Below are 132,470 nucleotides of genomic sequence, written 5' to 3'. Positions count from 1 at the left end.
CATGTTAAAACAGCACTGGCCAGGAAGGAAGGCATCACCTCGTGGAAGACTGCGGGACTCTCAGTAGCCCACGTGAGTGATGGTGGTGCCACGGCCTGTCCGCTGCTGGAGTGGAGAGCAGTGCCCACTCCCTCGGCCGTGTGGTCCCCTGCATGGTAAGCCTGGGGGGCCTCGTGTCCTCCCTGCTCCTTCCATCCCAAGTTGCCACTTCTTGCGGCCATTCGGGTCATGTGTCCAAGGACCTGTGGACTGATCCCTGGGTAATTTGGCCCTAAGAAAGTGCTTTGGCCCTTGCAGCCACGTGGAGGGTGTGGAGACACTGTCGGGAGTGTCGCTGTAGCCATCCATGCAGCCACCAGGTGCCATGCTGGCCAGAGAAGAGGTGTGGAGCCTGAGGAGTTGTTCACTCACGCAGCTTCAGAGACACCCCTCCTGACAGTCCACTTGCCTTGTTCCTACTCCCCAAAGCCATTTTTCACCGTTCCTTCACACACAGGAACTGCTCCGATAGTCCCACACCTCCTCCACTTCTTTATGTTCTTTGAGCGCTGACTCCTCCTCCTGGTGCTTATGCTGGAGGACATTCCCAGCCTTCCCACTGTCGCCTGCGAGGACGGTTCTGTCTGTCCTTACAGTGGGGACTGCCAGATGCCTGGGAGCTTTCCCACCTCTGCCGGCTTGACCTGCCTCCTGAGAGGCCTTTCCAGCTTCTTGCTGGAACTTGCTTCCAGGAAACCTAGTCTCCGAGTATGAAATGCAGGGTGGCAAAGGCAGGCTTGTGTCAGGGTGGGTCACACTGATCCCACTTAATGCAGAGTAGAATTTATCATTCCCACTTTCACTTTCATGCAAATCACTTTTATATTTTTGCCTCTGGGGCACAGGGACCATCTTCCCCTTGCTCAGGAGTCCTAAGGTACTTTGACACCCAGTGTACTAAGTACAGGAGATTTCTTTTTCTTCTTCATGCCCTACCATTTTACCGTGGCTCCCGAAGTCAGAACTCAATTAGAAATCGTGAGAGGATGGTGCACTAAAGCCCCGAATGACGGTCTTTAAAGGTGCCATCTCCATGAGAATTATTTACAGGTTCTGCTTACAAAGAGACTTTTTAAACTTCCAGAGAGAAAATATTTGTATTGGATCTTCAGTCTGAATGCAGTAAGTGCTTTCGTAGGTGGTGTGCCTGAAACAACTAGGTGGTGTCTGCTTTCTGTGATGGTCGTGGAGCAGGGAGAGAGGCCTCTATGCCAGCAGAACAGTGCTGGGCTACTCTGCGTGGAGGGCTCCAGCCCATCCTACAGCCATCTAAAATATGAAGTTTCCTCAAGTTTTATAGAAACTTAGTTTTTAAGTCACTATTAATAAAGACAGGAACAAGAGTAAGATTTTTATTTCAGAAAAATACTTTTGGAAAATATTTTTAAGAAAAAAATCTGAACATGAACCTAGCAGACCCTCTTTAAAGTCAGATTAAGGCCTGTAAAAATAGCATGTAAAAAAAAGACCATCCAACCACATTTCATATAAGGGGTTGGTCTCCTCCCATTCCACCCTCCCTGGCAAGCTGGCCAGAGCTTGAGGGGCTGCCTGCTGCTTGTCCCACGGCATTGACACAGGCCTTGCCAGTGGGGGGACAGGCAAGCAGCTTAGAGAGTCCCAGGGCTCTGGCGGCCTCACCTGGATTCCTGCATGTAGAAGAGGCTGCTTTGTGAGTGACAAGTGCTTAGTAACAGGAGACAGTGCTTGTTAATGGACAATACCAGCTCCAGGGCTTCCAGAGATAGTTTCTCAAAACACATTGCTAAACCCTCTCAGTTAAGGCTCACTGTTGCAAGGGCAGCTGTTTCCTCCCTGCTGCACCTGTGAACAGGAAAACCTGTCTACACATTGATTGTGCAAGTTGAGGACAGGCCAGGCCAAAGAAATAAGCTCGCTGAGAGAGAGCTCCCCCCAATCCGAATCTCTTCTGAAAGGTTTCTGAGAGCCTGGAGGTCGAAGCAGGGGCAAGCTGCAGGGGTGGGGCTTAGCCAGGGAGGCAAGTGCCTGCTGGGACAGGCTGGGACCACTCCCAGTCATCAGGACAAAGGACAGACACGCAGAGGACAGAAAAAGCCTGGGGGAGAAATCCCACAGGCAGAATAAGCAGAGAAATGAAAGACCCCAAGACCCATTGATCATGGCAATGGCTTCCTTCTCCAGGTGCTGCAGGAGGGGTCCCCCAGCAGGAGTGGATGAACAAGAGCACCATCTCCTGTGTGTCACTGGTTTGGTTTCGGTTTTGTTTGTTGAGTGCAACAACAGACAAAAATACCAATCGTTGCAGTAGGAGTCCCTGACTGAGGAAAAGCCTGCAGGTGTAAGTTAACAGATTGACAAGCCAGGCCATGAGCACCATTATGAGACAGGGACCGTGGGTTTAGACAGAGTAGGGTGAGGGCCTGTGGAAAAAGACTGCTACCAAAACTCCATGTTAAACAATTAAGCAAAGCCAGCGTCACATTAATTCTGTGAAGTAAAATATCAAACTAGGAATATAAGCATTCTTCAGTGAGAATAGTTAAAACCAAAAAGCCAGGAGTTACTACTTGGCCTGGAATGTTTGAATATTCCCGGACAAGAAAATGAGATTACCAAAGCCCATGTCCTCATTGTGTCAATTAAATCATGCTATTGTAAAATATACTTTAGTCTGCTAAAAGGCCCAGCTTATTTTCGTTAACTTTACCCAGATGCTGCTTTTTCCTCCTCCAGTCCCTAATCAAGTAATTTACAACCTGGGCAATTAATATGGCAAGTGAGCCCAGTCACAAACAACATAATAAAAACAGGAAAAACTCCATCTTAAAGATGAGATTGCATTTAAAAACCCAAGAAGTCAAAAAATAGATTTCTTAACATAACAGACAATAACTCGGCCAACCTTGGGAGCAGGATAGGCAGTCTTGATTGATATGCTCCCAGACCAAGAAGCTGCTATTCTGGGAAAGAATCAAAGCAGTAAATTTCTGCAAAATAATCTGGAAAATAACACTGCAAAATAATCTGGAAGACTGATAAGAAACTTAGTGTATCATCAAAGATAAGCATTTTGGGATAATTTAGCAGGTCTTGCATCCTAAGCCCCTTGTCTCTCAACTGCCTATAAATCCCTAACCAATGCACTTCCACAGACTCTCTTGTCCCCTCCTGGCATAAGCCAGGAGCTCTTTCCTCTTACTTTATCTCTAAATAAAAGCCTCCTACTTGCTCTCCTACCGAGTGTTTGCGAAGTTCATTCTTTGACTCCATGAACGAGAACCCCAGCATCAATCAGACTAACTTGAAGACCTTGGAGGAGCTGCCATTTGAGAAAACTTGACATTTCTTAACATATGTTGGTATGTGTCCAAATCCCATAAAATAATTTCTCTAGAGATTCAAGACGGCCACGTGAGAGATGAGACAGAGAACTCCTTCCAAAACCACATATAATATGAAAATATAGTTAACACAACTAATCCTAAAGGAGCAACAGGAAAGAAGGCTGCACCAGACTGCATAAATCTGGAGAAGAGACCTCACAAAACAGGGTAACATACCAAAGCCCTGACCTGGCAGGACCCAAGCCCTTCCCCCACCCCAGCTTACAAGCAGGAGGAAGAGAAACAGAGCAGGGAAGGGGTGGAAGCCTAGGACTGCTGAACACCCAGCCCTGGAGATCTGCTCTGGGAGCACAAACCTACATTGCATGGTGCTCTGGAGATTAGTGGGGTTGGAAAGCTAAGACAGGAGGAATACTTGGAGAAAATGAGATTCCAGCCATTTGTGGAGGACAGGGATCTTCATCTGGCTGCTCTGGGACAAAGGAGGGGCGGACTGTCTGAGAAGCTTCCTAGCAGGGAGAAGGCTGCTGAAGGGGTGGGGTTTGCACGGAGCTTGATGCACAGGAGAAGGGATAGGTGGACAAGGTTGTCTGGGTGAACTCTGCCCAGCAGGTTGGGAACTTTCAGGAGATTCAGGTGCTCTATCCCACTGGCTGGCTACTAAGCTCCCAGGACCCCACTGTGATAGGCAGTCTGCTGTGCTTTCCTCCTGGTCTGCTGGCACTGGTTCACAAACCAGCAGTCCGCGCGCTGACGTCAGGACAGTTGGAGGCCCTGCCTATGGCAGCTACAGACGCAAAGCACAGAGGCTTACATGTGTGTGCATGGGCCACTGGTTCTGACAGTGCAGACAGACACTGCATCTGGGAAACAGGAAACAGCTCTTTCCTCCACCCAGGCACCAGTGCCACTCCCCTGCAACCCCTGACATCACTCCAGGGGTTGAGTAGCTTCAGAGACTAGAGCTTCTGGGCACTAGGGGCACCACATAAAAATATGAAACATCAAAAGAACCTGGTTCAAACAAAAATCTCACAAACACTGGTAAAAGAGAAAAGTGAAACTGAACTCACCAATCGTCCTGAGAGTTCAAAATAAAAATCATAAACATGCTCATGGAGGGACAGAAAAATATTCAATAACTCAGGAATGAATTTAGGATGGAAATTCAATCATTAAGAAATTCCATATCTGAAATGAAACATACAATGGAGGGCTTTAAAAGCAGATTAGATGTAGTAGAAGATACAGTAAATGGAAAGAAATTAGAGAAGAGGAATACAAATAAGCTGAGGCACAGAGAGAAAAAAAGACCTCTAAGAATGAAAGAATACAAAGAGACCAATCTTGTAATAAATGTTGCTGACTGGAAAAAAAAAAAGGATATTGAGAGAACTGTGTGACCAATCCAAATGGAACAATATTCACATTATAGAGAAGAAGACAAGAGAAAAAGGGATAGAAAGTGTCATTGAGGAGGTAATTGCTTAAAACTTCTCCAACCTAGGGAAGGAGACAGTCTCTCAGACCATGGGGGTGCACAGATCTCCCAAAACAAGGGACCCAAGAAGACAACATCAAGACATATAATCATTAAAATGGCAAAGACCAAGGATAAGGACAGACTTTTAAAAGCAGTCAGAGAGAGAAAAAGGTCACATACAAAGGACAACCAATCATCACACTATCATCAGACTTATCAGCAGAAACCTTACAGGCCAAAAGAGAATGGCATGATGTATTTAATGCAACGAAGCAGAAGGGCCTCGCCCCGAACCAAGAATACTCTACCCAGCAAGGTTATCATTTAAATTTGAAGGAGGGATAAAACAATTTTCAGATAAGCAAAAGCTGAGAGAATTTACTTCCCACAAACCACCTCTACAGTGCATTTTGGACAGACTCCTATAGATAGATGTAAGTACTCCTAAGACTAAATAGCTGTCACCAGGGGAAATAAAAAGGCAGCAAAAAAACAGTAGAACAATTAATTACTAAGCAGATGCAAAATCAAATCATCAACCCCCAAAAGTCAATCAAGGGATAGACAGAGTACAGAATATGATACCTAATATATAAAGAATGGAGGAGGAAGAGAAAGGAGAAAAAAAAAAAAAACCTTTAGGTTGTGTTTGTAATAGCATACTAAGTGAGTTAAATTAGACTGTTAGATAGTAAGGGAATTAACCCGTGAACCTTCCGTAACCACGAATCTAAAGCCTGCAATGGCAGTAAGTACATACCTATCAATGATCATCCTAAATGGAAATGGTCTGAATGCACCAATCAAAAGACATAGAGTCACTGAATGGATAAAAAAACAAGCCCCATCTATATGCTGCTTACAAGAGACTCACCTCAAACCCAAAGACATACACAGACTGAAAGTAAAGGGATGGAAAAAGATATTTCATGCAAGTAATAGGGAGAAAAAAGCAGGAGCTGCAGTACTTGTATTAGAATAAATAGACTTCAAAACAAAGAAAGTAAGAAAAGACAAGGACATTACATAATGATAAAGCGGCCAGTCCAACAAGAGGACATAACTATTATAAATATCTATGCGCCCAACACAGGATCACCTACATATGTGAAACAAATACTAACAAAAGTAAAGTGGGAAATAGAATGCAATGCATTGATTTTAGGAGACTTCAACACACCACTCCAAAGGACAGATCAACCAGACAGATATAAGTAAGGAGACAGAGGCACTGAACAACGTATTAGAACAAATGGACCTAATGGACATCTACAGAGCACTCCATCCAAGAGCAACAGGATACACATTCTTCTCAAGTGCACATGGAACATTTTCAAGAATAAATCATACACTAGACAATAAAAAGAGCCTCAGTAAATTAAAAAAGATTGAAATTTACCAAACAGCTTCTCAGATCAAAAAGGTTTGAAATTAGACATAAATTACACAAAGAAAAAGAAAAAGCCCACAAACACATGGAGGCTTAATAACATGCTCCTAAATCATAAATGGATCAATGACCAAATAAAAACAGAGATCAAGCAATATATGGAGACAAATAACAACAATTCAACACTGCAAAATCTGTGGAATGCAGCAAAGGCCATGCTAAGAGGAAAGTATATTGCAATACAGGCCCATCTCAGGAAAGAACAACAATCCCACATGAACAGTCTAAACTCACAATTAACGAAATGAGAAAAAGAAGAACAAATGAGGCCCAAAGTCAGTAGAAGGTGGAACATAATAAAGATTAGAGTAGAAATAAATAAAAATGAGATGAATAAAACAATAGAAAGAATCAATGAAAACAGGAGCTGGTTCTTTGAGAAAACAAACAAAATAGATAAACACCTAGCCAGACTTATCAAGAAAAAAATAGAGTCTACACACATAAACAGAATCAGAAATGAGAAAGGAAAAATCACTATGGACACCACAGAAATACAAAGAATTATGAGAGAATATTGTGAAAAATCATATGCTAACATAAGAACAAAGCAAAAACTGAAGAACAAAACAGCAGCAGACTCACAGAACCCAAGAATGGACTGACAGTTGCCAAAGGGAAAGGGACTGGGGACAATGGGTGGGAAGGGAGGGAGAGGGGAATAAGGAGCATTGCAATTAGCTCACATAACGTATTCAGGGGGGCACAGGGAAGGCAGTATAGCAAAAAGAAGACAAGTAGTGATTCTATAGCATCTCACTACACCAATGGACTGTGACTGTAATAGGGTATGTGGTGGGGACTTGATAATAGGGGGAAATCTAGTAACCACAATGTTGCTCATGTAATTGTATATTAATGATACCAGAAGAAAAAAGAAAAAAGAAAAATTATATGCTAACAAACTGGATAACATAGAAGAAATGGACAACTTTCTAGAAAAATACAACCTTCCAAGGCTGACCCAGGAAGAAAAAGAAAATCTGAATAGACCAATTACTAGCAAGGAAATTGAAGTGGTAATGAAAAAAACAAGAACAAAGCACCTGGACCAGATGGTTTCACTGCTGAATTTTATCAAACATTTAGGGAAGACCTAATACCCATCCTCAAAGTTTTCCAAAGAGTAGAAGACGATGGAATACTCCCAAACTCATTCTATGAGGCCAGCATCACTCTAATACCAAAACCAGGCAAACACACCACAAAAACAGAAAATTACAGACCAATATCCCTGATGAACATAGATGCAAAAATACTCAACAAAATATTAGCAAACCAAATAAAAAAATACATCAAAAACATCATCCATCATGATCAAGTAGGATTTATTCCAGGGACACAAGGATGGTACAACACTTGAAAATCCATCATCCACCACATCAACAAAAAGGACAAAAACCACAGCCAACATTATACTTAACAGCGAGAAGGTGAAGCTTTTCCTTTAAGATTGGGAACAAGACAAGGACGCCCATTCTCCACACTTTTATTCAAAATAATTCTCGAGGTCCTAGCCACAGCAATCAGGCAACGTAAAGAAAATAAAAGGCATCCATATTGGCAAGGAAGAAGTTAAGTGTCCCTGTTTGCAGATGACATGATATTGTACATAAAAAACCCTAAAGACTCCACTCCAAAACTACTAGCTGAATTCAGCAAAGTTGCAGGATACAAAATTAATACACAGAAATCTGTTGCATTCCTATACAGTAATGATGAACTAGCAGAAACAGAAATCAGGAAAACAATTCCATTCACAATTTCATCAAAGAGAATAAAATACCTAGGAATAAACCTAACCAAGGAAGTGAAAGACCAATACTCTAAAAACTACAAGACACTCTTGAGAGAAATTAAAGAAGATACCTGTGAGTGGAAAAAATCCTGTTCTCATGGATGGGGAGAATTAATATTGTCAAAATGGCCAACCTGCCTAAAGCAATATACAGATTCAATGCAATACCTATCAAAATACCAACAGCAATCTTCAACAAACTAGAGCAAATAGTTCTAAAATTCATGTGGAACCACAAAAGACCCTGAATAGCCATAGCAATCCTGAGAAGGAAGAATAAAGCAGGGGGGATTATGTTCCCCAACTTCAAGCTCTACTACAAAGCCACAGTAATCAAGACAATTTGGTACTGGCACAGAACAGACCCATAGACCAATGGAACAGACTAGAGAGCCCAGATATAAACCCAACCATATAGAGTCAATTAATATATGATAAAGGAGCCATGGATATACAATGGGGAAATGACAGTCTCCTCAACAACTGGTATTAGCAAAACTGGACAGCAACATGCAAGAGAATGAAACTGGATTACTGTCTAACCCCATACACAAAAGTAAACTCAAAATGGATCAAAGACCTAAATGTAAGTTATGAAACCATAAAACTCTTAGAAAAAAACATAGGCAAAAATCTCTTGAATATAAACACAAGCAACTTTTCCCTGAACACATCTCCTCGAGCAAGGGAAACAAAATAAAAAATGAACAAGTGGTATTACATCATGCCAAAAAGCTTCTGTACAGCAAAGGACACCATCAGCAGAACAAAAAGGCATCCTACAGTATGGGAGAATATATTCGTAAATGACATATCTGAGAAGGGGTTAGCATCCAAAATATATAATGAGCTCACACGCCTCAACACCCAAGAAGCAAATAACCCGATTAAAAAATGGGTGGAGGATATAAACTGACACTTCTCCAAAGAGGAAATTCAGATGGCCAACAGGCACATGAAAAGATGCTCCACATCACTAATCATCAAGGAAATGCAAATTAAAACCACAATGAGATATCACCTCACACCAGTTAGGATGGCCAACATCCAAAAGACAAGGAACAACAAATGCTGGAGAGGATGCGGAGAAAGTGGGACGAACCCTCCTACACTGCCAGTGGGAATGTCACCTAGTTCAACGATTGTGGAAAGCAATATGGAAGTTCCTCAAAATACTAAAAATAGAAATACCATTTGGAATGGGAACTCCACTACTCGGAATTTACCCAAAGAAAACAACTTTTCAGATTCAGAAAGACATATGCACCCTATGTTTATTGCAGCACTGTTTATAATAGCCAAGAAATGGAAGCAACCTAAGTGTCCATCAGTAGATGCATGGATAAAGAAGAAGTGGTACATATACACAATGGAATATTATTCAGCCTTAAGAAACAAACAAATCCTACCATTTGCAACAATCTGGATGAAGCTAGAGGGTATTATGCTCAGTGAACTATAAGTCAGGCAGAGAAAGGCAAATACCAAATGATTACCCTCATTTTGGATTATAAGAATGGAGCAAAACTGAAGGAACAAAATAGCAGCAGACTCACAGACTCCAAGAAGGTACTAGCAGTTACCAAGGGGGAGGAGTGGGTGAGGGCACGTGGGAAGGGAGGGAGAAGGGGATTGTAGGGTATCATGATTGGTGCACACGGTGTGTGTGGGGTCATGGGGAAGACAGTGTAGCTCAGAGAAGACAAACAGGGACTCTGTGGCACCTTACTACACTGATGGAAAGTGACTGCAATGGGGTATTGGGGGGAACTCAATAAGGATGAATGTAATAATCACATTGTTTTTCTTGTGAAACCTTCATAAGAGTGTGTATCAATGATATGTTAATAAGGAAAAATAAAATAAATAAAAATAATTCCTCTAAATACTTTTATAACAAAATTCTAATCTTTCTGTAGGATTTTGTCATGTTCAATAAGCAGTATTAGAACACACTGTACTTGACTGTTAACTTACTGGGCTTCCTCTCCACCCCCAACCTCCCAGCACCCCAGGCCAATATCAGCTACTTCTGTCTGCCCACTGCTGCCATTAACACAATTGTTCTAACCAGCAGCCACTGGATTTTTCCATACTTGAGTGTGGGCAGCTGTGAACAAGAAAACACTTGCTCAGAAAAGCCAATGAGCATGGGAGGGAATGAGCATGGGAGCGCGGAAACACAGACGAATAAGAACTACATCAAAAGTCCATAATACTTTGGCTGTTCTTTCCATGTGAAATTATCTGTAATATCTTCCCAGGAAATGCTTGAGCTTTAGAGAAGGTAAGTGGCTATCCAAAGGTCATGAAGAGACAAAATCACTTGGAAAGAGAGGATCTTGGCTCTGTAGTTCCAGCCAGAGAGGTTTCCCAACCCAGTGTTTGTACATGGGGAGGGGAAAGCCTCAAATGACAGAGAAGCGAGGAAGCATCGGGCCATTACTCCAGGTGTGAGTTGTGAGCAGCTTGTAAAACGTTCATTCCCACCCTCACCTGTAAGTTCAAGTACATGAGATCCCTGGTTTAAAAGGTGAACCAAGCCCAGGAATATGCCCTCAGAAGCCCATTTAAAAAGGCCTCCTGAACCAAGCACAGAGCCTGTTTCCCTCCTATCCACTGTACCCACAGGTGTATGCACAGGGACACCACTCTTGGGGAGAAACTCTTCTAACTATTGGTTCTAAGTTGAATTAGCAACTAGTCTTTGGGCAAGACGCTTCTCCACTACCCCAGGGAAGTCTCCAGGTGTGAGAGAGCAGGGGGTGTGCCAGGGCAAGGGAGGACTCCAGTGGCCCAAGCATGAAGCTCAGGGGAGGAAAGAAATACAGCTGATCCTTAAACAATGGGGGGCCTAATGGCACTGACCCCCTGAGCAGTTGAAAATCCATGTATATGTACTTTTGTAACTCCAGGGAGAGGAAATCCTGGGGCAAAATACATCTAAAACTAAAATCAGTCAAAGGGAGAAATAAAGTTTAAAACCCGTTTATTGCTTACAAACTGCAGTCCAGGTCTGTTTCTCTTTTCTGCTCCAGCAGAAGCCAACCAGCCTTCCCCTTAACCTCTCATGTTCAGATAAGCCCTTGGTTGCCCAGGTAATTACCCACTGATCTGGACATGAACCTCCTGCCACCCCTGAGGAATGCCTATTGATATGCAGATACACCAAAGCCATACTTCTTTCCACCCCTGAGGATGCATTAAAGCCAGGCAAGATATTCTGGAAATATTACAATTTTACCCACAACTTCTCAAGTGCACACAGAACATAATCCAGGAAAGATTACATGTGAGGCCACAAAACAAGTCTCATTAAGTTTCAGAAGACTGAAATCATACCAAGCATCCTTTCCAACCACAATGATATGAAACTGGAAATCAATCACAAGAAAAAAACACAAATACATGGAAACTAAAGAGCAAGCTACTAAACAACAAATATCAAGAAATAAAAGAGGAAATGAAAAAATACTTGGAGAAGAATGGAAATAGCAACAAAACAGTTCAAAATCTTTGGGATGCAGCAAAAGCAGTTGGTTCTAAGGTACAGCAATAGAAAAATGAAAAATCTGCAGGTGGGCCCAAGATGGCAGCACAGACCAACCCTGAGCCTACCTTCTCCCGCATAAACACCCAATCTACACTTATGCACAGCAGTTCATCCTGAGGAAGAACGGAGGCCTGAGTGAACAACTACTGGGCTACAACAAGGGATAAAAAGACTACATACAAAATGGCAGAAGAGACAGAGACATGGTAACAGAGGGAGCCCCACCCTCAGTGCAGTCCTGCCCTGGGACACAGAAAAGCTGTGAGGTGGAGGGTTTAAAGCAAACTGTGACTATACTTGAAGGAAGCTGATTTTCAGAATTTAAACACCCACCAAATGCCAGGAGAACTACTAGAACTCTCTCTGGGACCGGAGGTGCTGGTGAGCACCATTGTTTACTCTCCCCTACATATTGCTAGTGCAGGCGAGAACAGAGTGAGCTATATCGTTTCCATTACACCTGCATATTGCTAGTGTAGACAGGAGCAGGGTGGGTGCCACTGTTTACATTCCCCAGGCACACTGGTAGTGTGGACAGGAGCAGGGCATGGTGCACACAGCAACTCCAGACCTAATGGAGGCCACCTCCCAGCCCCTGCCCACACCCAAACACGGCTGTGAGAGACCCAGCAGTTCCACCAGGGCAACATTAGTACAACATGCACACATTATCACCTGCCCTCACCCTTTCCATTCCAGCCCATGGACCTGGCCTGGTGCGAACCTGGAAGACTCTCAGACTGCACCAATACACCTCCAGGCACCCCGTTAGCATGGCCCCAGTTGGTGCCCATCGCGGAGACCCTTGGGTCACCAGTTGCTCTGTTGCTGAGGCCCAAGCCTAATGCCCAGCTGGGAACTCCCTGGACTGTAACCTGTTGACACCAGTTACCCCTCCAGCCAGGCCCCAGCTGGCAAACACACAGGCTCTGCCTACCTAACCTCCAGCCAGCCAGCACCACCAGGCACACACAGTCTACCAAGGGGATGTTCCTACAGAAAGCCATACCTTAAAGACTGAGGAGGGAGCCCTTTTGCCTAACCTAAACAAGCACAGAAAGTCAAACAAAATGAGACAGGAAAAATGAGGCTTGAAACAAAAGAACATGAAAAAAACTTCAGAAAAAAGAACTAAATGAAATAGATATGCAATCTACTTGACAGAGTTTAAGTGATTATAAAGATGCTCACTAGACTTGAGAGAGTGGAGGAGCTCAGTGAGAACCTCAACAAAGAGAGAGAAAATATAAAAAGAGAACCAGAGATGAAGAAAAAGTGAAATGAAAAATAGGGGAATCAAAAGCAGATTAGAGGATGCAGAGGAATGAATCAGCGATTTGGAAGACAGTAATGAAAAGTACTCAAACTGAACAGCATTAAGAAAAAAAGAATAAAAAGAAATGAGGAGAGGTTGAGAGAGCTCTGAAACAACATCAAATGTCCTAACGTCCACATTATAGGAGTCCCAGAAGGAGAAGAGAGGGAGAAAGGAATGGAAAACATTTAAAGAAAGAATAGAAAATTTCCCTACCCTGGGGAAGGAAACAGACATAAAGGCCCAGAATGCACAGAAAGCCCCAAACAAGATGAGCCCAAGGAGGCTCACACCAAGACACATCGGAATTAAAATGTCAAAGATCAGAGACAAAAAGAGAATCTGAAAAGCAGCAAAAGAAAAGCAGCACATTACCCACAGAGAAACCCCCTAAGGCTATCAGCTGATTTTTCAGCAGAAACTCCACAGGCCAGAAGGGAGTGGCACGATACAGTCAGTGCTGAAAGAGAAAAACCTGTACCTAAGCATATTCTACCCATCAAGGCTTCATTCAGAATTGAAGGAGAGATAAAGGGCTTTTCAGATAAACACAGTCTAAAGGAGTTCACAACCCCCAGACCAGCCTTACAAGAAATGTTAAAAGGAATTCTCTAAGAGGAAAAGAAAAAGCCATAGCTAGAAGCAAGGAAATTATGAAAAGAAAAAAATTCCACTGGTAAACATAAATAGATAGCAAAGGTAGTAGACCAATCACTTAAAAGCTAGTATGAAGGTTAAAGTACAAAAGTAATAAAATCAACTACTTCTAAAAGTTAAGGGAATCAATAAAAGGTGTCAAAGAAGAGATCATACACATAAAACATGGAGGAAGGGAAGTTAAAAATGTAGTGCTGTTAGAATGTATTCAAACTTAAGCAACTATCAACTTAACATAGATCACAGACTACTATACTTGTAAGACATCATATATAAACCAAAACCCAAAACCTCTAGTAGATACACAAAAAGGAGAAAGGAATCCAACAACACTAAAGAAAGTCATCACAAACAAGGGAAGACAGTAAATAATCAGAGAACAACAATCCAATCAGAAAACATTTAACAAAATAGCAGTAAGTATATACCTATCAATAATTACTTTAAATGTAAATGGACTAAATGCTCCAGTCAAAAAAAAGTGACTAATGGATTGAAAAATAGGATCATCTATATGCTGCCTTTAAGAGACTCTTCAGACCTAAAGACACACACAACTGAAACTGAAGGGATGGAAAAAGATATTCCATGCAGAAAGAAATTAAAAATTAAAAAAACCAAAAAACTAAAATAGCAGTACTTATACAAGATGAAATAGGCTTTAAAACAAAGACTGTAACAAGTGACAAAGAAGGACATTATATAATGATTAAGGGCTCAATCCAGCAAGAGGATATAAAAATTTTAAGTATCTACACACCCAACAAAAAAGCACCCAACTACATAGAGAAAATATTAAAAGGCAGGGAGAAATTAACAGTAATAAAATAGTAGGGGACTTTTAATACCCATTTACATCAATGCACAGATCATTTAGACAAAAAAAATCAGTAAGGAAACAGTGGCTTTGAATGACACATTAGATCAAATGGACCTCATAGATATTATACAGAACATTACATCCAAAAACAGCAGAATACTCATTCTTTTCAAGTGCACTCAGAATATTCTCCAGATGGAGCACATGTTAGGCTGCAAAACAAGTCAATAAATTTAGGAAGACTGAAATAATACCAATTATATTTTCCAGCCACAATGGTATGAAACTGGAAATCAGTTACAAGAAAACCAGAAAAAAACACCAACATGTGGAGGCTAACTAGCATGTTACTAAACAACCAATGGGTTAATAAAGAAATTAAAGCAGGAATAAAAAAATAGTTGGAGAATAAAGAAAACAGAAATACAAAAATGCAAAATCTCTGCGATGTGGAAAAGCAGTTCTAAAAGGGAAATTTAGTGTTATACATAGGACTACCTCAAGAAAAATCTCAAACAATCCAATTCCATTTCTAAAGGAACGAGGAAATGAAGAACAAAGCCCATAGTAGAAGGAAGGAAAGAATAAAGATCAGAGAAGAAATAAACAAAACAGAGTCTAGAAAAACAATATGAAAGATCAATGAAACTAAGAGCTGGCTCACTGAAAAGATAAAGAAAGACTCAAAACCAGGAACAAGAGACGTTACACCTGATATCACAGAAACCCAAACAATTCTAAGAAATTACTATGAAAAATTATTCCAACAAATTGGACAACCTAGAGGAAATGGATACATTCCTAGAAAAATACAATCTCCCAAGACTGAATAAAGAAGTAGAAACAGACTAATTACTAGTAATGAAATTGAGGTGATAATAAAAAAACTCCCAAAAAACAAAAGTCCAGGACCAGAGAGATTCACAGGATTCTATCAAACATTTAAAGAAGAATACATGCCTATCCTTCTCAAGCTATTCCAAAAAATTGAAGAGTAAGAAAAGCTTCCAAACTCATTCTATGGGGCCAGAATCACCTTGATATCAAAAGCAAAGACCCTACAAAACAAAAAAATTACAAACCAGTATCTCTAATGAACACAGAAGCAAAAATCCTTAACTTTTTACTAGCAAACTGAACTTAAAAATACATTAAAAGGAAAATCCATCACAACCATGTGAGATTTATTCTAGGGATGCAAGGATGTTTAAATATTCACAAATCAATGTAATACACCATGTTAACAAAAGGAAGGATAAAAACCATAAGGCTAGCTCAATGGATGCTGAAAAAGCATTTGGCAAAACTAAGCATTCATTCATGATAAAAACTCTTAACAAAGTGGGCATGGAGGGAACATTACTCCCAACATAACAAAGACCATCTAACACAAACTCACAGCTAACATTGTATGTAATGGCTAAAAGCTGAAAGCTTTTCCTCTAAGATCAGTAACAAGACAAGGATGCCCACTCTCACCACTTTTATTCAACATAATACTGGAAGTCCTAGCCATAGCAATCTGGCAAGAAAAATATATATAAGGCATCAAATTGGTAAGGAAGAAATAAAATTGTCACTATTTACAGATGACATGATACTACTGTATATAGAAAACTCTAAAGACCCCACCAAAAACTATTAGAATAAATGAATTCAGTAAAGTTTCAGGATGCAAAATTAATATATACAGAATTCTGTTGCATTTCTATATGCAAATAATGAGCTAACAGAAAGACAAATTAAGAAACCAATCCTATATACAATTGCATCAAAAAGAAAAAAAATGCCTAAGAATAAACCTAACCAAAGAGGTGAAAGACCTATACTTTGAAAATTGTAAGCCATTAATGAAAGAAGTTGAAGACACAAACAAACAGAAAGCTATTCCATGTTCACGGATAGGAAGAATTAATATTGTTAAAATGGTCATATTGCCCAAAGCAATTTACAGATTCAATGTAATCCCTATCAATATACCCATGGCACATTTCACAGAACTACAGCAAATAATCCTACAATATGTATGGAACCACAAAAAAGCCTGAAGAGCCAAGGCAATCCTGAGAAAGAATAACAAAGCTGGAAGTATCATGCTCCCTGATTTAAAACTATACTACAAAACTACAGTAATCAGAACAGTATGGTACTGGCACAAGAACACAGACCAATAGAACACACAGCCCAGAAAAAAACACATACCTATATAGTCAACTACTGTATGACAAAAAAGGCAAGAATATATCATGGGGGAAAGACAGTCTCTTCAATAAGCGGTGCTGGGAAAACTGGACAGCTATATGCAAAAGAATGAAACTGGATCACTGTCTTATACCATACAAACATAAAAAGACCTCAAAATAGGTGAAAGACCTAAATATAAGACCTGACACCATAAAAGTCCTAGATGAAAGCACAGGCAATAAACTCTTGAACATCAGCAGTAGTAATTTTTTTCTGGATATGTCTCCCCAGGCAAGGGAAATGAAAGCAAAAATAAATGAGGGAGTGGGGGGGGGCAGGGCTACATCAAATTAAAAAGCTTATACACAGCAAAGGAAATCCGCAACAAATGAAAATGCAACCTGCTGAATGGGAGAACATATTTGCAAATGATATCTCTAATAAGGGGCCAATATCCAAAATATATAAAGAACTCATATAACTCAATACCAAAAACAAATAATCTGATTAAAAAATGGGCAGAGGACCTGAATAGACATTTTTCCAAAGAAGACATACAGATGGCAAATAGACATATGAAAAGATGCTCCACATCACTAATCATCAGGGAAATGCAAATCAAAACCACAATGATATATATCACCTCACACCTGTCAGAATGGCTAGCATCAAAAAGATAACAAGCATTGGAAAGGGTGTGGAGAAAAGGGACCCCCTGTGCACTGTTGCTGGGAATGTAAATTGGCACAGCCACTATGAAAAACAATATGAAGTTTTCTCAAAAAATTAAAAATAGAAATACCATTACAAATGCCATATGACCCAGTAATTCTACTTCTGGATATTCACCCAAAGAAAACAAAATCATTAATTTGAAAAGATATGCAGTCCTTTGCTTATTGCAGCATTATTTATAATAGCCAAAATATGGAAGAAAGCTAAGTGTCTATCAATATATGAATGAAGAAAGAACATGTGGTACATACATATAATGAAATATTATTCAACCATGAAAAAGAATGAAATCTTGCCATTTGTGACAACATAGATGGACCTAGAGGGTATTATACTAAGTCAAATAAGTCACTTAGATAAGAGAAAGACATATACCACATGATTTCATTTATATGTGGAATCTAAATATCAATCAACAAACAAAACAGAACCGGACTCACAAATACAAAGAACCAACTGTTTGTTGCCATAGGGCCTGGGGATGGGTAAAATAGGTGAAGGGGAAAAAATTAGTGACAATGTTTGATAACTTTATCTAAGTGGTGGTTACATGAATATATACCCATGTCAAAATTCATCAAGCTCTACACAAGATTCATGCATTTTATTGTATGTACTTAAAAAAAAAGAATGAAAGTCTATATATAACTTTTGATTCCCCCGAAACTTAGCTACTAATAATAGCTTACTGTTAAGCAGAAACCTTACTGATAACATAAATAGTCAATCAATACATATTTGGTATGTCATATGAATTATATACGGTATTCTTACAATCAAGTAAGCTAGAGAAAAGAAAATGTTAAGAAAATTCTAAGGAAAACACATTTATAGTACTGTACTGTATTTATCAATATTGTAGTTTACATCATTGGTTTACAAACAAGTCAGTATGTACATCAGCATTGTCTTATATGATACAAAACACTGTAGATGTTATACAATTACTAACACTTAATGCCAAAGATGAAAATGTGAAAAAAAATTCATAATTATTTACAGGTATATAAATTCATGTATTGATAACAAAGCAGCAGCAATATGATTGCTTTATGGTAGCCTAGAGTAATCGATTCAACTGTTTCACAGTAGCCTACCCCATACACTGAGTGAATCATACAAAATTTTATGGCCTACAGTATTAGTCATGTTCATAACACAGTATTGGAAACATTATTACACTTTAAGAAAAACTTACCTATGATGATAGGCTGATATGCAGCTTCTTCAATTATGAGAGAGAAAGAGAGGGAGGGAGGGGGGCAAGCATTCTATACAATAAATCTTTGAAAGCAAAGTTTAAAAAACATAAAAGAGCTAACACATTATTAAGTTTATATTAAATATCACTCACATTATGCCTATGTAAGGTATTTTCAATCAAGTCTTGCACAGGATGTTCTACACGATGACTTAGGTGATGACACAAAAACGTCTCATGCACGTCTTACCATAAAGCTATTAGATTTTCACATGGACGTTTATACACATATACAACAGGTAAGTTTACTAACTACAGCATGATACTATTAATTAAGAGGAAGTGGCTCATTAGAAAGGCCTTCATCACGAAGGTGCTCATCTTCGTGGTCCTCCTGCCGGGTAGGCCACAGAGGAAGAGATGGGGCCAGTCCTGCTGTCTCAGGAGCAGCAGAGGTGGAAGAAGGCAGACGAGGGGCAAGGGGAGGCAGGAGAGGCAGGCACACTGGTGTAATTTTCAGAAATACATTGTACTTTTCTGACTTTTTGCTTTCTCATTTCTCTAAAGGTGTTTCTGTATGGTACCAATCTGCCCACTGTTTGCTTTAGTTTCAGTGCCCATATCACAGAAGGGTCCAGGTTGTAAAAGTCCAAAGCTGTCCTGAAAAACAGATTAATTTGTTTTCTGGCATTGCTTTGTCTATGTCTTACTTGTCTATGTCTCACCCTTGTTTAGAAGACTCATCTCCTTGGGTGTTGAACTTACGGGGTTTTGGGTGTCCAAGGACATTGTTCATTATCAAAAGGATTTTAAAATGCAGTCCCTTAATGGCAGGTGCTTCTTCTCTTCAGGAACAAAGTATTGATGGACCCAATCCCAAAACATGGTTCTCCTTGTCCAGACCTTCTTGTACTACCACAAGATTGTCAGTTTATCTTTTCCCTTCAAGGCTTGGAGGTTTGCAGCTTTCTAGATAAAGGCAGTCCTGATCATAAACTCAACTGCATTTGCATAAAACAGCAGAGTTAGCCAGTCCCTTTCTGCTGGTGCTCACTTCTCTTCCTTACAGGTAAAGTGTCCTCTGTCTTTTACCCCCAGAATAGAGCCCTTTCATCTGCATTAAAAAAACCTGCTCAGACACCTGTGTTTATTGCAGCACTTTTTACAATAGCCAAGATATGGAAGCAACCTAAGTGTCCATCAGTAGATGAATGGATAAAGAAGAGGTGGTACATATACACAATGGAATATTATTCAGCCATAAGAAAGAAACAAATCCTACCATTTGCAACAACATGGATGGAGCTAGAGGGTATTATGTTCAGTGAAATAAGCCAGGCAGAGAAAGACAAGTGCCAAATGATTTCTCTCATTTGTAGAGTATAACAATGAAGCAAAACTGAAGTAACAAAATAGCAGCAGACTCACAGACTCCAAGAATGAACGAGTGGTTACCGAAGGGGAGGGGTGTGGGAGGGCGGGTGGGGAGGGAGGGAGAGGGGGACTGAGGGGTATTATGTTTAGTACACATGGTGTGGGGGATCACGGGGAGAACAGTGTAGCACACAGAAGGGACATAGTGGATCTCTGGCAACTTGCTGCGCTGATGGACAGTGACTGCTTTGGGGTATGGGTGGGGACTTGATAATATGGGTAAATGTAGTAACCACATTGTTTTTTCATGTGAAACCTTCATAAGAGTGTAGCATATCAATCATACCTTAATAAAAAATTTAAAAAATAAAACCTACTCAGGCAGATGTCCTTTACTCTCTGATTTTCTTAACGGTGTCTGGGAGCTAATTCGCTGTCTCTTGGTTAGCAGAAGCTCCTTCTCCTGTTAATCTTGGCATTTTTTAAAGCCAGACCTCTTTGTAAAATTATCAAGCCATACTTTGTTGGCATTCAATTCTCCAGCTTTAGATCCTTCACTTTCCTTTTGCTTTAAATTGTCATTTAATGACCTTTTTCTTGAACTGTATTAAGAGTCTGTAGCTCTGCCCTTCTTTCAGCAATCCTGCACACCGCTCATAAAAGCTGAATTTTCAATACAAGATAAAAAGATGCTTCACCAAAAGTACAAGGTTTTCATGCGCAAAGCTGCAGTGATGGTTTCATGAAACTTTTCTTTCTTTTCCTTTTTGTTTTATACTAGTCCTTACGCTGGATTCACTTCTTTTTGAAATGGCGGCAACCACAGCTGGGCCCACTCAATCTGCAATACACATCAAGCAATTCAACTTTTTCTTCTAACATCCTGACTTTTCTCTGCTTCTTGGAGTGTCATCAGCAGCACTTCGTGATGGGCCCACACTGTCGGTCAAGGTTTACGACACTGCACTGAACGCGATGAAAAATAATATCCGATACACAGTTTATCACAAAGACAAACTGCTCACCCAGAGATGACCACCGTCATGTGCTGCCCTCCTCACAATGCCCAAGCTCTCTGTAATAGCAACAGGAAGTGGCTACAAAATCACTCCAGGAGTACAGCATATACTAGTTTTATGCAGTTGTGATCTAACATTGCATCTGTATTTTTGTTTATATTTCTCTTGACTATGAACGGCACCCTGAACAGTCTGTTTGTGTGCCTCAACTTTGATAAATTTTTAACCTTATATAATAGATTTGTGTATATTTTATGGTAGTAAATAAAATAGACTAGCATCTACATATATATATTTTTTTGAGAGGGTATCTCTCATATTTATTGATCATATGGTTGTTAACAACAATAAAATTCTGTATAGGGGACTCAATGCACAATCATTAATCAACCCCAAGCCTAATTCTCAACAGTCTCCAATCTTCTGAAGCATAACGAACAAGTTTTTACATGGTGAACAAGTTCTTACATAATGAATTAAGTTCTTACATGGTGAACAGTGCAAGGGCAGTCATATCACAGAAGCTTTCCGTTTTGATCCCGCATCATGAACTATAAACAATTAGGTCAATTATGATTATTCGTTTGATTTTTATACTTGATTTATATGTGAATCCCACATTTCTCCCTTATTATTATTATCTTTAATAAAATGCTAAGCATCTACATATATTTTATGCATTCATGACATAATGTAACTTTTAAAATTTTTCGGTTATTTCCAGACTATGCAGTTTTGTCTGCAAATTTTTTCAAATTGTCGCAATCTCCAAAAAATTTTCCAATCTATTTATTAAAAAAATTACATGTAAGTGAACCTGCACAGGTCAAATCTATGTTGCTCAAGGATCAACTATAACTTGTTCCCAAATAACTAATCTTCTATAAATTATAATTAAGACATATAGCACAAATTGCCAAGAACTAGTCAAAGCACTTACCCCTATTTTACAAACAAAAACTGAGAAACGGATAAGTTGTTATTGTCTAAGGTCACACAGCTCAAGCAAGGGGCAGAGAAAGATTTAAACACCATCTAGCTGTAGACTGTGCTTCTAAGGATGATTTAGAGCCACTCCAGGCCCCCCCGCAAAAGCAGTCTTAAAACTGCTAAGTGTGTGGCTCAAGTTTTACACAAAACAAATCCAGGTCAAATGGGTTGCCTGTCATTGGGCACAGAGTTGGTGGCAGGAGCAGGAGGTGATTAGTTCTCTGGGTTTTGAGGGAAAATGAATCCAGTCCTAAGACCTGTGCAGTTTGGACAGTTGCACACAAGGGAAAAACTATCCCAGAACAAAGTCCTTCACTCTCTCTCCTACTGCAGCCCTTCCGGAGAAGGCAATGTCTTACGCACTGGGGGCCCCCAGCAGATGGATTCTGAAGGTGGCATAGCAATGCCAGCAAGTCTCTGGTGTCTGCCTCCTCACCCAATTCTAGATCCCGGGAATTTTTTTCAGGAAGCTCTCTCCAAATGGTAGCATGGCCACCAGCAACTGTGGGATTCCTCACTGCCCTCTGGCCCTCTAGCCCAAGGAGGGTGTTTCTTCTAACCAATGTTCTAACCAGTCCTGGGCTCCCTCTTTGGACTAGCCTAGAGGGGTCACATGCCACCCTGAGGCAGCCAGTGTGGCTGGGAAGAACATATGTTATCAACCTGGGCAACCCCTCTGCCTTAAAAACACGCCAGTGTGGCAGCCCCACCTGGACCACATAGGGCACCGCCAACTGCTCTGACTTAGGCCTGGCAGGATGGGTCAGGGCAGGCAGAAGCCATGGATACCCCCACTTTCGGTAGCAGTCTCAGCGGAGAATATCCTCTTAAGAGCAAAAGCATTTGCCTTCTAGCAGCAACACTGTTTTTAGAGTGCTATTTTGAAGTTAACTGCGCAACACAGTGAAGAAGTTTAACTGGGGCTGGGGGAGGAATGCTTATAAAAATACTGCTGGCTCCCCCCTGCCTCTGACCCGCAGATTTGGATGGAATGCTGAAGATCTTAAAGACCAGCCAGGGGACTCAAGGTGTCACAGCACAAGAGTAATGCCGAAAAGGCCCTCCTCATATTTATTGAGCAAATGAACTTAAACATCTAAAGAATTCTGGGTAGGGGGTTCAACACATGATCAACACACAATCATTATCTGACCCTGAGTCCAGCCCTGGGGCGTGAGGCTCCCCAAGGATACCGAAACCACGTGGGGGCGGTCACGAGTTATAGGAACTATTTTGGCTCTAATCATTGTTTTTGATCACACATCAAGAGTTGTAGGAAAAACAATCAAGTCATATGTATTTGTACATTTGATTTCTATGTTACTTGATGTATGTATTAATCCCATTATTCCCACATTTCCCCCTTTTAAGTAGTAGATAGATATAATAGAGAATATAGCAAGTAGACAGTTTCCAACAGAAGGCTTTTAACAGTTTACTTCTCCACATTCTGCAGTATAAAATAAGTCTACTTCTTGAATTTACGTGATATAAAATAAAGATACAAAGTAGATCTAGTGGAATTAGGAGGCAACTGCAGGTGATCAGGTCTATGCCTACAGCCTGGGTTTTGATCTGAGCTGAGCAGGGGCAGCAAAACAGCCATGGGTGCAGAAGCTTTCTCTCAAAACTGGGGGGGTGAGGTTCTGAGCCTCACCTCTGTTGACCCCCAATTTCTCACCTGATGGCCCCCCTGCGACTGTGCCTGTCTGAGGTTGTTCCCCCCTTGAGGAATCTTACCCGTCTCTGGCTAACCAGCCATCTCTGGGGCCATACAGGGAGATGTAAAGTTGGTAAGAAAGAGAAGTAGAACTCTTTGAAAAAGTGAGCTTTTCAAAGATTTGCCTTTTTGAAGATTTATGCTTCATGGCTACTATGCCCAGCACTTGTCCTGAGGTATCCTCATTAGCTGGAAAGGCTTTGATGCACCACAATTCTATGTATGAGACACAAATTTTGCAAAAGGGTTGTATTCAGGAAGGGAGAAGAAAATTTATAGAAGTAGCAAACGGAAGGAAAATGTGAGAAAATTGATTACTTCTATGACATAACTTCAGGTAGAGTAGCATAAGCCTGTATAGGTTTTAACAGATTATTAATTAACTTACGTACTCACATTAACAAAACAGGAATACAGATACATAACAAAAGCAGACCCACAATTAAGGGCCATATACAATGAAGCCAGTTAAGTAACCCAGGCATTTGTGAAAACTTATTAATAATATTATGGATATTGTCTAATTTATTTTGAATAGTTTGAGAAAAATCAGACAAATTAAAACAATACATTCCTGGAAACTGTTCACATACCATATGTTCTTTTAACAGCAGATAGTCTATAGTAGCACGATTTTGAAGCACCACAATAGCACTTCTCCTAGCTCTTGATTGAGTTCAGATAATACAGAAGCAGTCAAATTCGTTGTCTTACTATATACACAGGCCAGCTTAGATATTTCCTTTTGCATTCCACCCCTTAGTCCAGGAACCAGCAGGATGAATGCAGCTGCAACCGCAACAGAGGTGGGATCTAAAAGCTTCAAGCTGTCGTCACCATCAGACGGCAGAGCTTGGAGAAATCTTTCATGACTATTTCCAGGATAATCTATTAGAGCAGGAAGGCTGCATCCCACATCCCATAATGTGAAGAGGGCTTAGGGTGTGGACTTGTACCACCTGACCCCCCTAAGGTGGGCTGGGTTGTTGTCTGTTTGCCAGGGCTGTTTGCAGTGAAGTCACAGGTTATGCTGAGATACCCTTCTTTATTTGCAGAACACTCAAACATTTCAGGCCAAGTTCCTCCTGGCCTTTTGAGCTTTAACTGATCTCACTGAAGATGTTTATATTTCTAGTCTGCTATCTTTACCCTAGAGACTTAGTGTGACCTTGACTTAGCATAATGCTTAACACAGAGTTTCGATAGGTACTTCTTTGCCCATTGTCACATTGCTCTGACTGTACATATCCTGCCCTGCTTTTTCCGGAGGCCCTCACCCTACTCTGCCTACACCCACGGTCCCTGTCTCATTCCCCCCTCTACAGACGGAGACACTAGCTGCTGCCAGGGCAAGGCGGGCAACAACAGCTCTGGCTGCCTGATGCTGAGAGGGGGCGCGGGAAGGGGTGCAGTTAGGTCTCCATCACTGGTGGGTCGAGAGGCTTTGGGAGATGGGCACTTCCATTCTGGATTCCATTTCTATTACTATTTGCAGTTTTATGGCTTCTAGGCAAAATAGAACAAATGGTGTTATTAGGTTAAGTACCCAACATCTGGAGTTGGATTTTCCATTTTGGATCAACTTGACAAGATTAAGAATGCATGGCTAAATATGAGAACTAGAAATAGTAAAACTTTCATTGAAATGATAAGAGAAAAGTAAAACATCTGGAGAATTCATAGCCAGATATTTTGGGGAAACTAGAATTCTGGATTTAATCTATGTCCCAATAACTAGGATTAGGATTCAGTATGGACAAGGCTGTATTGAAACAATACTTTTCTCTAAAATCACCTTCCTTTTTATTAGAAGTAACCAGATTAAGAAAATAATTAACACTTGGCTTCATTATTTGCATAAGTGCAGCAAGAAGATCAACTGATTACATAGCCCCTTTAATCGTGTTTTGCTGGTACTTTTTTTTTGTTGGTATCATTAATCTACAATTACATGAGGAACACTATGTTTACCAGACTCCCCCCCATCACCAACTCCCCCCCACATACCCCATTACAGTCACAGTCCATCAGTGTAGTAAGATGCTATAGAATCATTACTTGTCTTCTCTGTATATACTGTCTCTTGTGCCCCCCCTCCCACATTATGTGTGCTAATCGTAATGCCCCTTATTCCCTTTCTCCCTCCCTTCCCACCCATCCTCCCCAGTCCCTTTCCCTTTGGTAACTGGTAGTCTACTCTTGGGTTCTGTGAGTTTGCTGCTGTTTTGTTCCTTCAGTTTTTTTCTTTGTTCTTACACTCCACAGATGAGTGAAATCATTTGATACTTGTCTTTCTCCACCTGGCTTATTTCACTGAGCATAATACCCTCTAGCTCCAACCATGTTGTTGTAAATGGTAGGATTTGTTTTCTTCTTATGGCTGAATAATATTCCATTGTGTATATGTACCACCTCTTCTTTATCCATCTACTGATGGACACTTAGGTTGTTTCCATTTCTTGGCTATTGTAAATAGTGCTGCGATAAACATAAGGGTGCATATGTCTTTTTCAAACTGGGCTGCTGCATTCTTAGGGTAAATTTCAAGAAGTAGAATTCCTGGGTCAAATTGTATTTCTATTTTGAGCTTTTTGAGGAACCTCCATACTGCTTTCCACAATGGTTGAACTAATTTACGTTCCCACCAGCAGTGGAGGGTTCCCCTTTCTCCACAACCGCACCAACATTTGTTGTTGTTTGTCTTTTGGATGGTGGCGATCCTTACTGGGGTGAGGTGATATCTCATTGTGGTTTTAATTTGCATTTCTCTGATGATTAGCGATGTAGAGCATCTTTTCATGTGTCTGCTGGCCATCTGAATTTCTTCACTGGAGAACTGTCTGTTTAGATCCTGGACCCATTTTTTAATTGGATTATTTGCTTTTTGTTTGTTGAGGTGTGTGAGTTCCTTATATATTTTTGATGCCAACCCTTTATCAGATCTGTCATTTATGAATATATTCTCCCATACTGTAGGATGCCTTTTTGTTCTATTCGTGGTGTCCTTTGCTTTACACAAGCTTTTCAGCTTGACGTAGTCTCACTTGTTCATTTTTGCTTTTGTTTCCCTTGCCCAGGGAGATATGGTCATGAAGAAGTTGCTCATGTTAATGTACAAGAGATTTTTGACTATGTTTTTTTCTAAGAGTTTTATGGTTTCATGACTTACATTCAGGTCTTTGGTCCATTTCAAATTTACTTTTGTGTTTGGGGTTAAACAATGATCCAGTTTCATTCTCTTACATGTAGCTGTCCAGTTTTGCTAACACCAGCTGTTAAAGAGGCTGTCATTTCCCCATTGCATGTCCATGGCTCCTTATCACATATTAATTGACTATACATGCTTGGGTTAATATCTGGACTCTCTTTCTGTTCCACTGGTCTGTGGCTCTGTTCTTTTGCCAGTACCAAATCGTCTTGACTACTGTGGCTTTGTAGTAGAGCTTGAAGTTGGGAAGTGAGATCCCCCCACCTTTATTCTTCCTTCTCAGGATTGCTTTGGCTATTCGGTGTCTTTGTGGTTCCTTATGATTTTTAAAAGTTTGTTCCAGTTTGTTGAAGAATGCTGTTGGTATTTTGATAGGGATTGCATTGAATTTGTAGATTGCTTTAGGCAGGATGGCCATTTTGACACTATTAATTCTTCCTAGCCAAGAGCATGGTATGAGTTTCCATTTGTTAGTGTCGTCTTTAATACCTCTTAAGAGTGTCTTGCAGTTTTTAGGGTCTTTCACTTCCTTAGTTAGGTTTATTCCTAGGTATTTTATTCTTCTTGATGCAATTGCGAATGGAATTGTTTTCCTGATTTCTTTTTCTGCTAGTTCATCATTAGCGTATAGGAAAGCAACAGATTTCTGTATATTAACTTTGTACCCTGCAACTTGGCTGAATTGTGATATTAGTTCTAGTAGTTTTGGAATGGAGTCTTTAGGGTTTTTTATGTACAATATCATGTCATCTGCAAATAGTGACAGTTCGACTTCTTCTTTACCTACCTGGATGCCTTGTATTTCTTTGTTTTGTCTGACTGCCGTGGCTAGGACCTCCAGGACTATGTTAAGTAACAGTGGGGAGAGTGGACATCCCTGTCTTGTTCCTGATCTTAGAGGAAAAGCTTTCAGCTTCTTGCTGTTAAATATGATGTTGGCTGTGGGTTTGTCGTATATGGCCTTTATTATGTTGAGGTACTTGCCCTCTATGCCCATTTTGTTGAGAGTTTTTATCATGAATGGATGTTGAATTTTGTCAAATGCTTTTTCAGTGTCTATGGAGATGATCATGTGGTTTTTGTCCTTCTTTTTGTTGATGTGGTGGATGATGCTGATGGATTTTCGAATGTTGTACCATCCTTGCATCCCTGAGATGAATCCCACTTGATCATGGTGTATGATCCTCTTGATGTATTTTTGAATTTGGTTTGTCAATATTTTGTTGAGTGTTTTTGCATCTATATTCATCAGGGATATTGGTCTGTAATTTTCTTTTTTGTGGGGTCTTTGCCTGGTTTTGGGGGAATGAGTTTGGAAGTATTCCCAACTCTTCTATTTTTTGGAAAACTTTAAGGAGAATGGGTACTATGTCTTCTCTATATGTCTGATAAAATTCAGCAGTGAATCCATCTGGCCCGGGAGTTTTGTTCTTGGGTAGTTTTTTGATTACCGATTCAATTTCATTGCTGGTAATTGGTGTGTTTTGATTTTGTTTCTTCCTGTGTCAGCCTTGGAAGGTTGTATCTTTTTCAAGTTTAATAATTGTGGCACTATTCATTTGGGACTGTTCTTCCTTGTTCAAATAGGCCTGGATTGCTTGCTGGTATTTTTTATAAGGAATTTCAGATTGGACTTTTAAAGGCTTCTCGAGGCCAGAAAGCCAAGCCAGGCTTTCCATCAGGTTTTGCCTGCAGTACCTGTATATTTGGGTGAATTCCTCTCTTCTCGAGGTTGCCAAGACATCCTGAGGTTTCTGCACCTGCCAGGAAGTGACCTTCCTTAGTTTACTTAATCCTATGTAACCAATACCTGTTCTGCTGAAATCTAGTTCTTTACTAGTTTAGGTGTAACAAAACAATGACTATAAATGACAAAAGACTTAGAAATGACAATGGCTAAAAATCTGATGAGAACTTACTTAAGACAGTTGACCTAAGGAAATTTGGATATTTCTGTAACACAAAACATTTAGAAACAAAGTTTAGCATCATTCCTTTTGACAGAGCTTTCCAGGTAATTAACCAGTTAATTATACATCAAATAAATAAGCCAAATTAGCCAAATATTTCCCCAATGAGAAAAATTTCCTCTGACATGTTCCAGGGGCCCTGTGGAAGCACCTTTTTGAATTTTATTTTGGGAAGCTGTCAGAAGAAAGAGTCTCTGGCACTTGCCTAAATAAGATTACAGGGTGCCATGAAGCAATACTTATCCATTTAACCAGAATGACAACAAAATACCTCAAAGGCAAATACGGAAGGTTACACAGTTGTCAGCAAAGTTTAGCTTTTAGTCCTTTTAATATTAAGATCTCGTTTTCTTAAATATTCAGACGACTCATTGAGACTTTAAGCATGAGAAACTGCTTTGATAAAACAATTAGAAAACCTTTTGCAATTTTCAACATTAAGAGCAGAACTAATAGTTTAAGAAAACTTTGTCCTTTTAACTGAAAACAAAATTCTAATTTGCTGTGTACTTGATATCAAGACTCATTTGCTTTAATTTTACATAGCATGACCGTATCAATTCTTCCACCAAGTTTCTACAATTTTTCTTTTACATTTAGAGTTCTTCCTCTTTAAATAAACAGCTGTACTTTAGAACTAAATTACTTTTATCAAAAGACACATTCTTTAGCATGCAGAAAATGTTTCCCTTATTATTTTAAGTAGCTTTAATTAGAACTTAGAACCATTATGAACTTTAATTTCCAGTGAACACTGAGAAGTAGGCTACTGTAAACTTACACTAGCACTCTTTAGATTGACAAATTTATGAACACATTTCACAGTTTCTGGAACCATGTGCTTTACAGCACAATCTCTAAGCATAAAATATGTTTACTTGGCAAAACTTAAAGATTTTAGGTTACCACAGTCTGTTTGTAGGTATACACACTGTAACACACAATTATTAAGATTTTTACCTGCTACACTTTTTTAGTTTACTCATTCCTAACTATACTCACAAAACTTTTACCAAACATTAGACAAAGTTAAGCCTCTTTTTAAGCACTTTTTATTGAAAGATTTAACAGATAACATCAACTTAAATGAGTAGGTAAACTTAGGCAGCTGATAACCATAAGGACATGTCCGTTTCAGTTCAACTTAAATTAGCATTAATGCTTATTATCTCGTATTAGAATTTTTTGGAAGTTTTAGAATGCCCAATTTTCACAAGCACTTGTCTTTAAATCAATTAATTCTTATTAAAACCATCTGGAGGTAGAAAAATATTTTTCATTTACACACTTAGACACACAGATTGAGACATAGTGACTACAGTTAGCAACACTTTTCATAAAAGAACAAACACAGATAAACTGATACAAAGATTTGAGTTACTAATATTCACTTACCTTCTTTCTTTTTAGCTTATTTGATTAAAAGTGTCTCATTTTTCAAGAATATACTCTAAGGGCAAGCAGTTTACATAACTGGGTAAAGGTTTAGACAGCCCCAGATGAACAGGGCCGATGAAGGCTCTGTCCTGATAGGGACTGTGTGTGTCCAGGGGGCTGGAAATGAAATGCAAGTACAATTCTAGCACCAGCTATTTAAAGCCAGGCTGTATTGCAGAAGATAAATTTCTTCATTTTCAGGGAGTCTAGTTTAAAAACCTCCCAATTGTTGAAGATAATGATGAACCCAATAAGTAGATTTCCACCAAAATTATTTAGAAAACTAGTTCCATATTGTAGTCTACAGGATTTTTTACCATTTCCCTTCTTTGCATCAAAATATATTTAGCTGCATAACCTTATTATACTGTATACTTCTCAGGGGCCAAGCCTTTCTAATGAGACTTAAGACTGGTAACTGGGGCTAATCGTCTTTTAAGTGGCTAACGGGTGCCCAGACACATTGTATGAGATACAGAGTACAGCATTTAGTCAGGAATAAGAGCAGAGCGTGGATCTCCTACCTTGCGGTGTTGGGCATCAGGTCCGTGAAACTGATGAAGTGAGAAGACAGGAATGTCCCCTGCCTCACTTGGAGGCCAGGGCGGCCTGAAGAAGCAGGCTGGAAGCCAGAGACAGAGAGAGTCACTCCTCATGGACACCCAGTCAGGCTGTCAGGGTCTGATTCCAGACACACAGCCCTTTGAGAAGCTGCTGAAGTGTGGCCTCAGCCTAGACTCTCGCAGGTGCCCATGGCCTTCCTCAGTCCCTTACATCCAAGGAGATGCCTCTGAAAGGGAATCCTGGCCTCCACTCAGGTGACATTCCCGGCTCCCAAGGGAGACGGGGGATCCACTGAGGGACACGCAGGGGAACCTGTGGCTCGAGACTTTGAGAACTGCAGCCGGGCTAGTCCCATTTAAGTGGCTGATGAGAGCCCGACGTTGTGTGCCATAGACGGCTCCCTTCCATAAGGACAGTGAAAGAAAAGGCAGGCTTGGATGCCGATACTCACCTCCGAAGTTATCCCGGACGAATCCCCAAAGATGATGCTGGGGTTCTTGTTTGCAGAGTTGAAGAATGAACTTAGCAATCACCCAAGGTAGGAGAGCAAGGCAGAGGCTTTTATTTAGAGATAAAGGGAGAGGACAGACAGAGCTCCTGGCGTGACAAGAGAGCCCTGTGCACATAATTTTGACAAATTGTAGGGCTATTTAACATTCCTTGAGGAAGTACTTTCCATTGGAATCTTTCTGAAGGGGCTTGTAAATTTAAGGAGGGTACAGTAAAAGCAAACTTTTCCCTACCTGCCAAAGCTAAAGGAATTGTAAAAAAACAAGGTCAGTGGTAGCCATGTCCCAGTCTTTTGGAACCACAGCCGGAGAAGGAAGGCCTTGTTGTAAAGGTCCTGTAGGTTTAAGGACTGCATTAATTTGTCTTAAGCCATGTAAGAGTCTCCATTTTCCAGACTGCTTTTTTATAACAAATACAGAGGAATTCCACGGGCTTGTGGAGAATTCTCATCTATCTAGCTGAAGCTGTTCTTGAACTAATGTGTGTAAGGCTGCCAGTTTTTCTTTATTGAGGGGCCAGTGATCCACCTAAACAGGTACAGGGATAATGTTTCCCTGTCTGTGAGCCTTTTTGAAATCTCTTAATACATTGCTCCAATCAGCTTGTCTGAGGATTCCTTGTGGGGGCAACCAGTAACAATGTTTTTTAATATATTTATGAAGTTGTGTAAAATTTTTAGAAATTTTCACTCCTGATGTTATTAGGAGAGCACATTGTAATTTTAAGTAATCCTCCAGATTATCTGCTTTAGTTTCATGTTGGCCCCTGATAGTGTCTCTGACGTCTCGGCCCTGTCCCTATGTACGCTTTCTCCGGAGTCTTACTGGATCGACGACCTTGGGAGCTTCCCTGTTGTCAGCTGCAGGTCCCTGTCTGGGCGCCACTTGCCCGCTCCTCCCTGCCTCCAGACTCGCAGATTTGGAGAGAACATGATGGTTGCAGCACCAGTGTAATGCCAAAAAGGTCCTCCTCATATTTACTGAGCAAATGAACTTAAACATCTAAAGAATTCGGAGTAGGGGGTTCAACACATGATCAACACACAATCATTATCTGACCTTGGCCTAGCCCTAGGGCATGACACTCCTCAAGGTCACCAGTTGTAGGAGCTGTTTTGGTTGTAACCATTGTTTTTGATAACACATCAAGAGTTGTAGGAAAAACAATCGAGTCATATGTATTTGTACATTTGATTTCTATATTACTTGATTTATGTATTAATCCCATTAACCCCACAAAATATTCACACTTTTGTATAGTGACTGGAAATGCTACAATCCATGGGACAGCAGGTCTGAAGCAAAGACCTGAATTTCCAGTGCAGGATCCACTCAAAAGCCTGAGGGTCCTGAGCTGCTGTACTTCAGTTTCTATCCCTGTAGAGTGAAAGCTTCAACTCTGCCCTCCTTGCCTCACAGGCATTTCAGGATGGACTATGAATATGCAAGAGCTTCTCCTTAGGTAGGAATGTTAAAATGCTGAGGAAAATCCCTAAGAAACTAGAGCAAACATGCCAGAAGTCAGTACAATAGGTGACGGCGGGTGGGTGGTGAGCGTGTCTTGCACGCCGTGGATTGTGGGGTGTCCTAGCAGGCTGTGACATCCGTTGGCGGAGGAGACCAAAGGCCAGCAGAGTGCCGGCTCCTGGACTCCACAGGCTGACCGTCACAGCTGAGAAACAGCACACACTTTGAAGACAGGATACATTATGAATGATCAGGTCTGAACCAACGGAGAAGCACTGACCAGCAAACGGCCAGCATCCGGGCAGGCCTCCCAACACAGCGGGCGAGCTCAGAGCCGCACGTCCCTGGGGTGGGGCAAGACAACAGCACTGATGGCAAGCACAGTCCTGGCGGGCAGGGGCCAGCAGGGTGTGTGGCCTGAGTGGCTGCCAGCACTACCTTGCAAAGGACCACTCATTCCAGAGGCCCTGTAATTATGAGAGAAAAACAACAGATGGCGACGTAGTACATGGAGAGAGGTTAAAGAAGTGCCAAGCCTCCATCTAAGGACTGGACTGGATGTGTCCTTGGCTCTACAGCAGATGAGAGAACAGACTGTGAGCATTTCCCCTATTATCCTGGGTCACCCCTCATTAGAAGGATCACCATGGAAAAGACGTCCAAGAAAACCCATTCAGACTGTAAAGAGAAAATGGGTCAGTGGCTGCTAAGTTTGCATCTGCAGTTTTCTCTGTAACGGAAGGAAACCACTAGCTAGAGTTCCTCTAGTAAAGCTGCCACAGTAGCCTGGGGCTCCCCGAATCCGCCTGATGCTTGTAGATCCATGTTACAGAACCACCTTACTTAGGATACCTATTAAACTCTCTTGGATAGATTCTGGGACAGACCCTCTTTAAAGCAGCTGCTGCTCTGACAAATCTAGATGGTAAGTCAATGTACAACATGCAAGGTTTTCAAGGAGCTCTTGCACTACTTTTAAACCCTAATATCTTTGTTTCTTATACTTGCAATGCACCTATAAACATCACAATATTCTTTCCCAGCTAATACGGATTTTAAAATTCTGTTTGCCACACAGGCAAACCTTCTTGTCCATGGGAGTTATTGTTAAGGATCTGGCAAAACTTATATCCTTTGTCTTAGAGTATTTTTAAAGTAAGAGTCAAGTGTCCTGAAGACCATATGTATGCAGACACAGCTAATGCCATCCCTCTAGGTGACTCCATATTTGAGGCATTTAGAATCAGTTCCAACAAAGTTCCTCAGAAAGAGACTCCAAATGTGCCTCATATGGCAAAGAAGCCAAGAATGTACAATGGGGAAAATACAGTCTCTTCAATAAACGGTGTGGGGGAAAACTAGACAGCTACATGCAAAATAATAAACTAGACCACGTTCTTACACCATACACAAAAATAAAACTGAAGTGGATTAATGACTTAAAAGACCTGAAACCATAAAACTCCTAAAAACAACCCCATACTCAGTAAACTTTTGAACATCAGCATTAGTTATTTTTTTCTGGATACAAAAAAGCAAAGGCAAGGGAACCAAAAGCAAAAATAAACAGGAGGGTGGGGGCTACATCAAACTAAAAAGCTGATGCACAGCAAAGGAAACCCTCAACAAACAAAAAGGCAACCTACTACTGAATGGGAGAATATATCTGCAAATAAGATCTCCAATAAGGGGCTAATATCCAGAATATATAAAGAACTCCTATAACTCAATGCCAAAAACCCCCAAATAATCCAATTAAAAAATGGGCAGAGGACCTGAATAGACATTTTTCCAAAGAAGACATACAGATGGCAAATAGACACATGAAAAGATGTTCCACATCACTAATCATCATGGAAATGCAAATCAAAACCACGAGGTATCACCTCACACCTGTCCGAATGGCTAGCTAGCATCAAAAAGATAACAAGCATTGGTGAAGATGTTAAAAGGGAACCCCTGTGCACTGTTGGTGGGAATGTAAATTGGTGCAGCCAATATGGAACACAGTATATAATTTTCTCGAAATATTAAAAATAGAAATACTATCATAAATATCATATGACCCAGTAATTCCACTTCTGGGTATTTACCCAAAGAAAACAGAATCACTAATTTGAACAGATATATATGCACTCCCATGTTTACTGCATTATTTACAACAGCCAAGATATGAAAGCCAGAATGTCTACTAATAGATGAATGGATAAACACATTGTACATATACACAATGGAGTATTAGCCATAAGAAAGAATTAAATCTTGCCATTTGCAATATGGATGGTTCTAGAGCATGTCATGCTAAGGGAAATAAGGCAGAGAAAGACAAACACCAATTCCACTTATATGTGGAATTAAAAAAAAAAACAACAGAAATAGACTCATAAATACCAAGAACTGGTGGTTGCCATGGGGAAAAAAATATCAGTTCCAACACAGCTCCTCAGCAAGAGGCTCCACAGACCTGCAGAGTGCTGGCTGAAGGCAGGTGAGCAGAAAAACCCATGGGGCCTCTGCACCTGCTGCAGAGCCTGGCACCCCCTGCAAGAGCAGGAGTAGGTTAGCCTTGCAGTAGGTGCCAGGCTGTAGGCTCCGTGAAGGCAGGGATCTTGTTTTGATTCTGTGTATCCCAAGCTCTTGGTACAGTGCCTGGCACGTGGTGGGTGCTCATTAAAGATTTTTTTCTCCTTAAAAAACAATGAATCCCTATAGCATCTTTCTATGCTGACAGTGACTGCAATGGGGGGAGGGAGGAGGACTTGATTATATGGGTGACTGCTGAAACCACAATGCTGTCCATGTCGTATATCAATGTATTCTTTAATTAAAAAAAAAAGTGAGCCCATTTCTTTGAAAGACTGATAGCAGCTCTGCAGTTTCTTCACTGATGAGGTGAGTCCCCTTCATCTCCAAACTAGTGGGCCCCGGCTTAGCCTCCATTCATTAGAAAAGGAGTGCAGGTAGGACTCTGTTACGTCAGGCCTGCACCATGCCTTCCTCAGGAATCTAGAGTCATGGCTGCAGGTCCTCCTGTAAGGCCACAGAAAAGGACAAAGGACATGGAAATGCCCCATCCACACTGGGTGATGACAGTTGTGCTGGGGGGCCTAATCTGGCTGCAGGCCAGGGGCCCGCCAACATGGGGTGCCTCTCCTTCTCAACCTTTGTGAATGTTGTTACTTCATGGCCAAACAATATCCAAGGGCTTTCTTCCCTTAATTCCCATTTCATCCCTTTACCCTGGCTCTTGCACTGACCACTGACAAGAGCCTTGTGTGCCAGCACGGTCCTCAGAGCAGCGGCAACTTAGGGGAGTTAGTAATGCAGGACCTCAGGCCTCACTCCAGACACCAAGTTAGAATGTGCATTTCAAACAGGGGCCCTTGATGAATCCTATGTACACACACTAGTTTTGATGAGTACCAGGTTGGAGTACATAATCTTCAACGAGAAAATGACATTAGCTTTCTGTTTGTAGCCACAGATTTAGTGGCTTCAGACAATATTATCTTCCATTTCTGTGGTCAGCAATCAGGGCCCAGTGTGGTCCGCTGGGTCCTCAGGCCAGGGCCTCACAGGCTGCAGACACAGGGTTGGCTAGGATGGACTCTCCTCTGGAGGCTCAGGAAGATTCAGCTTTGAGAATTCATTTCCTTCTGCTTTCCATATGGTCCCCTCATCTTCAAGAGAGCAATGGTGTGTCCAGTCCTTCTCAGGCTTCCGATCTGACTTTGGCTTCTGTTCAGGCACTCATGATGACATCAGCCTATGGATAACCTCCCATTTTAAGGTCAACTGATTAGTAACTTTAATTTCATCTGCAGCATCCATCCTACCACATGACGTAACATAGCCACAGGTGTGACACCAGCAGGCAAAGGTCATGGGGGTTGAAATTTTGCCTACCACAATAATTTCATCAGCAATAGGTCCAAATTGGTATTAACTGTCTGGAAGGGTACTCCCTCAGTACTCTACATTTTGGTAATCTCTGTCAGCTTCTATACCTGTCATACCGTTTGGTTCTTCTTTGTGGCTCTTAGTTTCACTCTGGTTAACCATTGCCCACTCTCCACCTTGCCATACAGTATCTCTCAATACATCTCAATTCCCCCCCACTCCAAGAGAGTGCTTTTCTGAGGGCACATATAATTAATTCTGCAGAAATTCCATCCTTTCCGCACCATCTCCAGTTGTTCTCAGCCACTTAGAGGGCAGGATCATAAGGAATAAGGCTTTTTCCAAATAATAAGGCAACCCCGGCCTGCTGCTTCATGTCACCCCTCGCTCTCCCTCAGCTCCTGCTTTAGAGACCTGGGACTGTGACCTGAGGACAAAAGGAGCGATGGCGGCATGAAGGTCCGCAGGCCTCCTGGGGCTCAGCACTACCAAGGAGGTTCGCCTGAGCCGGCAGCCCAGCCTTTTGGCTTCCTCACGGTCTCTTGCCACCGGCAGAACCACACACACTTCCAATTCCAGAGGCTTGTTTATTTGGGCGGATTGAGTGGTCATGTCTTCAAACAAATCCGGAACAAATGATAGCCTGTCATTAGCTGCTTGGTCACCAGTCAAATCCAATTTGTTCTCATGCAGGCCCTTCAGGATTTCCAAAGGCCACACAAATTACCTGAAAAGACTGATTTAGGAGATACTCTTATCAATTTATATTTTGTTTCTGGTTTTTCATGCTTAAATACCAGCCCTTTCTAGTCTTCACTCCTAGGCCATTTTGATTGTTCCTAAAAACCAATTCCATTCTCAATGGACAAATCCTGCTTTTTCAGACAACAGGGACTGTGTTCCAGGGTTCTGAAGCCAAATCCAAAACTCATTCCTAAAAGGTTCTGAGGATTGAAACATGGTAGGATAACTGGTATAAAAAGGGGTCTATCTGGAGGACAACAGCCTCCAGGATGGGAGGAAATTGGTTTGTTCAAGAAGCAGGCACACCACTTTGGAGTCACACCTGGTCTATCTTTGCAACCAAGAGTATGAACGAAGCCTTTCCATGCACTGGCCCGCAATGGAAGCTGATCTTACTGAGGAGTGCAGGAAGATAACACTACTCAAAACACAACTCCTTCAGTGTGGGGACTAATGGACCTGGAAAACTGAAATCAATTCAAAGACTGTTTGATCTTCTTTTAAGCTCCAACCTGACAACTTAGTACTAAGGCCAGATAAGCCAAGTAACCAAATGTTCCACATGGATGACTATTTGAAATTCATATACCTGTGACCCACCTTCCCCCTCCATTACAAGGCTGTTGCACAAAGACTTTCAACTCCTTTATTTTAAACCAGGCCCTCTCTAGGAGTGATAAACGATGGTTCTAACAGCAGCAAAACTGCGGCTACGAGCACTGTTCCCAGGTAAGATGAAGGAAAACTCCTGAAAAGTCTAACTTCGGGAGGGTGGCCCCTTGGGAACACATATTCATACTCATCTGCTGCATGCTGGCGCTGTGTGTTTCTCTGCAAGTCCTGAAGGGTAGCATTTACCCCTTTTACAGTTAAGAGAACTGCAGCTCAGACCTTAAAAAATCTGCCTAAGATTCCTTAGCAAGCAAATATAGACCCGGATTTAAAGCCAGTGCTATCTCCCGTGCCCTCCACAATGACCACAGATTCCATGAGTCCTCTCTCCGGGCAGACTCTACACAGCCTCTGGGAAGTCCTCCTGACAGGCTGCACCTTCAGTGACAGGCAGTCTTATATTTGGATTTGCCAAGAGGGCAAACCAGCCTTTCTTATCTTGCCACTGCATGCACCAGGAAAACTACCACTAAGAAAAGACAACAGAGGCTAAGTTACAGGACAAACTACACAAGTTGTAGGTGGAGTCTCTTCTACAGAAAACCTTACCGAGAGACACCATAACACAGTATAAGGCTGAAAGCCTGTATGTCCAATGTGGGACAGACTGAATTATACTGTAATTTGTCACCTACCATCCACCAAAGTGATCAAAATGATAGAGTTCTTGCATAAAAGTTCCAGATATAAAACAGCTAGGACATCTAAGGAAAGTAACCCACAATTTACCGTGAGCTAGGAGTGACACATATCTGCTGAATTTTAAATATCAGCTAAAGTCCTCTGACAGGTGAATCTTTTCCGTTCACTAATCCAACTAGTGCCAGACTCAGTCACCAAAGCTGGTTGTCTTTTGGTCTCTTGTCACTCAAACTGCTGGATATGAGCAAGCAGCGCAGGCACTTCGGAGGTTGCTGGATAACCAGAATCTCTCCTAGGGAACCAGAATCTGCATGTTAACAAGACACCCGGTGAAGCTATGAGGAAAACCTGAAACATAGCAGAAATGTGGCCTCCAAACTGCATCCAGGACTCCCTTCATTCCTAGTCAAACTCTTCATCTGTCCCATGTAGACCCTGCTCCTTCCCTCCCTCCCTTCCACAAAACACTGACTGTCTCTTGGGACCTGTTAAGTTAGAGAGGAAAGGGACCTGCGTAATAATCCCACCCCACTTCCATGGCCCCTTGCATGGAACTGCCATGCCACATCCTGTTGGAGAGCCTGTTCCCTCCTAGTTAAGATTGTTAAGAGACCTTGTCTTTCATCTCTGTATCCTCACAGTCCAGCACAATCATTACCTGGCACATAGCAGGTGTGTGGTAAATAGCTGTTAAACTCACCTAATTTCAAAACATCTAGGAAGGGTTGGATAGATCAACTGAGGTCCCAAGCAGCCAGGGGCTGAGCCACGCCTAAACCTCTGAACCAAGGAGGCCCAAGTATGAGTTAGTGACTTACCTGTAGGTCCCATTTTGCTCTCCAAAACCCACTCCCCCATTTTGGATCTCTCAATTCTTGTTTCATATTCTGAGAACTAGCTTGCTTTTTATTTAAGCTCATTTGAGCAGGTTCCATCCACAATATATTTTAAAAGACACAAAAACACAAATTTAATTGAACACTTAATAGTATGGACTTCACACAAACCAAGGTGACAGCTGCGGAGGACAGTCCACACCAAGCCAACTGGAGTGATGGTCACTGACAGTGCTGTAGCATCACACCTTTTTTTTCAAATCCTTGCTTAAACACTGAAGAGACAGGGTAGAGAGAAAAATCAAAGCCCAGAAAAGGGCTGCTCTATTGACAACTCCAAGAAACCATTGCCTTTGGCTGCAAAGACCACAAAAATGAAGACTTCGTACCGCCAAGATGTCAGAGTGCCCATGGGCCGAATGCCCATTACCAAAGTACGGAAGCAGCCACTGGGCCACTGAGGCCCCCAGGGCTGGGGAAGGCGCTCCTGAGCCAGCCGGGTTGGGTCCCACTCGTCCTGACTCGCACTGAAACAAAGCAAAGCTCAAGAACATCGGCTCTGCCATTTTCAAGAGAAAAGTTAACAACAAAACATAGGCTTTAAAAAACCAGATTACAGAGGAAGCCCACCTCTTCCGATAGAGAAAGTAGCTCATGTTATGCCAACAATCATACTGACATACCAAAGACTGGAGGAGGAAATATTTCATGACACTAATCAAAGAAAGCTGAAATAAGATTCTGCTGTTTGGTTTGAAGCTCTGAATAAATTCTGAGTTTTTATATTTCACAACTTATATTTTCTATTAAGATTCCACAGTCTGCTAAACAAAAGCAGTAGCAAGATATTTCACAAACTATTGTATAATGTAAATCTTATGAATTTAATTTCATAAAAAATTAGCATATTTATACTGGCAAACCTAAAAACACTACATTTCACCTATGGACTAGAGTATTTTATGAGATTTAATTCCAGCACTAAAAATAATCCCATCACTATTTTTAAAAACATGTTTTACAAGTTTGTGTTCTTAAAAAGATCCACAGATTAGTTCAGCCTGTAAAAAATAATTTTACAAAAAATCCAAGACAACCTTTCAAATCCACTTTTATTTTCTTTTCTTCTCCTCACATACAGAACTTCTCCCCACACCACATTCTTGAAGCTATCAAGTCACTCGATGTTGGTCAGGTACCATTTAATTCCTAAAACTTTGCTGGCATCAAAATATGACAGTTAACCAGTGTTGAATCTATAAAATATTTACATAGCACAGCACATTAAGCTTTAGACTCTTGGCAATTAAACCACATAAAAATAGGACAAGACCCTCCCATTCTGCGTGTTCAGAATTAGGTGTTCATGGTCCCTATCTGGCGACTGGACACTGGTTCAAAAGGCAGCAGAGGCAACAGGCAGTTACTTCAGAGGACCCCGAACACTATGACCCGGAAGCACACTGTGGTGTCACCCAGTGTCATGTACCACCCCACCTCTCTCCAAGGTGGTCTCAGAATTCTAGAATGGCAGGTCCAGCTGATACAAAATGAAGACAAACAGCACAACATTTACTCTGTGAAGATAATCCTGACTCCCACTACGCACGCACTGTGATTCTGAACACAACTCGTCCTAAAAATTTGTCGCGGTCATCCTGGTTTTTCAGGTTGGATGATCCATCGATCTTGCACTCAACTGTCACTTCTTTTTCGGTGCTGTCAGCATCAAAGGCAGCCTGGACAGCAACTAACGGCTGCAGATACCTCACCTGGCAAACAAAGGAGAGCACATTAATTCAAATTCTATTATAATTTCATCTACACTTAATAAAGAGTTCATTCTGTAAATTTTTTTAAAAAACCAACAAGATTTTAATCTTTTAATTAGACCTATTATTTTCTATTCTGTATTTTTCTTTTTAAACCTGATGGTCATTTGCTTCCACTTTGATAAAAGTATTGTGGCTGTGAATTTTCCTCTAAGCATTGCTTTAAATATATTCCAGAGGTTGTGATTATGTTGGGCTTCATTATCATTATTTTCCAGATATTCAATAATCTTGGTTTCCCCTTTAACCCAAGAATTGTTTAATAGGTTTCCACCCCTCCCTCTTTTGGGAGTGCCCTTTTATTTTAACAATTTCTAGCACTGTGATCAGAAAGTACTGTCTGTAATATATTTACACTGTATGGAACTTAAGAATGTTCTTTCTGACAGATTTTTGTGACTGTTCCAGGTGTGCTTGAAAAGTATATGCCTTATATTGTCCGAGTATTATTATGTTGAATAAACATGCATAAGATCTATCTTATGTTACCTATGTTACTTGGTCTCCTATATCCTTATTTATGGCCGCTGTGTAACCTGGCACAAATAAACTCATAAATATTTTACTATCATTGTAGTTCCTAAATATAATTCTTCACCAAAAGGAACTAGGGACTGCCTCCCGTGCTGGGCAGGGAAAGTACAAGATGAACCTGGAATATCTTGCGGTGCTCAAGGAACACTGGGAGTGTCAGAAGGACACAGGAGCTGCCTGAAGCTCCCACCTGAAAAACCTGCGACAAATTTAGCAACAATCTAAGTAATGATTGTAATAGATTATAATCTCTGAATTAAGTAAGAATCCATGAGAAAATAATGATATAACAAAAATAAAAGTGGAGAAGGAAAACTTCTTCCCAACAGTAGAATGCCAACCAGTAAATGGAAAAAGGATGAAATAAGAAAAATATTTGGGGACAACACTATAAGTAATTAATTCAGGCAAGAATCAACAAATGCTAAAGCTATGGGAGAAACATAATTTTACAAACTCTCAAAGTATCCTCCCCATATACTGCTACTGATTACAAAGAAAAAGAGTGACTTTACAGTGGTGAAACCTGGCTGACACCACCTTACACAGGTATTCAAGTTACCATCACCATTAATGGAACCAATCAATACCGTGTCCCTCCTAATATATATTCTCATACATTCCTGCCAAAACTATACAATCGACATTTAATCATGCAAACATCAGACAAACTCCAGTTTAGGAACATAAAACAAGCCAAAAGAGGTCTGTATTTATTTCTGAAGAGTACAAGGGCATGAAACAGACAGACTGAGGAACTGTTCCGGGGTACAGGTGACAAAAGATTCAACAGTGGTTACATCTATTACTGTTCTAGGTTAAAGGTGACTAAAGATGCAACAAGATCCTAGACCAGGAAAACACTTTCTTTTGTGAAAAAGAATATCCCAGAACTGGTGGAATTTCAATAGTCTGTAGGTTGAATAGCACTATATCAATGTTAATTTCCTTTTATAGCTATATTATGGTTAAGATAATGTCCTTATTTTTAGGAAATAATACTCAAGCATTTAGTATAAAAAGGCACCATATCTTTAAGTTAGCCCCAAATAGTTCAGGGGAAAAAATTATATACAAATGGAGGATGGTAAGACAAATGAGGTAAAATACTAACATTTGGGAAATCTGGGTAAAAGGTCTACAGAAATTTTTTATTCTTCTAGCCACTTTAAATTGGAAACAATTTCTAAAATACAAAGTTTTTAAAAGTATATATTATACACTATGGTTCTAATTTTATAAAATGATGCTTATATTCATATACTTACAGAAAAAATATGGAAGCAATTACACTACAATGCAGTTGTCTCCAGGTACCAAGCCTTTTTATTTCCTTATTACTTCTCTACATTCCCTTAACCCATTCTAAATAATGAAAGAGAAAATGGTATTTTGAAAATTATCATCCTTTAACTTATCTGCTTGGGTTTTGTGTTTTGAATTGCAGATGCAGTATCTCCATTTGCCATCACCATTTGTATTTAAAAACCAGAATAGATGATGGACAAGTTACACAGGGCCCTGTGTTTACCTCCTCCACACAGGGACATTTTAATACATGTGCCAGTTTCCCAAGAGTCACAACCACTTAAGAACTTCTCAATACTTACATGAAGCTTTTTCCCATAATATGGGAAGTATTTTAAATCTATAGTTCCATTGGGAGGATAAGTTGATAGAAGAGTTCTTTGTTCATCCTTAAGTTGAAAGCAAAAGAAATCCCTTTTAGGTCACAAATAACAATTTAAAAAGTGTTTTTATATTAATCCAGTATCATTTATGAACAGTATGGGGAAACTACAATACTGCTCCAACACATTAATTTTAAGTGTATTTTTAAGGAGAGAATTGCTCACCTTGATTTAAACCTTCTGACACAAACTATCCTGATTCTTCTTACATTTCCTGGTATTCTATATGCTTTTCCATGAGTCCTTTCTAATTTATAGCCAGCTCTACTCATACACTCTCTAAGATCTTATCTGCCTTCCAACTACCAAATGCCAGTTCTCTAGCCATCGACAGCAGGAATGCACTAGTAGGTCTGGGACCAAAGTATTCCTGAAATGAATAAAAACTGAAATGGAATTTTATACATTACATTAATGCCACAACTTAAAATGTAGTACTCAGGGAGGCAGCAGGTTTGAAAGTTTCATGTGAATTATAGCCAAAATAACTGTAACCAGAGGGAGAAACTCTGATGCAACTAACAGGAACTATTAGGGAAAATTTAAGGTACTCCAAGCAAAGCCCTTGTTAACAAATTTAAATGCCATGCTTCCCTTGAATAAATTTACAAGCACATATAAATCAATTAAAAGTATTAGGAGTCTACTGGAATTATATAGTCCATGCATTTAAACACAACAAACACAAATCTAATCATTATCTATAATCTAATCCATTTGTGCTATTACTTCTCTCTAGAATTCTTCCTGATAAATAAGCAATGTACAAAAATTCTTATGTAACATATTCTAAACAGGTCTAATTTTAATGACTGTAACTTTAACACTAAGTAGATAACCAAAAAAAAATGACTAAAATCAGTGACAAGTTTACTAAGCACTAATTAAAATGAAACATTACGGACCCCTTGAATTTTACAATTTTACATCTTTTGAAATTGAATAAACTAATTTCTACTTTGAAGGCACACATGAAACACTATAGCAAAACTAAGAATTTCCCGTAGGGAGATTTGCTCTCTGCTTATTTAACTATCATGATGCAGCACATGTATACGGGGGTGAGAGAAATACAAGCACAAGTGACAGAGGCAAGACAGCACACAGCATACAGTGGTCAGATCAAAGGTGTGTGGGACAAGCAGGAGGTAATAAGGCTAAGAAAAACTGTACAAGCCATTTTTCAATCACTATTCAAATACCAGCCTACCTTTGTACTCCTTAATTAAAAAAGTATTAAGTCTATAAAATAGCTAGCATTTTATATCGGAGGAAAAAAATAATCACTTCACTATTAGTGCTTGTCTACACTAAGAGCTTTTGTTTAACCTATTTTCCCTTAATATATGAGCTTAAACAGAAACACGTATGTTCCCCAAAATGTAAAAGAAGTTTTCTTTGGGTTATAGCTTGTTTCCAGCCAGATGCCACACTTAACTTATATTTACCTGAACAACCCTCATGTGGGCAGAGTCAACTACACAGAAGGGAACTAAGGCTCAGAGTTAAGGTCTCCTGCTCAGGATCACCCATGTATGCCAGACTCTTAACTGTTCTCTTGGTTTGTACCTAAACCATAATGTTGGCAGGCTTTTACTTAAACTACTTGTATTTTATACCTTTTGTGAAAACAAATATTTAGAAATTTTGAGAGGTTGAAATGCGTATCTGAATAATGATGAGATACTTTACGGTGAAGCATACAAGCCAGGTTTCTAAGTATGAGTGGCAGGCATCATATTGGAAACTATGAGCAACTAAGTCCAAGTGTCTATCAATAGTCACTAAGTTTCACTGAAAATAAAATAGTTTTAAAATTAATGTATTTTGTTTCTTTCATACAATCATGGCCTATAAAGGAGTTGAAGAATATATACCACATGTTCTAAGCAGTGGTTATCTCTGGGTAGCATTTACTAATTTTTTTCTGCATTTGTCTAAATTCTCTTAAATGCACAGGATCCATTTTTATAAGATAAGAAAATACCAAAAAAACTAATGACATAACTAGGGATATTACATCTTTTGCAGGAACCATTCTTTAAAGGCCACCTCTAAGAGCATGTTCTGTGATCAACATTTCAGTATTTTTAGGACTCTTGTATAAAATCAATTAAAGCCAATCAAATTTAAGAAGACAAAATAAAAGACAAATGTATTACATAAAAAATAAGTCAAATAAAGAATTTAAAGAACATGACATGGATAAATCTAATGGAAACAGCAACTATGATATGCAGTAAATGTTCCCAATTTATGGACTCCACCTGATTACTCCTTCATCACTAGCCTAGGAGTAAAATGTAAAGTCTTACAAACATTTCTTGCAACTATGTTTTTCTAAAAAGAAAATTTCTAGGACTGAACAAAACACAAACTCCACTTATTTTGATAATCTTATGTACTTCACAACATAATTCTTCAAACCAAAAAAGACAGCAAACTAAAATCTGAGTCATCAGATCAGGATCTTTCATTAACATTTCCCCTAACATTCTGGAAGGAAAGGATACATAATAGATAAACAAGAAGAAAAATCCATTTAAAACCCCAAGACAAGAGCTACATGGAGTTGTTTGTAGTGGCTAAAGACTTACAAAATTGAAACCTTAGGAAAAGGGTTTAAAGCTTGTGCCTTCTGGCCTACATGTGTGTTTTCCTTTCTTGGTAGTGCTGGCTCCACAGACGACCATTCCAAGATTACCTATGCGGCCTGCTCACATCCAAAGGCAAAAGCGCCTGCACACAGGTGCACTGTCAGAAAATTAGTACTTCTACCTGGCTGAAGCCTAGCATCCATGCCTCAGGAACTTTCTACTAGAAAGACTTGTAAGCAAGGAGGATCATAAAGAGTTACACAACACTTTTTCTAAATGCATCTTGTAGCCGGTATTGTTTTGTCCTAAGAGTGATAGTATACACTCACTAGACTTTCAGAAGGTAAAGAAAAGCTTGGTTTATATGTAGCATCTGGTTTTAAGTGAGATTCTGGCTTTCTATCCAAGTTTCCTGCTGAGCTGACTATGGCATAAGGAGATAAAGTAAATTGCTTATGGTCACACATGCATATACTTCAATCCAGATGAGAAACCACAAACTTCTCTGCTTTTTATTCTATTATAAATAGTGAATAAATATTCAAAAATGAAATTAAAAAGCTGGAGTTCTCAAAGTATGAGCTCCAGACCAACAACACTGGCATCACCTGGAAATTAGTTAGATATGCAAATATGAGGCCTTGCCCCAAATGTGACCTGAAACTGCAGGAATGGGATCCAACAAGCCCTCCAAGTGGTTCTGACACATGATCAGCTTTGAGAACCACTGAGCAACAAGTTTCTGCCCAATTAAGAAATCCACTGGTGGTTAAAGGAATTGCAAAATTTTCTTTTTTCCCACAAACCTTATAAGCAATTTAAATGTAACATTTCTAGTAAAATACTCCTGGCATATGCAGCTGGAATGTTAATACTTTTCACAATGGTAAAATTAAATGTAGAACTTAACAGTTTCTCCTCAGAACTCTTACCCATCATTTACATATTTGTCTTAGTAGCACTTGCAGCATGGAGAGGAAAAAAAAAGAAGTTATGAGATGAAAACTGCACAGCATGTTGGAATAAAATAAAATCAGGAGAGGAGAGAAAAATAGTGCCTCTACTTTAAGGTAAATGTAGCATTTCATTAAATCTCAGATTCCATTGATGTCTACCAATTTATATATTGTTAAGAAAGAAAAAATCTTATGATACACTATTGGGACACTATCAATTATAAAGCCAATCCCAATTTCAGAGTTACTAAGCTAGAAAAAAATAATGAATATCAGAATCAATGAAATATGGCATATGTAACTATAAACAATATGTGAAATCAAATACAAATGGAAAACAAGTCTTTCTGAATCATCATTCGCCAAAAGAAGGGCTACCCACAAAGTCTGGTGGAATTTTATTTTTCTAAGAAAGGCACTACAGAGAACTTTAAAAATGTGACAGAGAAGAAAAGAAGATGACTCAACTCATTGACTTTTAAAGTATTTTAAAGATATACTAAAGCTTTAACAGAAGTTGGGTTATTTTTTGAATACTAACCTTTGAAATACATTCTATCCTTGGTACTCCTTTAGGCTTTAATCCAATTATCTAAGGCAAAGAAATATTGATTAATTGAAACACAAATGTATACAACAGAATCTCCACCTTTGCTGCTGGGGAACAGGGTGAAAGCATTGAGATGAAACACTCTGTGTACTGAGACCACGTTCTATCTGCCTTTACTTTTATTTTAGAGGGTTAAAACAGACTTTGAATGTAATAATCTAACCAGTTAGCTATCTTTACTGTACTGGGACAACTGAGAAAATAAATCAGCTACCAAAGAATTGACCAAATCATAGTATTGCAGTTTGCTGCCCTTAAAACAAGAAACAGAAACCTTTAAATTTCATTATTTATATGAATAAATCACCAATGCAAATAAGAACTGCAGAGACATAACAACATGAAAATTAACTGTTCTTTATGAAATGAAGAATATGAAAACACATTAGGTCATAATGCCCAACAATGCTTCCACCATTAGGCTGGCTTCCACAGAGCCTTACATTTCACACTTGGCTGTTTCACAAAACGCACACATTGGGAAGAATCCCATTTTAAGACTCTCACAGCACCATTCAGCTCTATACAATGAGGCTGTAAGTAGTGGATATCACTAACTCTTATTGTCCCAAAAGACAACTATTGTGGCAAGCTAAATAATAATATTACCAGCAATAATTATCCTTGCCCATGTAATGACTTTGGAACAAAATTATCCTAGAATCAAATCCCCTGCTATACTTGGTATGCACATCTCATTACTGATCCCTGTGTGCATATGATGCTGTCTTCCTGCCATGCCCTGCAAAGCCTTGCCCCTATCAGTAAGTATAATGTCAGACCCTCATCATTCAAAAGAAAATAAACTCTAAAGGTTGGTTCTGTAGGAGAACTGGAACTTCCTCTCTTCGTTTATACTGAGAATAGATTTTCCAGCAATCTAGATGTTGTGAAGGCACTCTTAGGAGGATGGAGTTACAAATAAGCACCCCTGTTAAAGTAAGTAAATTTAATTCCTCTTATAAGCTAGATCATGGAGTTTCACATTACTTTTGGCTTAATTTTAATAGTCTTGCTGAAGCCCCTCCTCTCACCCCCCTAATCATTTACTGAGCACCTACTATGTGTGAGGCAGTGTTTCAGAATGATCTCTAGAGTGCCATGGGATAATCAGGAACCAGATGCTGTCCATGGTAGGAGGGCAAGAAGGAGAGGTCCGAGGGGTGTCAGTCTGGGCACTTCAAGGTCCAGCCGGCTCTCCCTACAGGGAAACTCCTTAGCAGTGCCAATTTCAGAAGTCCCAAGTTTTACTTTTATTAGGTATGGTAGCAATTTGCTTATCAGTGGTTGCTTAGTGATATGCAAACTCCTATCCTGGGAGTTCTACACCTCTGTTCAAGAAACTACCTTTTCTCTAACTAAATCACCAGGAATGACCTCTCTCTTCAAGGGAGATCTTGTAGATATCAAAAGGATAACTGTATCAGAGCACAACTCTGCAGGAAAACATCTTCCTTTGCACAATGACCCCATGTTATTAGACTTACATGTAGAGAACACTGGCTTCCTAATTTGCTAAGGGCTGAACAATTGGGGCACCTCTTCTGTACAGCACAGCAAAAGGCTGCTACCTTGTTTTAATCACAATAGTCCACTGAGCTCTAATGCAATTTTCTTTGTTTCTACTATTTAATTATATATATATAATTTGATACTAAATAGAAAAAGTTAAATAAACCAAACCTTACAGATTTGCCAAAGAATTTCAAATTACAACACAGGATTCAAATGAACACTGCACAATAACAAAACCATATCTTGGGTATGACTACCAGAACATCTGCCCCCTGAAGCATGGATCTGTGCCTTCAGGCATAGAGCTATTTCCTCAAGGGAAAAGCTGAAGTTGCTTTACTCCCTAATCCATGATTAATTTATGAACCAATCTTGTTTTTTTCTGTATCAATTTTCCAAAGGTCAATTAATATCATTGATAGCCTTTTACCCAGCCTCCAAATGAGATAAAATTTAACAGTTGCCAGTTTCTTAAAAGATGATATTAGGAAAAAAGCTGCAACATAAAATATGTACATACTCTGTTCATTTTCACAAGAATACAAGGCTTTCCACTGGAGTAGCCAAAATCAGGATCATCCACACCACTGCAGGCTTCAAGTAAGGCAACAGGAAACTGACATGCAAAATAAACTGGACCCTTCTGCTCAGAAAGTTTTCCATCAGGACAAGCTGTGAGGTTCTTCTGTTCTTTTAAATCATATGCTAAAAAGGAAATATATGTGTTCTCTGATCAGCCAAAAAAGATTTTAAGCATAACCAGGAATATACCATCCTTTGGACAACATTCTTCAAAGACAAAAACAGCAATGCTAATTACCAGGTAATTTTAGGGAAACAATGTTAAGCTTGTTCCTTAAAAATTTTTAACAGCTACCCAGTGCTCTAAAGTCTATTGCATTTCCATGATACAAAAAGACCACAGATCAATCTCTTTTGTCACCATTAGGTGGTGCCAACCATACCTATTGCATTATTGAATGCTTTCTATGCTGTTGGCCAAAATAAACAACGGTGGACACATAAAAAGGCATTGGTGCTGCTCTGAAAGCACTTACAGTGTACTGGGAAAATGGACACCCAGTATAAAATCATAACTGAAGGGGCTGAAAACATACAGTGCTATGGCAGTCTACACTAAGGCAACTGCAACAGAACTGAGCTCCTGCGGTAAGTGTGAACTGATGTAAGCTTAGATGGGTGATTTTAGCAGAGATGAAGGTGATTAGAAATATTTGAATAATAAAGGAGTAAAATGGTCACAACTTAGAGATGGCAAAAAAAGGAGAGGGAGAAATACGCAATGGTTTTTCGAATGTTTGCTCTGCATCCACAGTGTTAAGCAAATGTAGCACATTTGTGAGCAAGTCTGCTGTGCTCTCTGCCCCCAATGAGCTTAGTCTATTGAAAAAATCCTCACTAATAAACAGTTAAGATATGCCACAATTGTGCCTCAATAAAAACTACTGTGTGTGGATGTGACTTAGCAGAAAACAACCACATAAAATGATTCAACCAAAACAGAAACCACAATTGCAAAGTAAATGAATTTAAATTAAAGTGTGGATCTACATTGGAAAAAAAAATTTTTACATTGTCAAAATTTCTGGGTTCACCTAATATTTATAAAAAATTAGGACATCATGGGAACTATATACTCATTTAAAAGCAAAGAATGACTCAGGCATTGGGCAGTAGGCAAAAACTTTTACAACAAAATAGTATATGACATTCATCACTTCCTTTTTTGACTTATGTGACATAATCATAAGATTATTTTGCAAGAAATATTCAAGTCCTTCATGAATTTCCCCCAAGAGCTTCTAGTACATACACTTAGTCCAATGACTTTGTTTTTATCCTGACTTTCTCTTCTACACAAAATCACCATAGGTGCAAGTTTGATGATGAATGGTCAGATTATGAAGACCCCTGTCCAAGGCATAATGGGAACACAGAAAGGTCACTGATCCCAGACAGAATAACCAAAGACCCCACACACCTAAGAGCCCAAAATAAGAAAAAGAAAGATCAGGTAAACAGGAAAAAAAAAGAGACTGGAAAGGAAAGACAAAATTCTAATTAGTACCCATGGGGGGAAGGGGGGGTGGCGGCAAGGAGTTGGGGGGTAGAGAAGACAATGTATCTGTTAACCAGAGACTGTATCTTTTAAACATGAAAAAGGATTTTCTAAGAATCAGTGAGGACAATTTAAAAAATGGGTGGTGGTGGTGTGTGAAAGTTAGAGTCAAGTACATCCTCCAGAAAGTAAAATCAAGTGAAAACAGAAAAGAGAGGAAAACAAATCCAGTATCCAATCAACATAATAGCTATAGGAAAATAACAAGAAAATTGAAGAAATTATCAAAGCAATAATAGAAGATATTTTTCCTAGCTGGGGAACCTGTCTTCATCATGAAAGAGCCCATCGAGTTCCCAGTCAAGTGATATTTTGGAGACTGAAACCAAGACAGAAATTGTAGAACCCAAGGAAATACAAAACACAAACAAAACCACAACAACTTTGCAGAGGAGAAAAAAGCAAATACAAGGGAACTAAAATTCTACATACATGGTTAACGATTAATTACCAAAGCAGAATTAGGTCATTTTCAGAAACTGGAGGACTCAAAAATTACATTTCGTATATCTTTTCATATAAAGTTAGTTGAGAATATAGTCCATCACAACTAGAGAGTAAATTAAGATAAAAGGGAGGAACTAAAAAACAGTGGATCCAACTAAAGAAGGTGATGAAAAGAAGTTGCAGAATGACAGCTCGGTAACAGGCCTCAGCAGGAGCCATCCCACTACAGCAGGAGGGGATGAGCTCTAGGGAAGGAGTTTTCCAGAAAGGACTCAACAGAATACCTCAAATGACAGCACACAAAGAAGGGAGTCAGAAGAGAGTGTCTGTACAGGACAAGACATAAAGGCTAGGTAGAAAAAGGGAATTGATAATGAAACTAAACATACTAATTCAGTATGTATTGAATTGAGAATGGGGGCAGTTCTAAGGCATGTAAGAACTAAAGACTCATCAATCATGGCAGGAAGTAAAGGAAGTGTATAAAAGTGATAAATCAAGAACCAACAGAAAAGTGTAGTATTTAAGATACAGAAGAAAAATAATGTAAGTTATTTCCAGTTGAAAATGTATCCAGAATCAGACTATTTCTCACAGCCTCCATTGCTCCGTCTCTTGCCAAGCCACCACTCTACTCATCTGGATTACTGTAGTGGCCTAACTAGCTTCCCTGTTTCTCTCCTATAGTCTAGTCTCAAAAAGCAGCCTGCCTGATCCTTTAAAAAACTGAGATCATATTATTACTCTCTGCTTAAGAACCTCCATCTTGGTCACTATAAAAAAACAACTTAACAAGGGCCTATAATCTATACAATCTGGTCCTCCTATAACTCCCTGCCCTCAAGCTCCTCCTACTATTCCTTAAGCTTACTCCATCCAGCCCCTGTGGCTTCCTTGATGAATTATGAACACACTGGACATTATTAAACCTCAGGGCCCTTGTACCTACTGCTGGTATTTCCATGGCTAGTTCCCTCATCTTCTGATCTTTCCTCAAGCATTCACCTTCAATGAGGCCTTCCCAGACCACCCTTTTTAAAACTGCAACCCTCTCTATCTCCCTTCTCTGCCTTATTTTCTGCCATAGCACTTATTACCTTCTAACATGCCACTGAACTATAAGCTCAATGAAGACAAAAATTCCTCTTTTGTTCACCGATGGGACCTAAAAGAGTGCTTGACACAAAGAATGCCCTTGAGACAATATTTACTGAATAAATTAATAGGATTGTGGCAAGAAAGGAACAGGGCAGGAAACTGTTTTCATTACAGACCTTCTCTTTATTATTTGATTTTCAGGTCACAGATTATACTCTCACAAAAACATCTTTAAATTAGTAATAGTAAGTATGCATTTAACTATCAAGGGAAAGAGACTTAGGAAGATAGCTAGTAGATGATGTGGGATCAAAAGAGGTTTTAAAGATAGAAGGCTGTTGAGGATTTCTGCATACCAACAGGAAGGGACAGTAAACAGCACAAGGTTTCTGAGACACTGAGAGGGTATGAGATCCAAGCCTGACAGTACAGCAGCCTTAGGTGAGAGGAAGGGCAGCTCGTCACAGCGGCTTTGTTTTACGGGTAATGGAGAGACTGGGGGAGTTCGCTTCTGAGTTCTTCTATTTTTGATGCAGGAAACAGGTTATACGAAGTGAGTTAGAGGGGAAAGTAAGGGATTAAAGGTTTGTATGGAGGTTGGAAATAATCCCTTCAGAAAATTATCCAGAAAATTCAATAGGTTGCCAGACAGTCGAGCAGGTTGTCCATGTGAGGAAGGGGACCAAGTGTTCAAAGTGCTAGGGATCCTGCTGAAAGCCTTTCTTCAGCAGCACCTGGCTGCTCAGGAGGCAGACTCAAAGGAAGAGCCTCACCCAAGAGTCAGATGACTTCCTCTAGGAGAATGGTATGGCTTCACCCGTTTATAAGTTTATGATAAACAGAGAGAGAGCCAAGGGATTTTCGAGTACGGGCAGAAGTAAAAATGAAATGAAAAAGCATGGAATAATAATAATATTATTATTATTATATCACATTTGTATTTATATATTAATATCTACTACTACTACTAAGCTTGTAAGAAGAGAAGTCACAGGTGAGGGGCCGTGATAAAATAAAGCAGCAAACTAGCAGTCCCAATGAGGTGGAAGAATAGTGAGAGAAAGTTAAACAAGCAAACTCAAAGGATAGAGGGCTGAGTTAGGAAAGCCTCAATCAGTGATTCTGGCAATGGAGTCTTACACATTCTAAGGAGTGACTCTAGTAGGTATGAGGGGACGAAGAGGTGAGGCGATCAAGAACGAGGAGGGTCAGGGCACTGGATGATTTTTCATGACTGTCACTACGATGCTGTTAGGTCAAACAGAACAGGAGAAAAACTGGGCTCGGATGGCTGTTAGAAAGTCTAACAAACTGGTAGATCTGAGAAACTCAACTGATAGATACTTTTTAAAATTGATAAACACTATTCCTCACCCCCACCCTACTCTATTAGTCAAATACTTTTCACTGTAACACAGATATCCATGTTATATTTGAATGAATTCACATACTTATTATAGGATAGAAAAACCAAATCAACTGCCAGTTAGGCTTAGACCACTATATATCTTTCTGTAAGTTAGAATAGTCTCACAACTAATTACAAAATCTATTTACAAATCCTCTCACTTGACGGTGTTTAACAGAAAAAAAAAAAAAGAAAAAAGATAAAGATAAAACAAACTCTAAAAATGATGTTTCTAAAAGCAATAATTTGGTACTAGTTTCAGTAATAAATAAAATCTTTTACCTTACTTGAAGAAAACATACTTACACTTTAGAAACTTCTTAAGGTCTTCAATGTATCCTTTATAGGACTCTGGATCAGACACACTGAAGGAATATTCCAATGCAGTCACTGGTTTTGGAAAAACCATAAGTCCTACAAAGAGATCAAAGAAAAAGGCAGGGAAATTAACTGCAGCAAATTCCCTTCTCTCCTTCCTTCTTACTCTTCACCCTAAAAGGCAGATCTCAGTAAAATTACATGGGAAAATGTATTCACAGGTATGTTGCAATTATCAAAACTTCCTATTTCTACCTGATTATCATGGTACAGACATCTAAGATGAAAGAGAATTACATTATCTTCAAAATCACCTCAGACATTACCAATTAAAAATTTCTCCTAAATCTGACTATCTAGTTAACTATAAGTACTTTGTTTCTGACTTAAAAAGATGCAAGTTTTACTCTTTCTATATTTATTTTGCTATCCAATATTTTCAGGTTTTGCCAATTTGCCATTCATAGATGGAGAAAAATTTTAGCAAATCAAAGTCTAAACACTTTGCCATTCAAATTACAAATGTATGGAAACATCCATAAAGAAAGCATCCGTAAAAGAGACCTATACAATTTTAACTCCATGGTTAAATATTCTTCCTTCATTAATAAGCATTGCTCTATAATTAAAACATGATTTTCATGTTTTAATTTTCATGTTTTAAAAGAAAGCTAAAATCATGTAGATGAAGAACTGCCGCATTTTTTTTTTTGGAAGACCCTTATCACCTATTTACAGATGAGAAATATTCTTCTCTGGAAATAGAATGTATTTGTGTCATTTCTGCTTTGGAGTATGACGACCAACAATCTCCTATCAGGAGTCAACACCCCACACCCCATATCCAGGGCATGTTATATGAGTTTATGACAGAAAACGTAAGCCTATTTATCTGTATAAACAGAATCAGTCTTCCAACTTTAATATAAGCTTTCCTCGTTTGAAAACCATTAGATCTAGATTATTAATTCAGTCTTGTACATAGGCTTAAGAAGAATCCTAAAATTTTCACTAGTCTCTAAACATTCCTCATATCAAAGTTACTAGAAATAGTATTCTTTGCATTAACTCTGAAAACAAATAACAAGTATTGTTTTAGTTATAGTTAAAACTGCTGCTCACAGAAATCTAATTCTTTTTAGATCTGATCCAGTTTCTTTCAAACCCTACGTATGCTTATGCTGATCTGCATGGCTCTTGAGTTAAACTAGGTCCAATGCTACCTGGATATGATGAAAGAATGTTCCTAAACAGCAAAAGCAAATCTGATTCTTCATGTAGCACAGAAGAGCCCCCAATTAAATTCCCCTTTCACCTACTTCAACACACCAGATCACCCGGATGTGCATGATCTCATGTACCTATTTTTCTTTACCATTCCACCCACTGCAAAATCACTACAAAATCAATAACAACTTCATGATTTGTTATAAATGTATTTTATGTAGGAATAAAACCTCCGGCCAGCCAGTATATGAAACAACTGTTTGTATACATCTGAAAAAAAATTTTTTTTGGCACATAAAGTCTGTTTCAGTGAATGACTGATGTTCGTAACTGCCGAGGACACTATGCACAGGTGAGCAGGGTGCTTTGTTGTTTGGTCTCTTCCTACTTGGACAGGGTCTTCAGATGATTTCCTCCTTGGCCTGAAGCTGCTCATCACAGTGCCTGCATGCTTCCTTGGCCTTAAACCTGCAGGCCTCAGCCTGGTCAGCCAGAAGATTCTTGTGAGCCTTGTCTACCTTCAGTTTGTGGATGTGTTCTATAAGAAACCATTTTTTAAAAAATTAAGGTATCATTGATATACAATCTTATGAAGGTTTCACATGGGCAACATTGTGGTTATTACACTCACCCTTATTATCAAGTCCCCCCTACACACCTCATTGTAGTCACTATCCATCAGCATAGAAAGATGCTATAGAGTCACTACTTGTCTTTTCTGTGCTATACCGCCTTCACTGTGACCTCCTAGATTATGTACGTTAATCATAATGCCCTTCAATCCCCTTCTCCTTCCCTCCCCACCCCCTTCCTTTGGTAACCACTAGTCTCTTCTTGGAATCTGTTAGTCTGCTGTTTGTTCCTTCTGTTTTGCTTCGTTGTTATAGTCCACAAATGAGGGAAATCGTATGGTACTTGTCTTTCTCTGCCTGTCTTAGTTCACTGAGCATTATAGCCTCTAGCTCCATCCATGTTGTTGCAAATGGCAGGATTTTTGTTTTCTTCTTATGGCTGAATAATATTCCATTGTGTATATGTACCACATCTTCTTTATTCATTCATCTACTGATGGACACTTAGGTTGGTTCCGTATCTTGGCTATTGTAAATAGTGCTGCCATAAACACAGGAGTGCATATGTCTTTTGAATCTGTGATCTTGTTTTCTTTGGGTAAATTCCTAGGAGTTGAATTCCTGGGTCAAATGGCATTTATATTTTTAGTTCTTTGAGGAACCTCCATATTGCTTTCCACAACGGTTGAACCAATTTACATTCCCACCAACACTGTAGGAGGGTTCCCCTTTCTCCACATTCTGGCCAGCATTTGTTGTTCCTTGTTTTTTGGATGTTGGCCATCCTAACTGGTGCGAGGTAATATCTCACTGTGGTTTTAATTTGGATTTCCCTGATAATTAGCGATGTGGAGGATCTTTTTATGTGCCTGTTGGCCATCTGAATTTCTTCTTTGGAAAAGTGTCTGTTCATATTCTTCGCCCATTTTTAATTGGGTTATTTGCATTTTTGGTGTTGAGGCTTGTGAGTTCTTTATATATTTTGGATGTTAACCTCTTATCAGATATGTCACTTACAAGTATGTTCTTCCATACTATAGGGCCTTTTTGTTCTGCTGATGAAGTCCTTTTTTGTACAGAAGCTTCTTAGTTTGATGTAGTCCCACTTGTTCATTTTTGCTTTTTTCCCCTTGCCCAAGGAGATGTGTTCAGGAAAAAATTGCTCGTTTATATTCAAGAGATTTTTGCCTATGTTTTTTTCTAAGAGTTTTATGGTTTCATGACTCACATTTAGGTTTTTGATCCATTTAAGTTTACTGTTGTGTATGGAGTTAGACAATAATCCAGTTTCATTCTCTTACATGTAGCAGTCCTGTTTTGCCAATATCAGTTGTTGAAGAGGTTGTCATTTCCCCATTGTATATCCACGGCTCCTTCCGTATATTAATTGGCCGTCTATGATTGGGTCAGGACTCTCTACTCAGTTCCTTTGATCTATAGGTCAGTTCTTGTGTCAGTACCAAATTGTTTTGATAACTTTGGCTCTGTAGTAGAGCTTAAAGTTGGGGAACATAATCCCCCTGCTTTATTCTTCCTTCTCAGGATTACTTTGGCTATTTGGGGTCTTTTTGTTTCCATATGAATTTTTCAACTATTTTTCCTAGTTGGTTGAAGAATGCTGTTGGTATTTTGATAGAGATTGCATTGAATCTGTAAATTGCTTTAGTCAGAATGTCCATTTTTACAATATAAATTCTGCCTACCCGTGAGCATGGGATGTATTTTCCATTTACTGATGTCTTCTTTACATTTGTTTTTTTTAACATGTTACCCTTCACTTTCAGGTACAGGCTCTAATACATGTGGCAGTCAATCTTCTTAGATTCACAGTATCTTATCTTTCAAGCATCCAGCACAGATAATCTTTGCTTACCTAAGCCTATATGCCTGCCCTTCTGGTGAACCAAGGTGTTTTTCCAACATCAAGCTTGGGAATAGACAGTCATAGGCTTCCGAATGATCAGCCCATCTTTGATCAGCTTACAGATCTCCTGATGGGAGTTGGTGTCAGCACTTTCATTGGTCTTATTGGGGTCCAACCAGACCTTTTTGCCACAGCAGAGCAGACACAAGCCTCTTCTGAAGCCTGAGCATTCTTAGGGCTGCAGTCACAGAGGCAAAAGGCTGTAAATGCCTGAAATCACTTGTTTTTATTTTAAAGATTTTATAGTATGAACAAGATATAATATACCGCAAGTAAAATGTAATAGAATCAAAGCAGCTGGCACACAATTTTCTTTAAGAAAAATGCAACATAAAACTTACAGATTTCTGAATTAAATTAACTTTGAAGAAAAACATGAAGATATCTATGCTTTATAAAAGAGATTACTTTCCTTTTGCATAGTAATTTCTAAGGTAATTTTTGAATGACTCAATTTGTAAAAACTTTGTAGTAAGAATATCTAAAACTGAGTTTTTGATGCCAATTTCTTCTATGTAATGTTCCTAGGGCCCTAATCTGCTATTTAATAGTCTATCTGAAACTCTTGAATAAAAAACCTTGGCAGGGACATGCTATATACAGCAGCATTTTTGACACAATACACTTAATTCCTCCAAATAAAGTCTTGGCTTATCCAAAACCAAGAACATCAATAGAATGTGAAGACTACAATAACTCTTATCTCCTTCAAATTAAAACCGCTGGGTATTATGAGTGTGTGTGCACCTGTGTGTATGTACATTTGTAGGGGTGTGGATGTACAGTATACATTTATATTATATGCATGTATATGTTAATATACATACCATTTTCAAACTAGCAGTTGTTTTCATGAGCACAAACACAACCAAAATGATGTCACTGGAAACTACAACTAATAAGGACACTATAAAAAAACTTAGAAAATTATGCATAATCCCTTTACGCAAATCATGTTTAACAAACTAAAGTACATTCACCCAATATTATAAATACATATGTGTGTGCATATATATTTATTTAAACTGATATGATTTTAAAAACTACAATACAGTTGTTATATTTTAAGGGACTCAGTTTAAAACTGTGCGCTTAAATATGTGGTACACATTTTACTGCTTGTATTAGTATGCGATTATACAGAGAGTTTGTATTTCTGAATTGGATCAGAATGTGTTCAATGGTAACAGAGTCACATAACTTAGGAAGCAAAAAAATAATTATCTTAGAATTAGTCCAGGTGGAAAGAAAACAGCTGCAGCGAGAGATGAAGGAATAATTAGCATGCACCTAGTCTCTGATACTTGGCCAATTAAGCTTAAAGAGTTAAGAGAAAAGAGTCATTTCTGATGTTTAGACAAGTATTAGCTGCAAAGGATAAGCCATTAGAACAAATTCTTTTATGGAAAAGAATGGTTGGGGAAATAAGTGCAACTGGCTATTGCTATGGCTCACAAGTACATACAGTGAGCAAGGATATAGAAGAGGGTTCCTCTATACGATGGCACTACTGCCATTTTGGACTGGATAATTTGTCCACTCTGCCTGCTATCCAAATCCTACTCCTCTATGAAGAGCCTTCCCTTCTCTATCACCTCCAAGAAGTTGTTCACATTGTTTGGGAATTACATACATTGGATTTCGCACATTATCTTATTGCTATAAAAATCAACAAGGACCATGTCCAACAATGAAGGCACAGCTGGCATTCAAAGACTGACTGTTTAAAAAGAATAAAATTAGGAGGTAGAAAATGTAATTTAAACAAGTGTTTCAGTTAAGATTTTTTAAGTTTATCCTCCCTTACTCAGGAGACTTTTTTTTCCTTAAGACACTCAATAGAGTATACTTATTTTCTTCTCTATTGATGTACCATTATATAATATTTCTTACTGCTTCCAAACCAAGCAATTAAAACCATGAAGCATATTTCTCATAAGACCAATGCTCTAACCTAAGTTAGAGCTGAAATTTATACTCTGTAAGTAAATTACTCAGGGCAAAGTACAATTGCTACACAATATACATAAAAGCCATTACTAACTAACTATATTGGTCAAATTGGCTTTACTATATAATTCTCAATATTCACTTCTACTTAATCCTAACAAAGAACTAAAGACTAGCTCAGGTGTTTTTTTATCAGTATGTCAATATTATAGGTCTTTGTATCAGTATGTAAATATTAAAGGTCTTTGTATATCAGAATGTAAATATTAAACAACAAACAAAAGTCAAAAGTTTTGCATTACCTAACCCCAAGGTTTAATTATCTTCTATCGGCTACATAAAACATACTTGCAGCTAAATAAAAGCATAGCTCAATTTTGTTAAAAGTCATGATAATTGGCAGAGCCAGGATGGCAGCATGAGTAGAGCAGTGGAAATCTCCTCCGAAAAACACATAGAGCTATGAAAATATAACAAAGAAAAATCTTCCTAAAATAGAGACCAGAGGACACAGGACAACATCCAGACCACATCCACACCTGCAAGAACCCAGCGCCTTGCGAAGGGGAGGAAGGCCACAAACCAACAAGAAGGGAAGCTCTTCCAGCGGTCACTCGTACCAGCTCTGCAAACTATCTCTATCACCATGAAAAGGCAAAACTACAGGCAGACAAAGATCACAGAGACAACACCTGAGAAGGAGTCAGACCTAACCAGTCCTCCTGAAAAAGAATTCAAAATACAAATCATGAACATGCTGACAGAGATGCAGAGAAAAATGCAAGAGCAATGGGATGAGATGCAGAGAAAAATGCAAGAGCAATGGGATGAAGTCCGGAGGGAGATCACAGATGTCAGGAAGGAGATCACAGAAGTGAAACAATCCCTGGAAGGATTTATAAGCAGAATGGATAAGATGCAAGAGGCCATTGAAGGAATAGAAGCCAGAGAACAGGAATGTATAGAAGCTGACATAGAGAGAGATAAAAGGATCTCTGGGAATGAAACAACACTAAGAGAACTATGTGACCAATCCAAAAGGAATAATATTCATATTATAGGGGTACCAGAAGAAGAAGAAAGAGGAAAAGGGATAGAAAGTCTCTTTGAAGAAATAATTGCTGAAAACTTCCCCAAACTGGGGGAGGAAATAATCGAACAGACCATGGAATTACACAGAACTCCCAACAGAAAGGATCCAAGGAGGACAACACCAAGACACACAATAATTAAAATACCAAGGATCAAGGACAAGGAAAGAGTTTTAAAGGCAGCTAGAGAGAAAAAGGTCACCTATAAAGGAAAACCCATCAGGCTAACATCAGACTTCTCGACAGAAACCCTACAGGCCAGAAGAGAATGGCATGATATATTTAATGCAATGAAACAGAAGGGCCTTGAACCAAGGATACAGTATCCAGCATGACTATCATTTAAATATGATGGCGGGATTAAACAATTCCCAGACAAGCAAAAGCTGAGGGAATTTGCTTCCCACAAACCACCTCTACAGGGCATCCTACAGGGACTGCTCTAGAAGGGAGCACTCCTAAAAAGAGCACAGAACAAAACACACAACATATGAAGAATGGAGGAGGAGGAATAACAAGGGAGAGAAGAAAAGAATCTCCAGACAGTGTATATAACAGCTCAATAAGTGAGCTAAGTTAGGCAGTAAGATACTAAAGAAGCTAACCTTGAACCTTTGGTGACCACGAATCTAAAGCCTGCAATGGCAATAAGTACATATCTCTCAATAGTCACCCTAAATGTAAATGGACTTAATGCACCAATCAAAAGACACAGAGTAATAGAATGGATAAAAAAGCAAGACCCATCTATATGCTGCTTACAAGAAACTCACCTTAAACCCAAAGATAAGCATAGACTAAAAGTCAAGGGATGGAAAAACATATTTCAGGCAAACAACAGTGAGAAGAAAGCAGGGGTTGCAGTACTAATATCAGACAAAACAGACTTCAAAACAAAGAAAGTAACAAGAGATAAAGAAGGATACTACATAATGATAAAGGGCTCAGTCCAACAAGAGGATATAACCATTCTAAATCTATATGCACCCAATACAGGAGCACCAGCATATGTGAAGCAAATACTAACAGAACTAAAGAGGGAAATAGACTGCAATGCATTCATTTTAGGAGACTTCAACACACCACTCACCCCGAAGGATAGATCCACTGGGCAGAAAATAAGTAAGGACGTGGAAGCACTGAACAGCACACTAGAACAGATGGACCTAATAGACATCTATAGAACTCTACATCCAAAAGCAACAGGATATACATTCTCCTCAAGTGCACATGGAACATTGTCCAGAATAGACCACATACTAGCTCACAAAAAGAGCCTCAGTTAACTCCAAAATATTGAAATTCTACCAACCAATTTTTCAGACCACAAAGGTATAAAAGTAGAAATAAATTCTACAAAGAAAACAAAAAGGCTCACAAACACATGGAGGCTTAACAACATGCTACTAAATAATCAATGGATCAATGAACAAATCAAAATAGAGATCAAGGAATATATAGAAACAAATGACAACAACAACACTAAGCCCCAACTTCTGTGGGACGCAGCGAAAGCAGTCTTAAGAGGAAAGTATATAGCAATCCAGGCACACTTGAAGAAGGAAGAACAATCCCAAATGAATAGTCTAACATCACAATTATCAAAACTGGAAAAAGAAGAACAAATGAGGCCTAAAGTCAGCAGAAGGAGGGACATAATAAAGATCAGAGAAGAAATAAACAAAATTGAGAATAAAACAATAGCAAAAATCAACGAAACCAAGAGCTGGTTCTTCGAGAAAATAAACAAAATAGATAAGCCTCTAGCCCAATTTATTAAGAGAAAAAGAAAATCAACACAAATCAACATAATCAGAAATGAGAATGGAAAAATCACGACAGACTCCACAGAAATACAAAGAATTATTAAAGACTACTATGAAAACCTATATGCCAACAAGCTGGAAAACCAGGAAGAAATGGACAACTTCCTAGAAAAATACAACCTCCCAAGACTGACCAAGGAAGAAACACAAAAGTTAAACCAATTACGAGCAAAGAAATTGAAACAGTAATCAAAAACTACCCAAGAACAAAATCCCGGGGCTGGACGGATTTACCTTGGAATTTTATCAGACACACAGAGAACACATAATACCCATTCTCCTTAAAGTGTTCCAAAAAATAGAAGAAGAGGGAATACTCCCAAACTCATTCTATGAAGCCAACATCACCCTAATACCAAAACCAGGCAAAGACCCCACCAAAAAAGAAAATTACACACCAATATCCCTGATGAATGTAGATGCAAAAATACTCAGTAAAATATTAGCAAACAGAATTCAACAGTATATCAAAAGGATCATACACCATGACCAAGTGGGGTTCATCCCAGGGATGCAAGGATGGTACAACATTCGAAAATCCATCAACATCATTCACCACATCAACAAAAAGAAAGACAAAAACCACATGATCATCTCCATAGATGCTGAAAAAGCATTTGACAAAATTCAACATTCATTCATGATAAAAACTCTCAGCAAAATGGGAATAGAGGGCAAGTACCTCAACATAATAAAGGCCATATATGATAAACCCACAGCCAGCATTACACTGAACAGCGAGAAGCTGAAAGCATTTCCTCTGAGATCGGGAACCAGACAGGGATGCCCACTCTCCCCACTGTTATTTAACATAGTACTGGAGGTCCTAGCCACGGCAATCAGACAAAACAAAGAAATACAAGGAATCCAGATTGGTAAAGAAGAAGTTAAACTGTCACTATTTGCAGATGATATGATACTGTACATAAAAAACCCTAAAGACTCCACTCCAAAACTACTAGAACTGATATCGGAATACAGCAAAGTTGCAGGATACAAAATTAACACAGAGAAATCTGTAGCTTTCCTATACACTAACAATGAATCAATAGAAAGAGAAATCAGGAAAACAATTCCATTCACCATTGCATCAAAAAGAATAAAATACCTAGGAATAAACCTAACCAAAGAAGTGAAAGACTTATACTCTAAAAACTGCAAGTCACTCTTAAGAGGATTTAAAGGGGACACTAATAAATGGAAACTCATCCCCTGCTCATGGCTAGGAAGAATTAATATCGTCAAAATGGCCATCCTGCCCAAAGCAATATACAGATTTGATGCAATCCCTCTCAAATTACCAGCAACATTCTTCAATGAATTGGAACAAATAATTCAAAAATTCATATGGAAACACCAAAGACCCCAAATAGCCAAAGCAATCCTGAAAAAGAAGAATAAAGTAGGGGGGATCTCACTCCCCAACTTCAAGCTCTACTACAAAGCCATAGTAATCAAGACAATTTGGTACTGGCACAAGAACAGAGCCACAGACCAGTGGAACAGATTAGAGACTCCAGAAATTAACCCAAACATATATGGTCAATTAATATTTGATAAAGGAGCCATGGACATACAATGGCAAAATGACAGTCTCTTCAACAGATGGTGCTGGCAAAACTGGACAGCTACATGTAGGAGAATGAAACTGGACCACTGTCTAACCCCATATACAAAGGTAAACTCAAAATGGATCACAGACCTAAATGTAAGTCATGAAACCATTAAACTCTTGGAAAAAAACATAGGCAAAAACCTCTTAGACATAAACATGAGTGACCTCTTCTTGAACATATCTCCCCGGGCAAGGAAAACAACAGCAAAAATGAGCAAGTGGGACTACATTAAGCTGAAAAGCTTCTGTACAGCGAAAGACACCATCAATAGAACAAAAAGGAACCCTATAGTATGGGAGAATATATTTGAAAATGACAGATCCGATAAAGGCTTGACATCCAGAATATATAAAGAGTTCACACGCCTCAACAAACAAAAAACAAATAACCCAATTAAAAAATGGGCAGAGACACTGAACAGACAGTTCTCTAAAAAAGAAATACAGATGGCCAAGAGACACATGAAAAGATGCTCCACATCGCTAATTATCAGAGAAATGCAAATTAAAACTACAATGAGGTATCACCTCACACCAGTAAGGATAGCTGCCATCCAAAAGACAAACAACAACAAATGTTGGCGAGGCTGTGGAGAAAGGGGAACCCTCCTACACTGCTGGTGGGAATGTAAATTAGTTCAACCATTGTGGAAAGCAGTATGGAGGTGCATCAAAATGCTCAAATCAGACCTACCATTTGACCCAGGAATTCCACTCCTAGGAATTTACCCTAAGAACGCAGCAATCAAGTTTGAGAAAGACAGATGCACCCCTATGTTTATTGCAGCACTATTTACAATAGCCAAGAATTGGAAGCAACCTAAATGTCCATTGGTAGATGAATGGATAAAGAAGATGTGGTACATATACACAATGGAATACTACTCAGCCATAAGAAGTGGAAAAATCCAACCATTTGCAGCAACATGGATGGAGCTGGAGAGTATTATGCTCAGTGAAATAAGCCAAGCGGAGAAAGAGAAATACCAAATGATTTCACTCCTCTGAGGAGTATAGGAACAAAGGAAAAACTGAAGGAACAAAACAGCAGCGGAATTACAGAACCCAAAAATGGACTAACAGGTACCAAAGGGAAAGGAACTGGGGAGGATGTGTGGGCAGGGAGGGATAAGGGGGAGGGGGAAGAAGAAGGGGGGTATTAAGATTAGCATGCATGGAGGGGAGGGAGAAAGGGGAGGGTGGGCTGCACAAAACAGAGAGGACAAGTAGTGACTCTACTACAACATTTTGCTAAGCTGATGGACAGTAACCGTAATGTGGTTGTTAGGGGGGACCTGATATAGGGGAGAGCATAGTAAACATAGTATTGTTCATGTAAGTGTAGATTAAAAATTAAAAAAAAAAAAGAAAAGAAAGAAAGAAAAGGGGGATTACTCCTTGATAGGATAAAACTATTGGTAAATCAAAGATCAACGCATGCTTTAAATATCCTTAATGTTGATCACTTAAAGGGTGTCAGATGATCAGCTATGGAGGTACTCTTCTCTGATAATATTCCTTTCTCTTAATAAAAAAAAAAAAAAGCAGTTACTGTGTGCTGACCTCCAATGAGTTCTGCACAGTGGTATAGAGGGCATGTCAAAGTGTGGGCAAAGGGTCTGTTTGTTTCTATGCAGAAGATCAACGCCTAGCTTGGATACCCAGAAAATGAACTAAGATACGATATGATGAGGAGCTTCCGGCATCAGCACTCTCTGGAGGACTTGTGCCGGGGGATGATCATCAAAAAGCCTCCACAGGGATCCGGACGATGCTGTGGTTGTGGCTGCATCCAGCCCACCGTCTCCTGGACTTGCCATAGGAATGAGGAGGGAGATGTCTAGGCTGGCATGTGCAAACAGTGAGTCAATGAATTTGACCGGATCTGTACTGTTGGAACTCAACCAGGAGTTGGGAGGGGTGCAAGTTGTAGCACTCCAAACTCTTTTGACTATAGACTATCTACAGTTAAAAGAACATATGGGATGTGAACAGATCCCAGAAATGGGCTGCTTTAATTTGTCTGATTTCTCTCACTGTTCAAGTACAGTTGGACAATATCCATCATATCATAGACAAATTTTCACAAATGCCTAGGGTGCCTAAATGGTTTTCTTGGCTTCACTGGAGATGGATGGTAATTATAGATTTGCTTTGTTTATGTCACCGTATTCCTATTATGTTAATATGTGTGTGCAAATTAGTTAGTAGTTTAAAACCTATACATACTTAAGGTACTCTACAAGAAGATATGTCAAAGAAATAATCAATCCTCCCATGTTTCCTTCCATATGCTACATCTATAGCTTTTCTTCTTTCTTCCTAATTACAACCCTTAAATAGAATTCATGCCTCATATCGAATTTACTGAGTATCATAATTCCTCCAGGTGGTAAAGATACCTCAAGACAAGTGCTGGGCATAGAAGCCACAGGGCATAAATCTGCAAAGAAGTAAAAAGCTAACCTTTTCAAACAATATGGCTTCTCTCTCACTTACCAACTTTACATTTCCCTGTATGGCCCCGGAAGATGACTGGTTAGCCAGAGATGGGTAAGATTCCTCAAGGGAGGAACAACCTAAGACAGGCACAGTCACAGGGGGGCCATCAGGTGAGAATTGGGGGATCAACAGAGGTGAGGCTCAGAACCTTATCCCCCCTGCTTTGAGAGAAATCTTCTGCATCCGTGGATGTCTTGCTGCCCTTGTCTAGCCTGGATTAATACTTAGTCCATAGGCACACACCTGAACATCTGATCATCTACATTTGCCCTCTTACAGCACTAAACTATGTTTTCTACCTTTATCTTGCATCTACCTACCACTTCAGCATTTTATTAAAAATAAAAATAAAAATAATAATAATAAAGGGAGAAATGTGGGATCTACATATAAATCAAGTACAAAAATCAAACGAATATTCATATTTGACCTGATTGTTTATAGGTCATAATGCGTGATCAAAACCGAAAGTTTCTGTGATGAATACCCTTGTACTGTTCACCATGTAAGAATTTATTCACTATGTAAGAATTCGTTCACCATGTAAGAACTTGTTCGTTATGCTTCAGAAGATTGGAGACTGACAAGAATTAGACTTGAGATGGATTAATGATTGAACATTGAGCATTGACCCCTCTATATTGAATTTTATTGTAGTTAACAACCATTTGATCAATAAATATGAGAGATGCCCTCTCAAAAAAAAAAAAAAAAAGTCATGATAATTGCAACATAATTACCTGGACTAGGAATCTGGTCACGGTATTTTGGAACCTCATCGTTCAGAGTCTGAAGCATAACCCACATTGTGAATGAGAAGAGTGCAGCCAGGAAACCATAAAAGACTAGGTAGAAAAGCAAGATCAAACCTGTAAAAGAAAATAAAACTTAGGAAATTTGGAGATCCACACATACATAATGCCTATGTGTGCATGCACACATGCATGGCCAGGTTAAAAAAATCAACCATCACAAGATTAGGATTCCAAGCTTTGTCATGCACACAGCCAAATATCTCCATATCCAGAATCATATGAATTTGCCCAAGCCAAGGTGTATTTCAGCAGGCAGCACCCACCCATCCTGTTACCCCTCATCTCCTTTGATTATTCCAAGTACAAGTAGTGTCAACAGATCATACTCTAGTTCAGTCAGAGCTTTAAATTCCAAAACATATGGGAGTGTTTCCCAAAATGGTCTTGCTGACCTCTAGAAAGATAATATGCACATGTTTTTGTACATGGCAAATAGGAAAGAATTAGTACAGCAACCCCATTTTACAGATGGTAATTATTTGCATAAATTTATTATTTTAAAAAATTAAAATTGAACTGAATGAAAGAATAGCCAGGATATGTGTACAGAAGGTAAATCACGGAGAAGGTATTCAATGAATAAAGTTTAGGAAACACTGATCAAGTGGAAGGCTCATGGAAAAGTGAAGAGAGGACAAGACCAGAAACAAGCACCCCAACCAATGGGCCTTCACATCTTACTGCTGAGCAGAAAGCAAGAGTGGCAGATGCAAGTTTCAACATCAAGGGCTTAGTCTTTTTCCTTTCACAGTCTGGTAACACTAAGATAAATCTATCTTAAGCCAGTGATTTATTTTGGGGACATTTGAAACCAATCATTTGTCTCAAATACCTATATTCAAAGTTCTTATATCAGAAGTGGTGACCATCAAGATTATGTATTAGAAAATATAAAGTCACACACTTGCAATTAAATGTTTAAAAACTGATCAAAGCATATTAAACCAATCCCCAGATACAGCAGTAGTAAAGAATAATTCATTCTCCAGAGTTGTATTAACATCAGCTTTATTTCCCAGTTTCAATAACCCACTTTTTTGTTTGCCTGACTCTATTCCTAGCAAAGGGGCTAGAGCAGGAGTTCTTAACCTAGAATCTATGGACCCCTCCCTACTCCACATACCTCACCCCACCAAGGATTAACTTTAGAGCTCCTAAGATTTCTGTAATAATCTATTTCTGAATATATCCTGTTTTTTTATTTTCTTGGGAGTAGCTCTACAAAGTTCTTCTAGTTCTCAAAAGACCCCCTACCCTAAAACTTCTTTTTTTGATTTCAGACCAGGAAACCACCCCTAAACCCTTCAAGTAAAGGGGAAACAGTTAAAACAGTTTCACTTAAATTTAGACTAGCAGCTCCCCCAACCTCCCCCTACTCCAATTACCAGGCCAAAAGGGGGTGAGAGGACAGAAGGAAGAAAGGACAGCATGTCACTTTCAGACAGCACCACTTCCCTACCATAGACAGCGAGCCTGTTACAGAAGAAAAAGGAGACCAATCTCAAAGAAGTGATCAATTCATTAGAGAGGGAAATGAAACACATGCAAATCCCAAAGACTACTTTAATGAGAAAAGGAGAGAGTGATTTTTTAAGATCTAGATGTTTATAGGATTCTTTCCAATCTAGATTTTTATAGAACTAATGGATTAAAATCCTCCACAAAGCAGACCAGGGTAAACATAAATGAGTGGGCTGTGTTGCAATAAAACCCCACTTAACAAAAAAAAACAGGCAGATCAGGGCCATAATAGTTTATCAACTCATGGGGTATATATTAAACAGGAGAAGTCTGAAACAAAAGTGCTAACAGTTTAATTATGTAGCTGTGTTTTTAAGTCATCTCAAACTATTCTTATACCATTTTCAAAATTTAATTAAAATTTCCAGGAAAAGTAATGTAAATGAAATGTATTAAAAGTTACAAAGTAAATAAACATATAGAAGACAAGAACAAGCTACATCTGAATACACCTTCTAAAGAACCACCATACAATTTCTATCATTACCTTCAGGAAACAGATATACAAACTAATAGCTGTCCCAAATTTGATGTCATAATACTAATGGCCATGAAGTGAATTTTGAACATAGGGAGTGTAAAAACAAATAAAGTGATTTCCAGTACTGAAGCAAATTTTCCCTATTTGAATAAGATACTTTTGGTAAAATCCAAACCTAATATTTAAAAACCAAAAGGTAATCTAACTTGCAAATATCATACGAAAGACAACTCACAAGGATAGCAAGCAATACTTTGTCAACTTAACCTCCTTTCTCCTACTAAGAGAAAAATACCAGAAAGTAAAAACAGGAGTTGTAAACTGCTGCTGCCTGTAGGGGTAAACTTACAATTCATTACTCAGATTCAGTTTGCTGACTGGCTTCACACAATGGGGATCAGCGGGGGCACCCCAAGTTAGTAATGGGTTGTGCAGATACAACCTGTTTTGGCATGCCAGGCCTGCCTCACTGCTAGTTAATGTAAGCAGGAAACACTAAATGAAGCCTTAATAGTGCTTATTATGTTACTAATGTTCCCTAGCTTACAATCCTTCAAGAAACTAACATGCACAAAACTCTGAAGAAACATCAGTATTTTAAATAGTCTGAGGTCAACAGAATGATAACCAAACATTATATTCAAAAGAAATACCAAAGTTTAAAGCTGTAATTGGCATTTTTATATCATTACACTGTGTCTAAACAGCAGAGGAGTACAACAAACACTTCTATACTTCACACTGAGATCTGCTGGCACACTATAGAATAATTGACAAATGACTAAAAGCTTTTCTGCCCCTCCCCAACACAGGAACTGACCTCCTCCTCTCAAATTTCTGTTCCTTGAGAAGTCCCACTTTCTAAATTCTTCCCCTCTCGCTCATGGGTACAGGTGGGAGGACAGAGGCAGCTGAAAGCCACATAGCAGTACGGCTGGGCCATGCTAGAGTCGGACTTGAACTTGAACCCTGGCCTGACCACTTTCCATGCAACCTTAGGCAAGTATCCTAATCTACTTCCATCTGAACAAAAGTGATAGTAGTGTCTATCTATTCACATACAGAAAGGGGAAAACTGTCAGAGATTTGAAGACATAAAAACAAAACTCTTCAGGAGGAGAAAAAAGACCAACAATAAACCAAAAGCATCTGTGGAATGATACTGCAACAAGGCTTTAAGGCTAACATAAGGTTTAAAGCTTAGCCTAATCAGCTGCACTTACTCTCAAAATGAGGTTTTTACAAATGAGGTTTGATTCATGTGAACTCTATAAAAGAAACTAAGCAGCAAGAAATCTGGCCACAGTTTGCCCTATGTCATCCAGGGAAAGAAAAAATGGGTTCTGTCCAGCTACTCTGTTGCAATCCTAACAATTCAATTCTGGCACCAACCACCTGAAGCAGACTCCACAGGTTCAGGGCTTGGTCCACCACAGTAATGCCCTCACTTTAGATGTCACCTGAACTTCTCACCAACTGGCTACCATTTGTGAGGTTCACGCTGCCTCCTCAGGTTTCACAATTCGCTAGAATTGCTCAGAATTCAGGACAGAGCTAACTTAGGATTACAGTTTTGTTATAAAGGAGACACACAGGGTGTGGTATCTGGGTGTAAATGTGGTTTCTATGCCCTCTCCTTAGAGAATGAGGGACAATATCCTCTCAGCACATCAATGTGTCCCCCAACCTAAAAGCCCCACTAAGCTTCAATGTCCAGAGTTTTTATTGGGGTTTCCTTACACAGGTATCATTAAATCATTGGCCAGGTTCTTGAACTCAATCTCCAGCCCCCTCCTTTTCTCTCCCTAAAGGTCCAGCTAGCTCAAAGTCCCAACCCTCTAATCACATGATTGGTCTTTCTGGAGAGCAGCCCCTACAGAAACTATCAAGGGACCTACTATGAATCATCTATTAACACAGACAACATAATCATCTATTAACAATATAACTCCTATGACTCAGTATATCCCAAAGGTTTTCAGAAGCTCTGTGCCAGGAACCTGAGACAAAGACCATACAAATTCCTTATTAAACTGGCACAGAAGTCATTAGGCTTCATCAAGGCCTACACATACATACACACTCAACACACTTTGAGATACTGACACCCTACTTCTGCAAACTTAGTTACCTGATGGTACCTAGATACTAAAAAAGCTGGGCCTCTCCTCAGAGAATTCTGATGACTAGAAACTACTATCCCCCTTTGTAAATATATTAGATTCTATTCACAATGGGAGGCAGGTACAACTTTTAAAAAGCCAATAATATGGACAAGTACAAGTTTAAATCCTTTGTATATTTGAATTTTTAAAAGTACCTTTTATTGAGGTATAATTCATATTCCATTCATCTATGCATGGAATTGCTAGGCTGTACATTAACTATATATATTTAGCCTTTTGGTAAGTGCTAAACCATTTTCCAAAGCGGCTGTACAATTCTACAATCTCACCAGCAGGGTTCCAATTTCTCTACATCCTCACCAACACTTACTGTCTTTTTAGATAGCCATCCCAGAGAGTATGAAGTGGTACCTCACTGGGGATTCAGTTTGCATTTTCCTAAGGGCTAATGATGGTAAGCATGTTTTCATGAGCTTACTGGCCATTTGTATCTTCTTTGGAGAAGTGTTTATTCATACCCTTGGTTCCTTTTTAAATTGAGTTGTCTTCAATTCATATATATTACAGATACAAGCCCCTTTTCAGAAAAACAGCATACAATTATTTTCTCCCATTCTGTGGGTTGTCTTTTCACTTTCAGGAGAGTGTCCTTTGAAGTAGAAAAGTTCTTAATCTTAATGAAGTCCAATTTACATTTTTTTTCCTTTGGTTGCTTGGGCTTTTGGTGCCATATCTAAGACACTACTGCCTATCCAAAGCCATTAAGACTTGAAACTATGCTTTCCTCTAAGAATTTTATAGTTTAGCTCTTAAGTTTGGGTCTTTGATCCATTTTGAGTCTCATTTTTGTGTATGGTAGGAAGAGATTCAACTTCATTTTTTTGCATATGGATATCCAGGTGTCCCAGGACCATCTGTTTAAAAAATAATTTATTCCCCACTGAAAGAGTGACTTTTCTTAAACTAATGAGCATGTACTATTTTTATGATAAATATATATGTATATATACACACATTCACATTTTATATATTAATTAAAATCATGCAATGCAAAAAGGTTAATAAGCAAGATTAAATAACCTGCTTAAAATTAAACTACTAGTCAAGAGAAACCCCAGACCAATACCACTCCATGTGGTTGGTACCTGGCCTTTCTCTCCAGGAGAGCTCCAAATGTGTTACCCTTTGTAATCAAAACTCCCATTTCCTGAAAAATATTCCATTCAAGCATTTTGTGTTACTCCAGCTAACACAGAATAAGATCTGTTCCTTCTCTCTAAGAGTTCAGTCATCTCCAGTGACAGACATAAAAACAAAGAATTACAGTATCAAGTGCTAGAAAAAAAATAACAGAAAGAATTAACTGTTTTCTAGCAGTGAAAGGAAGGCAAATGATTTCATCAGTAAAGGCCTCCCAGAAATAAATGAGTTAGCTCACCAAAGACGGAGAACAGGAAGGAGCTATGTGTCAAAGACTAGACGACTCCACAGCTGGGACAGCCAGGTTGAGTACAACTTTGCTTCTACCCCCAATACACACATGTGCCTGGCACCACACAACTACACTAGCAGCAGTCACCTGCTCGGAAGTGGGAGCAGGGAATATGGGTACTTGGGCTGAAAAACTGGGCAATGTCCTGGGCGGGTTGGTGAAAACCTGAAGAAGTAGAGAGGACAGTCCCTACCTAGACCATCTCTCAGCTACATATGCTACCTACATCCCAAAGTACTGAGACAAGAAAATTTAAATACAAAGAGCACAAAACTAATAATTCCAAACAAAATAATAACAAAACTAAACATTAAAAAAAAAGACTAATCTGATAAAGTATTAAACTCAGAAAATAACTTAACCCTCCAAAAATCTGGGTTGTAAGAGCAAATAGAGCGAAGTGGAAAAAGTATAATTAAAAGGTGAAAGGCTAGTTTTTAAAAATTAGATTTCATATTCCGATTATTAAAAAAAACAACTCAGTAGATAAGCTGAACTGGAGAAGAGTCAAACTAAAAAACAATCCAAACACTTAATAAAAAAGCAAGCCAAAGACTGGGAGAAAATTTTTACAAAACATATAACCAACAAAGGACATATTTACATCTAGAATATATAAAGAATCCTTACAATGAAAAATGGGTAAACGTTTTGAACAGAAACATCATCAAAGATGCAAGGACTGCAAAAATAAGCTCATGAAAAGATGCTCAACATCACCAGTCATGAGGGAAGGGCAAACTGAAACAATGATGACCTACCACTCACTACATGATCAAAGGCCATTCCAAGTGATGGCCCAGGGGCGGAACAACTGAAACTCTCATACACTGCCGGTGTCAATGCATAAAAAAAAAAGCAAACCCATTTTGGGAAACAGTTTGACAAATTTTTTAAGTTAACCACATACACCTATGGATCCAGCCAGTACAAACCTAAATACACAACCAAGAAAAATGAAAGCACATGTTCACAAAGGAGGGAAAGGCATAGAATATGCATAGGTGTTTTATATGAAATCATTAAAAACTGCAAATAACATCAATTATAAATATATTCTGGTATATATATATGATGGAATACTATTCACAAATCATTTCTCAAAATAATTATCTGAATGAAAAGTCAGTCCCTTTCTCCCTGAAAACAAAACACTACATGGTTCCACATATTTAAAATTTCAGAATATACAAACTGAAGTGTCAAAAGCAAATCAATTTTTGCCTGGAGGCCAAGAAATAGGGAAAGATGGGTCACAAAGGGCAATAGGAGACTTTTTAATGAAATGATGAACACATTCATTATCTTGATTAGAGTGGTAGTTCATGAGTACAGTGTATATGCTGAGTGTATGTCAAAACTCAATGTGTACACTTTAAATATGTGAAGTTTATTGTATGTCAGTTATATCTTGATAAAGCTGTTTAAAAACAAAAAACTTAGAAGAAGGACTTAACTCTAGAGAACTGGCCAGCTGAGAGAAAAAAATCAGTGAGGCAGAAGACCAAGCCAAGTTATTCTACAGCACTGGACAAAAGAGAGGGAATGTATGCAAATTGTTGACATAGGGGACAGAACCAGAATATCAACAAATCTATTAGAAATCCACTAGAAAGGGGGTAAAGGGAAGAATGCTCAAAAAGTAACAAATTTTGTGTCCAGAGTGGAAAGGATTGAATATATTTGTATACATCCTACAGCTAGACACAAACAGGTAAAATTCAGAGCACCAAAAATACGGAGAAAATTTCTTAAAGCTTCTATAAAGATAAAACAGGCTTTATCTAAGGCAGAAAATACCACTGACGTATCTCATCAGCCAAAAATGAAACATATTCCAAAATGAGGAAAAATGATCATAAACTAAAAGTTCAATCAACCAACAACACAAAAGAACATTTCCAGACACACAAGGACTCAGAAAATTTACTACCATCAAGCTCTACCTGAAAGAATTGGTCATGCAATGCAAAAATTTGCTAACAACCTAAGTGTCCTCAAACAAAGCAACAGAATTTTTTTTTGATAGGGTGCAGATTTTAATTTTCGTTTCCACAATGATTTTTAAATTTTTTATTAAGGTATTATTGATAAACACTCTTATGAACGTTTCACATAAAAAAACAATGTGGTTACTACATTTACCCATGTTATCAAGTCCCCACCCATACATAACCCAATGCAGTCACTGTCCATCAGTGTAGTAAGATGCCACAGATCCACTATTTGCCTTCTCTATGCTACACTCTTTTCCCCATGATCCCCCACACCATGTGTATCAAACATAATACCCCTCAATCCCCTTCTCCCTCCCACACCCTTCCCCTTTGGTAACCACTAGTCCCTTCTTGGAGTCTCTGAGTCTGCTGCTATTTTGTTCCTTCAGTTTTGCTTCGTTGTTATACTCCACAAATGAGGGAAATCATTTGGCACTTGTCTTTCTCTGCCTGGCTTACTTCACTGAGCATAATATCCTCCAGCTCCATTCATGTTTTTGCAAATGGTAGGATTTGTTTCTTTCTTATGGCTGAATAGTATTCCATTGTGTATATATCCTACCTTTTCTTTATCCATTCATCTACTGATGGACACTTAGGTTGCTTCCATTTCTTGGCTATTGTAAACAGTGCTGCGATAAACATAGTCGTGCATATGTCTTTTTGAATCTGAGAAGTTGTATTCTTTGGGTAAATTCCAAGGAATTGGATTCCCGGATCAAATGGTATTTACATTTTTAGTTTTTTGAGGAACCTCCATAGTGCTTTCCATAGCGGTTGAACTAGCTTACATTCCCCTCCTAATAACGCTCAAGGAGATGCGTTCAGGAAGAAGTTGTTCATGTTTATATTCAGTAGATTTTTGCCTATGTTGTCTTCTAAGAGTTTTATGGTTTCATGACTTACATTCAGGTCTTTGATCCATTTCAAGTTTACTTTTGTGTATGGGGTTAAACAATGGGAATTGTAAGTGTAGGAGGGTTCCCCTTTCTCTGCATCCTCACTAGCATTTGTTGTTCTTAGTCTTTTTGATGCTGGCCATCCTTACTGGTATGAGGTGATATCTCATTGTGGTTTTAATTTGCATTTCCCTGATGTTTAGTGATGTGGAGCATCTTTTCATATGTCTGTTGGCCATCTGAATTTCTTCTTTGGAGAACTGTCTCTTCATATCCTCTGCCCATTTTTTAACTGGGTTATTTGCTTTTTGGGTGTTGAGGCATGTGAGTTCTTTATATATTTTGGATGTGAACCCCTTGTCAGATATGTCATTCACAAATATATTCTCCCATACTGTAGGATGCCTTTTTGTTCTGTTGATGGTGTCCTTTGCCATGCAGAAACATTTTAATTTGATGTAGTCCCATGAGTTCATTTTTGCTTTTGTTTCTCCTGCTCGAGGAGATGCGTTCAGGAAGAAGTTGTTCATGTTTATATTCAGTAGATTTTTGCCTATGTTGTCTTCTAAGAGTTTTACGGTTTCATGACTTATATTCAGGTCTTTGATCCATTTCGAGTTTACTTTTGTGTATGGGGTTAAACAATAATCCAGTTTCATTCTCTTACATGTAGCTGTCCAGTTTTGCCAACACCAGTTGTTGAAGAGGCTGTCATTTTTCCATTGTATGTCCATGGCTTCTTTATCATACATTAATTGACCATATATGGTTGGGTTTATATTAGGGCTCTCTAGTCTGTTCCATTGTTCTATGGGTCTGTCCCTGTGCCAGTACCATATTGTCTTGATTACTGTGGCTTTGTCATAGAGCATGAAGTTGGGGAGCATAATCCCCCCAGCTTTATTCTTCCTTCTCAGGATTGCAAAGCAACAGAAATTTAAAAAGGAATGACATATATCTCAAAAATTCCAAGTGGATAAAAGTAACCTCAGAGTGGTACATATCATATGCTTAAATTTAAAACAAGTTACAGAATTTCATAAATATACATATATACAGCATTTGCTACTGGACAACCTGGACAACTAACTTACAAATCAAATTTATAAATAGTGGCTAACTGAATAAGAGAGGAAGGGTTGGGACTAGGGATGTGGTCAAGAAGGATATGAATTTTAGCTACACTGTCTTGTGTTTTGTTTTGTTTTTTGAGAAAAACTTATTTACAAGACAGACAGTAATCTAACTTGAAACAACAACAAAGCTCACAGACAATATTCTCAAACAAGTTAATTGCATATTTTTAAGTTTTCTTTTAAAAATTTAGACATAGAGGAAAAATAGATAAAGCAATAGTGAACACCGAAACCAGTGAGATTTACTGGTAACATCTAAATAAATGCTGATTTTATTTAATTTCCTTTCCTAAACAGGCCTGAGGGACTTTTATACAATAAATTGCACTGATTTTAAGTGCACAATCCCAACAAGTCCTGACAGGTGCATAGCCTGGGAAACCACCACTACACTAAAGGTAACAGAATACTTTTATCACCTCCAAAAGGTTCCTTGTACCTTTGCAATCCACATATCCTTCACCAGGCAGCAAATGATCTCCTTTTATTGTTCTATTAGTTTGTATTTTATATAAAATTAAATTACTTTTACTGTCTTGTCGACTCCCCGCTGCTTCTGACCCGCAGATTTGGAGGGAACGTGATGGAATACAAAAGAACTGAAAGGCCAGCCAGGGGACTCAAGGCCTTGCAGCACAAGGGTAATGTCAAAAGGCCCACCTCATATTTATTGAGCAAATGAACTTAAACATCTAAAGAATTCTGAGTAGGGGGTTCAACACATTATCAACACACAATCATTATCAGACCCTGAGTCTAGCCCTAGGGTGTGACGCTCCTCAGGGATACCAAAACCAAGTGATGGTGGTCCCGAGTTGTAGGAACTGTTTTGGCTCTAATCGTTGTTTTTAATCACGCATCAAGAGTTGTAGGAAAAAAACAACCAAGTCATATGTATTTGTATATTTGATTTCTATATTACTTGATTTATATATTAATCCCATTAATACCACATTTCCCCCTTTTCTTTTAAGTAGTAAATATATATAATAAATAATATAGCAAGTAGATAGTTTCTAACAGAAAGCTTTTTAACACAGTTTACTTGTCCAAAATCTGCAGTAAAAAATAAAAGTCTACCTCTTGAATTTACATGATGTAAAATAAACATAGAAAGTAGATTTAGTGCAATTAGAAGGTAATTGCAGGTGATCAGGTCTATGCCTACAGCCTGGGTTTTGATCTGAGTTGGGCAAGGGCAGCAAAACATCCACAGGTGCAGAAGTTTTCTCTCAAAACTGGGGGGATGAGGTTCTGAGCCTCACCTCTGTTAACCCCCAATTTCTCACCTGATGGCCCCTCTGCAACTGTGCCTGTCTGAGGTTGTTCCTCCCTTGGGGAATCTTACCCATCTCTGGCTAACCAGCCACTTTCCGGGCTACACAGGGAGAGGTAAAGTTGGTAAGACAGAGAAGTAGAATTCTTTGAAAAGGTTAGCTTTCTGCCTTTTTGAAGATTTATGCTTCATGGCTACTATGCCCAGCACTTGTCTTGAGGTATCCTCATTACCTAGAAAGGCTTTGATGCACCACAATTCTATGTATGAGACACAAACTCTAGAAAAACGGTGTATTCAAGAAGGGAGAAGAAAAGTTACAGAAGAAGCAAATGGAAGAATGATTGGTTATTTCTACAACATAACTTTTTGTAGAGTGGCATAAGCCTGTATAGGTTTCAACAGTCTATTTTATTAACTTATGTACACACATTAACAGAAAAGGAATACAAAAGCAGAACCACAATTAAGGGCCATATACAATGAAACCAGTTAAGTAACACAGGCATTTGTGAAAACGTATTAATAGTATTATGAACACTGTCTAGTTGATTTTGAATGGTTTGGGATAAGTCAGATAAATTAAAACACCACATTCCTGTAAACTGTTCACATCCCATATGTATTTTTTTTTTTTTGGTATCATGAGGAACATTGTGTTTACTAGACTCTCCCCATCACCAAGTCCCCCCGACATACTCCATTACAGTCACTGTCCATCAGCACAGTAAGATGCTACAGAGTCACTATTTGTCTTCTATGTGTTGTACAACCCTCCCCATGCCCCCACCCTACATTATGTCTGCTAATAGTAATGTCCCCTTTTTAGTTTTTTTTCCCCTTATCCCTCCCTTCCCACCCATCCTCCCCAGTCCCTTTCCCTTTGGTAACTGTTAGTCCATTCTTGGGTTCTGTAAGTCTGCTGCTGCTTTTGTTCCTTCAGTTTTTTTCTTTGTTCTTATACTCCCCATATGTTGTTTTACCAGCAGATAGTCTATAGTATCAAGATTTTGATGCACTTCTTCTAGCTCTTGAGTTCAGATAATATAGAAGCAGTCAAATTTGTTCTCTTGCTATATGCACAGGCCAGCTTAGATATTTCCTTTTGCATTCCACTGACAAGTCCAGGAACCAGCAGGATTAATGCAGCTGCAACTGCAACAAAGGTGGGATCTAAAAGCTTCAAGTTGTCATTACCATCAGACGGCAGAGCTCGGAGAAATCTCTTATGACTATTTCCAGGATAATCTATTAGAGCAGGAAGGATGCATCCCAGGCCACATATACCTTGATAATGTGAAGAGAGGGCTTAGGGTGTGGACTTGTACCACCTGCCCTGTCCCTAAGGTGGGCTGGGTTGTTGTCTGTTTGCCAGGGCTGTTTGCAGTGAAGTCACAGGTTATGCTGAGATACCCTTCTTTATTTGCAGAACACTCAAACATTTCAGGCCAAGTTCCTCCTGGCCTTTTGAGCTTTAACTGATCTCACTGAAGATGTTTATATTCCTAGTCTGCTATCTTTACCCTAGAGACTTAGTGTGACCTTGACTTAGCATAATGCTTAACACAGAGTTTCGATAGGTACTTCTTTGCCCATTGTCACATTGCTCTGACTGTACATATCCTGCCCTGCTTTTTCCGGAGGCCCTCACCCTACTCTGCCTACACCCACGGTCCCTGTCTCATTCCCCCCTCTACAGATGGAGACACTAGCTGCTGCCAGGGCAAGGCGGGCAACAACAGCTCTGGCTGCCTGATGCTGAGAGGGGGCGCGGGAAGGGATGCAGTTAGGTCTCCATCACTGGTGGGTCGAGAAGCCTCAGGAGATGGGCACTTCCATCTTGGGTTCCATTTCTATTACTATTTGCAGTTTTATGGCTTCTAGGCAAGATAGAACAAGTCGTGTTATTAGGTTAAGTAGCAACATCTGGAGTTGGGTTTTCCATTTTGGATCAACTTGAGATTAAGAATGCATGGCTGAATATGAGAACTAGAAATAGTAAAACTTTAATTGAGATGATAAGAGAAAACTAAAATATCTGGAGAATTCATAGCCAGATATTTTGGGAAAACTAGAATTCTGGATTTAATCTATGTCCCAATGACTAGTATTAGGATTCAGTATAGACAAGGCTGCATTATTAAACAATACTTTTCTCTAAAATCACCGTCATTTTTATTAGAAGTATTAGGTAGACAGAAAGATAAATGTTTCAATTCTGCTTATAAAGATACTGTCATTTACTAAACTGTTGTCAGCTTAAGAAAAAATGCTTAAAACACTTTATCAGCAACATTTGAAACAAAAAGCCACAAAATCATCTTCTTTAGTTTACTTAATCTTATGTAACCAATACCTGTTCTGCAGAAATTTAGTTCTTTACTAGTTTAGGAAAAATAAAACAGTCACTATAAATGACAAAAGACTTACAAATGACAATGACTAAAAATCTGATGAGACCTTACTATAAGACAGTTGACATAAGGAAATTTAGATACTTCTGTAACACAAAACATTTAGTAACAAAGTTCAGCATCATTCCCTTTGACAGAGCTTCCCGGGTAATTAAGCAGGTAATTGTACATCAGATAAATAAGCCAAATTAGCCAAATACTTTCCCCAATGAGAAAAATTTCCTCTGACATGTTCCAGGGGCCCTCTGGAAAATATCAGAGTAAACTAGAGGTAAAAGCACCTTTTTGAATTTGATTTTGGGAAACTGTCAGAAGAAAGTTTCTTTGGCACTTGCTTAAATAAGACTATAGGTTGCCATGAAGCAATACTTATTCATTTAACCAGAATGACAACAAAATACCTCAAAGGCAAATACGGAAGGTTACACCATTGTTAGCAAAGTTTAGCTTTTAGTCCTTTTAAGATTAAGATCTCATTTTCTTAAATAGACAACTCATTGAGACTTTAAGCATGAGAAACTGCTTTGATAAAACAATTAGAAAACCTTTTGCAATTTTTCAACATTAAGAGCATACTAACAGTTTAAGAAAACTTTGTCCTTTTAACTAAAAACAAAATTCTAATTTGGTGTGTACTTGATACAGACTCATTTGCTTTAATTTTACATAGCATTACCATATCAATTCTTCCACCAAGTTTCTACATTTTTTTTTTTACATTTAGAGTTCTTCCTCTTTAAATAAATAGCTGTAATTTAGAACTAAGTTACTTTCTTTTATTAAAAGACACATTCTTTAGCATGGAGAAACAAATGTTTTCCTTATTATTTTAAGCAGCTTTAATTATAACTTAAAACCATTACAAACTTTAATTTTCAGTGAACACTGAGAAGCAGGCTATTGTAAACTTACACTAGCATTTTTTAGATGGACAAATTTATGAACACATTTCATATTTTCTGGAACCGTGTGCTTTATAGCATAATCTTTAAGCATAAAATGTGTCTACTTGACTCAGCAAAACTTTTAAAGGTTTTAGGTTACTACAAAGATTCCCAGGCTGTTTGTAGGTATACACACTGTAACACACTAACACACAATTAAGATGTTTACTGGCTACACTTATTTAGTTTACTCATTCCTAACAACCATGCTCACAAAACTTTTACCAAAGATTAGACAAAGTCAAACCTCTTTTTAAGCATTTTTTTTCTTGAAAGATTTAACAGATAACATCAACTTAAATGACTTTAGGTAAACTTACGCAGCTGATAACCATAAGTACGTCTGTTACAGTTTAACTTAAGTTAGCATTAATGCTTAATTATCTTTAATTAAAATTTTCTGGAAGTTTAAGAATGCCCAATATTTACAAGTGCTTGTTTTTAAATCAATTAATTCTTATTAATACCATCCGGAGGTAGAAAAATATTTTTCATTTACACCCTTAGACACACAAACAGATTGAGACGTAATGACTACAGTTAGCAACACTTTTCATAAAAGAACATAAACACAGACAGATAAACTGATACAAAGATTTGAGTTACTAATATTCAATTGCCTTTTTTTTTTTTTTTTAGCTTATTTGATTAAAAGTATCTCAGTTTTCAAGAACACATTCTAAGGGCGAGCAGTTTACATAACTGGGTTAAGGTTTAGACAGCCCCAGATGAACAGGGCCGATGAAGGCTCTGTCCTGATAGGGACCGTGTGTCTAGGGGGCTGGAAATGAAATGCAAGTACAATTCTAGCACCAGTTATTTAAAGCCAGGCTGTATTGCAGAAGATAAATTTCTTCAGTTTCAGGGAGTCTAGTTTAAAAACCTTCCAATTTTTGAGGATAATGATGAACCCAGTAAGTAGAATAGATTTCCACCAAAATTATTCAGAAAACAAGTTCCATATTGTAGTAATTCATGGGACTTTTGACTATTTTCTTTTCTTGCATTAAAATAAACTTAACTTCATAACCTTATAATATCATATACTTCTGTCAGGGGCCAAGCCTTTCTTTTTTCTAAATAACAAATTATATACTTTTTTTTTAATTTTTAAATTTAGGTATTATTGATATACACTTAGGAATGTTTCACATGAAAAAACAATGTAGTTACTACATTTACCCATATTATCAAGTCCCCACCCATACTCCAATGCAGTCACTGTCCACCAGTGTAGTAAGATGCCACAGATTCACTGTTTGCCTTCTCTGTCCTACACTGTTTTCCCTGTGACCCCCCACATCATACATACTAAACATAATACCCCTCAATCCCCTTCTCCCTACCTCCCGACCCACCCTCCCACACCCCTTCCCTTTGGAAATCTCTAGTCCCTTCTTGGAGTCTCTGAGTCTGCTGCTATTTTGTTCCTTCAGTTTTGCTTCGTTGTTATGCTCCACAAATTAGGGAAATCATTTGGCACTTGTCTTTCTCTGCCTGGCTTACTTCACTGAGCATAATGTCCTCCTGCTACATCCATGTTTTTGCAAATGGTAGGATTTGTTTCTTTCTTAGGGCTGAATAGTAGTATTCCATTGTGTATATTTACCACATCTTCTTTATCCATTCATCTACTGATGGACTTAGATTGCTTCCATATCTTGGCTATTATAAATAATGCTTCGATAAACATAGGGGTACATATGTCTTTTTGAATCTGAGAAGTTGTATTCTTTGGGTAAATTCCAAGGAGTGGGATTCCCAGGTCAAATGGTATTTATATTTTTAGTTTTTTGAGGAACCTCCATAGTGCTTTCCACAATGGTTGAACTAGCTTACATTCCCACCAGCAGTGTAGGACAGTTCCCCTTTCGCCGCAACCTTGACAACATTTGTTGTTCTTAGTCTTTTCTATGTTGGCCATCCTTACTGGTGTGAGGTGATATCTCATTGCAGTTTTAATTTGCATTTCCCTGATTAGTAATGTGGAACATCTTTTCATGTGTCTGTTGGACATCTAAATTTCTTCTTTGGAGAACTGTCTCTTCATAACCTCTGCCCATTTTTTAATCAGGTTATTTGTTTTTTGGGTGTTGAGGCATGTGAGTTCTTTATATATTTTGGATGTTAACCCTTGTCAGATATGTCATTTATGAATATATTCTCCCATACTGTAGTATGCCTTTTTGTTCTGTTGATAGTGTCCTTTGCAGTACAGAAACTTTTTAGTTTGATAAAGTCCCATGAGGTCATTTTTGCTTTTGTTTCCCTTGCTTGACAAGATGCATTCAGGATGTTCATGCTTACATTCAGGGATAAGGGGAAAAGGGGGTATTATGATTAGCACACATAATATATTGGGGAAGGGGCACGGAGAAGACAGTATAACACAGAGAAGACAAGTAGTGATTCTATAGCATCTTACTATGCTGATGGACAGTGACTTTAATGGGGTATGCAGTGGGCCTTGATAATGGGGGGAGTCTAGTAACCATAATGTTGTTCAAGTAATTGTACATTAATGATACCAAAATAAAAAAATTAAAAAAATAAGCATATACTCTAAACTGGTGATTCTATTTCTCTGTATCTACCCTAGATAAATAGTTTCATATGCACACCAGCAATTCTAAGAATTGGCAACAGTGTAAAATAGTCATTTATCCACGAGAAATCTATATATATGGAATGTATCTTTCTAGAAGACTATGGAATATTATGCAATGACTCAAAGGAATGAGATGGCTTATTTCACTGAGCATAATACCCACACTGAGGTGGAAACACAACCATGACATATCAACTAAGGGAAAAAAACAAGTCTCAGAACATACATTTTTCCTATTGTTCATATAAAATGGAAAAGAAAACTACTTATTCCTACACATTCCATACACACACACACACACACACACATATATGGGTGTACCTCAAGACCACTGAAAAAAGCAAGTATCACAGTAAAATGAGTCCAGAGTTTTTGGTTTCCCAGTGCATATAAAAGTTACGTGTACACTATACTGTAGTCTATTAAATGTGCAACAGCATTATGTCTAAAAAAGCAATGTACATCTTCTAATTAAAAAATACTTTATTGCCAAAAAATCCGAACCATCATGTGAACTTTCAACAAATCGTTATTTTTTTGCTGGTGGAAGGTCTTGCCTTGAGGTTGATGGCTGCTGACTGATCAGGGTAGTGGTTCCTGAAGGTTGAGGTGGCAATGCACCTTCTTAGAACAATGAAGTTTTCCACATTGACTTTTCCTTTCATGAACAATTTCCCTGCAACATGCAATGCTGTTTGATAGCATTTTACCCACAGCAGAACTTTTTTCAAAATTGGAGCCAATCTTCTCAAACCCCTCCGTTACTTTATCAACTAAGTTTATGTCATATTCTAAATCCTTTGTAAAACCTATACATGCTCAAGTTACTCTACAAGAAGATATGTCAAAGAAATAATCAATCTTCCCATGTTTTCTTCCGCCTGCTACTTCTATAGCTTTTCTTCTTCCTTCCTAATTACAACCCTTAAATAGAATTTGTGCCTCATATCGAATTTACCAAGTATCATAATTCTTCCAAGTGGTAAAGACACCTCAAGACAAATGCTGGGCATAGAAGCCACAGGGCATAAATATGCAAAGAAGTAAAAAGCTAAGCTTTTCAAACAATAAGGCTTCTCTCTCACTTACCAACTTAACATTTCCCTGTATGGCCCCGAAAGATGACTGGTTAGCCAGAGATGGGTAAGATTCCTCAAGGGAGGAACAACCTAAGACAGGCACAGTCGCGGGGGGCCCATCAGGTGAGAAAATGGGGATCAACAGAGGTGAGGCTTAGAACCTCCCCCCAACCTGTTCTGAGAGAAATCTTCTGCATACATGGATGTTTTATTGCCCTTGTCTAGCTTGGATTAACACATAGTCTACAGGCACACACCTGATCATCTATATTTTCTCTCTTACAACACTAAACTATGTTTTCTACCTTTATCTTATATCTATCTACCACTTCAGCATTTTATTAAAAATAATAATAAAGAGAGAAATGTGGTATCCACATATAAATCAAGTATAAAAATCAAATGAGTATTCATATTTGAACTGACTGTTTATAGTTCATAATGCATGAGTAAAACCGAAAGCTTCTGTGATGACCCATGTAATTTATTTACTATGTAAGAATTTGTTCTCCATGTAAGAACTTGTTCGTTATGCTTCAGAAGAATGGAAACTGACGAAAATTAGGCTTGGGGTGGATTAATGATTGTGCATTGAGCATTGACCCCCCTATACAGAATTTTATTGTTGTTAACCACCATTTGATCAATAAATATGAGAGATGCCCTCACACACACACACAAAAAAATATACACACTTCCAATTGTAAAATAAATAAGTAACCGGGATGTAATGTATAGCATAAGGAATATAGTCAAAATATTGTAACAACTTGGTATGGTGATAGCTGGTACCTAGAATTATCATGTATATAAATGTTGAATCACTGTGTTGTACACCTGAAACTAATGTAATACTGTGTGTCAACTACCCTTCAATAAAAAATAATCATCTAATAAATAAATAAATAAATAAATAAATAAATAAATAAATAAATAAATAAATAAATCCTTTGGTGTCATTTCAACAATCTTCATAGCATCTTCACAAGAAGATGCCATCTCAGGAACCCAACTTTCTTTGTTCACCCGTAAGAAGCAACTCTTCATCCATTCACGTTTTATCATGAAGTGAAGCAATTCAGTCACATCTTCAGACTTCACTTCTCATTCCAACTTCTCTTGACAGTTCCACCAACATCTGCAGTGTCTACCTCCACTGAAGTCTTTAATTCCTCAAAGTCATCTATGAGAGGTGGAATCAACTTCTTCCAAATTCCTGTTAATGTTATTATTTTGACCTCTTCCCATGAATCATGAATATTCTGAATGGCATCTAGAATGGCACATCCTTTCGAGAAGGTTTTCAATTTATTGTCCCCAGATCCATCAGAGGAATCACTATGACAGCTATATATATATCCTTATAAAAAGTACTTCTTAAAGAATAGGGACTTGGGAGTCAAAATGACTCCTTGATCCATGAGCTGCAGAATGAATGTCATGTTAGCAGGCATGAAAAAAACATTCATCTCTTTGTATCTCTCCATTAGAGCCCTTGGGTGACCAGGTGCATTGTCAATAAGCAGTCATATTTGAAAAATATTTTTTTCTGAGCAGTAGGTCTCCAGAGTGGGCTTAAAATATTCAGTAAACCATGTTGCAAAGAGATGTGCTGTCATCTAGGCTTTATTGTTTCATTTATAGAGCACAGGCAGAACAGATTTAGTATACTCCTAAAGGAACTTATGTTTTTTAGAATGGTCAAAAGGCTTCAACTTAAGATCACCATTTGCATTAAACCCCTACAGGAGAGTCAGCTCTCCCTTGAAGCTTGCATTGACTTCTCCTCTATAGTTACATAAATCCTAGATGGCATCTTCTTCCAAAAGAAGGGCTCCTTTCGTCTACCTTGAAAATCTGTTGTTTAGTGTAACCCCTTCATTAATTAGCTTGGCCAGATCTTCCGGGTAACTTGCTGCTGCTTCTACATCAGCATGTGCTGCTTCATCTGCACTATTATTTTATGGAGATGCTTTTTTTTTTCAACTTCATGAACCAACCCCTGCTACCTTCAAACTTTTCTTCTGCAGCTTCCATACCTCTCAGAATTCACAGAATTGAAGATGGTCAGGGCCTTACTCTGATTAGTCTCTGGCTGAAGAGAATGTTGTGGCTGGTTTGATCTTCTACCCAGGCCACTAAAACTTTCTCCATATAAGCAATAGGGATGTTTTGTTTTCTTATCATTTGTGTTCACTGGAGGAGCACTTTTAATTTCCATCATAAACTTTCCCTTTGCATTCACTACTTGGCCAAGTGTTTGGTGCAGGAGGCCTAGCTTCAGCCTACCTTTTGACATGCCTTCCTCACTCAACTTAATCATTTCTAGCAGAGATGTGCTACTCTTCCTTTCCCTTGAACACTCAGAGGCCACATTGTAGGGTTATTAAACGGCCTGACATCAATCTGGTTGTAACTCAGGGAATAGGGAGACTGGAAGAGAGGGAAAGAGATGGGGGAATGGCTGTTTGAGGGAACAGTCAGAATATACACAACATGTAGCAATTAAGTTCACTGTCTTATATGGGCACAGTTCATGGCACACCCAAAACAATTACAATAGTTAACATCAAAGATCACCAATCACCATAACAAATATGATAATAAAAAAATTTGAAATACAGGGAGCAGCCAAGATGTGACACAGACATGAAGTGAGCAAATGCTGCTGGAAAAAATCACCAACAGACTTACTCAAAGCAGGACTGCCACAAGTCTTCAACTTGTAAAAAACAATACATGCAAAGTGCAACAGAGAAAAGTACAATAAAACAAGGCATACCTGTATATGCATACACACACATAAAAGCACTGAAAAAGGACTGGTAGGAAAACTGAGGAACAATCATTATCTGTATGAAAGGTTCCATGACTGGTGGAAGGCAGTCAAGAGAAACATGAATGTATTCATGTATTCTTTTTTTCTCCAACATGCAATTAGGAATATTTACAAATACACAGAAAGTTGAATGAGATGTAAGTGAACATCCTTAAACCCACCTAGATTCTACAGTCATTCTATGTTTATCTCATATATATTCACCATCATTTTTTTTTCAAGTTGCAGATAATCAGTACATTTCACCCCTAGACACTTCAGCATATTTATTAACTAAAATTGAGGGAAAGAAATTACATTTAATGGAACACACAAATCTCCAATACACAGGTAATGAATTCTGATAAAAGCATTCACCTGCATGACCCAGACCCTTTTCATGATAAAGAACATCACCCTCACCCTGCCAGTTCCCTCATGCCCTTCCCAACCAGTCCCCATGCCTACCCACCTGGAGGCAAACACCATTCTGGGCTTTTTTCCAGCAAAGGTAAGTATTGCTTGTTTTAGAATTTCTTATTAATGAAATCACATGATATGTATTCTCTTCAGTAAAGCTTTTCTGCTCAGCCGAATGTGAGATTCATCTTTTTTCTGTACCTGTAGTTTGTTCCATTTTAGTGTTTAGTAGTATTCTATTGTGTGGACATATCATTTTGTCTATCCATTCTCCTACTGATGGACACCTGGGCTGTTTCCAGTTTGGAGCTACTATGAATATTCCTGTATTTTTTTGGACATGTTTTCATTTATCTTGGACAAACACCCAGGAGTACAACTGGTGGGTCATGGGGCAGTTATATATTTACTTTTATAAAAAACTGCTAGACCTTTATCCAAAGTGGATATACTATATGTTTTTTAAAGTATTATTAAATTAACAGTGGTTACCCAGGGAAGAAACTGAGGATAACAGTGGACTCACTCATGATTCACATCTGTAAAAATGCCAACATACTACTTTTGCTATATGAAGAGAACAAAGCCAATAGTCCATATCCACATAATACCAGTTCAGGTTCCTTACGGTCACCTTACACTGACCACTAACTCTAACTTCCAAAGCAGAGGCCAGCAAACCACAACTGCTGCCCCTTCTTTTGCAAATAAAATATTGAAACCCAGCTGGCCCATGAGTTCACGTACTGTCTATGGCCACTTCCAAGCTACAGCAGCACAGTTGAGTAGTTGCAACAGGCACCATGTAGCTGACCTAAAGCCTAAAATATTATCTGGTGCTTTAAAGAAAAGTTTGCCACCCTCTGTTCTAAAGTATTTATATAGGCTTTTTCATTTCAAAGTAACATTTCAAACTATCTCACGCAACTTTTATAGAGGAAATCAAGACCAAGAGAGTTTGAATGGTTTATCTTAGTTGGAGATGTGGAACTAGAATTTAGGTATATATTCTGAGTCCTAATCTGGTCATCTCAGTACATTGGTATATTTCTAAGACTCATGAAGCAAAAACATATGTGCCCACAGGCTCACTTTGAATATGTCACTCTCTCTGGAAACTTCAAAATGAATTAAGCTCAGTGGAGCAGAATCATGGTGAGCTACGGGGAATTATGCCTTTATGGACAAGTACCTCCACAAATAACACATTCACAGTGTGCAGCTATACCAATTAACCCACAATACTCTCAACATTAGCCAAAGGAATAGGTAAATCACAAACTGAGACTGATTAAATGACAATTTGCTCATCGAAAAAATACCAAGTGCTTACTATAGGGACATAGAGTGAAGATGTAAATCCTGCTCTGTGAGAACATTTTGTTAGTAGGAGCAATGTATATGTACAACTATGACCTAGGATACAAAGTTGTAGGTGTTACAGGAGATAAGCATGGTATGATTTTCACCTGGTCATTTCAGAAAAGACTTATGGAAGAGCTGGCACTGAAGGTAGGTCTGTGATATAGGGAAAAATTTAGGATGAGGAGAATGAAAGGTATGGGGGCAGGAATGATCAGGGCATTTCAGACCAAGGGACCTCAGATACATCCACCTGGCTATAACATACAGTGTATGGTGAGTAACGTGGGAAATGACAGGTTATAAGGTTGGAAACTTTGTTCCAAACCAATATATACTAAGCCAGGAATGCCAGGCTGCCTGGAACTTATTTAAATCTTCTAAAAGTAGTGGGGATCCAAGCACAGTTTTGGGAATGAAGAGTAGTATGATCAAAGCTGAAGACCCAGAAATAATCTGAGAGCAGAGAGGTCATACTGGTGTAGGTCACAATGATTCCAACCTATTCCTTGGATCCTTCTGGGGAGGCATCAGGAGTTATGAGCTCACTTTCCCCAGTCAACAGCACTATACTTTTTTTAAAACAGCAGATAAAAGTCAGAAAGCCAACGGTCTGTTTGAACTTCGAACTGTGAAAAAAGCTACAAAAGCTCTTCATCTGGTGCTTTAAATTTCTTATGAGAGCATTTATAAGAAAAAATACGATATGGTTGGGACAGAATTGGTGGGAGTGTTTAGGGTTATGAAACAGGTGGTCAGCATTAGGAAGCTAGGAAAACTGAGCACCCAGCCTCTCTGTGAATGTGTGCTTTCACAAGGGGTGTGGGTGGCAATGCATAGGTCAGGGAAACGAATCCCTGAATTAACTGTAGTAGTGGTAATGAAGGTGTGGGTCACAAATAGACTGAAGAGATGTTACGAAAACAGAACTGGCACAGTTTGACCAGGTTTATAGCCCAGATGACAGAAAAAATAGTGACACCATTTTCAAAAATTGCAAATACAGGAGCAACTCAGAACCTTCAGTGGAGGAAGGGGAAAGAGTTCTGTTTACCAGATGATTTATAAGACACTGAGTTACAGAGCTAGTTAAGACATCTAAGCCTCATTCTCTCAGGTTTATGGGATATGCAGAAGCAACTAGAATGTGAGAGGAATGTTAAACAAGAAGTAAAATTTGTGAGTGATTTTCCAAATTGTTTTATGAGATTGCCAGGGAAAAAGATGAAGCAAAAACAAGGCCAAAGAAAGCACTTGGAAAATACACATTTCAGAAACAAGAGGAGATGGGAAGGGAGCCAGGAAAGGAATGATTAGAGAAGTACTAAGTGGGGGTAAGGGGATATCAAGGGCCACTTTTTATGTGCCAGAAACTACAAAAAGGAAAGTACCTTATGCCTAGGACAATGGTTAGTTCCAAAGTCATACTCTGTCATCCCATCAGCAAAATACTAAGTGGAAGTCACACACAAGAGCCTGCTTGCAAATGACTCAGTAACAAAGTTTAAACATATGTCTGGGAGGCTGTCAGAGAATTCTTTTCAGAAATATTATTAGTAATAGTAACTAGAGGATGTACTAGTAATAGAGGATGACACTGTTAAATAAACCATTAAATCTGAGAGCAGGTAAATTTAAAAAAATACAAAACCTTTATGTGGGTCTCATGAGGCAGTGTAAGAAGCTGAAAAGACTGATAAAACAGAAAGCAGGGGAGCTGGATCATAACCTGGTTCTGTGATGCTGATCAGATGCACAACCCAAGCATGTCATAAACTCAGTTGAGTCTCTAACCATAGTGCTAAGTAGAAGCTTCTTCAGAACACTGAACATCTATGAAAACCTGCAAGGCTATCCAAAAAAAAAAAAGGAAAATGGCCAAACACTGGAGGAACCGTTACACCAGGAAACACTAATACCATCAAAGACATTAAAAACAATGTTGCAAAACACTAATTACATGGGAACATTTCATAAATTGCTCATTCAACCAATTCTTTTTACATTCCTTCTCAGTGCCAGGTGACAGGCGAGGTGCTGGGGAATCAAAGACCAGTAAGAGGTGAGGAAGGAGCTGACAGACTAAAACACAAGTAACAATACTACATAAAGTCAGTAATGCTATAAAAGAAAAGGCACTATGGGATACAAAGAAGGACCTGACCCAGTCCTTAAGGCAAGGAGGGTTTCAGAATGTTTACAGAGGATGGGGCTATCAAAGTCGACATCTGAATAGCCAGGCCAAAATGAAGGAAAGGGGCTCAGAAGCCAGAAAACAGGCCTAGGAAGTGGGGAAGAGAAGTGTGTGGAATGTAAAGAGAGAAGACAGGACAGAAATAAGCCAGCAAGATTATAGAGTTTGTATGTGGAGATTTACATGAAGTACCTACAGATCCAACAGAAGATTTCTGACAGGCAGTTTGTTATAGTACTATATAAAAGCCATCTGAACTTGAGATGCAGATTTAGGAATCCCAACATAGAGACAAGAACTAAAGCCACCAGAGTACATAAGTTCTAGCAGGAGATGCGTCAGTCCCCACAGGGGTGATGGAGAGGGCCACGGATCCCCGCAACTTACCAACCCCTAAAAGGTGGCAGAGGAATAAAAACCATTCCTATTAAATGTGAAGTGATAAAACTAGGTATCTAACTGTATATTTACATTTTTATATTTTAAAAAGTATGTATACATAGAAAAAGACAATTAAAATGTTAAGTGGTTATTCTAAGTGGTTAAAGATGATGGGTGATTTTACTTCAACAACAATATAATGGATAATTAGAAAATAATTATTAGCTTAAAACTAAATTAAACTTAAAATTTACCATTAAACATTAAATTTATCTTCCAAAGTTAAATGGCTTCTCCTTCTCTTACACAACCAGTGTTAAGTAATTGGTCTTTAATCAAACATGCTGATAAATCATAGAAAAGTTGTTACTAAAGATAGAAGAGCTTTTAAACTTCTTTTAATACAAATGATTTAATTTCATAGCTATACATTCAAGTCAATTTCAAAGAAATCAAATTATTTTGGGGATGGGGCAGGTTATTCTAACAACAGTGAAGCACATACTACCGCAATTAAATGGTATCTGGACCACAACACAGAAACTTACCCTCACCCTCCCTTCCACAACAGTCCCGGAAGTGCTGCCTCCTACTGGGTGATGGCTCAGTAAGCCTCTGCTCGTGTCGCCGCCACACCCACCACTGACCTTCATTTAGAGCCTGCACACAGGGTGAGGCAAGCCCTGTTAGTTTCCCAATGATGCACATTTTTGTAAAGTTTCTTTAAAATGCCACACTCCACAGGACAAAAAGACAACACTTTACAAAATTATGTGATACTGGGAAAATAAGCACACTTGCCTTCTCCCCTACAGTCAGCCACCCAAGATAGGATGGAGTCTGATCTCCAAAGCAGAGTATTTACTGAGGCATGACCCAGAATGGAAGCAGGTGACTGAGAAAATAGCACTTCATGGACCTATAAAAAAGAAAAGGCGTATGAACAATATGTAGGGGCCAATGGTTTAACCCTGACTATGCTTGAAAATCAGTAACTCAAGCTTTAAGTTCATACTAATATAAAGCATCTATTGACAGATAACCTTAAGTTAATGAACTCCAAAAGAAGCCCACCAGCAGATGTCATTAAATAACATCATGTCATGGCATAATGAAGAAAAAAAAAGCTCTGGCCTTTAGAGGGAGTCTGAAGGTCAAAGATTCTATCACAAACCAAGTAAATTTTGACAAATCAGACCTGTGGGTTCAATTTTCTCACCTACGAAATGAGGGCATAGTGCTGAATGAGTGGCTTTCAAGCTTTTTTGACTGTGACCCCCAGTAAGAAATACACTTTACATCAGGGTATCTATATATACAAAAATACAGAAAAGTGTCATAAAACATTTCTTCAGAAAAAAAAAGATTAAGTAGTTTGATAAACTCTGATGTTTTTACTATTCTATTTCATATTAATTGCAACACATTGCCTACTAAAAGATTTCGAAGTAACCTTGCACTTGCACTGTAATTGTATTTAATGCATTTAGGCTTAATATTTCCAACCTCAGCCACAGGGTGCTAAATTTTCTTTGTCCTGTGTTTCATAACTGATAACTACTTATTGCTGATGTGGCCTTACTATTCAGCTTGAAAAGCCAGCACCAGGCACTTTGACCACCTACATAGTATGCTTTAGAAGGTTGTGAAAATCACAAGAGGTAATTAAATATGAATCGTTATAACATGGGAAGATGCCCAAAATCTATTCAAAAGCAACACTTACTGTATGATCTCTTTTGGTCAAAAAAAAAAATAGTAACATTATACACATTTCTTAAGTCTGCCCAGATATATGCCAAAATATTAACAGTGGACATCTCTGTAGTGATGAGATCAGGCAGCTAGTGTCTTTCTGAGAATTAGAAGACACCTCTTCTCCAGGAAGACCCCCATGCTCAGGGTACAGTCTAATGAGCTGAGAAGTGATCTGAGCTTCCACACACCACTCCTCCAAATATCCTTGGAGGGATGCCCTTATGTTCGGGTAGAATTATGGATAATTTTTACCTATTTATGCCCTTATGCACTGGCTTACTTTTACTACAATAAACAGAAATGTTGCTATTTGTTGATAAGAACAATACTTATTTGCAATTTTGAAAAAATATCTTGTTACTCCTTCTAAAACTAATTCCAACTTTACTACTTCTACTGCCCTTATATAATGTCTTATACTTTGATAATGTGTGCACATATTAACTATTTAAATGCATAAATGAAATTAAATCTCTACCCCAACGTCATGTGGTACAAAGGTTATATAAGAGACACTACCTGCATTCTAACAACAAAGTGAAGGTACTTACTACAAGAAATGAGAAGGCACTGAGGACATTCGTCAAGAAAAATTAAGTCTCTTTCTACCACTCAAAAATTCTGTCAGCAAAAGGTCAGTACACTCTAGAAAACAGTAATAATTGTTCTCCATTTTTTCCCCATTTAATTCTGGATGCAAGATTTATTTCCTCCTCACACTAGTGGGTTCCCAAAACACTACCATATACAATAAATAAAACTGTGAGTGATTCCATGCAGTTAGGCAAAGTAGCTGTATAAAACCGCTGGACTAGGATTAAAGGACAACTGGGTTCTTTTCTTGGCTTTGTGGAATCTGTAATTTTACGCGAAGCAAAATCACAACGTCTCTGGAGCTCATTTTTCTCATCTCTAAAGGAGGGGATGGGTTAAGAAAACCTCCAAAGGCCCCTTTGAACTTGTGATAGGGCTTTAAGCTGCCTTTCCACTACGGAGAAGCCGATGCCAGTTAGCAGCCAGCAACTTATCCTCTGAGTCGTAGCTAATTGACTTTCTTTACCTTTCTCTTAAAAATGTGCCCAAATAGTTCTCAAATCTAGAAATGTATTTATTCTCAGAAAGGGGAAAAGCCAATTGGTTTAAGTATAAAGGCAAAAAACACTAGTCCTTATAAACACAAATTTAAAGAAAAAAGAGGCATCCTAAAGCAACACTACGCTGGTGGTTTAAATACTTCTTTTAAAACAAAGATTTCATGCACAGAAAAACTGCTAACAGCCAATCATTACACATTTTGGAAGCATGGAAAAAAACTGCCATTCAGACAGGATTTACTTTCCCCGAAAGCAGCGTAGTTTTAAGAAAACCTCTGAAATTAGAAATATTACGGAGGAACCAACCTCGCTGAAAAGGTCTTTCCAGGGTCCAAATTTAAATGTACTTCGTGTACCACGTACTCGTGTGATTAACTCATCGCTGCACATTCATGCAACCCACACACTTAGCACTCACTTGCACTCTTCCGACTGGTGGCAGCGTGGACGAGTCACAAGATAGCGGAGGGAGTGGAAATTTCCTCTCCCCGGGCGCGGGGCAGGGTCTGGCTTCCCCGAACCGCTCGGCGCCGCCGGCCGCCTCCGCCAGGCCTCGGCCGGCCGGCCGCTCCATACAAAGGCAGCCCGGGAGCTCCGCTCCGGGTAAGGGTTCCCGGCTTCCGGCGCCGCTGTGGGCGGCAGGCCTGGGCAGCACGTGCGTCCCGCTCCCTGCCCGGAGGAAGGGGCCAGCGCAGGCTGCCCGCGGGCCCCGCGGTCTCCCAAGCAAGCAGCGACCCGCCCGCCCGCAAGAAATGAATGGCTCCGCGCCACTTCTCCTCCGCCGCCGCCGCCGCCCGCGTTAGACCGGAGGCCAAGGACGAAAACCGCTGCGGACAGCGGAGGCTGCAGTGCTCCCGGGGCCCCGCGCGCGGAGCCGCCTCCCGCCTTTCCTTTCCTGCCCGACCCCGCCCGGCGCCCCCCCCGGGCCGCGGCCGACCCCGGCGCCCCACGGCCGCCCGCTCACCCCAGCTCTTGGCAGTGCGCCCCAGGAACTCCCCGGTGGTCGGGTTGTAGAGGAAGAGCTTCCACTCGGCCAGGATCTGGTGCAAGGACTTCTTCTCTTTCTTCGTCATGGTGTGTGTGCAGACGGCGAGGGGAGCGGCAGCCGCGGGGGTGGAGGCGGGGAGCAGCGCGGAGGCGCGTCCCGGCTAGAGCGGCTCAGCCCGGCGACGGCGGCGGCGGAAGGCGGGACGGCCGAAGACAGCTCCTCGCTGCGGTGCGCCTTCCAGCCGACTGCGCCGCGCCGCGCCGGGCGGCCGCTCGGGCCGCGGGAGCCTGACGTCTCTGCTCGCAGCAGCCAATCCCCGCGCCGCTCGGCCCGCGCCGCCGCCGCCGCCGCCGCCGCCACCGCCTCCCGCCCGGGCCCGGCGCAGCCCGATACGCCGAGGACGCCCCGCCCCCGGCCCCGCCCCGCGGCTCCCGGCCGGCTTGGAGACGACCAGGCTCCTTCTACCTTGGTGAGAGGAAGCAGAGACTAAGCGCAGCAACTTTAAAGGTCCCGAAGGCTTAATAAGAAGGGAGTTTATAATAACAAGCAAAACGTCGGCGTCCCTGACCGTCAGGTTTCTCAGGAGAAGGACTCTGTAGCGATGCGCGGGCAGCCGGGGCCCGGCGTCCCTTCAGCTCCCGGACGAGGAAAGCACAGAAACGACTCGGGTCTGCTTTCGTCGCCTTCCCAGCGGAGGGGCCTTCAGCACCCTCTCCCCGAGCTGCCTCCCAGGCCGTCTGCAGGCGTTCTCCTTTGGGCTCTGACGTGACGAAAGCCGGCTGTAGTCTCTCTGAGGGTGTGTAGTGTGTCACATTCTTCTTCTCAGAGAATGCCCTTCCTTACCTCTTATGAAGATTAGGCAGAAATCTCGGGCCATTGGGCATTCCTTTCTAAATATACCTGCATTAATTAAATGGAGTCTATTTTTTCCTAGATTCTGTTGAATTTATCAGTGCTTTCCTGAAGGTTCCTTTTTTCTGCTTTTTTCTCACTCAGACTCTTAATCCACAGGAAATCAATTTTTCGTTTAGGACTGACGCTTAAGTAATGCTCCGGGCTGTTCATCTTTCCCACTGTGGCGGATGCTCACCTTGGTCGGAGCTCCTCGGGTGCAGTCGACGATTTCCTACACGAGGTGGAGCTGAAGAGCACAGTGCTCTATGACTATTACGAGGGGACGAAAAGACAACAGGAGCTGGGGCAAAAGGTGCGATTTTAGAGAAAAGAAATGGAGCACTGCCTCTGTTTTGTTAGAAAATAAAAAAATTATGAACGAAGAAATGTAGCACACTTATTGTTGTTTGAGAATGATGCATTATAATCCATCTGGAAGTTTAACAGCCTGCAAGTGCTTTTCAGGAGTATAGGGATACCGAAATTCTGGCATTTCTCTTCTTTCCTCACTTTGCTTATAAAGCAAGCAATTATTAATTAGGCCTCCCACAAATAGAAAAGAGAAGAATATATTATTATGAAGTGATTATTTTTTTCCCTCTGCTCCTCAGCTAAATTTATAATTATGACCTTGGGAATCGTAACCAAAATCCAATTTTTTAAGACAATGAACTGGAAAGATTTGTAGAAGCATTTTGCAAAATTTCGCATGAAATTAGTACTGTATTAGAAATACCAAACACCGTGCAAACAGAATAGAATGTATTTCTTTCTTTCATAAAGTTAAAGCGGAACTGAGGAATGGAAGTAAACTATTTTTATCTCACTAAAAATCGAACTAGTTATTAGAGGAGAGCCAAAATACTGGTAGAGTTGATTATGGGCTTTTTAGTTTAGATGAGAGGGAAGATATAGAGTCTGGAATAAAATACAGAGCCCATCTACTTTATTTATTTTGTGTATGTGTTAATAATGAGCACACTTTGAAAAATACCTGGCACACACAAAGAAAACAAGAAATAGTGCTCCAGGGATGTTGAATGCTGTCAGAGATTTGTAGTTTGTATATTTTTACTGATCATTAATATGACTTTCATAAGCTGTGCTTTGTGGTTTTCCAAATGAGGATTTAAGTACAAATATATTTCAATAGACATTTCAAAACCCATGCCTAGTTTAGTATGGTAACTGAACCAATAGATTACAATTTGGGGAAAAGTATTGGTTACCCTGATACATGATACTCAAGTATTATCTAAAAAGAGAAAATAGTGAGTATATTGGCCTACCAAGTATAAGCAGATGAAATAACAAATTTAACTACAGCTGTATTCCCTTTAGGTTTATTTTACTATACCTAAGTCTCCCTTTTAAAAGAGAAATTGCTTTGCCAGATAAAATACAGGCTGCCCACTTAAACTTGAATTTCAGATAATGTATAATTTTTTAGTCTAAGTATTTTCCATGCAATATTTGGCACATATTTAGACTAAAAAAATTATTCTTATCTATACGAAATTCAAATTTAACCAGATAAACTGTATTTTTATTTGCTAAATCTGGCCACCCTGCTTGCAGAGGATACCTATGAATTCCAAAGGAAAAATAATAATGATCATTTACACATAATTAAAAGTCCTAGACCCTGTACTCCTTGCTTAGTGTGATTTATTTCTTAATCTTCACAAATACTCTAAGAAGGAGGTAGTGCTTCCCTAATTTTGTAAATGAGGAAACTGAGGTTTAAAGAAATTAAGTAACTTGCCCAAGGTCAAAAAGCTATCAAACAACAGCAGGTTGATTGAAATGATCTTCCTTCCACACGCACCCAGTACTGCCTCCCCTGTGATTGATGGCAGAGCTCTGGGGAAACTTCACACAGCTGAAAGAGGCAAAATGAGAGAAACAGTTGTGGGCCCCTGGTTGAGTAAACTCTCCAGTCAGCAGAATCCATTTTCTACTTTCTGTAGGCATAAACGAACTATTTTGGCTCTTAATTTGCTAAAACTCTTTTAGTTTATTCCTGAATTGTAGAACCACGTTCAGAAAAATGTTTTTCAGTTGTTAGAGCTGCATCTTCTTTTATAACAGTGTTCTAACTGATGTGACTATGGTAGTAAGTCACTGCAAGGCCATTGTCCTTCAGAGGATAGATATTAAGATCTCCTTAGAAACAGTTGTTTAGCACAAGCAGCAACTACAATTATGCTGGCATTTTATTGTATTAGAGAAACACAGTTGTGAATACATACTCCTCTTCACAGAAAATGTCCTTTCCCTCACATTGACTTTAATATTGAATGCTTTTACTGATTCTTTGACAAACAGCATCTCTACATCCTTTGCCGATTAAAGGGCAGACACCTGTATTACTGATCATTTTAAATGAACCAGTGTTTTTATAAAGCATAAGCACAGTATCTGGCACAGAGAGTGCTCTGTAAATGGTAGGGTTTTATGGTTATGATTTTTAATACTGTCATCCACTGTTAGGTGTTTTATGAAAAAGTATGATGTGATCTAACAGTATAATTTGCTAAATGAAAAATAAATTCAAATGACTAACTCAATGTGAAAGATTATTAAATTAATAACTTGGTTATAAAAATTTACAGGTATGGGTGGAGGCATAGGTGAAACAAGAATGGCAAAATAATAATATTTATTGAAGCTAGATGGGTACATGGAGTTTATTATACTTTGTTTACTTTGTATATCCTTGAAATTTTCCACAATAGAACATTTTTTTAAAACAAGGACAAAGGATAGGTGATTTTCCTGATATACATTTTTATGTTCACTTAGTTAAAAAAAACAAAAGAATATAGAGATTTAATGTTTTAAAATAATTATTTTTTTAAAAAGCTGACCTCATAGGAAACATAAGAGCACTTTTTTTGTATTCTAATTAGACCTCAGGAAAATTTGAGAAGCTATTGTATTCATAAAACAATAACAAGCTTATATATATATATGAAGCAATCAGAGACAGAGAAATATGGAGATTTACAATAGTTATTTCTACAATTAACATAAGGGCTGAAAAAGAAGGTCAATAGATTCTCCTAAAGTGTAAAGCAAAAAGTCAAGGAGAAATAAGTATTTTTAAAGGTCCAGAGACTATATAGGGTCAATGCAAGAGGGACAATAGTCAACTAATAGTAATAGAAGGTGACAAGAAAATGCAAGGGAGAAAATAATCAGAGAAATAATAAACAAAATTTCCTAGAGTTAAGGAAAGATAGGAGTCTTCAGACTGAAAGAGCTTACTGAGTGCCAAGCACAATAAATAAAAATAAACCCAAACTTAACTATAACCTTGTGATTTTATAGTGCATTTAATATTAGGAGAGGATCCTAAAAGCTTCCAGAGAACAAATAACAGGTCAACCACAAGAAAACACATATGTGATTGGTACCAGTCTTCTCATCAACAACACTCAGTGCCAGAAGCAGTGAAGCACTGCCTTCAAATTCTGAGGCTCATAGCTTACCATACCCAGCTAAGCTGTCACTCAGCTGTAAAGGTAAAATGAAGACATGTTCATACATGTAAGAACTCAGAAAGTCTACTTCTCACAAATGCTTTCTGAAAGAATCTATTAAGGATGTACCAATAAAAAGAAAATGGAATCAAAGAATGAGAAAAATATGGGATCCAGGAAACACCAGTCCTAATAGAAGAGTGAAATGCAAGGAAGGCCTAGAATGACAGCTATACAGCAGGCCAAGAGAGCAAACTGGCTTTGAATGGAAAAGAATGTCTCAATTAGAAAGTACCAGAGACTGGGATTAGGATCCTAGACAAATTTAGTCATATGGTGAAGGCATGTACTTCTTTTATTAAGAAGGCAAATTAAAGGCAATTAAAACCAGTAGAAAACTGTATTCCAAATATAAAACAAACTAAAATGTAGTTTTGTTTCGAGCAATCAATGGAGTGTTTGAAATGTAATTATATAATCTTGATGTCTGGAGCATCCTTTCTAGTGGCACAGGTCCAGTGATATAGACTTACCTTCTCTTTTTTAACTGATACACTTTGTTCTACAATGAAAACCATTTACACAAAATAGTATAATTGCAGTTTATTGATTTTCAATAGAGTCAACTGAATGACCATTCATAGAACAGAAAGTAATGGTTGGTAGAGTTGACAGAGGCAGAGAGGTCTGTGGAGGAGAAAGGGTTGAAGAAAGCAAGTTGAAGGGAAATCTACGTAGAAGTGTTCTTTTTCTTACATAATAAATAAGGAGGTATCTGTTAAGAATTAAAGGGTTTGAAGATGGTGGAGCTGGAAGTGGGGGGTTAAGTATGTTCTTTAAAGTTATAACCAATACAAAAACTAAGTAAATCCTAAATGTATTATTAACACTAAAATAATACTATTACTAACAAACTATGAAATGAAGGATGAAGTGGGGCTTAGTACATAAATACCCCATTTGTCATCTTCCTTGGCAGGGAGTTAATGGTGTTTAAAATAGACAAATACAAAAATAGTCATTTAGAGCTGAGGACAGAGTGACTGCTTACACCATGCAGGCTGCTATAACAAAATACCATAGAGTGGGTAGCTTATCAACAGCAGAAATTACGGTTGGGAAAAAAGTACGTTAGTATAACTGGCTCCCCCCATTACAATCTCTGAGACCCACAGTCTCCTTAACTTTTTTTCCTTTGCAAAGGAAATTTTAAGTTCTTCAGCAACAGAGTAAGAACTAACATTTAAATAAATGAGTTACAGGGTAAGAGGTGAAACCAAATGAAATTTTGTCCTGTGAAGATAACCATTTTGTGTGGTTCAAATTTAAATGTGCCCTTTTCACTGATAAATACAAATGAAGCCAAAATCATAATTAGGGCCTGTAATACAGAATACTTTCAGTTTTTTATACTGATTTTTCTACTTAATTTAACTTCAAAAAACTTTTAAACCCCACAGAGCTCTGTCAAAAACACTTAACAATTTTAAATCATAGAAAGGACTAAGCTATTAGTCTGCAGTGAGTTTTGGTTTACTTTGGTTTGACATGTCTTCTACAAAGCAATGTGCTAACTTAAAATTGAGACTAAAAAGATGTCACAGGAAGGCATCTATTAAATAATCAGGTCCCTTGGACATGTAATATGCTGCAGTAATATATACTACAAATGTTCTGTTTACTTCTTCCATGAAGATCACTAAGAAGGACCAGAATTTCCTTGAACAAGGGCAAAGCAGACTGGAGAATAATGTCTCATGCTTAATCACTGTTTCCATATTAAATTACCATAAAAAATACCAGTGTTTATAAGAAAAACTAGTTTAAAATGAGCTTTTCTAAAATCATGATTCTCCAGAAATTCTATAGATAAAAAAAATGTTGCCCCTCAGAGGTCAGGAATAATGATGGTAAACAAAATATTTTCCATATTCTGAAATCCTTATTCCTGCTTTTATGAATAAGGAAATGTGGGCTGAAAGAATAGGAAGTCCTATCTTTCCATATTCCATCTTTATGTGAACAAAGGTATCTCACAAATAGTGACCAGGATTCATTTCCCTCTGTTCGCAGTGGGCTTCTGTGTCGGCTGGACAACTCCTAGGGCAAAGGTGGAGCAATTAAAAACTTGAATATAATTTTCTAGTTGCCAGGATTGTATTATTTGATAGTATGAATAAATAACTGACAATATTATTTAAACAATCTCTTTTCTTTTCAATTTGATGCTTTGTTTTTAGTGGAAAATAATTGTGTCAGAGAAATGACTATGTTCTTTCAAGCAGGAACTAGCTGTCACAATCTAAGAGGAACCTGAGGGAAAATTTAAATGTCACTTTAGGCAATATCTCTCCATTATTTCCTAAGAGACTTGATAAAGTCCCCGGGGCATGGGAATTCAAGTTCCTTGATTCTAATTATTGTGTTGCAACCAACCCACTGTATGACCATAGCTTAATTACTTTTACACAAATTCATTATCTTTAATGCATTGTGTAAAACTATATAGCTCTGCCTTACTGGGGATATTATGAGGATAATGGTTTTGGTTAAATGAGGGTTTGGGAGTTAGGACATCCCCATAAATGCATACTGTGTTTCAACTTCCTGAAAATTACATCAGCTTATATTAGTTAATGATCTTTCCATATCAAGAAACAGAAAGCAAACTCAAGTTGACTTAAAGGATAGCAGAATTTATAGGTGAACATAGTTTAGAGTCTGGAGGGTCTGACTTCAGGAAAGGTTTGACCCAGGGCCCAAATGAAGTAAATAAATTCTGGATTCCTGCTTTTTCTGTTTATTGGTTCTGTTACCTTAGGGTTAATTCCCAGAAACTTCTGGGCCTCCATGCCTCCATGTTCAAATCCAGACAGAAAAGAGAGACCTGGCATCCTCAGTAGCTTAAATAAAACTCCAAATATATAGTCTCATTGGACCCCCCACAGCCCTGATTCAGGTGCTGTGTTTGTCCTAAATCAATTGTGAAGGCCAGGGATGTGGGATATGCTTATTGGGTCAATCCCAGGAGGGTCCACTCCTAACCTAGGAGTGTCAGGGGGCTTGAGGGGGCTGATCCCTTTCAAATAATGGTTCAGAAATTTGGAAACATTAGAAAGAGGGAAGGGGAGATAAATCTTACAACCACCTATTTAAATTCCTTCAAAAACTAGCATCTCAGCCTAGAGTCAGTCTTGCATTCATTTGTTCATTCAACTAACATTTATTTCTTCAGGGCTCACTGTACAAGACTGTGAGGGTATTTATTTATTTTTTTTTAATTTTCTTATCATTAATATACAATGACATGAGCAACATTGTGGTTACTAGATTCCCCCCATGATCAAGTCCCCCCTCACATACCCTATTACAGTCACTGTCCATAAGCATAGTAAGATGCTATACTGTCACTACTTGTCTTCTCTGTGATATACTGCCTTCCCCATGTCCCCCACCCCCATATTATGTGTACTAATCATAATGCCACTTTTTCCCCTTATCCCTCCCTTCCCACCCATCCTTCCCAATCCCTTTTCCTTTGGTAACTGTTAGTCCATTCTTGGGTTCTGTGAGTCTGCTGCTATTTTGTTCTTTCAGTTTTTGCTTCTTTCTTATAGTCCACAGATGAGTGAAATCATTTGGTACTTGTCTTTCTCCACCTGGCCTATTACACTGAGCATAATACCCTCTAGCTCCATCCATGTTGTTGCAAATGGTAGGATTTGTTTTCTTCTTATGGCTGAATAATATTCCATTGTGTGTATGTGTCACATCTTCTTTATCCACTCATCTACTGATGGACACTTATGTTGTTTTCATTTCTTGGCTATTGTAAATAGTGCTGCAATAAACATAGGGGTGCATATGTCTTTTTGAATCTGTGATCTGTTTTCTTCAGGTAAATTCCTAGGAATGGAATTCTTGGGTCAAATGGTATTTCTATTTTTAGTTTTTGAGGAACCTCCATATTGGTTTCCACAATGGTTGAACTAATTTACATTCCCACCAGCAGTGTAGGAAGGTTCCCCTTTCTCCACATCCTCCCCAACATTTGCTGTTGTTTGTCTTTGCATGGTGGCCATCCTAACTGGTGTGAGGTGATATCTCATTGTGGTTTTAATTTGCATTTCTCTGATAATTAGCGATGTGGAGCATCTTTTAATGTGTCTGTTGGCCATCTGAATTTCTTCTTTGGAGAAGTGTCTGTTCAGATCCTCTGCCCATTTTTTAATTGGCTTATTTGCTTTTTGTTTGTTGAGGTGCATGAGCTCTTTGTATATTTTGGATGTCAACCCCTTATCAGATATGTCATTTATGAATATATTCTCTCACACAGTAAGATGCTTTTTGTTCTACTGATGGTGTCCTTTGACTGTGAGGCCTTAACTCCATTCTTTTTCACTGCATTTTCAGGTTCCCCTTTAAGAACAAGCACCAAGAATTTGACCTCAGACTGGTGGCAGAATTATGAGAGAGATTAGAAAAACTGGTCTCTCCAGAGCCTCCGTATTTTTAGGGCTCATTTCTTATATTTTCAGGTTTCTGGGAAAGGAAGAGAAACAGCCATCCTACCATCCACACGCCCTGCCCAGGCACATCTTCTGCCTTACTATTTACAATTTAGGGGGTTAATAGACTCCTCCAAGCCCATTCATAAGCCCTTGGGCTATATGATCATTAAGAGATGTACCAGTTACTACTTCTGGAAGGATTTTATGATTTGGCAGTGACATTTGAAACAGAATCTTTTCTTCCTGAAAGGCCAAGGAAAGAAAAGCACATTCTACTTCTTGGGAGAGATTACCTCTTACCTAAATTGCAGGAAGGGGTGGTTACAGCATATAGTAGTTGGATTTAGGTTCCCAAATGCCACCCAAGTCCTGGCTGGAGTTAGATCAGAAAACTTAATCTCTCTAGCATGTGGGTTATACAAAATAGGACGGGACAGGAAGTGTTCATATATTTCAGATGTTCCCACTGACTGAGCAGGAAGCAGCAAGAGAGATAACAAGATTTCCCTTTGAGAAAGCAGCTTTTGGGAAAACACATGCAGAAAATGAGAGACAAGTACAACTGGAATATTTTCAACCGTGCTTTGACGCTGCCTGTCTTGTTTACAAAGCACTCTGAAAAACCAAGTGAAGTTGCTACACATCTAGCGTATCATGAAGAAGGAGGCCGGGGTGGTTGAACCACGGCCTGATGGTAAGTACAGCTCTGTCCCTGTCACTCTCAATGTCTCTTTCTTTTTTAGCTCACTAAATCTGTGGACTCTGAGGATCCATTTATATTTCCTTTTCTGAGGGGAAGAAATGTTCTGGTGTTCAACAGGAGGCTCTGATCCTCCTTGTGTTGACTTTGGGACCTGCTCCAGTGCCCTTGCTGGATGGCAGGGCACCTGAAGTGAACTGGATGGCGGAAGAGGAAATGGAGGAGAGGACGCATGGGAAAGTAGAGAAAGACAACAGCAGACCTTCTGACCCAACAAGGCAAAATGGTAGAAAACATCCTTTGATTCTCACCAAGATCAGACTCTCTATCTACAGTAAATATTTTAGTGGAAGTCCACTGAGTGTTGTTGAAGGAGAAAATGGCAGTACAGTAGAAAGGTAGGATCTTATTTCTAAGACAAATGCATGTTGGCCAGGAGAATACTCGAATGCAAGCTTTAATCCCCACCCTGACCCCATGCTCTTCTTCTGCAGGACATCCCCCAAGAGTATGGCTTCTGAGCTGACACTTCACTCACTACCTGTGGCCTTTAGGGATGGATTCTCTCAAACAGGCTAATGTTGGCAGAGATTAACTTCCTTTTGTGTTCCCCAGATTCACAAATGGAGCTGATCCTCATTACTTTGGAAGTGAGGGCAAAGTTTACTTGTAAGTCTTTGTAACAGAGGCTTAGTGAGGTGATATTTTTCAGGCACTTTGGACTTCTTGGATGATTTGTGGAGTTAATTTGGGGAATGAAAGGGAGTTTACACACACTGAAGACTTGTCTTCATGTTTCCAGAGTCAGCTTGTTTTAGACCTAGGAGATAAAGGGGCCTTCTCCTCATAACAATAGTTTGCCAACCTTTTCTGACTGCGGTTGAAATACGAGGAGCAGTTAATTTGTCTGGTATAAAACTTCTTTTGGAGATTTGGCTTGGCTCTGAACTACCTCCACTCCCAGCTCCAGGCTCAGCACTACCTTTTACTCTAGGGACAATGCTTGTGGGCAGGAGACCTGTACAGCCCTGACAGGAAGCTCACTGCCTCAGGACAGAGCTGGTCTTGTTGTTTGTTCCTGCCACTGCCTTGACCTTGATTTCTAGACTTCTAGTAACCAAGTATCTGCCCAACTTCTTGTTCCTGGCTGACTCTTGCACTGTTCCTGAGTTCTTAGTTATTGCATTTCCCTTCTTGTTCCTCAGTGAGGCTATTGCCCTCTGTTCCCTCCAGCAGCTAGATTTGTCTGACCTTGAGTCCTAAACTATGCCTGAGTCATCCACACATGTATCATCCCTCCTTGGCAGGGAATCAACCTCACCTAACACAGGCGTAAGAATGTAAATAGTTTCATTTGGGGCCTGTGCTTTATTTTACTTAGCTTTAATTGTTTTACCTTTAGTAAGCAAAACATTTCACCCCTGAGCTATTAAATTTATTGAACGCCCTGAATCTCTCTGAAAACAGCTTATTAACTTGCTAACGTAGAACTGCATCAGCTGGTAGGAACACACTCGAGATGGGCTAAGTAAACAGGTCAATCACCTAACACCTCATAACATGAGCAAAAGAGAAAGCTTAAACATCAGTGTGATATGGTACCAACCAGTACAAAGATTTCAATAAAATGTGAACCTGCTGTAACAGCCATCTGGTTAAGAATCCCATTTTAGTGTTTACAGGAGAATCATAGTCACATGAATTAAGAATCATAGTCATAACAATTGCCATTATTACCTTGCTACTTAAAACCAGAGGGAAAAAAACATTGATATATTTTATTTTGTCTCTAAAGTTATCTTGGAATAAAAAAATGAAATGTGTTGCAACTTTGCAGATAAGAATTTGTCTGGGGCATCTTAAAGACAGGGGTTTCTGTCATTATTTTACCATGGAAATGGTTCAACAGACCAATTGCAGTATAGGATTTAAAGGGAAAAAATTTCCTTTAGAAGTGTTATATAAAATTATCTAGTTGTGATATCAGGATTATGCCAAACCAACACAGCAAAATGAACTGTAAAGCTCTTGACCTTTTTCTGGGCTCTGAAACCGTTGATATTAGCCTGGGTATTTATGCTGTAAAAGTCTGAAAGAGCTCACATGTTTTAGTTAGGGTGTTTTCAGCTGCCAGTAACAAAAATTTCAGAGAGTGGTTTTTACAACAAGAATATATTTTTCTCATGTAGGAGATTCCAGAGTTGGTTCAGTGCTTAGTAACATCATGAAGAATCCAAAACCTTCCCATCTCATTCTTAATGGGTCAACCATGCGTTCCCTCAGGTCACAAGAGGGCTGCAGCCGACCCACAGGGACTGTTTCCAAGCAGGGAGGGAAGAGCAGAGTCTCCTCACACCTCTCTCTTTCAGTGAAGAAGAATACCTTTCCCAAAAACACATGCCCCTCTCCCTCTTCTTTCATCTCACTGACCAGAATTTGTGTCTTGACCAGAATGTAGTATCTTTGGCTGAAAAGTGACAATCTGCTACTAATAAACGTTCCACCTATTACTAAGCATTAGGACATTTCATATTACATGAGGTTTATCTCCTCCTTGAAGTCTTGGTTGTACTCAACCTTATGGGCCATATGGATTTGTTTTCTTTTTGGAAGGTACATCTTTGACTACCTATTTCTTATGTTATTATTGATAAGTTCAGGCTTTCTATTCTTGGGTCAATTTTGGCAATTTATCATTTTCTGGAAAGTCATTCTCCATGGTCTAGATTTTTTTTTTTTTTGAGAGGGCATCTCTCATATTTATTGATCAAATGGTTGTTAACAACAATAAAATTCTGTATAGAGGAGTCAATGCTCAATGCACAATCATTAATCCACCCCCAGCCTAATTATCATCAGTCTCCAGCATAACGAACAAGTTCTTACATGGTGAACAAATTCTTACATAGTGAATAAGTTTCTTACATGGTGAACAGTACAAGGGCAGTCATCACAAAAACTTTCGGTTTTGATCACTCATTATGAACTATAAACAATCAGGTCAAATATGAATATTCATTTGATTTTTATACTTGATTTATATATGGATACCACATTTCTCCCTTTATTATTATTATTATTATTATTATTTTAAATAAAATGCTGAAGTGGTAGGTAGATGCAAGATAAAGGTAGAAAACATAGTTTAGTGTTGTAAGAGAGAAAATATAGATGATCAGGTGTGTGCCTGTAGACTATGTGTTAATCCAAGCTAGACAAGGGCAATAATACATCCACGGATGCAGAAGATTTCTCTCAAAACAGGGGGAGTGAGGATCTGAGCCTCACCTCTGTTGATCCCCAAGTTCTCACCTGATGGCCCCCCTGCGACTGTGCCTGTCTTAGGTTGTTCCTCCCTTGAGGAATCTTACCCGTCTCTGGCTAACCAGTCATCTTCCGGGGCCATACAGGGAAATGTAAAGTTGGTAAGTGAGAGAGAAGCCATATTGTTTGAAAAGGTTAGCTTTTTACTTCTTTGCAGGTTTATGCCCTGTGGCTTCTATGCCCAGCATTTGTCTTGAGGTATCTTTACCACTTGGAGGAGTTATGATACTCAGTGAATTCAATATGAGGCACGAATTCTATTTAAGGGTTGTAATTAGGAATGAAGAAGAAAAGCTATAGAGGTAGCAGATGGAAGAAAACATGGGAAGATTGATTATTTCTTTGACATATCTTCTTGTAGAGTCACTTAAGCATGTATAGGTTTTAAACTACTAATTAAATTGTGCACACACATTAACATAATAGGAATACAGTTACATAACCAATGCAGATCTATAATTACCAGCCATCTCCAGTGAAGCCAAGAAAACCATTTAGGCACCCTAGGAATTTGTGAAAATTTGTCTATTATATGATGGATATTGTTCAACTGTACTTGAACAGTCTGAGGGAAATCAGACAAATTAAAACAACCCATTCCTGGGAACTGTTCACATCCCATATGTTCTTTTAACAGTAGATAGTTTGTAGTTGTAAGATTTTGGAGTGCTACAACTTGCACTTCTCCTAATTCTTGGTTGAGTTCCAACAGTATAGATCCAGTCAGATTTGTTGTTTTACTGTATGCACAGGCCAGCTTAGATATCTCCTTCTTCATTCCAATGGCAAGTCCAGGAACTGGTGGGATGAATGCAGCTACAACTGCAGCATCACCTGGATCTTTGTTGAGGCTTTTTGATGATCATCTTCTGGTATGTCTCCTCCAGAGAGTGCTGATGTTGGAAGTTCTTATTCATATCATGTCTTAGTTCATTTTCTGGGTAGCCAAATTAGGTTTTGTTCCTCTGTATAAACACAAACAGACCACTTTGATATACCCTTTATACCATTGTGTAGAACTCATTGGAGGTCACCACACAGGAACTGCTTTTTTTTTTAAGAGAAAGGAATGTTATCAGAAAAGTGTACCTCCATAGCCGATCATCTGACACCCTTTAAGTGAACAAAATTAAGGATATTTAAAACATGCATTAATCGTTGATTTACAGTTAATTTTATCCTATCAGGGAGTAACCCCCTTCTCTCATGGTCTGGATTTTTAAAGTCATTGGAATAAAGTTTGTACATAGCATTTTTTTTTAATGCATCCTGTTTTCATTCCTAACTTGGTGTCTTTTTTCTTTTCCTGGATCATACTTTCCAAAGGCTTTCTTTGTTTTGATCTTGTCAAAACAGAATTTAAGTATTGTTTTTGGTTTTCTATTTCATATTATCTATCTTATCTTTATTAATTCCTTCCTTCTACTTTCTTTGGTTTGCATGTTTATTTTCTAGCTTCTACAGTTGAAAGCTAAGTTTGTTTCTTTTATTCTTTCTTGCTTTCTAATGCTAGATTTAACATTACAATTTGCTCCTTGAGGAACAAGTTTTTTGTGACTCGGAGTCTGAGATGTTTTGTTCTCATTGTCACTGATTTCTAAATGACTCTCCTGCCCCACCCCTGTAGGAGCATTCTATCTCCCTACCCAACTGATGCCAGATTTGGCCATGTGGGTTGCTTCAGCCAATAAAATAATAGTTGACATTTTGAATCACAGTGTAGCTCCACTGTCTTTATTGTCCTTCTACAACTATGTCCTAGACAGGGCTGCTCCTTTGCCTGCAAACCAGATTGAAGATGATCAGAGAGTGGCAGCTGACCTGGGATGGTGATGCAGTGTGATTGAGAAATAAATCTTTGTAACTCTTGATACAGAGAAGGGGAGACTTCCTTACACTGTGTCAGCTCATTCTGGCTCAAGACTGACATGGCCTGTTGGGTGTTCTCAACCAACAGGCACACACATGCGGTGATAACACACCTTGGTATGTAGTTCACAGGAATGCAGGAAAGCAACTGCAGAGCTAGGAATACCCAGGACCTAGGATCAACAAGGAGCACACCTGCATTCAAGGTGAGAGAAGGTCAGGGATGAGAACTTGTATCTTACTGAGACACGAGCACAGCTTTGAAAGGCAGGAGAGACTGGGCAGAGTATTAGACTTCAGCCAAGGTAGGCAAGGAAGAGCCAGAACTGGGCCCATTTCCCATGGCAGGGACAAGGCAGGAACCATGTTTTAGGAGGCAGGAACTTGAGAGAGCAGGAAGGAGACAAGCAAGTAGAGTGGCATATTAGGGTTCTCCTGAGAAACAGAGCCAATAGGGCAAACATATAAAAAATAAGTAAAGAAAAGACCTACAGAGCAATGGAACAGACTAGAGAGCCCAAATACAAACCCAAGCATATATGGTCAATTAATATTCAATAAAGGAGCCATGGACATACAATGGGGGAAATGACAGCCCTTTCAACAGCTGGTGTTGGCAAAACTGGACAGCTACATGCAAGAGAATGAAATTGGATTATTGTCCAACCCCATACACAAAAGTAAACTCAAAATGGATCAAAGAGTTGAATGTAAGGCATGAAACTATAAAACTCTCAGAAAAAAAACATAGGCAAAAATCTCTTAGACATAAACATGAGAAACTTCTTCATGAATATATCTCCCCGGGCAAGGGAAACAAAAGCAAAAATGAACAAGTGGGACTATATCAAACTAAAAAGCTTCTGTACAGCAAAGGATACCATCAGTAGAACGAAAAGACATCCTACAGCATGGGAGAATATATTCATAAATGACATATCCAATAATGGGTTGACATCCAAATTATATAAAGACCTCATGCACCTCAACAAACAAAAAGCAAATAAGCCAATTAAAAAATGGGCAGAGGAGCTGAAGAGACAGTTCTCCAAGGAAGAAATTCAGATGGTCAACAGGCACATGAAAAGATGCTCCACATCACTAATCATCAGAGAAATGCAAATGAAAACCACAATAAGATATCACCTCACACCCGTGAGGATGGCCAACATCCAAAAGACAAACAACAAAAAATGTTGGTGCGGTTGTGGAGAAAGGGGAACCCTCCTACACTGCTGGTGGGAATGTAAATTAGTTCAACCATTGTGGAAAGCAGTATGGAGGTTCCTCAAAAAACTCAAAATAGAAATACCATTTGACCCAGGAATTCCACTCCTGGGACTTTACCCTAAGAATGCAGGAGCCCAGTTTAAAAGAGACAGATGCAGCCCTAAGTTTATTGCAGCACTATTTACACTAGCCAAGAAATGGAAGCAACCCTTTAAGTGTCCATCAGTAGATGAATGGATAAAGAAGATGTGGTACATATATACAATGGAATATTATTCAGCCATAAGAAGAAAACAAATCCTATCATTTGCAACAACACAGATGGAGCTAGAGAGTATTATGCTCAGTGAAGTAAGCCAGGCGGAGAAAGACAAGTATCAAATGATTTCACTCATATGCGAAGTATAAGAACAAAGGAAAACTGAAGGAACAAAACAGCAGCAGACTCACAGAATCCAAGAATGGACTAACAGTTACCAAAGGGAAAGAGACTGGGGAGGATGGGTGGGAAGGGAGGGATAAGGGGGAAAAGGGGGCATTAAGATTAGCACATATAATGTGGGGGTGGGGGACATGGGGAAGGCAGTATAACGCAGAGAAGACAAGTAGTGATTCTACAGCATCTTACTACACTGATGGACAGTGACTGTAAAGGGGTGTGTGGTGGGGACGTGATAATGGGGGCAGTCTAGAAACCATAATATTGTTCATGTAGTTCTACATTAATGATAGCAAAATAAAAAAAAATAAGTAAACAAAGAAAACCAAAAACTCCTAATAAAGCCTTAAAGACTTCAATATGCATTTCTGCAGAATAAGAACATCTTCCTATATGGCCCAAAATGACATTTTCACATCTAACAAGGTTAATGATGATTCCTTAAAATTATTTCATATTTAATACATACTTGAATTTCTTCCTTTGCCCCCAAAATGTCTTTTGTAGCTGGTTTGTACAAACCATGAACCAAACAAGAACCACATGTTCCATTTTTGTTGCTTTTAAACTCTTTTAACCCAGTCCCTTTTTTAATTACACTGATTTGTTTTAGAGCCCAGGCCACTGTCTTAAATAGTGTGCTACCTTTTAGATTTGTTTGTTTTCCCTTATTTTGTTCAGCTTGTCCCTATATCCTCTCTATTTAGTGTAAATAAGTTAGAAAGAAACATTTGGTTAGACTCAAGTTAAACATTTTTGGCTAGAATGCAATCTATGTGATGTTGTACTTCATATTGTACCATCTCAGAAGACACATAAGAGCTGGTTATCATAGCATTAGTGAGGCTACCAGGATATGTGACCTCTAGGAATAGCCTGATTTCTCCATTATACAGTTATGTCTTTATCTCTTGTGACCAGAAAGTAACCCAAGTGCTATCACTTTGGCACCATATGAATAACTGGTACCCCATCATAGAGGTTTTAACATCACTTGATAATCCTTTTCTGAATCAGTCTTTTCATTAGGGACTATAAAATGATTCTTCTGTAAAGTAGAGCTTTCCCTTCTCAAATGGAGCCATTTGGTTTCTGTAACAGAGGTTTACCTGAAAGGCAGGGTACGTGCTTATAAGAGCTTAATTCTCTGCATTTAGTTATCCCTTCCCTTCTTGCTTGCTTTCTTGCTCTCTCTCTCTCTCTCCCTCCCTCCCTCCCTTCCTTACTTTCTTTCCTTTCCTTTCTTCTTTTTAGTAGGCAATTTAATTCCCTTTAATTTTCCTGTAGTAAAGTATGTGGTGGCCACAGCTGACGCCTGGGTCCTCTGCACAGAGACACTAGTGTGGCTTTATAAGATGGTCAGTGAATTCCTGATACACAGACTTGGTGGATACAGTCTCTTTCCAGAGGTCAGGGGTGAGATAGCTATAGGTCTTGGAGATGGCATGAAAGGTGGCCTTGGCAAAGCTGCCCAGGCGGCTGTGCAGCCCCTGGGTGAGGTGTAGTAGTCATCAATACCCACCATCAGCAGCAGCTTCCTGGGCACAGGGGCAGAGATGATGCCAGTGCCCCTGGGGCAGGAATGAGGTGCACCGATGCAGAGCCACAGCGGCCAGTCAGTGTGAGGGGCAAGGGATAGCGTGAGGCCTGCCAATCTTGTTCCTCTAGTAGCCTTCTTGCCCAGGGACAATGGAGAGCTTGGCCAGGGTGATGACCCCACAGATGGCAGTGGCTACCTCCTTGGAGCACTGAACACACAGGCCAACATGTCCATTGTAATCCCAGTGGTGACAAATGCCTTGAACCCAGCCTGTTGGCCAGCTCAGGTCTGCTTCTGCACAGGTTTAATCTTCAAAACCTCATCCTTGAGAGATGCCCCCAGGAAAAAGTCAATGATTTCAGACTCCCTGATGGGGTGGGGGAGAAGAGATAGATCTCCTCCAGTGACCCCTGACCAGGCGGCCCAGCTTGGGGCTGGAGATCCACTCCCTGTCCTCAGCCTTGCCTCCGTGAGCGCCGTGACTGCAGCCAGCCTCCACCCTCGCCACCACTGCCAAAGTACAAAGTAGGGACAAGTACAAAGTACAAAGTACAAAGACAAGCAGGGAAGGGCTACTGAGATCTCTGATCTGGGCTTGCACGTTCCCATCTCCTGGTTGAGCCAAATGAGACTGCAGCTGTACCATCATGCTCTTTAGTGGCCTGCCTGAAAATCTCCTTTCTTTGCCTTTGGGAAGTTCTCAGAATGTAATCTCACCCCATCTGGTGCTCTGAAGCTCCCCTAAATCCTGGGGTGGTAGGAGGTAAGCTTCCATGCTGTTCAGATCAAGCAGGCACTGGACACCAGGTGACCCTGGCTTCAGGAGTTGGTAAGGGATTTGCCTTGTATTGAATAGGAGTTCGGTGAGCTTCCCTTTCCTCCCTCTGTTCTTCCTTGCTCTTTGCTGCCTGCATAGCTGTTGCCACTTGCTGCTACTCTTGCTTTAAGGAATTCTTTCCTTACCTGCACTCATTGGACCTGGTGGAGAATTCTTTCTTCATCAGAGTCAAAAACCTCCCTGCCCACCTGACCCCCCACAGCCAACCCTTACCAGGTTGAGATTACACCTAGTGCACAGGAAGAAACCTCCCCAGACTCAGCTGCCCCACATTAAACTTTTCTGTTGAACCCAACTAAAAAAGATGAATGAAATATAAAAATCATCTCCCAAAAATCATTGACTAGTCAGATAAGGAATTAAAAAGGCCAAGATACTGGAAAGGATGTAAATCAGATATTTTAACATGGCAGTTGGGAACATTTATAAATAAGTAAATAATAACACATTTGGAAAAAAAAGGTGGTGGGGAGAAAAGGGAAAAACATGGGCCAGATAGCTAAGACGACAGCTGCAGGTCTCCATTTTCCTGAGAAAGGTGTTTTGTGAACAAGAGATCAATTTTTCCTTTCATGTAACAATCCCAAGAATGGCAGGCCAGAGGCACCATTAGCTCAGAAAGAACCACCTTGATGGAACCAAGAATCACCATTGTTAATTGCAAAAATGGCCAGTTTTTACCAGGAGTAATAGATTAATCTTTTGAAGGCAAACAGCAAATAACAAGGGATAATAGGTCAATCAATCATTATCCCCATCAAACAGACACACTGTGTTGGGGAAATAAAGAACTAGTATACATCCCTGCAGTGATTTATAATCCATTTAGGAATACTCATGAGTTACCAAATATTTATTGGTAAGCTGATGAGGCAATAAATGTTAGTTATTACACCATCAGTACTACTGAGATTCCTAAGAGGGAGAAATCCCTTCCACTGCAGAGGTCAGGGGAGTTTCATAGAAAGAGATGGGGTCGGAATGAGGCCCTGATGTCTGAGAAGTAGTTTACTGTCTAAAGCTGTGGGTTGAGAGGGCAGAGAGCACCAGAGCGAGAGATATATAGTTTCTTACATGATTTCAGGATATCAGCTTTGACTGGTGGGTTAAGCTGAAACTTTAGATGGGATTTAGTAAGTAATGGAGAATTACTATGAGGTTTTCAGCATGAGTGTTTAATAATGAGGCCCAGACCCCCCACAACCCCACCATCACAAGTTACTAGTAACACAGAGGGATCATTAAGAAAATACTCAGTGCAGAAAACCAGAGCAGCCTGTGCGGTTTTCTCCCATCTGCATTAGACTTGCAGTGCCTAGAGAAGGTAAGTGCCATGTACTCTGAATCCCTGGGCACAGTGGTTCTGTGATAAAATTAGCTACATGAGGAAGCAGTACCTAATTTCATTTTGGTTTAGTTTAGCTTTTAATCACAACAGAGGGTGGCAGAGAGCATGGGGACTTGACATCAGAGAGCCAGTTTGACCCAGTCTCTGCTCCATTCTTATCACCAGGTGACCTCAGGAAAGACACAATGGCTCCAAGATTCAACTCCCTCATCTGTAAAGTAAGAACAAGAATACCTTCCTTGCAGGGTCTCATGAGAACTTAGGTGTAGGGACTGTGAAGCACCATGTAAATGAAACTTTTGAAAAATTAATAAGTAAAAATGTTTCATGTTTTGGAAATGCCTCAAACTTTTGGATTCAGTTCTGATTTTTAAAATCAGGACTTGCTGGTGATTTCCTGGTGTGGAGCAGTGAGAGCGGATGGGGCATGGCAGACCCCCGACTGCTCAGCAGAGTACCCTGGCAGGCCATACTTGGTGGACAGAAACTCACAAAACCATCGCAATGGGTCAGAATCCCCCTCTCTTAGACCAAGTAACTGGTAAGAGCTTTATAAAAAATTATGCACAGGATGAAATTTCCTAACTGATAGACAGGGTTTCACTGTTCTTATCTAGGCACCCCGAGCTCAGAAGAATCCCTTATTCTTTTTCCCAGCATGAACCTTTGACCAGCTCCTGTCTCCTAGCAATCACATTTCGGAGGATGGTCTAATGAGTTCTTTAGTTTCTGGTGTGAAATTTGAAGAGTAATTTGTGGGATGTCCCCTCTGGAAAGCAAACGGTAATACAGAACACTAATTTAATTCTTGGGCCCAGGAGGTCCTACTTAGATATGCCATTACAGATGAGATTAATGGAAGCCATTGGTTCTCTGGAAATGGAGTGAAAAAAAAAAGGAATACTGGGGAGATTCAAGATGGCGGCGTGAGAGGTGAGACAGAGAACTCCTCCCAAAACCACATGTGGTACAAAAATATAGTTAATACAACTAACCCTGTAACAGCAACAGGAGGGAAGGCTGCACCAGACTGCATACAGACCTCATGAACAGAGCAGACCTCACGAAGCAGGGTAAACCAAAGCCTTGATCCGGCGGGACCCAAGCCCTTCCTCCACCCCAGCTCAATGGTGGGAGGAAGAGAAATGGAGTTGGGGAGGGGCTGGAAGCCTGGGACTGCTGAACACCCAGCCCTGGAGGTCTGCTTTGTGAGCAGAAACCTACATTGTGTGCTGCTCTGAATGATGGGGAGCTGGGACAGGCAGAGTGCTTGAGAGAATGAGATTCCGGCCGTTTGTGGAGGATGGGGATCCACATCTGGCCACTCTAGCACAAGGGAAAGGCAGGCGGTCTGAGAGGCTTCCTAGCAGCGAGAGGGCAGCTGGAGGGGCGGAGATTGCATGGAGCTTGCTGCACGGGAGACAGGATAGGTGGACAAGGTTGCCTGTGCGTGCTCTGCCCAGCAGGTTGGGAACTCTGAGGGGCTTCAGGTGCTCCATCCACCTGGCTGGCTACTCAGCTCCAAGGCCCCCTACTGTGATACGCAGCCTGGCCTTCCTCCTGGCCTGACAGCACCTGCTCACAAACCAGCAATCACTGTGCTGGTGTCAGGAGAGCCAGAGGGAGGCCCAGCCTGCAACATCTAGAGACACACAGCACAGAGGCTTACACGTGTGTGCTTGGGCCACTGGCTCTGACACTGGAGACAGGCACTGCAAACGGGAATCAGGAAACAGCTATGTTCTCACCACAGGCACCAGCTCCGCTCCCCTATTACCCTCAACCTCACTCTAGGGGCTGAACAGATCCAGAGACTGGAGCTTCTGGGCACTAGAGGGCGCCACATAGAATTATGAAACATCAAAGGAGCCTGGTTCAGAACAAAATCTCACAAACCCCAGAAAAAGGACCAAATGAAACTTCACTCCGTGAAAGAGAGTTCAAAATAAAAATCATGAACATGCTCATGGAGGTAAAGAAAAATATTCAAGAACTCAGGAATGAATTTAAGATGGAGATTCAATCATTAAGAAATTCTATGTCTGAAATGAAACATACAATGGAGGGATTTAAAAGCAGATTACATGTAGTAGAAGAGATGGTAAATGGAATAGTAATTAGAGAAGAGGAATACAAAGAAGCTGAGGCACAGAGAGAGAAAAGGATCTCTAAGAATGAAAGAATGTTGAAAGAATTGTGTGACCAATCCAAACAGAACAATATTTGCATTATAGGGGTACCAGAAGAAGAGAGAGAAAAAAGGATAGAAAGTGTCATTGAGGAGATAAATGCTGAAAACGTCCCCAATCTGGAGAAGGAGATACTCTCTCAAGCTATCTATGGAGGTGGACAGATCTCGTCACACAAGGGATGCAAGGAAGACAACATCAAGACATACAATAATTAAAATGGCAGAGGTCAAAGATAAAAACAGACTTTTAAAAGCAGCTAGAGAATCCATCAACATCATCCACTCCATCAACAAAAAGGACAAAAACCATATGATCATCTCCATAGATGCTGAAAAAGCATTTGACAAAATTCAACATCCATTCATGATAAAAACTCTCAACAAAATGGGCATAAAGGGCAAGTACTTCAACATAATAAAGGCCGTATAAGATAAACCCACAGCTAACATCATACTGAACGAGAGGCTGTAAGCTTTTCCTCTGAGATAGGGAACAAGACAGGGATGCCCACTCTCCCCACTGTTACTCAACATAGTACTGGAGGTCCTAGCCATGGCAATTAGACAAAACAAAGAAATACAAGGAATCCAGATTGGTAAAGAAGAAGTCAAACTGTCACTATTTGCAGATGACATGATATTGTACATAAAAAATCCTAAAGACTCCACTCCAAAACTACTAGAACTAATATCAGAAATCAGAAGTTGCAGGATACAAAATTAATACACAGAAATCTGTGGCTTTCCTATACACTAACAATGTACTAGCAGAAAGAGAAATCAGGAAAACAATTCCATTCACAATAGCATAAAAAAAGAATAAAATACCTAGGAATAAACCTAACCAAGGAAGTGAAAGACCTATACCCTGAAAACTACAAGACACTCATGAGAGAAATTAAAGAAGATACCAATAAATGGAAACATCCCGTGCTCTTGGATAGGAAGAATTAATATTGTCAAAATGGCCAACCTGCCTAAAGAAATCTATAGATTCAATGCAATCCCTGTCAAAATACCAACAGCATTCTTCAATGAACTAGAGCAAATATTTCTAAAATTCATATGGAACCACAACAGACCCTGAATAGCCAAAGCAATCCTGAGAAGGAAGAATAAAGCGGGGGGAATTACTCTCTCTGACTTCAAGCTCTACTACAGAACCACAGTAATCAAGACAATTTGGTACTGGCACAAGAACAGACCCATGGACCAGTGAAACAGAATAGAGAGTCCAGATATAAACCCAACCATATATGGTCAATTAATATATGATAAAGGAGCCTTGGACATACAATGGGAAATGACAGCCTCTTCAACAGCTGGTCTTGGCAAAACTGGACAGCTACATGTAAGAGAACGAAACTGGATTATTGTCAAACCCCATACAGAAAGGTAAACTCAAAATGGATCAAAGACTGGAATGTAAGTCATGAAACCATAAAACTCTTAGAGAAAAACACAGGCAAAAATCTCTTGGACATAAACATGAGCAACTTCTTCATGAACATATCTCCCCAGGCAAGGGAAACAAAAGCAAAAATGAACAAGTGGGACTATATCAAACTAAAAAGCTTCTGTACTGCAAGGGTACCATCAGTAGAACAAAAAAATATCTACAGTATGGGAGAATATATCCATAAGTGACATATCTGGTAAGGGGTTGACATCCAAATTATATAAAGAGCTCACACACCTCAACAAACAAAAGTCAAATAAGCCAATTAAAAAATGGGCAAAGGATCTGAACAGACAGTTCTCCAAAGAAGAAGTTCAGATGGCCAACAGGCACATGAAAAGATGCTCCACATCGCTAATCATCAGAGAAATGCAAATTAAAATCACAATAAGATATCACCTCACACCAGTTAGGATGGCCACCATGCAAAGACAAACAACAACAAATGCTGGCAAGGATGTGGAGAAAAGGGAACCCTCCTACACTGTTGGTGGGAATGTAAAGTAGTTCAACCATTGTGGAAAGCAATATGGAGGTTCCTCAAAAACTAAAAATAGAAATACCATTTGACCCAGGAATTCCACTCATAGGAATTTACCCTAAGAATGCAGGAGCCCAGTTTAAAAAAGACAGACGCAGCCCTATGTTTATCACAGCACTATTTACAATAGCCAGGAAATAGTAGCAACCTAAGTGTCCATCTGTAGATGAGTGGATAAAGAAGATGTGGTACATATACACAATGGAATATTTTTCAGCCATAAGAAGAAAACAAATCCTACCATTTGCAACAACATGGATGGAGCTAGAGGGTATTATGCTTAGTGAAATAAACCAGACGGAGAAAGACAAATATCAAATGATTTCACTCATCTGTGGAGTACAAGAAGAAAGAAAAAACTGAAGGAACAAAACATCAGCAGACTCACAGAACTCAAGAATGGACTAACAGTTACCAAAGGGAATGGGACTGGGGAGGATGGGTGGGAAGGCAGGATAGGGGGATTAAGGGGCATTATGATTAGGATGCATAATGTAGGGGTGAGGGCACGGGGAAGGCAGTATAGCACAGAGAAGACAAGTAATGATTCTATAGCATCTTACTATGCTGACAGACAGTGACTGTAATGGGGTATGTGGTGGGGATTTGATATTAGGGGGAGTCTAGTGACCATAATGTTGCTCATGTAATTGTACATTAATGATATCAAGAAAAAAATGGAACATTGGGAGGGCTATCACACATCTCGTCTCACTTTGCCATTTATATAGAAGCCCATGTTAGGCAATAGGAAAAAAGGCTTTGTGCAATTTCATCAACTATGATCTGGAAATCAGCCACACGCTTCTCCCAGGACTTCCCTCTTCATACACAAAGCTTTTTCCTCTTGAAAAAGAGATTTTTATCCTATTTATAGAAGGAATGTGTGTTCCTTTGTCAAACTATAGTCTAAGATTTAGTCAACTTCACATCACCTCAAAGTGGTCATTTCTTCTGAAAGGTTGTATGAATTTACGTGGACCTGCTGATTTTTGCTAGTGAATCGTGTAGTAGGAGAAGGACAGAACTAAGAGATTGCTTTCATTTCATCTGAGTGCAAGACCGGATGAAAGCACAAAGGAAAGTAAATACACAGAGGAAGAAGATACGAACAAAGGAGAAATCATTATACTTTCTGTACAATGTTAGATTATTCTATATAGTCATTTCTACACGCCGATACTGTAGTATTTAACACAACAACCTTCTAAGATAAATATTATTGTTATCCCTGTTTTAAGATAAGGAAACCTCAAATGAAATGGTTAAATAATTAGCCTAAGGTCACACACTGAACTCCAGATTCTGTTAAAGACACTACTCCAGAAACCCTCTCAGGAGGGAGGCTGGTTTTCCTTTCCCTATACACCTTGCAGCATGACATCCGGGGGAGGGACAGGTGTGTCCTCATTTCTCCTGATTGCTACTGCAAGATCATTGTTCCTCTGTCCTCACAAGCTCTGCATTTTGAAGCACATGTTATCAGACTTTATTTACTAAATATTCCTCTTTGTTGAGTCAACATGGTAATTTCAAAGTCCACGTGGACAATCTTGCCTGCCCGCACCCCAAACACCTCTATCCAGTGATCTCTTCCATCTACCCAGCCTGTGATTGTTACTCCCAGCCCATTTCCTCTCCCTCCTGGTCAGACTCTATTTCCCCTCCTCCTTCATAGCTGGGTGTGGCATGCTGACTGAGGTCTGCACAGAGGAATACGGAAACTGCTCATGTACCCTTCTGTTCTATCTCACTATCTGCCAGCCAAATCTTGAGGATCCACTGGAGGCTTCCAAGGCCCTAGAAGAGCCCTGTCCAATAGAAATGTAATGCACTCTCAACTTTCTAGCAGCTGCTTTAAAAAAAGCAAAAAGAAGCAAGTAAAAATAATTTTAATAACATGTTTTATTTAACCCAATATATCAAAAAATTATCATTTCAACATGTAATCATATACAATTATTAATGAGTTTTTTAATAGTAAGCCTTTGAAATCTGGTGTGTACTTTACAGTTTTAGCATTCATCAATTCAGATGCTAAATTTCCATCAAAAACATTTGATGTGCACAGTATATGCACTAGTCTCCACTTACCAGTGATCAACCATAGTCCAGAAGCGGATGATCTTCCTTCTGACAATATTGTCAGAAGGTTAATGCTACATCACCAAGCCTATGTCCTTCACCTCATTTCATTTCATCATGCAGGTATTTTATCATTTCATATCATTATGAGGAAGGAGGGTATGAATACAGTATAATCAAGTATTTTGAGAGAGAAAGATCATATTCATATAACTTTTATTACAGTATATTGTTATTAATTGTGCTATTACTAGGTATTGTTGTTAATCTCTTTCTGTACTTGATTTATAAATTATGTTTTATCATAGGTATGTATGTATAGGATTAAACAGTATATAGAGGGTTAGGTACTATTCATGGTTTCAGGCATCCACTGGGGGTCTTGGAACATCTCCCGCATGCATAAAGGGAGACTACTATAATTTTATAAAGTAGATGCACATACCCAAATCCAAACATGCTTCTGAAAATTCAAATTAATTAAGCATCAATAGAATTTTTAAAATTAAGTTATCATTGATATTCAATCTTATGAAGATTTCACATGAGCAACACTGTGGTTCCAACCTTCACCCATATTATCAAGTCCCCCCCACACCCCATTGCAGGCACTGTCCATCAGCATAGTAAGATGCTTGTAGAGTCACCACTTGTCTTCTCTGTGCTGTACTGCCTTCACCATGTGCCCTCCTGCATTATATGTGGTAATCATAATGCTCCTTAATCCCCTTCTCCCTCCCTCCTCACCCACCCTCCCAACACCTTTCTTTTAGTAACTTTCTTTTAGTCCTTTCTTGGAGTCTGTGTCTGTTTTGTTCCTTCTGTTTTGCTTTGTTGTTATACTCCACAAATGAGTGAAATCATTTGGTCCTTGTCTTTCTCCACTTGGCTTGTTCACTGAGTATAATACCCTCTAGCTCTATCCATGTTGTTGCAAGCAGTAGGATTTGACTTCTTCTTAGGGATGAATAATATTCCATTGTGTATATGTACACATCTTCTTTATACATTCATCTACTGATGGACACTTAGGTTGCTTCTATATCTTGGCTTAGCATCAATAAAAATTTAAATTCAGTTTCTTAGTTGTACAAGTCACATTTCAAGTGCTCAGACTTGGAAAGCATGGCCCTAGAGTCTGAGCTGCTATGGAAAAAAACCTAGGATCTGATTGACTGCAGGGAGCTGACTCATCCTTGTGTCATCAACAAGTACGGGATTACAGCGTGAGAAAGCAGGAAACCTTATGTGCTGAGCCACTGAGATTTAGGGCTGTTTGTTATAGCAGCTAGCCTGACCAATATACAACCTCAGCCTTCCAACCTCATGTTTAGTCATTGTTATTACAATAGCACTGCCTCCTCTGTAACCTTCATTTCAATCTTCCTCCTTTCCTCATTTACTATATTTTCAGCTCCTTTCCTCTAATACTAAAACTCTAACAATTTGTCAGCCCCCTTTCCTCCTCCCACATGGACCCTCTTCTTTTCCCCTGATTTTTACTCCCTTGCATACACTCCTGATGTCCTTGCCCTTCCCCCTTCCACTGTCTTTTCCTAGCAAACACCTCACTGGGGTGGAATCACCTCTCTGCCTCCATTGAGGGAATGTGGACACACAGAACTGCACTGACTTGCCTCACTTTAAGTTCACACCAAGTACTTCAGGCTTTTAGTACTGTGGGAAATGCTCTGATATATCCATTCTAGATTGCTCTTTCCCAATTCTCTGCTCTTTGATCCTCCACTCCTCTTGCCTCTCCTCTTTATTAAGCTTCTGACCCACTACTTGTTTCCAATGAGAAAATAGCAGCAATCAAAAGAATAATTCCCTGCATTTCTACCATGCCAACCAACCTATGCACTGGATCCTGGCCCCTCTTACTTCATATACAACCTTCCAACAACTGTCTCCTCTTTCCTGCAACATTTTGTCTTCTTTCAGATTTTTAAAATTTATGTATACTTTAAATACAGTAAAAAACACCAGTCTTAAGTGTGCAGTTTGGTAAGTTTTTGAAAATGTATATATCTGATCAATATCAAGATGTAGAACATTTCCAGCATTCTTGAAGGCTCCTCTGTGCTCCATCCAAGTAAGTACCCCCTCAAGGGTATCCACCATTCTGACCTCTGTCACCCTAGATTGATTATGAAACAAAACTTCATATAAATAAAATATTACAGAATGAATTCTTTCACGTTTGACATTTCATTTAGCATTCAGCATCACTCACTTACTGCAAGTAACAACAGTTTGTTCTTTTTATTGCTGTGCAGTATTGCATTGTATGAGTGTGTAACAACTTATTTACCTATTTTATTGAGTGTGGCAGATTTAAGATGGCCACAAATTCTTTGATATTCCTCCCATTTTGAATCATTCTATGTCCCTTTGAATTGGGCTGGCCTATGACTGCTTTGACCAATAGAAAATGGTGGAAGTGGGCCTATGCTAATTTCAGGCCTAGCTTTTAGGAGGCTGGGTAGTTTTTTTTCCTTTCTCTTGGAGGCTGGAACTACGATATAAGACTGACTACCCTGAAGGTGCCATGATACAAGGAAGCCTAAGGTAGCCACATGAAGAAGCTGAAGGTAGAAAAAGAGAGGTTCCCTGCCAACCCCCACACATTCAAAACATGCCAGCAAGGCAGCAGAGATCATAGAGCAAAGATGAGCTGTCTCTGCTGTGCCTAATTACCTGACCCACAGAAGCAGAAGATACAAAAACACTGATATATTATTGTTTTCGAATTGTTTCTTACAGAAACCAGATAGATAACCAGAAAACTGCTGGTAGATATTTGGGATACAGAATGGTGGTGGGATAATTTTCTTGTATGTGTCTTTTATCAGACTTAAGCCCTCATTTCTCTTGGGTATATGCACCATCACCAGTTTTTCCCTCTCTCCTGGATCAGTCCCATCAATATGCAAGCTTGCTGCAATTTTCCCCATCTTTAAAAGAAAACAATATTTTCTCAACCCCAGCCACATTTCTTTGCTCCCCTTTACAGCTGACTTCTAGAGTTATCTATATTTTTTGTCCTCACTTCCTCTCCTCCTCATTTAAATCACCACAGCTAAGCTTGTATCTCCTTCACTCCATAGAAATAGCTCTTGTGAATATCCCCAGGGCCTTTCTGCTCCTATATTCACTGGGCGTTTCTCAGTCCTCTTTCTTACTAAACTTTTTCAGTAGTTTTTGATTCCTAGAATCCCTCTCTCCTTTTGCCAGCACTTTCTTTGTTTGACTTCTGAGACTAAGACTCTACTCTCAGTTCTCCTACTTTTCTGGCCATTTCTCCTCAACTTCCCTTCATCATTTCAAATCTCTAAAGGTTGATGTATCTAGGGCTCTAAACATACTCAATAGGTGTTCACATTCAATCTCAAGGCTTTAAATACTATCTATTTGCTGCTGATTTCTAAATTTATATCTCCATCCTAGACCTCCTACTGGGCCTATATTCAATTGCCCACTCCTATGACTTCATCTCTTAGGTCTCTACTTCTCAGTTTAATGTGCTTTAGCTTTACTGGTCTCTTGCTTTCTCAGGAACTCTTGAGCTCAACTGCACTCAAGAGTCTTTGGCCTTGCTATCTCCTCTCCCTGGAATGCTCTTTCCTAGACCTCTGCATGGCTGATTCCTTATCATTCAGTTTGGAATAAATGAACAAGTGAATGAAGAAATCATTTGAAAGTTTTATGTTTTTATAAATGTAATAGGATTATGTTACTACGATATATATCTTTTTTTTTACTAACCTCTATCTTAAATATAAAGATGAAAAGGGTAACTTCAATCAAGTAACTCTTTAGGATATATTTGGTCTTCAAGATTCCAAATAGCTAGGCTGATGGCCATTTCCTATCTGAAGGATGTTTTGCTTTAGATCAGAAATATACGGACTAGATCATTTAAACTGGACATAATTAGGTCTCATATTCTCCTCATTTACAAAAGGATAAATTCCTTTTTCTCATACTTTATCATTTATAAGAGGAGTGTAACTTGAAATTTTCTGTTATCAGTCTAGAAAATTCTTCAAATTATCAGTCTAGCACACCAGGTCTCATTTGGACACTGCTGGTGTGGGTAAAATTGCATTATTTCCAGAATCTCTTGCCTGACCTTAGTGCATCTCTGTATCACTAGGTGTTTCCAAGAGATGGAGAGAAGTAGTCCATCTATTTATCAACAGGTGATTACAAGGGAGAGCAAGGGCATATCTGGATGGGAGAGGTGTGGTGGGCCCCTTTTAGTGACCAGGTCATGAGAGACATGGGTGAGCAGAAGCAGACAACTGCTTATAAGCAATAAACAGTTTCTCCCACTTTATTTCTCCCTTTGATTGATTTTGGCTTCAAAGGTTATTTTCCCCAGGCTGGGAACATATTTTCCCCCACGGAGTTACAGCTGTCTCAGGCAGATGTGTGTGTATATGTCTGCATTTGGAGGGAGAAAGGACCACTAGGGGTTCAGTATCAATATTTCATTCTATGGTTTGGCAGAATCAACTAGCTTCTGTTTAATTCTACTAAATCAGGAGGAAGCCCAAGGAAAGTACAAGATCTAAAGGTCAACCAGCTGTTTCATTAAAAAGTGTTACATTCCTTAGAAGTGGGGGCATTTGGCCTTAGAGTGTGAAGTGCACTCCTTTGTAGCCCCAGGGAAGATGGAAGCTTAGCAGGCTGCCATTTCACTAACATTGTAGTTGGTGCAAGAGTGGAAGCAATTGAGCTCCCACATCCTCTAGGAGGACTTAAGATCTTTTTAGTGAGACATTTAACACAACACAAAAATATAAAGAATAATACAACCAAAGGCCATGTACCTACCATCCCTTATTAGTGCAGCTGAAGTCCCTTGTGCTGCACCCCCAATGAAGTGTAGGATAGAACTTTCTTCTTTTGATCAGTGGACATGGCTAATTAAAATCAAATCAGCAAAGAAAAGATTCAGTGCACTATATATCCAGAAATACTAACTGGTTGGGAAAGGACATCAGATCCTTGCAGAGCTGTTTAGAAAAGAAGATTAAGGGTGCAAATATGGAGGGTGCAAATATTTGGTGTGCTCTTATGTGGAAAAGTGAATGGATGTCTCCATTATTTCAGGGTGTCTGGACTTTATGCAAAGATACAGTCTGACATCAGCATGCTTGCCCTGATACATAGGCAACTTCTGAACTGGTTTTTCATTTCTTCGGTCCCCAGTTCATGTGACTCATTTTCTATTTGGGTTCTGGAAGCTGCTCTCAAACCTGGCCCTTGGTTCAATTTCTGTCTAGCTCCTTTTTCCTTCATCATGATTACATTTACCCTCTTACAATGCTGCCCCCAGCCATCTGGGTAAGTACCCTGCTAGGTTTTCCAGGCCTCACCAAAAGGACTTGGACTCAGAGGAGAAATTTGGTCCAGGGAATTCAAGTTTCTAGCTGGTAGGTTTCAGCTCCATGAAGTGAAGGACACTCCCTTGGAAAGCGTGTGACCTGTCACTGGGCACATGCAGGAAGTATCTGGAAGGAATTCCTTTACTGTGATGGGTTTGAAGGCTATCACCTCAAAAATATTCCAAATCTAACCTCCCAAGAGCCCAAGAACTGACACTGCGAAGTGGTCCAGGACCAGCCAAGGATATGGTTCTTAATGCTGATGTCCATTTTGTATTCCAGAAAAGCAGTGATGATGTTCCAGATTTAACCATTTTGAGTCTGTTCTTCATCTGTAAAAATCAGGAAAATAAAAATACTATGCCCAACGATTATTGTGAGAATGAAGAGATGTTTGTTTTGTAAGTTGTAAAGCACTTGAAAATGTAAATAAATCTGGAAGGAAGCAGACCAAACTGTTGACTCACCTCCAAGAATTGGCCTTAAATGAAAGTGTGAGAGTTGGTGCTTTTACTTTGAATTTTTTCAAGGAGCACATATAACATGTGCAATTTTAAAAATTACTAGAGTATATACTGATTCTGTTACTACATATGAATCCACAGATACGTTTCTATGAAGATACATATTCTTTCAGTCTTTCTCCCCCTTCAGAATGATCCTCTTAACTATCAGGTTGTAATATGAGTTAATATCATTCCATACTATTAAGCATTCTTTGATAACATTCCTATAAGGATGGACAGAGATTTATTTAACTGGTTCCTTATTGTGGCTGTCTGCATTGTTGACAATGATTCCATATTATAAACAACACTGTGATGAGTATTCTTGTGTCTATACCTGATTATTCCCTTAGGATGGCCTCCTAGAAGTAGAATTGCTGGGTCAGAGAGAAGGCACATTTTCTAGGCTTTTGATTCCTATTACCAAATAGTCCTCTGGAAAGATGGTACCAACAATGTTTCTGCCAGCAGTGTACTGTCAAAATAGTTGAAGTCCAACACACTGAAACAATGGAAATCCAAAGTAAACCTCATCAGCTGGATGGTGTCTCTGTCAGTTGACCCAGGAAACTGAGTTGAGGAGGGAGATTCATGGACTAGTTCAGGTCCTGTAGGAAAGTCTCACTCTACTCAAGCCTCGTCATCTCTAGTGAACTTTACCCAGGCAACTGTTGGCATAAGTATGAGAGGATGCACACGTTAGCTCCCCTCTCCCTCTCCAAAGCCCAAGAAAGAGGAATTCTTCTGCCTGGTTTATAGATCTCTCAGGCTTGAATGAGTTTTGACCTTGGGCTACCTGACCCCAATGTCTAATAGATTCTCCTCCACCTTTTAAACTGGAATGATTTGTAATTCCTGCTGTCCTGGTCTTTGAGAACAGTGACACAGATAAATATGTAAATGGCTTTGTGACACGGTGGTGGGGTTGGTCTCATCCAGGCTTGCTTTCTCTGAGTCAGGTTCTTAGAAGGAGCTATCAAGCCCAGCCAGCCTAGCCAGCTTCTTGCAGCTCCTTGATCCAACCTTGCAAGGATCAACTGACTGCAGCTACAATGAGCCCCTTTGCTGCTGGCCTCAATGTCCTTCTGCCCCAGTTATCTGTGGATCAAGCCCTGCATGGGAGCAGACACCCAGACATCAGGAGGGGCTGCCAGCCACTTCTCCTTCCCTCTGCTTGTGGAGAAGTGGAACCCTCTCCCTGGTAGAAGTTTCTAAGAATCTGGGCTGGGCCTTACCAGCAATACCAGCCAGCTCAGCCTCTCTCCCCTGTTTCCTCCCAGACCTGGAGGAAATGAATAAGAATTCTTTTCATGCTTTTAAATATTTTCTGTTGCCGTTGCCATTGTTATCAGAAGTTGAATCTGAAGCAGAAAGGAAGGGAGGCCTCTGGAAAGTCTTTGACCTCCTATTTCTTTAATAGCTTTTGGTTCCAAGCTTGTTCTGCAATGTTTTGACATTTCCAAGCTGAATAGCACATGAAGGGGTAAGGGCAGGGTAGTGTGTGTTGGGGAGAAATAGCATTTCTAGCCAGTAGAGAGATAAAATACACCTGTGTATTAGCAAAAGAGGCAACTGGATTCAATATACTAGTGGTCTTCAGGTCACTGTTACTCCTCATAGCCCTAAACTAGAATAATCCCCATGCCTATCCCTTAGAAAAGATGAGTAACTTGTGAGGTATTTGTGCCATGGAATATTATGCAGCAATGAAAAAGAACACGCTGCTTTCACATGGAACATGGGTGGCTCTCACAAGCATTATGCTGGGTGAAAGAAGCCTGACACTGTCAGAAACATGTTATATGATTCCATTTATATGAAGTTCAATAAGAGCAAGCTATAACTAGTGTTTAGGGTTGTCTGTTGGATGGTACACTATTAAGAAAAGGACGGAAGTGATTCACAGTAGTGGTTAGCTCTGGTACAGAAGATGGGGTGGAGGTTCTGTGTGGGAGAGGGCTTGAGGGGGCTTCTGGGTGCTGGTGACGAGCTATTTCTGGTGATGACCTAAGAGGTAGTTATATGGGTTTTTACTTCACAATGATTCTTTAAGCTTTCATCCTTACCTTTTTGTCACTTTTAGTTATGTGTTTTGTTTTTCATGGTTTAAAAACTGTGTCTGATACTTTGGTGTCTGTGTGCACTTAGATTGAGGGTCAGTATTTTCTGGAGTCAGTCACTAGTGGACATAACCTTCTATATCTGTGATGTCTATCTATGATGGTATCTTTGCTGCCTATCAAGGACCCCTCTGTGCCTGCGTCTTGTTAGGAGGATGAGCAAGACTGTGACAGGGCAGAGAAAGGAGACCAACCCCACCACCGTGTCACAAAGCCATTTACATATTTATCTGTGTCACTGTTCTCAAAGACCAGGACAGCAGGAATTACAAATCATTCCAGTTTAAAAGGTGGAGGAGAATCTATTAGACATTGGGGTCAGGTAGCCCAAGGTCAAAACTCATTCAAGCCTGAGAGATCTATAAACCAGGCAGAAGAATTCCTCTTTCTTGGGCTTTGGAGAGGGAGAGGGGAGCTAACGTGTGCAGTGCCAGACCTGTATAACTAAGAATGATAGAATGGTAGAAGGTCACCCAGCTAGTGAGGGGAGGACGAGAGAGTCAAACCTAGGCGTTTCCCTCTCAGAGCCCATGTTACCCCCACCAGCCCTGTTATGCCAGGCGCATGCACACTGTGGGCGCTCCAGGGAGGGAGCAGCTGCATGCGCTGGGAGGGACAGCTTGCCACAGGGGATGTGACATTTGAGCTGAGCCTTTGAACCCAGATATTTATTTCTTTATTCACTTTAATCTTCACCAGGTTCTCCTTCCCTAGTCACCTTACAT

The 132,470-nt window shown here is 39.4% G+C and overlaps 1 protein-coding gene, 1 long non-coding RNA gene and 2 pseudogenes across 4 annotated transcripts; 1 reads left to right on the top strand and 3 right to left on the bottom strand.

Annotated features, from left to right (window-relative positions):
• Window positions 1-40,707: 40,707 nt before the first annotated feature.
• On the bottom strand, window positions 40,708-97,519 carry ATP1B3 (ATPase Na+/K+ transporting subunit beta 3). 3 transcript variants are annotated; one of them, XM_037005343.2, is made up of 8 exons: window positions 96,700-97,182; window positions 94,231-94,348; window positions 68,207-68,335; window positions 54,748-54,855; window positions 49,869-50,053; window positions 47,765-47,815; window positions 43,590-43,676; window positions 40,708-41,385 (listed from the first exon to the last, which is right to left on the bottom strand). In XM_037005343.2, exons 1-8 carry the CDS (start codon window positions 96,853-96,855, stop codon window positions 41,215-41,217), a joined length of 1,005 nt encoding a protein of 334 aa, XP_036861238.1. In that variant the 5' UTR covers window positions 96,856-97,182; the 3' UTR covers window positions 40,708-41,214. The 3 variants fall into 3 exon arrangements, with proteins under 3 accessions (XP_036861238.1, XP_036861239.1, XP_036861240.1); XM_037005344.2 differs by lacking the exons at window positions 94,231-94,348; window positions 96,700-97,182 and adding an exon at window positions 97,246-97,516; XM_037005345.2 differs by lacking the exons at window positions 68,207-68,335; window positions 94,231-94,348; window positions 96,700-97,182 and adding an exon at window positions 97,246-97,519.
• Window positions 55,461-58,652, bottom strand: LOC118970029 (large ribosomal subunit protein eL19-like; annotated as a pseudogene).
• A 181-nt stretch (window positions 97,520-97,700) lies between the features above and the next one.
• On the top strand, window positions 97,701-98,550 carry LOC118970030 (uncharacterized). Its single transcript, XR_005057838.2, has 2 exons — window positions 97,701-98,065; window positions 98,281-98,550. It is a non-coding gene; the product is annotated as an uncharacterized lncRNA (long non-coding RNA).
• A 16,393-nt stretch (window positions 98,551-114,943) lies between these two features.
• On the bottom strand, window positions 114,944-115,870 carry LOC108389864 (small ribosomal subunit protein uS5 pseudogene; annotated as a pseudogene).
• Window positions 115,871-132,470: the final 16,600 nt, after the last annotated feature.

The sequence above is a fragment of the Manis javanica genome, chromosome 3 (assembly GCF_040802235.1).
Source record: "Manis javanica isolate MJ-LG chromosome 3, MJ_LKY, whole genome shotgun sequence".
NCBI classification, from domain to species: Eukaryota; Metazoa; Chordata; class Mammalia; order Pholidota; family Manidae; genus Manis; species Manis javanica.
This window is presented reverse-complemented; position numbering and strand designations above follow the sequence as displayed.

Bases quoted from the DNA above. Each gene is read 5' to 3' on its own strand.
- ATP1B3 (XM_037005343.2), bottom strand. From the start codon at position 96,855: ATGGAGCGGCCGGCCGGCCGAGGCCTGGCGGAGGCGGCCGGCGGCGCC. The intron at 54,856-68,206 runs GTAATTATGTTG...ATCTCTTTGTAG, and splicing joins TGACCAGATTCCTAGTCCAG to GACTTATGGTTTTTCCAAAA. The intron at 43,677-47,764 runs GTTAGTATTCAA...TTTCAACTTAAG, and splicing joins GGATAGAATGTATTTCAAAG to GATGAACAAAGAACTCTTCT.